This window comes from Salmo salar, chromosome 20, assembly GCF_965601325.2.
Source record: "Salmo salar chromosome 20, fSalSal1, whole genome shotgun sequence".
Taxonomy (NCBI): Eukaryota; Metazoa; Chordata; class Actinopteri; order Salmoniformes; family Salmonidae; genus Salmo; species Salmo salar.
This window is the reverse complement of record NC_138310.1, coordinates 22,586,790-22,730,968: the sequence shown is the minus strand read 5'-3', so window position 1 is coordinate 22,730,968 and position 144,179 is coordinate 22,586,790. Positions and strand designations below refer to the sequence as shown.

At 41.0% G+C, this 144,179-nt stretch overlaps 1 protein-coding gene across 8 annotated transcripts; it reads left to right on the top strand.

The window, feature by feature from the left end:
* Positions 1-46,746: 46,746 nt before the first annotated feature.
* On the top strand, positions 46,747-120,860 carry LOC106579892 (pre-B-cell leukemia transcription factor 3). 8 transcript variants are annotated; one of them, XM_014160234.3, is made up of 11 exons: positions 46,747-48,155; positions 48,907-48,980; positions 104,024-104,271; positions 105,082-105,272; positions 106,304-106,439; positions 107,972-108,001; positions 114,181-114,346; positions 114,933-115,010; positions 115,461-115,573; positions 116,605-116,694; positions 119,096-120,860. In XM_014160234.3, the coding sequence occupies exons 1-11, from the start codon at positions 47,962-47,964 to the stop codon at positions 119,186-119,188; spliced, it is 1,413 nt and encodes a 470-aa protein (XP_014015709.2). In that variant the 5' UTR covers positions 46,747-47,961; the 3' UTR covers positions 119,189-120,860. The 8 variants fall into 8 exon arrangements, with proteins under 8 accessions (XP_014015709.2, XP_082822414.1, XP_045559041.2 ...); XM_045703085.2 differs by having other exon boundaries at positions 46,749-48,155; positions 104,024-104,265; XM_082966288.1 differs by lacking the exon at positions 107,972-108,001 and having other exon boundaries at positions 46,748-48,155.
* Positions 120,861-144,179: the final 23,319 nt, after the last annotated feature.

Genomic DNA, 144,179 nt, shown 5'->3' with positions numbered 1-144,179 from the left:
TGTGTGTGTGTGTGTGTGGTGTGTGTGTGTGTGTGTGTGTGTGTGTGTGTGTGTGTGTGTGTGTGAAAAGAAAAGTAAGAAAGACAGTGAGAGTGTGAGTATGTTTGTCAAATTTCTTCTTAGCTCCCTCTCCTCTGAAACCAGAGGCCATGCGCTGAACCCCTCCTTAGCTCCCTCTCCTCTGAAACCAGAGGCCATGCGCTGAACCCCTCCTTAGTGCCCTCTCCTCTGAAACCAGAGGCCATGCGCTGAACCCCTCCTTAGCGCCCTCTCCTCTGAAACCAGAGACCATGCGCTGAACCCCTCCTTAGCGCCCTCTCCTCTGAAACCAGAGGCCATGCGCTGAACCCCTCCTTAGCGCCCTCTCCTCTGAAACCAGAGACCATGCGCGGAACCCCTCCTTAGCGCCCTCTCCTCTGAAACCAGAGGCCATGCGCTGAACCCCTCCTTAGCGCCCTCTCCTCTGAAACCAGAGGCCATGCGCTGAACCCCTCCTTAGCGCCCTCTCCTCTGAAACCAGAGGCCATGCGCTGAACCCCTCCTTAGCTCCCTCTCCTCTGAAACCAGAGGCCATGCGCTGAACCCCTCCTTAGCTCCCTCTCCTCTGAAACCAGAGACCATGCGCTGAACCCCTCCTTAGCGCCCTCTCCTCTGAAACCAGAGGCCATGCGCTGAACCCCTCCTTAGCGTCCTCTCCTCTGAAACCAGAGGCCATGCGCTGAACCCCTCCTTAGCGCCCTCTCCTCTGAAACCAGAGGCCATGCGCTGAACCCCAGTTTTGCCTCCCAACCTCTCTCCTAATTGCATTGCTTTTTAGCACAGTAAATCTAGCTGTGTCACAAGCTGCACTCTCCATCCATGACGTACTGCCTCAAACGCCAGGCTGCCTGCCTGTTCCCAAAATTGCTGGCTTAAAATCTGAACTGTAATGGTGTGATTAATGGTTAAATTAATTAATTGCTAAATGTCTGCTAATTGTTTAATTGTCCGCTTGATCTATATAAGATCATTTATAAATTAAATGAGTTGATTTACAAAGTTTATTGATTGAATGTGACAATGAGTTATTTGGCCGATTTACCTGATTTGCAATTCCCCCAATTAATTCACAAAGCTCTTGAAAGAGTGGTTTTTCAAAGTGCGCCCTATCCAAGTGATCTATACCAGACCTGACCCAACTGCACTTATTTAGGAGACCAGACAGGTGATAATGACGCATTAATATTAATGCCAACTGTACATTCTCATAAGGGCTGGCTTTAAGGAAACCCAGAGCATTTGTCATTGTAAATCCATCTAAATTTCACGTTTCAAGAGCAGATTAAAGTGGTCTTTGGTAAGGTCCAGTATCTGGAGAGTATAAAGTGTTTCTGTCTTTAAACCACAGGTAAGCTCTTCCTTTCTATAAAAGACAAGCTTCATGTCTAGGCAAGAGCATTGTGCATGAATACTTCTAATTAACCTTACACTTTTAAAAGATACAGCAGTCCTTATTAAATGAGGAAAAGGCTATTTTGTTTATTACATTTAGATGCTTTTATTGCTCACTCTCTAAAATGACCAGAGACAAAAAGCTCAGCAAAAAGAATGACAAACTGCTCCAAAACACTTTTAAAGGCTTAGAACTCGGTGCGCATTCAATATTTGTTTACAAGGCTCTAAGCCGATAAATCTAACAAGATTTTTTCCGTTGCACTTTCCCTGGCACTGATTTACTGCAGGGTTTTAAGACACTGTGCGGATAAGCACTGAAAGCTGTTGGCTCCTCACAGCTAAAAAAATCCATGATGTAACAGAATGAGGGAAAAAGAGCACAGAAGGCCCTTTCCATACACTGTACTACCATGGCAAAGTCTCAGAACAAACCAGCAGCACCTATGTCCAGCCCTGGCACCATACATCTGCTCCTGCCTGGGAGACACAGGCTTCCATTTCTGTCATGGCCTACCCGTGGGCATCCCTCACCTGCCAGAGACCGGCCTGGATCAGCCAGCCGTGCAATAATGTTGGCACAGTAAGGTGCCATTGCACCCCATACAACTCCTCCCCAGAGAGAGCTCACCAAGCGCTGGTGCCAGGGAGAGTGTGGAGCTATGATGGAGTGTAGGGGCTATCGACTAGCTGTGTCTGGGCACAGGGCTTCCCAGCACTCTGATCACAGACAGGTCCTGTCAGAACGGCTGATCTGCTACACTATATCGTTTCACTTCACCAAACACAGAATGTCTTCCCATATATTAAGTCATCATGAGAGAGAGGGAGAGAGAGAGAGAGAGATAGAGACTATGTAAATGTTTATAGCTATATCAGTTAAAGGAGAACCTTATGCTGTCATACCTACAGTATAGGCACATATTCTGAATAAAGTCTGGGAGACCCTTTTTCAGTGAATAGATGATCAATATGAACTCCAGATTTTGTCTGAATTCTGAACTGCCAAGAACTCTACTCACGGACACATTTATCTTCTTCTTTGTCTTGTCTCCCACCGTCTGTTTATTCTGGCATTCATCAGCGCCATTACTGCCATGGCCGTCAGATCTCTTTGGAGGAAATGAAAAACAGCAGTCATTTTAGGGAAAGGGAAAGGGGATACCTAGTCAATCGCACAACTGAATGCATTTAACCAAAATGTGACTTCCGTATTTAACCCAACCCCTCTGAATCCGAAAGGTGTGGGGGGCTGCTATGTCATCGACACCCGGGTGCAGTTGTTGTTGGGGGGTAACTGCCTTGCTTTTAGGTGCAGGCTAAAGTAAAGCGCTTTTAGGTGCAGGCTAAAGTAGAGCGCATTTGTAGTGAGACCCATGCATCCCCCTGCCTCTCTCTACAGGAGCCTCAGGTATCCAACACACCATCACACTGCTATGCACTTTTGGTTGGTCCTGCCTCAACATCAATACATCAGACTTGTGTTTCTGTTTTATTGTTGATCTAGCTGTTTTTTAAATAAAATAAATCGTGACCAACTTTTTATTTATTTATGTATGTATATATCTTTTTGGAGGGGGCGTTATAGGAACAAAAAATTTGCAAAGAAATGCATACAAAGATAACCCTATCCACCTGCCCGCATCCTCCCTCCCCACCTGGAAACCATGCCCCCTCTCAGGCCTCCCACCCCTTCCCATCCCACCCAGAAACCAAGGTTGCCCATCAGTCTCCCTCAAACCCATCCATTTTATGCTCAAATATTGATATACTAACCATCGTATCGAAGTAAACTTGGAGTCACGAGACGACATATTGTGTGGTCCTCCCACTACGACTTGTCTGGAAAGCAGGCAGTGTATTAGGCTACAGATAAAATAAGTTATGATGAACTGTGCAAGGTGATGAGCTTGATGCTCCTTTCCAATAAATATCCAGGGTCTTATTCTGGTGACATGATCATCAATGCTCGGCTGTCGTCACCAATTGGATGGAAATCTAGCTTGTGAAGTGGTTGCCATCTTAGAGTCCCCCAAAAAATGTGCAGCAGTGCTGCCTGCCAGCAGTAATATTCTCTGATTGATTGAGAGATTCAAGATACATTTTTAAGTAACATAATAGATGCAAAGCATTCATAGACCTCTCTCCCACATCATACTCCCACATCAATTGTGCTTACCTGATTAAAGGACACAGTGAACAGTTGGGAGTTGGGGCCAATTTAATCGTAAAACGTCTCCTTGGTGTTAAATACAGTCTCTGAACAAACTTAAAATGTATAAATTGATGGTTTGGATTACGGGATTCCAAGGTCATATTTTTTCATATTTTGTTCATATTTTGTTCAGATTCAATTAGATCTGTGGGCCATACTTTTTTTAATGGCTAGCTCAGAATATGAACTTTCCAAAAGTTGTTTATATTTTACAGAGATCAGTCCTTTTAGGAACCCAGATAATTTATTTATAAATCCCATCATTCAATGGTTTGGTAGTTGGGTTTCCCAAGGGACTCCACAGGCCAACATAGCTGACCTAAATTGTAAATGGTAATGCTTATGTATCTTTCAAATATTGGAATGTTCTCAAACCAGATATCGGTAAGGGTACACATTCCACATTTTGGCCATTGGGGGGATGCAAAAGGCCGCCCTCCAGATGGCAAGGCATTATTGTGAGATATTGGAGTATGGGCATGCCATTTTGATTCCCAGGTACATTGTTTTTCAATTTTGCCCCAAATATAAATTGCATGAGCAATAATAGGACCAATGCGTAGTTCACATTGACTAATGGATATATCAGTGAAGACCACTTCTTCCAGGGCAATAGGAGACACCTTATTCCTCTCAGCTAGGGGGCAGAAGAATCATGTCTAAACCATTTTAGGATGGGGCGAAATGTTAGTGCCATGAAATACAATTTCAAGTTTGGTACAGATAGTAGTAGTCCGCTTACGTCTTTCCCTCTTTCTAAATGTGTTCATTTTATCAGGGATCATCTACTTTGCCATATACATTTTGAAACCACACAATATATTTTATCCCACTATGTGCCATGTGAAGCATTGAACTACAGAAATTCAGCACGTGGCAATATATTCATTTTGACAATAGATATTCAGCCGTTCAAAACAACTGGTATATTATTCCATCTAGTGAGGTCATACTACATTTATTTGAGCGTTCTGTTAAAGTTTCTGGCAATAGTTTTATCTAAGGAAGGAAATATCCTCTCTGGGCTAGGCGGGACGAATTCGTCCCACCTACGCAACAGCCAGTCTAATCCAGTGGCGCGATTTTCAAATACCTTAAAAATCCTATTACTTCAATTTCTCAAACATATGACTATTTTACAGCTATTTAAAGACAAGACTCTCGTTAATCTAACCACACTGTCCGATTTCAAAAAGGCTTTACAACGAAAGCAAAACATTAGATTATGTCAGCAGAGTACCAAGCCAGAAATAATCAGACACCCATTTTTCAAGCTAGCATATAATGTCACAAAAACCCAGAAGACAGCTAAATGCAGCACTAACCTTTGATGATCTTCATCAGATGACAACCCTAGGACATTATGTTATACAATACATGCATGTTTTGTTCAATCAAGTTCATATTTATATCAAAAATCAGCTTTTTACATTAGCATGTGACGTTCAGAACTAGCATACCCCCGCAAACTTCCGGGGAATTCGCTAACAATTTACTAAATGACTCATGATAAACGTTCACAAAAAGCATAACAATTATTTTAAGAATTATAGATACAGACCTCCTCTATGCACTCGATATGTCCGATTTTAAAATAGCTTTTTGGTGAAAGCACATTTTGCAATATTCTAAGTACATAGCCCAGCCATCACGGGCTAGCTATTTAGACACCCGGCAAGTTTAGCACTCACCAATATCAGATTTACTATTATAAAAGTTTGATTACCTTTTGTTGTCTTCATCAGAATGCACTCCCAGGACTGCTACTTCAATAACAAATGTTGGTTTGGTCCAAAATAATCCATCGTTATATCCGAATGGCGGCGTTTTGTTCGTGCGTTCAAGACACTATCTGAAAGGGTAAATAAGGGTCGTGCGCATGGCGCAATTTGTGACAAAAAAAATCTAAATATTCCATTACCGTACTTCGAAGCATGTCAACTGCTGTTTAAAATCAATTTTTATGCAATTTTTCTCGTAAAAAAGCGATAATATTCCGACCGGGAATGTCCATTTAGCTAAACAGAGGAAAGAAAACAAAGCTTTCGGTCGACGCGGGCACGAGCCTGAGTCTCACAGTACTGTAACCAGCCACTACCCAAACGCGCTACTTTGTTTCAGCCAGAGCCTGCAAAGCCACGATTCAGCGTTTTGCCGCCTTCTGAGAGCCTATGGCAGCCGTAGGAAGTGTCACGGGACAGCTAAGATCCTCACTCTTCAATAAACAGAGACAAGAAGAACGACACCTTGTCAGACAGGCCACTTCCTGCATGAAATCTTCTCAGGTTTTTGCCTGCCATATGAGTTCTGTTATACTCACAGACACCATTCAAACAGTTTTAGAAACTTTAGGGTGTTTTCTATCCAAAGCCAATAATTATATGCATATTCTAGTTACTGGGCAGGAGTAGTAACCAGATTAAATCGGGTACCTTTTTTATCCAGCCGTGTCAATACTGCCCCCTATCCCCAACAGGATATATCTACTCCCAAATATATAAAATGGGATACGATTGGGATTCCATAAGTCGAGATGGAGTCCTTCATCGGGGTCTTGAGAGGCAATAGGGCTGATTTGGTTGGTTTAATTTTATAGCTTGAGATTATGCTGAATTTATCTATGATCTTCAATGCGTTTGAGAGCAATTGAGATACATTGTCTAGATATGTAAAATATTGTCTGTGTATAATGAGATGAAGTGATCTGTACATTGTAGGGAAATTGGTGTTATTTCCTTCGACTGACGAATTACTTGGGCCAGGGTTTCCATGGATAATAAAAATAGCAAAGGCAAAATTAGATCACCTTGTCTGCTATTTCTAGCGATTCTGAGCGGAGCAGAGCAGATATTACCTGTAATAACTATGGCTGAGGTATTGGGATATAGTATTTTAATCATATTAATGAAATTGGATCAATTCCCCTATGTTCCAAAACTGACCAAGGATATGACCATTCTAGTCTATCAAAAGCTTTTTCTCCATCGAGAGATAATACAACCCAAGAAGATGTTGTTTCTGATGAAGCATCTAAGATATGTAATAGTCGACTGACGTTGTCTGAGTTTAAATGCTTTTTAACAAACCCACATGGACGAATTTGAAAGTCTCGAGGTGGGACGACAAGATTTTAGAAAACAGTTTCATACCTGTGTTTATCAAAGATAGGGGGCGATAGTGACAGGACTGGCTCTACGGGGTGGCAAAGCTGGACGTGGACCCTCCAGATTGAATTTGTGCCACACCCCCCTTCCCAGTTTTGTTTCCCCATAAACATAACAAATGGTATAAGAATTGCAATGCCCAGTTTTGCCAATGTAGCGCCACCGGGCCTGCCAGTAGCATAGACTGGGACAGAGGCCATGTGCCAGGTGTGCACTAATGATCTGAGGAGGGGGAGGGAGGGGGGATGTTGACATTATTAGTAATGTTATTTTTAGCAGTTAACAAAAAATGCTTTCTGATTGGGCACCTTGCCATGCAATGTCACAATGTACCACCTTCATTACCTTGTTTAGGAAGCTCATTGGATCCCAGGGTGGGGTCAAAGTGAGAGAGAGAAAAAAGTAGTTCACTTTTCTAGACAGCTAATAATAGGCTAGCTAGTAGCTACTAACTTCGTTAAGTTTTGGTACGCTGAATAATAGTAGCTCGTTAGCTAAGCTTTGATCAGCATGGATATCCAAAAATGGCTGGGCATTGCCAAGAGCAAAAAACTGAGGACCACCATGTCGAGACTGAACGATGCAAAGCTCACCGAGCAGCCTGCTGGTCCGGCCACTGAGGTTGAGTGGCTTCCTTTGTTGAGAGAAGAGGAGTCCATAGCTCTTTTAGAAGGACTTAGTCTGGCTTGGTGTGGATTTACAATCAGAGGTGTGCAGTTCTTTATTGAAGCGGGAGAATATTTGATTGATTCATTTGGATTCTGATAGTAATTCCCTCGTTTCAGATTCAATAGTTGCTATATCAGCTAATTGATCATTACTGTGTAGCTTGTTGGCCAATAAATGACTGGGACAATTACCATGGAAGAAGGAAAAAGGAAACCACACACTGCTCTTGATAGTATCACTGACCTTTAATAAGCTTACGTATCGGCCTCACGGCCTTCGTCAGAGCTTTTGTGTTCAACTGTTGCCATGCACAAGCAAAAAAGATTGCTCAGATGTGCGAGTGCCTTGTGAATTACAATTACCATGGAAGTAATGGTTGAATCTTACTCGATTGATGGCAAATTCTGCTCTCTGTCTTATCAATAAACGAAGTTCTGTCTTGACTTTGGAAAAAGTAATAGCTACCTGGTCTGAAAATGTTTATTGAGAACGCCCTAACACAGTTGACAACATTTCCAAATCTGATATCTTCTTTAAATTGTCACACCCTGATCTGTCTCACCCGTCTTTGTGATTGTCTCCACCTCCCTCCAGGTGTTGCCCATCTTCCCCATTATCCCCTATGTATTTATACCTGTGTTCTCTGTTTGCTTGTTGCCAGTTCATTTTGTTCATCAAACCTACCAGTGTTTTCCCGCTTGCTCCTGTCTTGTCTATTGTTCCTGTATTTCTAGTTTGCCTTTCTGCCTGCCCTGACCCTGAGCCTGTCTGCCGTCCTGTACCTTTGCCCCACTACTCTGGATTACCGACCTCTGTCTGACCTGACCCTGTGCCTGCCTGCCGTCCTGTACCTTTGCCTGCCCGTGTTCAATTTAATAAACTTTTGTTACTTCAATACTGTCTGCACCTGGGTCTTACCTTCAACCCTGATATTAATTGTGATTTATTCAACCCAGATGCAAATGCAGTTGCACTATTCTTAATAAAAGATTTGGTGGAGTCCCATATAATCCGGGGGTCACCAACTGAATTTTTATAGATCTTTATGAATGTAGGATTTTGTAGTAATGAAACTTTAAAACACCATATTGTGCCTCTTTTAGGAGATGGCAGTAATAAGCTCATATGTAGAATTTCTATTTTCATAATGAAAGAAAATATAGGTGTAGATAATAGTATGAAATCGGTTAGTGATAATGATTTATGCTTGTTTGAGTAGAAAGTATACTATTTTGCTTTAGGCTTACGTGCTCACCAGGCATAAATTAAGTTGTAGTCAGAGAGTATATGCTGGAGAGCCTTGGTTGCATGTGGATTGTAATTAGTCTTATTAGATTTGTACCGCATGTCCAAAATGGCATTCATGTCTGTTCCAATAACCAGATGGGATTCAGTTAATTCTAACAATATGCTGTTCAGAGAATAAAAACATTTCAGATCATGTAAATTTGGAGCGTCCACATTAATAAAGGCATTTTTTTTCCCATTATGGATACATTTAACGCTAGAACCGCTAAAGCAGTCATGATTATTTTATTTTTATTACTCTACCATTTTTTTAAATCATGCCTCCCTCTGTCCTGGACTTTTCCTAAATTCTATATTACACCCTGTCGTTGTTAGAATATTAACATCACAAACAGAACTGGAGTTATAATCAGTTTCAGGAGGGCATGTCATTTTTTGGTTTCCCCCATTGCCCTTGACCGCTCCTTCTCCCGACATTTGAAAGAGCCGTGCCCAGTTGATAATCACCCTGATAATTGCCTCAATACTGAACCTAAACTATAACAAAACTACCTTCACACATATAACAACAGATTAAATAAATGAAGTAGTATGATGGGTGAGTTGATGAGGAAAGGGAAGCGAATGATGCATAATTATGTAATCACCAGTTGTGAATGAAGAACAGCAGTCCAAGCAGTCTTATCAGTCTTCTCTGGCCTACTTGGAGTACACAGTGAGAGCGTGCGTAATTGACAAAATCTGAATAAAAACGACTCAGATGGTGGCGAAGAAATTGATGATTATTCTTCAGATTCCGAGCCTCAGCCTACAACTCTGAGGCCTATTGCACATAAAAGCCGACTAGGCTACCACCAAATGAAATGGTGAGACAGGAGCGAGGAAGAGACAGCAACATTTGGATAGAACAAGCTGGTGACAATGCTACGGGCCGATTATCAGCACAAAATGTATGGGATACCTTTCTTTGGAGAAACCATGTCACTGGATCGCTTCAGAGAGATCATGTGTTACCTCCATTTTAATGACAAAGAAACTAGAGGGTGACACCTGAAACAGACACATTTGCCATGGTATCTGACATTTGGATAGAGTTTTTACAGAATAGCAAGCACTGACAATAATGGACTATGTCTGACTGCTGTCATATTGACACTTATAATCACTACAATGCCATTATTGCTTTTGTGCTGATTTTCATTATTTATCAAGCACATTTGGCGCTTATAATGATGTTTAGGTGTTAAGGGAAGTGATTCTGCCTTCTTCGTCGTGGCCTTTACCCAAGATGGTAATTTTGAGTTTCTTATGTATCGTTATGATTACACCTTTAGTTTTGTTTGGGGTTGATGAAACAGCAGCCAGTTTGTACAAATGGTTCTATATTCTATGTGAGATCTTTTGGAGCAAGTGTGTTTCTTGGAGCATTGCTATATCAATATGGTTTCTTGCTAGGATATCAAGACAGCTGGAACTTCTAATAGGACAGAAGTGAATAGCTAGCATTGTTTAAAAAAATGATGTATTATTAACAATGTAATTGTTATCTTTTGTGTCAATAAGCCCATGGATGTGAAACAAAAAGTAGGAACCACAGGGAAACCCACCCTTTGGTCATTCCCCGCCAGAACCCCCCCCTCCCCCCCGTGAACCATTCCCTCTTCCCATTCCTCCTTCCGTGACCCCCCTTCCCTAGCTCCCCCCTTCCTAGCTACCAACCCCCATTTCTAACCCCTGCCCCCTCCCTAGCCCCCCCCCCCCCCCCCCTGCCCTGCTCTATCTTTACAGGGTTTCAGACCTTTAAATGTACATTTGCAGACTTGATGAATTAGGATAGGAAATGAAGAAAAAAAAGTTTGCTAAATATAACAACAGAAATGCAAGCCTAAACAGTCAAACATGATGTCTGTTGGAGCAAGAGCTCCTGGTCCATTATCATTAGCAAAATTGTATAAATGATCCTAAACATAATGTACCCTCAATTTGTATTAGGCATGTATGTGCTCTATACTACGTACACAAAAAAATGAAAAAAATAAGAGGCTATGTGCAAGAAATGCAGTCCATAATCTAGATCTTCACAATAATCAATCATGACCTATAGGCCAAGTCTTCTCTGGGATATAAATTCGGCAGCGTAAACGGAGGGGGACCGTCATCAACAGGAAGAAAAAACTAAAAGGAATTGTGTGGTAGCCCATATGGGACTGGCCATCTATCCTGAACAGTTTAGCCAATACGGGTGCAATGTGCTGTAGCCCCACAAGGAAGCAACCCCAGTCTGTATGAGACTTCAATATATTGTCCATTGTCATTGACGTCGTTGTCTAAATGTCCTGGACCATAGGCAATATAATATTCACGAAGTCCAATGGTCAGAAATAATAATAATAATAATAATAATTATAATAATAATAGTGTTCCTTTTACCCAATTGAGGGGGTGTCCTCATCATTGACTTATGCTGAGGGAAGCATCACAGCCATGACTGCGTTATTGTGCGTGGATAGCATACCTGAATATTGAGCTAGTCAAATTGGTGTTAGCCTAGATCTGTCGGCTCTTGCCCTTTTCTGTTGGGCTTTAGGTGCTTCTCCAAGAAGTCTTGCGCCTCCTTGGGAGTGGAAAATGTGTGTGTTGTATTCTCGAAGCTCAAGATGAGTTTTGCCAGGTACATGAAGCCGCATCTCAGGTTTAGCTTGCGTAGCTGGGATCTCATCTCATCGTAGGACACCCTCTGTTTCAACAGTCCATCACTCAGATCTGGGTAGATGTTGAACATCTTCTCTATGAGGCGAACAATTTGCTGTTTGACTTCAAAACTGTACACCGAGATCCATTCCGAAGAGGACCTGTGCTGTGTACAATGTTTATCACCGGTATAGGACCCAGCTTCTTCTGCTTAAAGAGTTCATAGAAAAGATTGCTCATGAAGGAATTTGGGTTACCCGCTTCCACACCAGTTTCAAGTCCTGTGATCCACACATTCAATTTACAGGAATGATTTTAGAGTGATTCTGTTTTCTTTTTTAGGAGATTGATTTCCTCTTCTAGTTTAGTTAACGCTGTTTCCAAGTCATGGAGACGCCCCTCTGTCACATTAGCTGCTGTCTCCAAACTTTCCACTTTAGTTGAGTAGGTATTCACTTTAGAAGTGAGCAGTGCAAGAAATTCAGTTATTGGTTTTCATTTCAAGTCGAAGGCAGAGGTACATTCCTCAAGAACAATCGCTTGGATAGTAGTGGCCAACTCTTTCTGTTGTTGGGTGTTGAGACACGCCATGTTCCCACAGGTGAATTGCGAACCAATTGAATATGCCAGCTGCTGGAGCAAAATAGACCTGCTATTGTTCCTTGTAATACAGTGGACGCCACACACCTTAAAACTTCTTATGGCTTGAATCCCGTTAGCGGGATCGATATGACAACAGCCAGTGAAAGTGCAGGGCGCCAAATTCAAAACAACAAAAATCTCATAATTAAAATTCCTCAAACATACAAGTATTATACACCATTTTAAAGCTTTACTTCTTGTTAATCCAGCCACAGTGTCTGATTTCAAAAAGGCTTTACAGCGAAAGCAAACCCTATGATTATGTTAGGTCAGCGCCTATACACAAAAAAACACAGCCATTTTCCAGCCAAAGAGAGGAGTCATAAAAAGCAGAAATAGAGATAAAATGAATCACTAACCTTTGATGATCTTCATCAGATGACACTCATATGACTTCATGTTACACAATACATGTATGTTTTGTTCGATAATGTTCATATTTATATCCAAAAATCTCAGTTTACATTGGCGCGTTACGTTCTGTAATGTTTTGCTTCCAAAACACCCGGTGATTTTGCAGAGAGCCACATCAATTTACAGAAATACTCATCATAAATGTTGATGAAAATACAAGTGTTATGCAAAGGATTATAGATACTCTTCTCCTTAATGCAACCGCTGTGTCAGATTTCCAAAAACGCTTTACTGAAAAATAACACCATGCAATAATCTGAGTACGGCGCTCAGACACAAAAACATGCCATACAATATATCCGCCATGTTGGAGTCAACAATAGTCAGAAATAGCATTATAAATATTCACTTACGTTTGATGATCTTCATCAGAATGCACTCCCAGGAATCCCAGTTCAACAATAAATGTTTTTTTTGTTCGATAAAGTCCATCCTTTATGTCCAAATACCTCCTTTTTGTTCGCGCCTTCAGTTCACAAATACAAATTCACGATGCGCAGGTCAGACGAAAACTCTAAAAATCCCATTACAGTTCGTAGAAACATGTCAAACGATGTATAGAATCAATCTTTAGGATGTTTTTATCGTAAATCTGCAATAAAGTTTCAACCGGAGAAATCCTTTGTCTTCAGAAATGCAATGGAACTGAGCTACCTCTCATGTGAGCGCGCATGGCTGAGCCTCATGCCCTGCTGGCAGTCATCTGACTCCAGGAGCTCTTATTCATCCCCACTTCACAGTAGCAGCCTCAAACAAGGTTCTAAAGACTGTTGACATCTAGTGGAAGCCTTAGGAAGTGCAAAATGACCCCACAGACACTGTAGTTTGGATAGGCAATCACTTGAAAAACTACAAACCACTTCCTGTTTGGATTTTTTTCTCAGGTTTTTGCCTGCCATATGAGTTCTGTTATACTCACAGACATCATTCAAACAGTTTTAGAAACTGCAGAGTGTTTTCTATCCAAATCTACTAATAATATGCATATCTTAGTTTCTGGGCGTGAGTAGCAGGCAGTTTACTCTGGGCACGTCAGTCATCCAAGCTACTCAATACTGCCACCATCCATAAGAAGTTTTAATGTGATGTTATACTGTATGTTGACAATTATTTGAAATGAAGTTATTTTGCTAAAGAAAGCCATGAAAAACCCACGTATTTCAATGTATGCCACCGGAACCGGAACACAACTAGCTGGGTTTCTAAAATAAATCTAAGACTTGATATGGTACAAATTGAATGGAATGCTAGGCTGGCAGAGAAATGACCTCAGTGTGGTGGTTGTGATGGTAAGGGTCACAGAGGTGGAGGTGCTGTTAGCTGTTTTTGCTTGGCTTCTTGTGGTGTCTGTGAGTTGATGAATGGCGATGGGTAGTGCCAGTAGCGTTATCTGTAGAAGTAGCTTATTCTATGCTGCCATGCATGATTGATGACGAGGGGGTACTCTCTGACTTCACCATTTGCCATGGCCTCCCACTCCTTTCCATAGCGTCTAAGAAGGGTTGGGGGGGACAACCATTTTATTTTAGGAACTCAGTCGGGAGTTGAGAGTTAGAATAGTATAATACATAACGTGCAATTTTGAAATTTGTTTGTGCATCAGCAGTTTATGTCAGTGTTATGTCAGTTACTGACAATTATTTCATATATTCTTCGCTACTTCGCTACTTCGCTATCCGAGACTTAACAACAATTTAAAACTTTAGTTTTAAATACATCACTGATACTAACTTGTGTTGTCCTCAATGGCTTGTCAAAAACACAAGTGTGATTTTCTCCACAACTTCTGAACTCTGTTAAAAAAGACCAACCTGAGCCATCTCAACAGAAATTGGTTCTCACCTACACCCCCTGTAAATCACCTTCCACACCTCTGCCCTATTCCTAGCCAATCAGGGTGCTTGGATGCATGGTAGTACCCCTCCTCCTTCCACTTCATGCAAAAATGACAGAAAGTGGGCGGGTGCAGCGAGCAGAGCGAAGCAGACAGAGAGAACGGGACTGGGAGCGGGGTGCAACCAACAGACATCATTGCAGATTCTATCTTGGCTGGATGTGTGCTTAGTAGCTAGCAATATTTTATAGGTCTCTGCTACTTCATATTAATTAATCCCGTCAGTTATATTTAGTATTTACATTGGTATACCATCAATAGCAAGCCAGAGTGGTGTACTACGACACGAGATAGAGGACTTAGTGAGCTAACTTTGGTCAACTTTTGAGTTCAATCCGGGATAACCATTGACAGGAAAGGTGCTTCCCTTTTAGCCAGGTACATTTCTATGGCAACAAATCCTTCAGAATTCCACTTTATCCTGTATGAACTGCGAGTTGAGAACCAATCATATTAGATTCTGTCACGTCCTGACCAGTAATAGGGGTTATTTGTTATTATAGTTTGGTCAGGACGTGGCAGGGGGTGTTTGTTTTATGTGGTTCAGGGTGTGTTTTGTGTATGTGTTTAGGTAGAGGGGGTATTTGATTTATTAGTCCGGGGTTTGTTAGTCATTGTTCTATGTTAGTATATTTCTATGTTCTATCTAGTCTTTTGTAGTTCTATGTTTAGTTAATTGGGGTTGGACCTTCAATTGGAGGCAGCTGGTTATTGTTGCCTCTGATTGAAGGTCCTATATTTGGGAGTTTGTTTTCATGGGATTTTGTGGGAGATTGTGCTTGTTTAGCTGTGTGCATGACAAGACTGTCCAGTTCGTTTGTGTTTTGTATACGTTTATTGTGTTTTCCTTCTTCACCAAATAAAAAGAAGATGAGTATATATTTTCCCACTGCGTCTTGGTCTTTACCCTACGACAATTGTGACAGATTCCCTCCCTCTCGCAAAGTGCGTCATCATCCCCTTCTTTCTCTGGACCATATTTGAGGAAGATGAATGATTAAACATATTTTTTTTTAATGTAATTTTCAAATACACTACACATTTAGTAAAGACAGAATGCATTTGAAACTTTACACGCAGTAAGCTTCTGTATGACTTAATACAAATATTTTTGTGAGAGGAAAAGGTGCTTATGCATTGATAAGCACAACAAAGCACACCAGAGATGGAATTAACGACACACATAATAAAAGAAAGATGGAGCACTTCTAGACTATTTCCCAACGTAGCCTGCTGAAATTGCAGGATAACTTTTCAAGAATGTCAATTTCGTCAACATTTTTATGTGGTGCCTACTCACCCATGGATGACGGTTTCAGCGTTGTCTCAATGAAGAATTTGTTAGAAACTTGCTTGAGTTAGCGGAAGCTGCAGGATCAATATCCACCTTTTGCAACATGGATGAAGCCTGAGCTGCAATGTTATGCTAACTGAAGCTGGCTAGCTTTAGAAAATCCTGAGTAGACCTTGGTAGTGTCATAGTATAACACTCAGGTTTGCTGGCAACTTGGAAAACAACAATAACAGTTGAAGTTGGAAGTTTACATACACTTAGGTTGGAGTGATTAAAACTTGTTTTTCAACCACTCCACAAATGTCTTACTAACAAACTATAGTTTTGGCAAGTCGGTTAGGACATCTACTTTGTGCATGACACAAGTACATTTTCCCACAATTGTTTACAGACAGATTATTTCATTTATAATTCACTGTATCACAATTCCAGTTGGTTGGAAGTTTACATACACTAAGTTGACTGTGCCTATAAACAGCTTGGAAAATTCCAGAAAAGGATGTCATGGCTTTAGAAGCTTCTGATAGGCTAATTGACATCATTTGAGTCAGTTGGAGGTGTACCTGTGGATGTATTTCAAGGCCTACCTTCAAACTCAGTGCATCTTTGCTTGACATCATGGGAAAATCTAAAGAAACCAGCAAAGACCTCAGAATAAAAATTGTAGACCTCCACAAGTCTGGTTTATCCTTGGGAGAAATGTCCAAACACCTGAAGGTACCACGTTCATTTGTTTAAACAATAGTACGCAAGTATAAACGCCATGGACCCACGCAGCTGTCATACCGCTCAGGAAGGAGACGCGTTCTGTCTCCTAGAGATGAACATACTTTGGTGTGAAAAGTGCTAATCAATCCCAGAACAACAGCAAATGACCTTGTGAAGATGCTGGAGGAAACAGGTACAAAAGTATCTATATCTACAGTAAAACGAGTCCTATATCGACATAACCTGAAAGGCCACTCAGCAAGGAAGAAGCCACTGCTCCAAAAACCCCATAAAAAAGCCAGACTATGGTTTGCAACTGCACATGGAGACAAAGATCGTACTTTTTGGAGAAATGTCATCTGGTCTGATAAAACAAAAATAGAACTGTTTGGCCATAATGACCATCGCTATGTTTGGAGGAAAAAGGGGAGGCTTGCAAGCCGAAGAACACCATCCCAACCGTGAAGCACGTGGGTGGCAGCATCATGTTGTGGGGGTGCTTTGCTACAGGAGGGACTTGTGCACTTCACAAAATAGATAGCATCATGAGGATGGAAATTATGTGGATATATTTAAGCAACATCTCAAGACATCAATCAGGAAGTTAAAGCTTGGTTGCAAATGGGTCTTCCAAATGGACAATGACCCCAAGCATACTTCCAAAGTTGTGGCAAAATGGCTTAAGGACAACAAAGTCAAGGTACTGGAGTGGCCATCACAAAGCCCTGACCTCAATCCCATAGAACATTTGAGGGAAGAACTGAAAAAGGGTGTGCGAGAAAGGAGGCCTACAAACCTGACTTTGTTACACCAGCTCTGTCAGGTGGAATGGGCCAAAATTCACCCAACTTATTGTGGGAAGCTTGTGGAAGGCTACCCAAAACTTTTGACCCAAGTTAAACAATTTAAGGCAAAGCTACTAATTGAGTGTATGTAAACTTCTGACCCACTGGGAATGTGATGAAAGAAATAAAAGCTGAAATAAATCATTCTCTCTACTATTATTCTGACATTTCATATTCTTAAAATAAAGTGGTGATCCTTACTGACCTAAAACAGAGTATTTTTACTTGGATTAAATGTCAGGAATTGTGAACAACTGAGTTTAAATGTATTTGGCTGTGGTGTATGTAAACTTCCGACATCAACTGTAAATGCACTTTTGTGCACCCTTGAATTTTTTTTCTTTTTCTACAACTTAATTGACCCTCTTGTTAAAATATCAAGAGATTTTTATGGAAGCCTGTTCCCGCCATCATTTTGTTTAAAATGTTGATCCTATCTCGAAATTTCGAGATACGTAAATATACATTTCGAGATACTATCTAGAAATACGCAATTAGAGATATGCAATTATTTGAGAAACGCAATTAAAAATGTTGACATACTAACTCGAAATTTGCAGACACAAAACAATCAGACAACAACTGTGATTGGACAATATAACTAACTGGGCTGAGCTTGCTTTATGCAGGGTTGTATCATATAGGCCTATACATCTGTATTTAAAAAGTTACTGACACAGTATGTCATCACTATTCTGTTGATTGATTTATTCCAGTCAATCATTTTGGATTGAAACGGTCTAGATAGCCTAGCCACCCAACGTTTGAATATAAGGACTTACCTTGAAGTAAAACATACATTTTAATCTCCCCCTCTTTCAACAACGGCAACAACACCTCCAATGACAGTTGTGGCTTTTGCTTTGATTGTACGCTAGCAGGATAATCCATATCGCCAATCATCTTTGCTGACAGTGTTGTTGTGTTTCCATAAGTAATACATTGGTCTAATTTAGCATGTATGGTAAATCCTCACCCCTTTGCCACCTCTTTCAATTTATATGAGTTCGGAAAAAAACTGAGTGAGGACATTTTAATTATTTTGTGTGACTGCAATCTAATTGAGCTGAGTGTCAAAGCGGACTGAGCGTTCACTGCCGGCCTGCCCAGCTTCAGTTGGGTCATTGTCATTCAAAATGAGGCATTCTAAAATACACTGAACAAAAATATAAATGGAAAGTGTTGGTCCCATGTTTCATGAGCTGAAATATAAGATCCCAGAAATGTTTCGTATGCACAAAAAGTTTATTTCTCTCAATTATGTGCACAAATTTGTTTACATCCCTGTTGGTGAGCATTTCTCTTTTATTAAAGGTATTGTGTCCAACAGATGCATATCAGTATTCCCAGTCATGTGAAATCCATAGATTAGTGCCTAATGAATTTATTTCAAATGACTGATTTCCTTATATGAACTGTAACTCAGTAAAATACCACCCTGCATCCCACTGCTGGCTTGCATCTGAAGCTAAGCAGGGTTGGTCCTGGTCAGTCCCTGGATGGGAGACCAGATGCTGCTGGAAGTGGTGTTGGAGGGCCAGTAGCCGGCACTCTTTCCTCTGGTCTAAGAAATGCCCCAGGTCAGTGACACTGAAATTGTTGCATGTTGTGTTTATATTTTTGTTCAGTATAAATTACACGGGCGCCTTACATGCAAGCCCTTAGTGTGCCTTTCTCCATGTCTCGAGAAGACAAGTTGGGGTTGTCACTGGATAGGTATTAAACATATCAGCTAACCACAACATGATATGATATAGCAATCTGATGTTGATGCATTGCAATGCCTGCACATCTAGTTGGCAGGAACTCGAACCACTAACCACTATAATTCTATAATTTCTCTTCTTAAAATCTGTTTTTAAAACTAACCCTAACCTTAATCACACTGCCCAGTGAACAAATAAAAAAAAAAAAAGATTTTCTGTTCTATTTCGGATTTGAAAAGACGTCTTTTTGAGGTCGTTGTTTCAACGGTTCCATTTCAACCTAATTTCAACATGCGATTTTGACTGTATTCAGTCCCCCATCCCAACCAACTACATGTAGGTAACTGGTTCAACAATTATTTGATCTATACTGAACAAAAATATAAACACAACATGTAAAGTGTTGGTCCCATGTGTCATGAGCTAAAATAAAATATCCCAGAAATTGTCCAAGCAGCACAAAAAGCTTATTATGTCCATCACCCATTTCATATGATTTGTTACGAATTTCATTGTTGTTGTTTCTACTATATGTGAGTGTGATATTATTCTATCCACTACTGTGTAAGAAATGTAATGTGATTGCAATGCATTCATTAGCATGTTTATGCCAGGTGTTAACACATCTATGGAGGTGACATTCATGTTTTCACTGAAGTATTTCGACCAGTGTTTTAGTAGAAGCTTTATAACAGAATAAAAGGTATGCATAGGGGTCTAAAGGGTTTACCCTATACGCTATAGGGGTCTAAAGGGTTAACCCTACACGCTAGGCACTTACATAAGTCTGACATTGTAGTATCATACTCAAAGTTAAAGAATCAAACTCTAAATACAAAGATGCATTTGCCACCACAAGTGATCAACTTGGCAAGACTTGGTTTAAAGGTCATCATATTGTTTCAAAAATAATATTCTTTGAATAATTTGAAGCTGAATTGCAAAACCTCCTACTTCACATAATTGCCACGCGTCAGAGGTGTTGTCAGATTAATTGTTTCTTCTGCAAAAAAAAAAATCAAATAACGCTCAAAATATTGTCTTAGAGATAAAAAAAAAACATGACTTCTGTGGTAATTATCAGGTTGGTGCTGTCAGAGAGTTGATTATCCCCCCCTTTAAGAAAACATGACCCAAAGCCCAACAAACAAGGCCAGTCGTATTTAGAGTAAAACATTTTCATTTGTGGCTAATCTGTATTTTTGAAAATTACAATAGTTGTCCAATATTAGCAACTTGTCTGACCTTGCTCATTGACATAACGCTCCTATTTATTGTGATCTTTAGGTAAAACTAATTTAATGTTCTCCATTTTTTAATTTAACCTTTATTTAACTAGGCAAGTCAGTTAAGAACAAATTCTTATTTACAATGACAGCCTAGGAAGAGTGGGTTAACTGCCTTGTTCAGGGGCAGAACAACAGATTTATACCTTGTCAGCTTGAGGATTCAATCCAGCAACCTTTCGGTTACTGGCCCAACGCTCTAACCACTAGGCCACCTGCCGCCCCAGGTAGCCTAGTGGCCACAAATGATTAGTTATTCAGTGCTGATAACCCATAAGCCCAGGTTGTCCATGATCTGTCATTGCTTTAAGTGACATTTTCTTATCTGTACAATGTTCTGACCCATCTGGAGATTGAAAGAAAATGGACATACAAAACTTGAACTGTATTTAATCGAAGCAGACAATGTGTAGCTCGGAGTAAGCGGTTGCTGTCTGTGCTAATTCTGACAGGTAAGATGTTGTTTCCCTAATGAAGGAGAGTTGCTCATTAAGAGCAGCACACGGAGTTGTGGCATTGATGGCTGGCAGACACACGCCTGTGTCAGGACAGACCTGGCAGGAAGCAGGTGCACACAGCCGAAATAACAAACTAAATAAATAAATCAACCAATAAGGCTCTCAGAGTGAAATCAAAAGTGTGTACTTCATTTGAAGACATCACCTGTCCTTTTGGTGCCATAGGGTAATCTCCTTAATATAATGAGATTGAGTGGCCTTTGTGTGCCAGTTTTGTGCCGTTTGACCCCTGGCACAAAAAAGAGTGACAAATTAAAAAGGAGTGACAAATTTACTGTAGTTTGTTTTTAACTCACCCATGAAGTCCAGGCATCAAAAGCCCATTGAGTTCATAAATAATTCACTCTGCAAGGTGATCTATAATGGTAATGCCAAATTCTATAGTAATGATACAACATCACTGCCAAATGAGCATTTTATTGTTCAGATGCACTTTCTCCTTAAATCGTATTCGTACAATAAAATCAATGTGGTTAACACATTCCAGGAACATTTCAACACCATAAGGATGAATTAAACATACTGAAACTCTATTAATTTCAGCAGTACATGGTGTCATATTTAGATTTAATAGAACATTTTTAATGAAGCGGATTGGAAAAGGGATGCTCTCCTCCATTACCGGATGATGGATAACTGGGAAAGCTTAGCAGACACTCATTAACACTTTCTGAAAATACAAAAGTACTTCCAGCTTCTTTTTTTTTCTTTCTTTTTTTTTCTTCCTTAAATAACATAAAATAATATTGAGAGGAGGGGTGTTGAATCTAGTCCAGGCATAATTAAATACACTGATGGGGTGAAAGTGTTCTCTAACAATGCTGGTCGGAAGTGTTGCCGTGAATCAAAATTGGGTAGAACACTTATTATCTATCAAGCCATGTCAAAACCATGGAAAGCTCAACACTATAGGAGAATCTGTTTTAGAATTTTTTAGCTATGAACAGCATTAAAACCATTTTTTTCCTTTTTCATTCTTATTCAATATTTGATCAGAACAAGGATATTCTAACTGTATAAAATGGTTGGAGTTTAAAAACCACAAGAGTCTATTGATGCACCGAATCTAAGAAATTCCCATCAAAATCCGTCAGTGTAAACTAGAGATATGTTTTTTTTGCATGAACTGCATCTCAATCCACCACATCCGCCGATGTCGCCCTTCCGCAACTGCGGTGGAAAGTGGCAGAGCTACAGCTCTGTTTGTCAGACCAAGAGACATCCTGAAAATTGATCTTCTCACGAAGACGTCTATAGCATGTGAATGTTTTGACCTACCACTCTATAGAAAGGGGAGACTCTCACGAACACAATGGTGTTCTCTGTTTTGCTCTACCCCCCCAACCCCCCAAATATCACGGGGCTCGTCTAAAGTTAACACATACAAACGAATAGAAGTATGGAGGTTTTGTGCAAACAAAAATAAGGGGCTAAATATGTGTCCAAAAAATATATATATTTCCTGAGCTTTCTTATTTCTTATATGTCCTAGATATAGAACAGACACTTTGTCTGGGAAGATAGAAAATGGCATGGGGCCCTTTCCTAGTTAGCATGCATGCTAATCAAGATATTAGGATGTAGTAATGCACACTGAATTTATACAAATACAGTCTATTTGCGGCCTTGTGTGTATATTTTTACAGAGGTGTTAAGAACTCAAAAAAGAAAAGGGAGACAGGAGGTAACATAGCATCTCATAAAAATAGAGGTCATGGTAAGGTATTCTTCATTTTGCTGAGTGCTACAGAAATGGTCCCACTTGGGATGATTCTATATAGGACACATGCTGGTAAAACACTGCCATACAACCCAATGATTTCTACTTGATTCTTCCTAAGTTGAAGACTCATGCTTGTGGAAATCAACTTCCCGAGGCTAATACGCTTTACCCTAGGCTTAAAAGGTAATGGCATAAAATATAGATAGAGAGGAGCCAGATGTTTACGGAGTGAGCCAGCATTAAGACAACATGGTGCCCCCCTCCACTGCAGAGGAGCCCGATTAGTAGCGTTGGGTGGAGCGAGGGTGAAATTGGAGGGCCTCTGGCTGTGTCTGTGGATAGATCATTAGGACACCTCTTTAGCTTCCCCGCGTGACAATCTATTGCTCTCCTCTCCTGTCAGAGAATCATTATGGCCTGATCATTAGTGACATCGCCACATGCCCATCACTCAAAGTGGTGCCATATTGGCAGATGAACAGCCCCTGTCCCTGGACCACAAATCTGGAGCCTCCAGACTGAGAGTATGAAGGAATGTTCACGTGGAATCACAATGACAACGGAGTGATGCTGCCTGCCTGCCTAGACCAGATCAGATGCACAGACTGCAGGTCTTATTTGACATGATTGGGGTGTGCTGCTCCCCACACTCAGCCAAAGGACATGTGGATTTGTATCTTCTCAGAGATCAGGTTTAATTAAATATGAAGTGGGGAGGTAAATCTATGGAGAAACCGTTCAACACATTAGTAGCTAGCACCTAATTGCTTGTTTTATGACCAGGAAGTGTAAGACAATAATGCTGCTACTGTACAGTCAGATCATTTTTTATAAACATTTTACAATTTAACCTTTATTTAACTAGGCAAGTCAGTTAAGAACAAATTCTTATTTACAATGACAGCCTACCAGGGAACAGTGGGTTAACTGCCTTGTTCAGGGGCAGAACGACAGATTTTTACCTTGTCAGCTCAGGGATTCGATCCAGCAACCTGGCCCAATGCTCTAACCATTAGGCCACCTGCCGCCCCCAGATCATGCATGCAAACTGTAGGTGTAGAACATTGACCTCAATGTAGAGGCAAATGACTTGTAGTAATTTGCATACCTCAAAGCGAAATACAAATCCTATACAGAATGTAATCCGTATTGAAATTGCTGAACCAAACTACATACTGTAAGTTCCACTACCTTTCTTGCATTACAACTATTGTTGCAAGTTTTGAGCATTATCTATAAGTACTGTTTTATCCTTTAGTGACTGGGAACAAAATTGTTGCCCCTTTTCCAGTGACCCATAAACAATGATAAACCAATTGTCTCATGTGACTGACACACCACATAACAAAGTAATGCAATTTTCTCAATTACATTTAGGTCTTCATTGTTGACTTCAATTAGTAGAAGTACCAGCACGGCAGAAAACCATGCCATTTTTCAATTAAAAGGTCCAGATGTTTTTGGAGGCTTCAGTAGACACAGGCAGTTATGAGAAATGCTTTATCTGCATTGTAATAATCACTACAACATCAGCTCCAGGCTGCATTTACATACTCATGTTTTATTCCAGCCCTCTTTCTAATATACCGCTTAATTATACTGAGGGCATCACAATGCCAGACCCCCATAGACCAAAATGTATTACTTTACTGTTGTGTGGAGAGGCTACAATCAAGTCTGCTGCTGAATCCACATGAAAACATAACACTCACCTACCACACGTGTTTGTACACTGAGTGTACAAAACATTAGGAAAACCTGTCTTTCCATGACATAGACTGACCAGGTGAATCCAGGCGAAAGCTATGATCCCTTATTGATGTCACTTGTTAAATCCACTTCAATCAGTGTAGATGAATCGGAGGAGACAGGTTAAAGAAGGATTTTTAAGCCTTGAGACAATTGAGACATGGATTGTGTATGTGTGCAATTCAGAGGGTGAATGGGCAAGACAAAATATTTAAGTGTCATTGAATTGGGTATGGTAGTAGGGTGCCGGTTTGAGTGTGTGAAGAACTACAAAGCTGCTGGGTTTTTCACTTAACAGTTTCCTGTGTGTATCAAGAATGGTCCACCACCCAAAGGACATCTAGCCAACTTGACACAACTGTGGGAAACATTGGAGTCAACATGGGCCAACATCCCTATGGAATGTTTTCGACACCTTGTAGAGCCCATGCCCTGACGAATTAAGGCTGTTCTAAGGGCAAAGGGAGGTGCAACTCAATATTAGGTCAGTGTTCATAATGTTTTCTACACTCAGTGTGTATTGCATGCATATAATACATTTATACACGCACAGTTGAAGTCGGAAGTTTACATACAGAGGTTGGAGTCATTAAAAATAGTTTTTCTACCTTTCAAAAATGTCTTGTTAACTAACTATAGTTTTGGCATCTACTTTGTGCATGACACAATTAATTTTTCCAACAATTGTTTACAGACAGATTATTTCACTTCTAATTCACTGTGTCACAATTCCAGTGGGTCAGAAGTTTACATACACTAAGTTGACTGTGCCTTTAAATAGCTTGGAAAATTCCAGAAATTATGTCTTGGCTTTAGAAACTTCTGATAGGCTAATTGACATAATTTGAGTCAATTGGAGGTGTACCTGTGGATGTATTTTAAGGCCTACCTTCAAACTCAGTGCCAAGAAATCAGCCAAGTCCTCAGAATAAAAATTGTAGACCTACACAAGTCTGGTTCATCCTTGGGAGCAATTTCCAAACGCCTGAAGGTACCACGTTCATCTGTACAAACAATAGTACGCAAGTATAAACACCATGGGACCACGCAGCCGTCATACCGCTCAAGAAGGAGACGCGCTCTGTCTCCTAGAGATGAATGTACTGAATGCAAATCAATCCTAGAACAACAGCAAAGGACCTTGTGAAGATGCTGGAGGAAACAGGTACAAAAGTATCTATATCCACAGTAAAACGAGTCCTATATCGACATAACCTGAAAGGCCGCTCAGCAAGGAAGAAGCCACTGCTCCAAAACCCCCATAAAAAAGCCAGACTACGGTTTGCAACTGCACATCGAGACAAAGATTGTACTTTTTGGAGAAATGTCCTCTGGTCTGATGAAACAAAAATAGAACTGTTTGGCCATAATGACCATCGCTATGTTTGGAGGAAAAAGGGGAGGCTTGCAAGCCGATGAACACCATCCCAACCATGAAGCACGGGGGTGGCAGAATCATGTTGTGGGGGTGCTTTGCTGCAGGAGGGACTTGTGCACTTCACAAAATAGATAGCATCATGAGGGTGGAAATTATGTGGATATATTTAAGCAACATCTCAAGACATCAATCGGGAAGTTAAAGCTTGGTTGCAAATGGGTCTTCCAAATGGACAATGACCCCAAGCATACTTCCAAAGTTGTGGCAAAATGGCTTAAGGACAACAAAGTCAAGGTACTGGAGTGGCCATCACAAAGCCCTGACCTCAATCCCATAGAACATTTGAGGGAAGATCTGAAAAAGGGTGTGCGAGAAAGGAGGCCTACAAACCTGACTTTGTTACACCAGCTCTGTCAGGTGGAATGGGCCAAAATTCACCCAACTTATTGTGGGAAGCTTGTGGAAGGCTACCCAAAACTTTTGACCCAAGTTAAACAATTTAAGGCAAAGCTACTAATTGAGTGTATGTAAACTTCTGACCCACTGGGAATGTGATGAAATAATTAAAAGCTGAAATAAATCATTCTCTCTACTATTATTCTGACATTTCACATTCTTAAAATAAAGTTGTGATCCTAACTGACCTAAGACAGGGAATTCTTACTAGAATTAAATGTCAGGAATTGTGAAAAACTGAGTTTAAATGTATTTGGCTTACGTGTATGTAAACTTCTCTCTTCAACTGTACATACATCAATATACACTATGCATGACTGTAGTAATAGTGGCAGCCAGCTATAAGTTTTGCAAGTAGCTACACTATCTGATATTACAGTGGCTACCCCATATACTGTATATTAAGTTCAAAGAACACTGCCATTAAGAGTGCACAATGAATACATGGACAAACACTTTGCATACAAATAAGAAAACTATCTATCGTTTTGTAAAGGTCACAAGTTCTGTTACGATGAACAGGCAAGAGAGAATACCTCTGTGCAAGGCAAACAACCGGAACCAATCCAGTGTGCGTTCTATTTCCTCCTCCGAAACAGCTAAGCATGAAAGAACCATCCCCATTCAGACGGAGGGTCTGTTAGAGTTATATACTATATAGATACAGTGAGTGGTGTGGCATGCATTGAGGTCTAATCCAAACACACTCTTCTCTACAGAAGCCAATCAAATTTGGAACTCATGTGTAAACACTTATCTGCTTGGGGAGTATTTCAACATCATATTTTCCAAGGGAAGTGAGTATCTGTACTGACAGCAGTACAGATACTGCTGTCAGTACAGATTTTTTTAAACTTTATTTAACTAGGCAAGTCAGTTAAGAACAAATTCTTATTTACAATGACTGACTGCCAAAAGGCAAAAGGACTCCTGCGGGGACTTGGGCTGGGATTAAAAATCAAATCAAAACGAAGGACAAAACACACATCACAACATGAGAGACACCACAACACTACATAAAGAGAGACCGAAGACAACAACACAGCATGGCAGTAACACATGACAACACAGCATGGTAGCAACACATGACAACAACACGGTAGCAACACAACATGTCGGCAGCACAACATGGTAATAGCACAAAACATGGCACAAACATTATTGGGCACAGACAACAGCACAAAGGGCAAGAAGGTAGAGACAACCGTGATACATTCATCTCTATAGAAATGCCACCCAGGAAAGAAGAAAAAACGGTGACATTTTCTGAATGAGAGGTCAAACCTGCAATCACAAATAAAACGAACATTTGCTTCTTAGTATTCAATTGATCGATTTATTGGCGTCACGGTGGAAGAGATTTTAGGGAGATAAAGATACAGATTTTAATCAGTAACTCTCATCTTGCTAGCCTGCTGTTACCCTACTTTCCATGTTCGCTGCAGGCATGTTTTATCATTTGTTTGAAAACAATTTTCCTCTATCATCGCCAGGCAGGTAATATATGGCACATTACACTGCTTGAAGGAAGCAAGACTTAATGCGTTTCTAAATTCAAAAACAAATAGCTCACTTTTGATATTGTTGTTCAGATGGGTTATATTTCTGTTGGCTCATGCCATGCACCCCAAACGTACCTATTTAGTCAACTTCAATAAATCCTCTAATGTAGCTTTCAGTGCAGCATGACAACACTCCTGCTAAAGACAGAGACTGATGTTAACAAAAGAACTGTAATGTCACAGGTATACCTGCAAGTGTGGAATGACTTTCCCAACCACAAGTGAAATGAGTTCCTGTTTTAGAGAGGGGTGAAAATCACATTTTCTCACTCTTACTTTCTGGCATTAGTTCATTGTCATGGCTAATGGAAACTCCCCCATAGATTGTCGCTCCTCTGTAAATTAGTGCACAAGTCTTCTTCCAAAACAATGACTAATACTGCACTTAATCATAAAATGCTCAACTCCCATGAAAAATCGTATGGAAGGGGCTAGAATGACAATGATGCATCGGAGCATTGCCTGCCATTGCATTCATCATGTTCCTGACTTAAGTAATCTTGAAAGGCTAGAGACCAAATTACTTTAGTTCACACACATTGTTCCCCAAAAGTACTGAACAAATGTTTATTGTTAATTTCTGGTACCTAGTGTAATTATAGATATGCGATAAGACATGTTACATAAAAATGAAATGACAGTTGAAAGCCGCTAATAGTTTTTACATTTCACACAGACACAGCAGAGACCAACGCTGTGCATTGTACACAATGAGTTCAAGCTCCTCATTCCATTGACTGGTAGCTCGGTAGACACATCACAGTAATGATAACATCAATAACAGTAATTATCTTTCTCTCTACATACTCCCTGATTGTAGACCCCCCCCCCCCCCCCCCCATGTGTCGTCTCCATATTCAAATACAGTATGTGCATGTTTTATTTCAATTCTTAATTGTCAGATGGTAGACGGTAGTTCACTATGAGGAAACCAATCAGTAAACCGTATTAATAAACGTTTTACAGTCCTGTGTCAGCTGATATTTTCCTGGTATTTACTAAGGAAGTGTGTGGTAACGATGGGTAACTTACCTGGTACCAAATGGTAGGTAATGGTGGTTGTTTGAATTAACCTCAGAGAAACAATGGATTAAGTTTTAGGTCATTACTAAATTATTACATTTCTAAATACTAGGTAAATAACAGACTGTAAAATAAAGCGTAACTGAAACTTCATGAGGTATATGCAAATCATTTTCTCAATCATTTTCCTGAAAGAGCCCATGCTGAGATGTACATATCTTTAGCTTTGCCATCTAAAAAACAAACATGCAGAGCTCCTGTTATTTATCTTCCAAATGAACTAATTTTTTATGACTAATGAATATGTTGAGTGGAAGAAGAACATTGAAGGAGGAAAGCATTGTTTGTAAATTGCAAATTCATACATTTTTCTGTAACTTATAGAGAAACAAAAAGTGATGTAATGCAGACGGCTTGACAGGGCCTTAAAATATTGGGAAGTTTGCCAGTTTTTTCAGGTGCCCACATTTTAAAATACATCATCATGTCACTTCTTTAATGTACCATGATCTATTAGGCACATGGCAAACTAACAAGTATATTTTTAAATGATGGGTTTTATGGCTTTGTGTTGGTGATTAATTAAATAAAAAGATGGCGTTTCACAAATCATCCCTTTAATAAGTCTGTGAACGTCACTGTGGCAATGCTACCTATGTCTAAGGCTGGTAGGCGGGGGGTGCCAGCCAGAGCTCCAGCAGGCATAGGGGAGCTGTAGGGGGGCTGTGGAGTGTGAGGGAGGCCAGCCCCAGGCAGCCTGATCTGCACACCCAGGTGCTGTTGTCAGCTGGAATCCAACTCCAGCTGCTCACACAATAATTATTTCCCTTCTTTCTGTTGGTAATTCTTTGTCTACTTTCTTTTGGTCTTTCTTTCGGTCTATTCTTTGTCTTCAAAACACCTATACCAAAAGCACTGCAATGTTTGCATAGCTACGGAATATTGTGCATGTTGTAGAACTGTAGTAATTACAGTGTTATAGCACAGGTATAGAGAAACGTAATGTACATCTTAAACAGACAGTCAGCATGTCAGTCCATAGTGCATATCTTTTCTTTATCATAATGTGTTTAAAGTGGGTATGCCTATACCGTTACACACTTTACATTCGCTAAGTAGGCAGTATTACAATAATGTTGTTCAATTTTTTTCATTGTTCAATCCACATTTTTATAAATGGTTTATAGAATTAACCATGCACATTGTCTGTATAGATTTTGTGTAGAATAAATCATAGCAGCAAATGGCATATGTATGATAGCCAATATCCAATTCACCTTCCTTTAAACCATAATGTTAAACCCTTTGACCAACTATCTTAATCCACTTCCCTTTATCTAGAACCTATTTAAAATAATGAACAAGGTTCATTTTATAATGATACCATTTACAGAAGTACTGTATTGTGACAGTCCATATAACTGCTGAAAGAGAGTTTTGTTAAACAACTAGTTCTAGGTCATGTGAATTGTGTTAGCAGTCCTCGGCCATTGAAATTACCAGGGTTCTTTTTTATTTTATCTGATTCTCTAAAGAGCCCTGAAAAATCCCCTCTTTTCACGGAGATTCATCCTCAATCACGGTTAATGTTAACTTCATGTACGCATGAGAGGGCTGATAAAGAATCATTAGTCTATTTAATGCAATCATGGGTCCTATCCCTCCATCCTTTTCTATTGAAAACTGCTGTTCATTTCAAAGTTGTTCTGCTTTATTAAAGCTCATTACCATTTGTCTTTTAATAAGCATTTTTTAAAGTCATTACCTGCAGTGGAGTTAAAGGCTCAGCTATTAAAAGGTTACTTTGATGTGAATAATGGCCTCCTGATATACTGAAGTTAATTACTATTGGAAACTGCTTCTACTTTAATGTAATGCTGAACGCCTAATGAAGGATATGCCAGAGTAACAAAATTTACAAAAATTATTCATGGTCAACAGACCTATTTATGCTATCTCTTTTCACAATGATAATGTCCTCCTCTAACACTAAAGAAACCTCTCTTGAAGGAATTCAGGACTTTTCATTAACCCCCGCTTCCTCAATATAAAAAAATGGGATACGAGGAACGTTATTTTTAAACAATTGAATTGAGTCTCAGATGTTCTGTCTGAATCAGTCACAGCCTCTGGATGACACTCCCCATTAAATGAGTAAGAGAAAACATTTAAATCATTTCACAAATGTTCTTGCTTCCTATTCAACTTCTTTTTGAAAACCTCAATGTCAAGTACCTAGACATCATTTGAATTCAATAGCATTCATCGTTCTATCTATCAGTCTGTTCAACAAAGTTGGGGGGCAACTTTAAATAGAAAATAGTCAAATTGATTTCCTAAAGTTATGGTAGATGTTACAGTAAGTCTTCCACAACCCTTCTCCTACAGAGCTACAATAATTCCTAAAGTACAGTTATGACCTGTGCCCCAGTTCACCTATCCACATATGCAGCACATGATTTAGTACACTATATATACAAAGGTATGTGGACACCCCTTCAAATGAGTGGATTTGGCTATTTCAGCCACACCCGTTGCTGTCCAGGTGTATAAAATTGTGCACAAAGCCATGCAATCGTCATAGACAAACATTGGCAGTAGGATAGCCTTACTGAAGAGCTCAAGGACTTTAAAGTGGCACCATCATAGGATGCCACCTTTCCAACAAGTCAGTTCGTCAAATCTCTGCTCTGCTAGAGCTGCCCCGGTCAACTGTAAATGCTGTTATTGTGAAGTGGAAACGTCTCGGAGCAACAACGGCTCAGCCGCGAAGTGGTAGGCCACACAAGCTCACAGAACGAGAACGGTGAGTGCTGAAGCGAGTAGTGGGTAAAAAAACGACTGTCCTCGGTTGCAACACTCACTACCAAGTTCCAAACTGCCTCTGGAAGCAACGTCAGCACAATAACTGTTCGTCGGGAGCTTCATGAAATGGGTTTCCATGGCCGAGCAGCCGCACAAGCCTTAGATCACTATGCGCAATGCCAAGCGTTGGCTGGAGTGGGGTAGAGCTCGCCGCCATTGGACTCTGGAGCAGTGGAAACGCTTTCTCTGGAGTGATGAATCACGCTTCACCATTTGGCAGTCTGACAGACTAATCTGTGTTTGACGGATGCCAGGAGAACACTACCTGCCACAATGCATGGTGCCAACTGTAAAGTTTGGAGGAGGAGGAATAATGGTCTGTGGCTGTTTTTCATGGTTCGGGCTAGGCCCCTTAGTTCCAGTGAAAGGAAATCTTAATGCTACAGTATACAATGACATTCTAGATGATTTTGTGCTTACAACTTTGTGGCAACAGTTTGGGGAAGGCCCTTTTCTGTTTCAGCATGACAGTGTAACCGGTGCACAAAGCGAGATCCATACAGAAATGGTTTGTCGAGATCGATGTGGAAGAACTTGACTGGCCTCCACATAGCCCTTACCTCAACCTCATCGAACAGCTTTGGGATGACTTGGAACACCGACTGCGAGCCAAGCCTAATGGCCCAACATCAGTGCCTGACCTCACTAAGGCTCTTGTGGCTGAATGGAAGCAAGTCCCAGCAGCAATGTTCCAAAATCTAGTGGAAAGCCTTCCACCAGAGTGGAGGCTGTTATAGCAGCAAAGGGGCGACCAACTCCATATTAATGCCCATGATTTTGGAATAAGATGTTCGACGAACAGGTGTCCACATACCTTTGCTCATGTAGTGTATGTGGAGCAGTCAAATTACAGGGGGGACCCATCCAATTGTTATCAGCCTTCTTGATTCAACTCCCCAATGACCATTACTGTAATCATCATACTACTGTATTATATTTCTGATGAACTCTATGGTATCTGCTTCTCACAGACTTTAAGAGCTCATGTTTAAAGCTGTCCCTTTAATCTCAGCACTACAATTTAAATTGTTAAAAAAAGCCCAATTACAAGAATTGCTGCAGAAAAGGCTAGTGCAAGGGCTCCTACATCACATTAATATTCAAGGCTTTCTTGACAAAATATTTTTGGGTGTTTTTGTGATTTTTAACACCAAGCTGCAGAACACTACATTTTCTTATAGAATGTGTTATGGATTACTCTGACTTTAGGGACAGAGAGGCCACAAACGCCCACTAGAATGGATAGTGAAACTAGGAGGTGACCAAGAGTCACTTCCTGGTTTGAGTGAAATGGGGTTGAAACACAAATCACCCCCTTCCCTCGCCCCTTGGTCATCCATTTGAGCATTCAAGCGCTCCTCCACCATTTGCACAAGTGTCACAAAGCTGAGGGAGTGAAAATGATCTAGGGTGTAAGGGCTAATTCGACCGAGCCGAAGTGCTATCCTGACAGGCACTGCAATGTTTATGCAATTTTATACCAAAGAATAGATATTTATATTGTTCATTTAAATTTCATGCTAGTTTTATTATTTAAAAGTGGAACATGAATTGCATCATTCAAGTCAGGAGTGTGTCCTGAAGTTGGTGGGTTTATTGATCTCGTCACCACTCTCTGATAGTCACCCTCTGAGTTTCTTCAGCAGCACGTGACAACGGAGGGCCCTCCGAGTGAGTTGTTAGGGGTGAGGGGGTGGTTTGGGATTCACAGAAAGAGTGAGTGTGACAGAAAGGGGAGAAGCCATTTGGGGACTTCGATTAAGCTGGCCCGGGCACCTGGGAGGGCGGACTTTGCACCGGGTTAAAAGTGATTGAATTCGTTATGGAACAGGACTGCCTCCCGGGCGTAAGCCTGGTGTTGTGTTCTGGTTGAAGGCAAAGTCGGCAAAAGAAAAAGTGATTCAGGTTAATCACGGCAAGTAATGAGTGGGATTTTGTGTTTTTACATGCAAAAGTGTTTGATTTTGAAAAAAAATGCCTTATTTGAATTCTCAATGAAACATAGTTTGAAAATTTTAACATACAGTGCCTTCAGTAAGTATTCATACCCCTTGACTTTTTCCACATTTTGTTGTGTTACAGCCTGAATTCAAAATAGATTTGCACAACTGGATTACACAATATTTGCCCATTCTTCTTCTTTTTTTATCCAAGTTGATTGTTGATCATTGCTAGACAGCCGTTTTCAAGTCAATTTAAGTCAAAACTCTAACTAGGCCACTCAGGATCATTCAATGTTGTCTTGGTAAGCAACTCCAGTGTAGATTTGGCTATGTGTTTTTGGTTATTGTCCTGCTGAAAGGTGAATTTGTCTCCCAGTGTCTGTTGGAAAGCCGATTGAACCATGTTTTCCTCTAGGATTTTGCCTGTGCGTATAGCTGTATTCCGTTTCTTTTTATCCTAAGAAACTCCCTAGTCCTTGTCGATGACAAAGAAACCCATAACATGATGCAGCCACCACCTGCCAGGTCGCAGTTGTAAATGAGAACTTGTTCTCAACTGGCTTACCTGGTTAAATAAAGGTGAAATAAACAAAAAATAAATGCTTGAAAATATCAAGAGCGGTACTCAGTGATGTGATGTGTTGGATTGCCCCAAACATAACGCTTTGTATTCAGGACAAAAAGTTAAATGCTTTACCCCCCCAAAAAATCTGTATTACTTAAATTCCTTGTTGCAAACAGGATGCGTGATTTGGAATATTTTTATTCTGTACAGGCTTCCTTCTTTTCACTCAGTCATTTAAGTTAGTATTGTGGAGTAACTACAATGTTGGTGATCCAACCTCAAATCAAATCAAATCAAATTTATTTTTATATAGCCCTTCGTACATCAGCCGATATCTCAAAGTGCTATACAGAAACCCAGCCTAAAACCCCAAACAGCAAGCAAAGCATGTGAAAGAAGCACGGTGGCTAGGAAAAACTCCCTAGGAAAAACTCTCTAGAAAGGCCAAAAACCTAGGAAGAAACCTAGAGAGGAACCAGGCTATGAGGGGTGGCCAGTCCTCTTCTGGCTGTGCAGGGTGGATATTATAACAGAACATGGTCAAGATGTTAAAATGTTAAAATGTTCATAAATGACCAGCATGGTCAAATAATAATAATCATAGTAGTTGTCGAGGGTGCAACAAGCACGTCCGGTGAACAGGTCAGGGTTCCATAGCCGCAGGCAGAACAGTTGAAACTGGAGCAGCAGCACGGCCAGGTGGACTGGGGACAGCAAGGAGTCATCATACCAGGTAGTCCTGAGGCATGGTCCTAGGGCTCAGGTCCTCCGAGAGAAAGACAGAAAGAGAGAAAGAGAGAATTAGAGAGAGCATATTTAAATTCACACAGGACACCGGATAAGACAAGGGAAATACTCCAGATGTAACAGACTGACCCTAGCCCCCCGACACATAAACTACTGCAGCATAAATACTGGAGGCTGAGACAGGAGGGATCAGAAGACACTGTGGCCCCATCCGATGATACCCCCGGACAGGGCCAAACAGTTTTCTCCTCAGTTTTCTCATATCACAACCATTAAGCTCTGTAGCTATTTTAAAATCACCATTGGCGTCATGGTGAAATTCCTGAGCAGTTTCCTTCCTACCCGGCAGCTGAGTTAGGAAGAACACTTGTATTTTTGTAGTGACAGGGTGTATTGATACACCATCCAAGCCTAATTAATAACTTCACTCTGTTCAAAGGGATATTCAGCTTTTTAAAATGTAATCTACTAATCAGTGGTCTTTGTGGTTGAATCTGTTTGATATTCACTACTCGACTGAGGGATCTTAAAGGTACTTGTATGTGTGGCGTACAAAGAATGGGGTAGTTATTAAAAAATTATGTTAACCACTATTATTGAACACGGAATGAGTCCATGCAACTTATTATGGGAATTTATTAAGCATATTTTTACTGCTGAACATATTTAGCCTTGCCATAACAAAGGGGTTGAATACTTTTATTCAAAAACCGTCGCCAAACAAAATTCCACTTTGACATTATTGTTTACATGCTTTGCATGAAGAATGATTTGCCTAATAAATCCTGTTTCTGAAATCAGGCTGACTGATTGGTAGAAAATCAGCAATCAAAATAAACATTCTACCGTGGTAAGCATATTTGATTCTGAGTTCTGACATATAACGTTTGTATGTGATAACAACTTCTAAGACAGATACATTCAGTTATTCCAAACTCAAGTCACTCGCGCTGAACAGAGAGGCTCACTCGGCTGGTGTGAGCACATGCGCATATCAAATACAAACCTGAAACGCTGATTAAGGTGTTTACATGTCGTAAAAATGTGAAAGATTGCTCAGAAAACCAGGTGTTTTTAATCGCCGTATGCTTTCTTCGATTTTGTAACGGCGTCGTATGAAGTAGACCAAGGCGCAGCGGGTTGAGTGCTCATTTTAACATTTTATTTTTAATAAACTTGAACACTTAACAAAAAGACCGACAGCTAAACAGTTTTGCAGGCTAACCCTAGCAGTGCAAAAACAACTTCCCACAAAGGGACAGGTGAAAACAGGCTACCTAAGTATGACTCTCAATCAGCAACAACGATGTACAGCTGTTCCTGATTGAGAGCCATACCAGGCCAACAAAGAAATACACAACATAGACAGAGCATAGAAATACGAAATAAAGAACATAACCCAAAAACCCCGGAATACTCTAACCAAACACCCCTCTACATAAACACATAAACTAACAAACCCCGAACCACATAAAACAAATACCCCCCTGCCACGTCCTGACTAAACTATAATAACAAATAACCCCTTTACTGGTCAGAACGTGACAGATTTTGACTCAACGCCGATTAAGATAAGCAGAGTAAGGTGTTTACATGACTATTGCCTAATCTACCTACAGTTTAATATCCAATTATTATTGTGCATGTAAAGGTATTCAATGACCATGGGGTTAAAGTGCAGACTGATAGCTTTCATTTGAGGGTATTTTCATAGCCACAGGAAGTAGAGGTGCTGCAGTACCCCCTGCAAAATCTAAATCTATATTAGTCCTGTATTAGCTGACCGATATAGCCGTCTGCAGGGCAGGCACATTTATTTTTTCTATTTATGCCTCTGTAACTTTATCACTCATCATTATTCACAATTAAATCAGGACTATTCGTAATCATGGTAGCATCCACATTAATGTAGAAGTGTTTAGAAACATATTCTATTCCTATTTACAATGAAGGTGGCTCCAAAATGCCACATTACATTACTTACCATTTATTTCTATTGGGCACAAACTAATCTGAAACACAACCAAAATAAACAACAAATGCATCCAACAGTCACAAACTTGACGCAATCATTGCGTGCTAGGAATGTGGGCCCAAATTCTAAACTTTTGACTTCTTTAATACATATAAGTGAATTTGTCCCAATGCTTTTGGTCCCCTAAAATGGGGGGACTATGTACAAAAAGTGCTGTAATTTATAAACAGTTCACCCGATGTGGATGAAAATACCCTCAAATAAATCTGACAGTCTGCACTTTAACCTCATAGTCATTGTATCATTTCATATCCAAAGTGCTGGAGTACAGAGCCAAATCAACAACAAAATTGTCACTGTCCCTATACTTTGGGAGTTCACTTTATTTTATGGAAAAGATGATGTTTGTTTCTGAACCATGCATCATACTGCCTTGTTGAGAACATGACCGAGGGGAACAGATTACTTCTCAATTTCAGCAGGGCGTGCCTCCCTCACCAGCTTTGCCCGGTCGCGTGAGAGGCCATAGCCCGGTTCAACCCAGGCCACTTAGTCAAATCCCCTAATTTTGACTGCCATGTTGTTGTCAGAAATGTTTAGTAACTAGGAAACTGGGGTGCATTCTCTAGTAACCAAACAGAAGCAAACGGAACGGAACGTGGAGGGACCTACCTGAAATTGTTCAATAGGAACTCTTATTTTCATTGCAAAACAAAACGCTTTGCAACTGTTTGGACTAATGATTACACCCCTGTTTATGGTTTAAAAGACTTGTTTTCTCAGTACAAGTGAGACCTCTCTAAATTACTTGTAAAGGATATTTTATCGATCAAGATAAGTCACCACAAGTAGATGCCTACCTGGCTCCTCATTGGGAAGGAAGAACATTGATGTCCCAGCTTCCAACCACACCCTCTCCAATCCCATCCCTAGCCCCACCTCACTCCCTCCACCACTCTGCATACGCCTCCCCCAGAGACTGACAGCTGGGCTTAATTGCAGCATTTAAAGATGCTCTCACTGGCAGACCACAAAGCTTTCAAATCAGCACGTTTCACTCATTCGCATTATACAGTAAGAAAAATAATAATAGCCGTGATGATATCACCACCTAACAAATTACACATATTCCTCATAGCTAATGTGAAGATGTTCTTAATGTTGAAGATATAGTGAAAGAACACATCATTCTAAACTTCCATTTTTATTTGTCTACTTAAAAAATGTATTGTAATTGCCTTTTTAATTAATCTAGGCTGAATGCACCGCATGAACGTTTTTCGGGCAATCTGTTTCCCTCGCTCTCAAGGTTGTGTGACTTTAACTCGAGGCCTAAGTAAGACTTATGAGTGTCAGTGTGAACCCTTTCATAAATCCCCTGGCCCTTTTTGCTGGATACTAATTAGTACAGGTCAGGATGTCATCTGATCACTTTTTCAAACAAGATTGCATTAAGACAATGGCAAAGAATAAAACAAGTTATATGGTAGAACATGCAGGAGGAATAGGGAGAGGCCAGTCTAAAATGTAGTCATGATGAAAAAAAAATTGGCAACAAACTTTGAGTATTCATTAAAGGCATCATTGAGATGCTGTGGATAAATCGTGATCATTGACAGACTCCATGATAGACAGGTTATTTGCAGAACTTCAATGTCTCTTTGAAGCCCACAGGTCAGCCACTGTCAGCCGAGCAGATACTGAACATTATAAATGAGAGGGTGGACAGCCGACTTCCAGCAAAGACATGATGAAGAGATGTTATGAAGACATTGTTTCTTGATCAAGAAGATGCAACTGCTATTGAGCAATGGCATTATTTTAAGATCAAATATTTCATTGTTTAAAACTGACTATTGCGTGGGCTGAATGGCTTTACAGTAGCACAGATATTGCTCACGTTTCACTTAATGAGTAGCCAACAAAGAAGAGAGTCACAATGATGACACTGACAGACATGCTCAACAAAAGGAGTTTGAAGTATGGTAACAATGGATAGCATTTTCAATTGTATGATTCTGTTAGGAACACAAAATACAGGGATTGCTTTTAACATGTATGATACTGTAAGTGTACCTGAATGCACAGACACGTCATTTGGACAGTTTTTCTTTTTCAGTCACTGTTACTTTCTCCATTGTAGCATTCTGGTGCCTGCTTTTTTAGCTTTTTATGTCTTTGAGCTTAGGACGAGGACACATAAAAGGAGGAATAGAGATGATGGAAATGATCACACAGTGCTGTCCAATATTAATCAACTATTTTTCTCAGTTGTGAAATATAAAGTGTCCTTTTGTATCTCTGGCATTTGTCATGAAAGATGACTGCGGATACGGATCAAATAAAGTGAATCTGTCTACTGCTTAACAGTGCAAGTTCAGAGAGAGAAGCAGTCTTACAATAACAGCCAAGTCCAGGTCCTACTGTAAAGTACAAGTCCTGAAGAGTCCTGAAGTCATGATTCTCAACATAGCAGAATAAAAACAACAAAAGGGAAAAATAAGTTATAAAATATCTTGTGATACGCAGAAGTAGTAAAAGAGAGAGAAAGATTACACAAATATTCTCGGAACATTTTGCTGATCTCTCCAAGCAGGTCGATATGTCCGCTGGACAGGAACGTTGTCTCTATCCCACCCAAACGAGAGCTGACATTATACTGATGAATGGAGCACCCTGCCAGATTACTTGATTTGATAAGCAGTCGGTAACATAATACATCACAAATTGTTTTGTCAACAATTTATGGCACTGTTTATCAAATGACCATCGCAGTAGGCTGAGTTATGGTGTCATATCTGGCATGATGTCAACACCCAAGTTGAGTTGAGGGCAGCCTGGCTATAGTGATTTAGACACACTTTGCTATGACCTTTGCACAATGTTTAATTAATGTGGCAGGGAAAAGTGCTGTACCATTTAAAAATCAGACTGAAGGATACCAAGAAACTGATGTGAATTGTGGGTGTGTCATTCAGGTAACACAATTGCTTTATTTATCATAGTCATCCTAATTTTCTAATCTTTACGATATCTGTCTGGGAGCATTTGAATAAGACAGTATACTGTACATTCAAAGTCTACGTTTCAAGTTGTTTACAGGGTATAATCAAAGCAAATCAAATCGAATTTTATTGGTCACAAACACGTGTTTAGCAGATGTTATTGCGGGTGTAACGAAATGCTTGTGCTTCTAGCTCTGACAGTGCAGTAATATCTAACAATTTCACAACATATACCCAATACACACAAATCTGAGTAAAGGAATGGAATTAAGAATAAATATATGGACAAGCAATGTCAGAGCGGTATATTGAACGATACACTGTTATCAGGATGTTTCACATCATTGTAGGCTACAGCACATCAATGATTACACAAACAACTGTTGTCCTTGATGAGAACATACTCTAGGCCTAATCCAAATCTAACATATTTAATCCGAACATACTTTCCCAAAAATGTAAACAACTGAATAACTAGAACTCATGATTAGCGTTATTGCTAGTTAGCATCCTCAGTAGAAACAGCTTCTTCAATGATAAATGGATAACAATGATCTCACAGTACTTTGCTTTGCTTGTGTAACATATCTGGCATATTGATGACTCATTGATTTATAATGCATTGTTTGATGTGGCAAATACTATCATGTTGGGCTAATTCAATGCATAATTACTTAATCAACAACACAATTCAATTTCCTCCAATGTTTCATGATCTGTTTTACAATGCCAGATTATTTTTGGTTTGCTCTTCAGTGCAGCCTTGAAATGAAGGCCTGAGTCCAACGTAGTCATAAAATAATCAATGGAACTGCAGCAAACAGTCAGTGAGTGGCAATTAAAGGGAAAGGCCTTAAATGCTTCCTCAAGTCAAACCTCAATCCTGTATTGGACGGGATATATGGCCCGTGTCCAACCCACCACTGGCCAATCTTAAAGGTTATTGCGACCACTACATGGACCCACATTAACAGGACTCCTCACTTTCAGGGTTTATAGCCTGTGTAATAATTTTAAGCAAAGAGAACGGTGCATTCAGTGGAGACAGTGTAACAGCTGGAGTCTAGGAAGGACAAGTAGAGTATGATTGATCATGGGGAGCAGTATTGCTGTGTAGCTCTCACCTTCCCCTTGTGCTTACTGCCTGCTCCTGATCTCTCACATCTGTCTTGACTTCCCAAAGAAACAGTCCCCCAGAATACCTCTCACAGTTAAATTCCTGACTCTCTTTTGACTGGTACGTTGGAGGAACTTTGGGGTTAGGGACAAGACTTTCAAACCATAGTGTTGGGATTTCCAGTATTTTTAATTGTACATATTGTATTGATGAGGGTTAGTTGTAGGGTGACAGTAGGTTAAGGTTAAGGAAAGGGTAAGGAGTAAGGTCAGGGTTAGGGTTAGGGTCAGGGTTAGTGTTATGGTAACGGGTTGGCAAACGTTTACCCCAAAAATGTAAAATGTGAAATCGTGAGATCAGGCTGTGTTGAAACAATTGGGAAAAAGGTTCACTGTGCCGATTGTAATTGACCCTGACAATGAGGGTCATATTCTCAAGATTAATTTAGACTGAGTACATTTATCTTTCTGGCTTCATTTATTCAACCTCATAAACCACATATCACATGACAAACACACTGGCGCCCTCATCTTATTCTTTTAAAATTACAGTGGTGAGCTGCCAATGTACAGTATCATGGACTTTAGAGTTTATTCATCTACGGTGGAGCAATGTAAACAGCCATGGTCTACAAAGCAGGAACGGCCAAAGATAAAGAAGTGTGGGGTGAGAGGCACATGCTCTAACCCAGATATAGTGGTGGTTACTCATTTCTAATGACCCATTAAATCAGCGCACATCTTGAGACCTCTTTTTCAGACAGACTTTAGACTATATCGTGTTAAAAAGGGTCTGCAAATTCCCTATAAAAATTACTGCTCATGAATATGTCATAGAAATGTCAGCATGCTAATTGTGCATTTAAAACATTCTTAATGGTTTGTTAATTTCCCTCCTACACTAAGATTGCACTTGAAATTAGTTAATGACTACAGTGGGAGTTAACAACATGCAATGGCAGATGCAGTATTTTAAACATATGTATTTACCTTTGCAAAGAGCACACACACGGACTTCTAAAGAATCAACATTAAAACTGGAATTAGTAATAGTGAAACTGCCACGTCCGTTTGCAATATTACAACAATAAAGAAATTACTTCAAACAACGAACAATGTTTTTTTCCCTCTGACAACATAGCACATCATTTTACATCATAGCACATCATAGCACATAACTTTACATCATTGCACATCATAGCACATCATTGCACATCATAGCACATCCTTTTACATCATAGCACCTCATTTTACATCATAGCACATCATAGCACATCATTACACATCATAGCACATAATTTTACATCATAGCACATCATAGCACATCATTGCACATCCTTTTACATCATAGCACATCATTTTACATCATAGCACATCATTGCACATCATAGCACATCATTTTACATCATAGCAGATCATAGCACATCATTGCACATCATAGCACATCCTTTTACATCATAGCACATCATTTTACATCATAGCACATCATAGCACATCATTGCACATCATAGCACATCATTTTACATCATAGCACATCATAGAACATCATTGCATATCATAGCACATAGCACATCATAGCACATCATTGCACATCATAGCACATCATTGCATATCGTAGCACATAGCACATCATAGCACATCATTTTACATCATAGCACATCATTGCACATCATAGCACATCATTGCACATCATAGCACATCATTTTACATCATAGCACATCATAGCACAACATTGCATATCATAGCACATAGCACATCATAGCACATCATTGCACATCATTGCACATCATAGCACATCATTGCACATCATAGCACATCATTGCACATCCTTTTACATCATAGCACATCATTGTACATCATAGCACATCATAGCACATCATAGCACATCATAGCACAGAATTGCACATCATAGCACATCATTGCACATCATAGCACATAGCACATGATAGCACATCATAGCACATCATTGCACATCATTGCACATCATTTTACATCATTGCACATCATAGCACATCATAGCACATCATAGCACATCATACACATCATTGCACATCATACACATCATTGCATATCATTGCACATCATTGCATATCAGAGCACATGATAGTACATACATCATAGCACACGCAATAGAACCACAGAGTATGTATTGCATTTTTACCACCATGCTCAATGCTCCTCTACGCCATTTCATAAACAGAACAAAATTAACAAATATGCTGGGAGCGAACAGTGGCGCTGTTTCCCCTAATGCAGATTCCAGCTTTAAAGTAGGCAGCATTGAAGATTTATTTGGACCAGTTATCCCTTTCCATGAATAAGACTATTTCATAGATTCATTTTGGAACAGTCGATTCAGGCAATACACAATCACAAAACATCTATTGCATGTTGTATTTCATACAAATTTAGCATGGATTGAGAGCCTGAAGCAAATAATATATTTACCTCACATTGTCAATAAAAATGTCCATAGCTTGATATTTCTGAAACAGTATAATGCAAAAATATCGCAAACATGAGCAAAGATCCTAAAAGTCAAGCCAAAAGCAGGCAGCATGTGTGTTTCTTCACCCCTCTACAGCCATAAACAGATGCAACAAACAGTCACAGTACCTCTCATCTTTCACATGTGCAGCAATAATGAAGACAAAGTGCAAGCATGGAACAAATGCCGGGAAATAAATAAACAAAGTACACAAACCAAATGAAAGACTGTTCATAATTTGGTTAGTAATGTCTCTGGCACCGTCTGCTTGGTCATTTCCTCGAATCTCCCGCAACAAGGGGATCATAGAGGCGACACTCAGACCAGGATCCATCTCACCGCTCCTTTGTACCATTGGTCAGAGGTAGACCCATTACCAGCAGCTCTAGTTCTATTGAACATACAAAATATGAGTCATAACAATAAGATATACATTGTTAATTCATTTCATTTTGATATATTAAAGCTGCAATCCTTAATGGTGAAACGGCCACGTCCGTTTGCGATGTTACAACAACAAAGAAGTTACAGCAAACAACAAACGCCTCTTTTTCCCTCTGACATCCCTGCACGTGCGATAGAAGAGCACAATATGTACTGCAATTTTTTCTTCTTCTCCATGCTGGTCGATGCTCCTCAGCTCGGCAACAAAAACAATAACAATGGTGGTGGGTCGGCCAGTGGTGCTGTTTCACGGATCTCAGATTTAATGCACAAACATTTGGATTTTCAGTTCATTTGGAAATGTTGTTGATTCATTTGTTTTGTGTTCAACAGCACTGGGTGGTTTACAGAATTTTCGTGTTTCTTTTTTTAATACTCTTTAGTATTCCGTTAACCCCTTGCAGACAACAGCCTTCTAAAATCACACACCCATAACTTCCTCACTTAAACTGTATCCCTCCCATCACAACAGAGCAAGCCACTCTATCAGTAAATGCTAATCTCCTAATTAACAAGCTAATTAGGCAATTACAGCTTTGCAGAAGGATGCCTAAATGAAATATGACAACACAGTCACTGCTTTCTATGGCACCTGTGGGTCTTTTCAGATGTCACATTGAAAAGCATAATATACATTTGAACAGATGACAAAGTGTTGTCTCTGCACACTCATGTGTAGCTCAAACAGACGAGCATGCTCTGCTTTAAAAGTCCTCATTTCATTAGTAATGATGAGTTGATGAGGCTCAGTAATAAGTCCTCATGCATTAAACATATAATGTTATACCACGCATCCTTTCCTCCAGTACCATGTCCATTCTTGATAAAGTCCACAGAAGGTAAATCCTAAATGATCAGATTATCTCATATGCAATGTAATGTGATGCTTATGTTTTTTCCCCTTGATTCAAGTGGTGTTGCCATAACAGCAATAATTAATTTCAAATGTTCAACTTTTCTTCATCGAAGTGATGTTTGTTTCAATTAACCCATATCAACTAAAAATAAATACCAGGTATGCAGTAAAATTTACTTTCGGGTCATGTCTTACTCCTTTTTAGATCAACTGCAGTCGCATTATAAATGCAATAGAAGAGGCTTTTATTATGTATTTATTTTTGCAATGGTTTTCTACTGACAATGATTAGGGAAATTAATAAAAGTAGAATAAATAATATATTTTAGATTAATAATATGGTTTCAGAATTGAAAACATTGTTTTATGACAATAGTGCACGACTGGTTATGTAAACATAGTGTGGTGAATTTGTAATGGTACTGTGTCTTTTTGCAGGGGGCTGTCATAGGACGGAAATGAATTATGTTGACACATGACTGAAAACAATGGTGAAAAGGTATGGTATGCAATGCAATGAAGAATCATGCACTGCAACAGAGGAGAGGAGCTCGAGCTGTACCTTTGAGCCCTCCTTGACAGGTATGCAGTGTGACTTGACAGCTCCGGTATTTCAATGATAAATGCAGTAGTCCTGGGACTCCCATTCACTAAACTCAAGAGTGTGTTGAGCTGATACTTCAAGGTCAAGTGAATAAGAAAGGTGCGGAACCACACAGTTCACTTGTTAGAAGCTTCTTGCCGTGATCTCAACCCTCAGACCTTTGAGGTTCTTGATTCAATCCAGAACCAAATCTCTCTTGAATGTATTTCATTAATTGTGTGAAGGTACACAGTACACAGGGTGGTGTATAGTATAGTGTAGTTCTCTCAGTGGTATGACTTTTCCCAAAGGCTAGATTGTAATCTTGATTTTATTTTGTGACGCAAAACCTCTTCATGTCCCTTTCTGATAAACAACACTAAACCACTTTTGTTTTTATATTTTATGATGACTGTATAATCCAATAACAGTTTTCAATTTTGTTGCAATTTATCTCAAGAGTTTTGACAGAATTAGAGAGGCTATACGGAACTTTATGCTCTGGGAATGCTGTTGAGCCAAAAGGGGTTCCCTTCAGTTTTCATTAGAGGCTGTACAGTACCTAATTTTATTTTGTAACTAGTGAAACCTCATAATCTTTTCTTTTAGGCTAACAGGGCTTTTGCTCATGGGCATGGATGAGCCCCTTTTTGTCTAATGAGTTAATTTCTGGAGAATATCTGTCCATTTAGGGGACCCCTTTTGGCTCAAAAGCACCCCCAGAGGCAAAGATTCTGTATAGCCTCTTTAATTTTTGTCAATGTTATACTTACAATGAATTAAGATAATAACTAAATGTTATGTCGTGGTTCATATTGCACCACCACAGTTTGTGTGACCTACACCCTCACCAACATGTGGAGCTCTTCGACAAGTTTGCACAGAGATACTCTTCACACACTTGCTATTCTGGGGTACTTGCATGATGGTGACATTTCATTAAAACCTGTCTTATATGAATGGTGGGTATGTAGATGATGATTAAATGTTGTTGCCCAAGAATTAGGAATTAGACTACTAGAATACTATTAAATAGGATCTCTATGGTTGCAGCCTTGCATCCAGCTCAACAACTTGTCTGCTGCCATAGCAACTGCAGGGGAGCGCTGAGCAGTGCTGCCTGCTTGTGCCATGGATGTCACCCATAGCAACGACCAATCAGAAGTTTATATACTTTCAGAGATCTATATATAATGAAGAGATGCTCATGTCTCTACCCTAACAATTTGAGTAATTGTCCCAAAGGCGACAAGCTTAGGTCTCAAATAAACCCATAGAAACGCATAAGGCTTATTTTGGACAGATTTTGGGGAGAGTGAAACCTCTCGCTTCGCCTCTTCCTCTATGTCCTTTGTAGAAGTACATGAAGGGATGTGGTGGGTGGGCTTTCAGGACCATACATCGGCCAGCAATAGGGCACCCTGGTCGTCAGTCGCATTCAAACACAGCGTTGATTGGTCGATGAGGTTTACTTCCAATATTATAAACATGTCTACTGCTTGCCCACCCTATGAGGCAAGGCTTGGTAGGTACGACCATACATAGCATAGCCCTGAGAAGCGAAGAGTCAGTGCAATTCATTATCAGTTCTGTATCAAACTATATAAAACTCTGCTAAGCATTTTATTTTGTGTGTTACACTCAAATTTTTTATTATGTGTGGAGAATGACGGCATGTTGGTGCACGTGCACGGGTAAGGCATACGACAAGTGGGACTCCACCGTTATTTCATCATTATAATAACAATCTCAAGCACTGCTCTAGCATTTTATTTTCGGGGTTCCAGAGAGAAGTGACAAGAATATAGACCCCTCCTCTGAAGGGCGGAGCGTGCATTTTTATTCCGATTTAGTATTTTTTTTGCTCTGACACGTCTGCACTGAGTGAGTGGCATTGGCACACTGTCAATCGCTCACTACCGCTGCCATCAAACAACATAAAGCACACAGGCAGAGGCTCGGGCTCATAAATTTCAGCAGGCAGATATTTTTGCGCATCGCTTTAAAGCGTGTAGCCTAATTAATTTCTCGCTGTTATTTTTTCTATAATTTTTCCACTAACGCTATTAACTTTTTTCTACATTTCATATTTTTTATTATTGCATTTGGCTACCAATGCCGCTCATGATTTATTTAATTTGCAGTTATCTTGGAAATAATTGCTATACATTTACAGGTAGAAGGTACTCATTTACTACCTAAGTGTTGTATTTTGTTTTTAATTGTTGTTGTTTTTTCATTCACTTGCTCATTGTTTAATTTCACTTTGGATATTTTTCGCGCTCACAATAATGGGGATTTGAACATTTACAAGAGGAATTGCAAGAGGAAACATAATCAAAAGAAGACCGCTAATAAATGAGAGATCAGCAAGGATCAGCAATACCCAACACGTCAAATCTAAAGAGAAAGACGAATTGACAAGAGGACTCGTGCAGGATACGAGGGACAGCGGCTGTCATTTTGACAAAGAAGTTTTGAAGAATTATAGCTTATGCATTTTCGGACATAAACATTCATAACTACACACACTTCGGACCGTAAATAAACAAGATAGTAAGAAAGTGATTACATGGACACGCGATATTGATACCATCACTGGTACTCACTTATTTATTTTTTCTTATACGCGTAAGCGCAATATCACCAATATTCAGCTCCTTAACGCAACACATGTACTAGTAGTTTTTGTATGTGAGTTTTTCAAGCTAAATTTCCGTTTGTGTGGCTTAGTGCATTGATTCTGTTGCGGCTGACTATGGACGAACAAGCCCGGATCATGCAGGCTCTCGGCGGTGTCAGCTTGGCTGGCCACTCGGTACAAGGAGGCATGGGACTGCAGCCTCCACATGGACACGATGGGACAGATGATGGGCGAAAACAAGATATCGGTGACATTCTGCATCAAATAATGACCATTACTGACCAAAGTCTGGACGAGGCGCAAGCAAAGTTGGTTCATTTATATGTTTTCACTACAAAACACTTTACGCACCATTACGCACTATAGCAAATTAATGTCCATGTAATAACAGGTAGCTAGGCTATAACATGCTGCTCCATACCTGAAACCCACGGACAATTAGTTGCAGGGACCAATGTATATTAAAAAGTTAACACCTGTCATCCAGTGATTCTAACAGTTTTGACACTTGCATCTTTGCCTAGTGTGGAGTCTACAAAAACTTTTAGGGGAAAGTGCAGGCTATATATTACATTTACATATAATGTTGCGTATTGGTAGGCTGGGCTACTGTAAACATTGATTGATGCGTATTTGTAGAATAATGTGTTTCACAGTAACTCATGATATTTTAAAATAACGTTGGGTAATGTCCTAATTTAATTCCATAGCAAGTTATTTTCCATTAGTAACAATTTTGAATGTACACTCTTGAGTAGTTTCAATTGTGAATTATCAACAAATAAACTTTTTTTAAACAAACTTTGAAGTCATACAGAATAGTTAGTATTTCAACAAACAATGCATCCATTGTCATTCGTGTTGACAAAGCACTCTTTATGTTACAACTTTGAGATGCATGTCAACATTACCTACAGATCCTCCATGTGCAAAGTGAGCAAGACCTCGGAGTTATTGTAAAGAGCAAGGACATTATTCAGTCATTTCTTAAAAGTTTTAACAACTGTGGTGTTATAGTGACTATATTTCAATGTTGGTTCTTGTCTCAAACTGAAACAGGAAACATGGACTGAACTGCCACAGAATGAAACCTGCACTCTTCAGCGTCCTCTGCGAGATCAAAGAGAAAACTGGTAAGATTTCACATGCATTAAAGTGTAGGATTAAACAACACGAGGACTGTAATAATAGGAAACATTGCGGAGCCTCAACGCATTTGCACACCGCCATCTTTATTTTCCCCTAGGCAGCCTTATCCGATGTTATCAAGCGGGAGACAGAATCTCCTACGCAATGGAGCAAATTTGTAACAGGAAAATGTAGGCTATGGTTTCACCCGTTGAGAAGCATCCATACCCCGCAAAAAGGTATTATGTGCTCCACGTACAAATTGATAGAGGGTTGTTATTCGATGGTTCCATTGCCGTGGCATGGACGAGCTGGCAACCTGCACATGTTTACGCTGTGCGTCACATTCTCCCGTTTCGCACAAATAAAGGACATTCACCGGCTTTGGTGTTTTTAGGGTACACCACACAACGCCCATTATGTGAGCTGCATCTCAACTATGCTGCATCGTTGTGTTTTATTAACATTGAAAGTATAGCCTACAGTGATTATCCCTGTTTTCACGATTTAAATTAATCCCAAAATGTGTCAGTTACATTGTAATCTCCTGCATAATGAGGTTTTCTGACCACAGGATCACTATTGACATTATTAGCGCTAGTCTATCTAACCGTTATTGCCATCTGTAACGCACATTCAGCATTCATTGGATCAATAAAGTCAGACGTTTCTAACGTGACAAGCTACGTGCAATGAAACGGTGTAAAGTATATATAACAGCATTGTGTAGCCTAATAGAAAACAACATGAAAATATTTGCCAGGCATTCGTGGACAGTCTTTAGAACCAGTCTCTGCACATCATTTTACTTTCCTAATACAAATGGGTAGCATACAAATTAGTAATTGTATTAGGGGTTAACACATTGTTAGAAAGTAGGACATGATTTAAGATTTTAATTATTATGTATAATTAATGTTAAGTATATATTTTTTTATATTACATTTGTTTGGTCATCTTAGTAGCCTTCTGTAAGATGATGCGTAAAACACGAAAGGGGAAACAAGCTCCCCCAAAACAACAACATTGTGTCTGTCCACTGTGTGAGTGAGTGACAATTGTGGCACCATGCGACTTTAGGATCACCTTTTTCAAATTCTAAAATTAATAAATCCACAAACGAATAGGTTGCTAATAGTGGGTTAACCTGTCTTGTGCACCTTTCTTGTGCGTTGCGATGCCATGCAATCCTGTCGTCACAGCAAATGCAGCAAATCAAATATGATACCCTGATAGCACAGTATTTTATCATAATGCGCCTTTTAATTTCTGTTGTTTACCCAAGGTCGAGTGGGCCTGTAGGTTTTGGTGAAAGGAGAATGCTCATAAGAAGCCACAAACACCACAGCCAATGATGTGATGCTTTTGTTAGGACAGGTAGCCAGTCATTCCAAGGCCAGATGGATATCATATGGACCTAATAGAAATAATATAACATTTGGATATGACAAAAAATACTAAGGATTTTATGCCCATATTATTGGAGAAGGTCTTTCTCATGGATATGATTCCTCTCACAATTTTTATGAGCCAAAAGGAGGTTACTGCTAGTCAACTTCTCACATATAAACCTATTACAAAAATGTGTTTGCACTGCAATGTAAAGTACAAATACAAGTTTTCAGTATTGTAGGTGTATATGAAACAAATAAAAAATATTGCAATTCATTATTATTGTTAAAGTGTGTGTGGCTTATTTTTTGGCCAATACCCTATACAGTCTAACAGGCACAGGCTCTTATTCTTGCCCAAAATATTGAACTTTATTAAATACATTTAATATAAAATGTCCTTTTCATTTTAAAGTTTTCAAGTTGTGGAAAGTTTTCTTTCAATCTGTTGCCAGGAGCATTATACTTACTCTTGCTAGTGAATATTTGATATATTTGGTATATTTGATACCAATGGCAGAGTTGCATTAGTTAATGACTACAAGAAATAATACATTGGATTACAAGAGTGATGTAAGCATTTGGCATTTTCCCCTACATGCCGGTCAGGTCTAAGTTTTGTATATTGGTGTCTGTAGAGAGAGAAAGAGTGATGACAGCTGTCAAATACCGGTAAACTCTTAAACCCATTTTAAAACATAGGAAAGTAGCCTATCATACAAAAAAAACTTAAATGACATTCATTTGCTACTGCTTCAAAATAGTGATGGCTTGCCAGATTTGTGGCCTTTGTGGGGCTAATAATAAGCAGAAGTGACTTGGGGAAGACCATAAAACTTAATGAACTTCTTGGCCACAGGAGGTGTCCACAGGGGCAAGAGAAGGGCCCGCTTGGCTGCCTAGCCTACTTGATGCATTCTTTATGCCTGTCGAAAAGGAAGAGGCAAAGCGAGAGAGCGATCGTGTAAGAAAAAGGGACAATGTGATCACTGGATGGTTTAGCTCGATGTAATAGTGTGTGAGCGAATGTGCGTACAGTATACTGTATGCTTCTGTGTGTGCATTATAGATGAATCCATGCATCAATATAAACACACACACAATATGTATGTTTCCCTATACGCTTTCAGATCTAAACCCCACCTGTAGAACTCAAATCTCCATGGGCACATATTGGATTACTTTTTACATATTTATATTTCATATTACATTAAAGATCTAATTAAATATGTATGAGGAATAGAGTCTCCAAGTATGCAAATTATTTAAATGAGCTTGTTTACCAGCTCAGTTGTTGTAATCTTCTTTAATCCCTTTGATAGCCTTTGTTTCAATGTATTTTTCCACTAAACAATATTATTCTGTACTACGTTGTTTGAGCACTCAATTTAGAAAGGGCTGTGTAGTAATGCTTCTTCTGGTTGTACATTTTCTCTATCCCAGTCCCTCTGATCAGTGTGTGTTTTGTGTGCCTTTTGGCATTTGGAAGTAGCTGTAAAGTTATTGTTTTTACTTTTATGAATTTAAATCCACTTTCTATTTTGAATTGAGATGTGCCTCAAAATTCAGAGGTGTGTGTGTGTGTGTGTGTGTGTTTTTTGCTTGTTTGCAGTTTTGTCTACATCTTATATGTATGAAAACATTTGACAGGTGGACATTATTGATCTCATTGTAACCAGATACTCCAGTGCCTTCATTTGATTATACTTTATCAATAGATACATAATGCAATTCAATGCAATTAGTTTGATAAGATATTTAATCGTAAATCAAAGGAGAGAGCAATCTTCAGATATATGAAATGCTCATTATTATTCTTGGATCACACTGTATCAAGCATAAATAAAAACAGGCTAAATCAAACCAGAAGTGTTTGTATTGTAGCCATGTAAACAATGACAGCAAACACACGTATTTACATTTGTTTAAAGAGTGAATGGATGATGTGTGTATCTGTCTTGAGTGTGTGTGTGTATCTGTGTGTGTGTCTGTGTGTCTGTGTGAGTGTGTATCTGTGTGAGTGTGCGTGTGGTTAACATGTGGTTTGGAGTCACAGCCTCCCCCCTCTTAGCCATTGACAGAGCTCAGCTGGTCTGGTGGCCTTCTTGACCGGGTTGTTTTTCTTTCCCACTGTGGGCCATTCACATGCCCCTGTGAATCTTTGCCCCTTTCATGTCTGTTCAAGTGACACACAATCCCAATGTCATTTAACCATGCAATGATCCCATCCGGTGAAAATCATTTCCAACCATGAATTTGACAGCAGTGCAACAAACAAACACGGCTTTAATTATTTTATGTTTAAAGTATGTGCTTCAAAACTGCGCAGAAAATGTATTTTTGGGAGAAAAGTAGAGTAGTTGTATCAAGGCTCTCTTAAACAGCTCCAGTGGAAAAATGTGAAACAGTACCTGATATGTATCTAGAATCTTTACATTAATATGTGTGTTAGAAATACGACGGCCATTTCAACCTGTGTGGAGAATTAATGTATGTATGCCTCCCACTTAGAATCTCAGAAACTCACCAGGGACCTCGGTGCATGGCGTCAAGGGCGGGGGGTTAACTTAAATCTATTTTTCCGCTTGGGTCAGTAGCCCGTGTTGTGTGGTTGGGAAAGAGAGAAGGATGCACTTGACTGGTAAACAGACAGATGGATTTTGCAATGCAAGGCTGTTTCTAGTGTTCGGAGGATTTTTGGCACTCTTATTGTAGACCTAGAGCAGATTTCCTCATTGCTAAAACCCTAGAAGTATTAATTCACTTTGATATGGTAATTAGAGGGCATTATGGAAGAAATGAGATTAAGTGGCAGCATGAAGTCATTTGCTTGTCAGTAAATTGAGTGTTTTTAGCAGGAGGGGTTTGTTTTTTCACTTTCTCTTGGTTTTGCATTTCAATGAGCTGAATGTGCGATATTGCTAAAACTGCTAGAATTCTGTGCCCTTTTGCCCATTTTGTTTTTTCTCTCTCATCATGTTTGACACTAGCAATCTGCAAAAGATCACACAGGTTTGTTCTTCAACATTCCTTTTTTCCACACCTCTTCTGAATTGTGCCCAGCATGTCAGGGGCAGATAAAGAAAAGTAAACTCTAAAAAGATAAGTATGCTGTCATTTCTTTCTGCCTTAGCTTGAGGAAGAACTACAGTGCATTGTGGAGGGAGATCTCAGTGCTAATCAGATGTGCTGGGTTTGTTTTCCCTTGCTCTCCTTTCCCCTCTCTCGCCCTGGAAGAGAGGCTTTCAGCAGCAGCGGGAGCAGCAAGAATAACAACGGTGAAAGATTACCTCCATATGGTATTTCTGACCAGGAAAAGAGAGGTTCTGCAGCAGGACTCCTCTTTGATGTGAGGTTTAATCAATAGAAAGAGATTACAGAAAACTATTACAATCTAAATCACAGTGCGCCACTGAGAGGCTTAGTCCTCTTCACAGCTCTCTCAGCTGCACTGCACTCCTCCTGGCTGCTTATTGACCTGTTGTTTTCCTGACCTTTGACTCATCAAGGTCAGAAACGGGAGGTCTGGAGAGGTAAGAGAGTGCAGGAGGCTCAGGCTGATAAATGCCCAGATCCAGTGTGTAGAGCAGAGGATTAGAGAGACTAGCTACACTAACATACTAGGGGAATGTCAGCATTGTATTGGACAGCATTATGTTAGCCTCCTCACACTACTGAACACACTGCTGAACATGCTACAAAATGTGTCTGTTTGTTCATCTATGTGCCCGCTGTGGTTATGAACACTGGACTGGCTGAATTAATTTCAGAGTGAGGTTGTAATTAACCACATGCAAGGCTGAGTAAAAGCATTACCTTGCGTAAATATTGTTAGGTTTTAGGGGTAAGCATTTCTCAAACCTATAGGGAACATTAATTTCAAGGCTCTCTGACAGAGTTAATGAGCCACCTTAATCTAGTTTGTTGTTAATTTGACATCCCATTATTATTATTATTATTATCAGTAGTAGTAGTAGTAATAGTATTTTTTATTAGTATTACTAGTATTTGTGTTAGTATTATTATTACATTGAGAAAACAATCTAAGTTAATGATATCAGTATCCTTACCATGGCCCAAGATCAAAAGTCAATATTTGTGAAGACTGCCTTGTTCTTTACCATTTTTTTTTTTGTATATAGTGTTGATTTGCGCACAATACCAGAGTCAATGTATGCCGGGGAACAGAAAGCTATTCAGCAGACAGACAATTGACTTTGGCTGCTTTTTGTTTGAGAGTGCCTCAGTGATGTGGCTGCAGTGACTAGATAGCGCTCGGCAGAATGGTTCTCTCACAGCTGGGTTCCTGGCCGTCTCAATGGCAGGGCCACTTGTGCTTCCTCTGCAGCGGGCAGGGGATTGGGAAGATGGGGCTGTTATCTAAGCAGCTCCCAAATTCCCTCCTTTCTCCTAACAACAGAGAAAAAAGAGCGAGCATATGACAAAGAGAGAATAGAGAAAAAGTAGTGTGCATATCAGTATCAATAGGGAGGGAAAATCTGTAATCTCATGCTTTCACATGCTCTGAGTATTTGTTGTATTTTGTTATCCTGAATCCTACAGTATATAGCAGCACCGGAATCTGATTCTGATCTGAATGAGCTGCATTTGAACGATAATCCGCTGGTGCTGATGTCCCTCCATCTGTACTCACGCAGAACCTTGCACTTGCCTCTCTCGCTCCCATTTCTATAGCTGGAAGCGTTTTCTGTGGGCTCCTATGCGAACAACAGCCCATAATTGTTTTTTCCACATACGTTATGCAAATGAGTCTTTATGGCAACTGGCATAAGAATTAGCATCCTCCAACAATATTTTAGTAGGTTAATTGCGAAATTTCTAAATTGTACATCTGCGTTGTTAATTAGGCATGACAGAGGTGGTGAAATAGCTATCTTCAGGCGGTGGCAGCCAGGAGAGGCTGCTTGGGATGCAAAAGGGAAGGATTGATTGAAATTGAGGGGTTACAGCTGTAGGAATGTGGCTGTCAAGGAATACTTCTTCGTGTCTGCCACACGTTTATTTCACACGCTTGACATCGGTAAAGCTTGGAGCAGCATGGCCCTTGCTTGCTTTCTGTGCACTCTCCATTATCCTCAATGTTCTGGTGCCTCTCTCTCTGCTAACCAAACAGAGTATCCCACCTGAACCAACATGCTGCTGAAGCGTGATGAATAATAGAAAAGAAAATTAGAATAAATCTCTCAGATCCTCCTCAGCATTGTTCGTCCTCCATCAGGCAGAAAGGCTCCTCCCACATTGACCCAGTCTGGGTATCAATGACATTGTCTTATATTTGCTAATCTCATTTAATAAATGTGGTCTCTGCTCCCCCACCCCCAACTCTTTAGATGAGCTCATGTTTCATTTAATAAGTACCTTCTACCTCAGATCCCTCGGTTTGCTCCATTCTTTGTTATTCAAGAAAACACAGAGAATATGAACATATAGAATATTAACTCATAGCCAGAATTCTGGTATTGTAATTTCATTGGAGTTGATCAATTCAGTTGGCTTAAAAAAAAAAGAAAATCAGTGGTAATACGTTTGTCTTACGTGTGAGTTACTCGAGATGTTCAATCCCTGCAGAATATATCATTTCTTTTTCTACACTATTTCCCTTGTGATCGTTGCGTAGCTAAGCCCTCCTCTCCAGGGGCCAGAGGTCATAATGTTTCCCCCTGTGGGCTACATGGTGCCCTTATGTTGATGGAGGAACTGAGATGGTGTAGATGTTTTAGGGGCACAGCAACATGGAGGAGGTAGCTTGTTCTCTATCAGGGCCCCGGCATCTGTTAGCATGGCATCTCCTCTAATATATTGCCGCGGCTGCGCGCTCTACAGACCAGAAATAGACCGGCTGATGAATTCGATATCACCTTTGACTCGGCAGCTATTCTTTGCAGGTTAACCAAATTGTGCTCAGTATTGAAACATTACATTTTCATTTAAAGTGAATGTTCCACCAGCCACCGCTGTTTTCAATATTTTATACTTTTCCCCTGACATGTGTATATGAAATAAGTACAATTTGTGATGTGTTGTCATCAATAATTTTGTCAGCAAGCGTAAAAGCTTAAAAAGCCATCCACCCACCACAGTGTTTATGTCTACAGCAAAATGTAAAATGACCATTTACCCATGCAGACCTCGCTGGATGGTTCCTTTCAGATATAGATTTGACAGCGAGTATGTCTGTTAAATCAATTCGTTTCATGTTTACTTAATGACATTTTCTCAATTATACATTGCTAGATTTGTGTCGGTAATATTCAGTTCAAGCCTATTGAGGACTAGTCTGAAAGTGTCTTATGGTGCGATAAGTGATATTGATTCAGTAAGAGCTGATCCCAGATCAGGTCAGGTAACTGAGACACTGGACCATGGGGAAGACTGTTACACAGTTATAGCAATGATACAACTAAAGGTTTGGTTACCGGATGTTTCCTATAGAGTTTCTTTATCTGAGCCCAATCTTGGTGTTAATGTTTTAACGCAGCATTCTTAGATGGTGGAGCTATATTGCCATATAGCAGTTATTAGTGTAAAGAGGGTCAGATGGAGAGACTGGTCTGCTGTCAGTAATGATACTGCTATTTATAGGTCCCCATTTCATTAGCTCCAGTGTTTCAGGGAAGAGATTTTCTCATGGGGCAATAGATGCCTGATGTTCATTTACTCTCCATACACATTACATGTGGACAACCAACATGCCATAATGGTTTTTAGTACAGAGGTGTTCACAGGAAATATATTTGGATGATCTTATTTGTTTTGGGGTTTATCTCTTTTATGATTAGTCGTTTTTTTTTTTAGGTTATATGATTAATATAATATTATCCACCTAATACAGTAACATGTATAGTGAATGTAACTCTTACAGGTGATCAGTTTTTCTCTCAGAGAAGTGTTGGCCTTTTCAGATGTAGGCTATTAGATTTACAGATGTTATTTGAGCATTTATAACAGTACAACATTGCAAGGCTGCTACTGTGTTCAAATCATTATCAATGTTATCACACACACACGTCGAATAACAACGCATGATTGTAGTCCGTTTTCTCCCTTGCTGTACCATATGTATCTTCACAAAAGGTGTTTTCTAAAGTTCTATCCTTATTTGTTCAGCTGAAATGAAGACTCCCATTGTTCCACAAGCCATTGTTCCACATGTTTCACACATTAGAATGATATATTGAAGGCCGAAATGGGAAAAAGACTGCAATGCAATGAAAATTTAATCAGCGTCTTCTGCTGCTGCTTTAATAAGGCAAATAATTCTTATTGGCTGCTGTGTTAAGATTTCTAATATTTAATTCATAACAAACCTTGCATTATTCTGCCGCTGCCCTGACAAGCCCCACTCTGCTGCCTGCCAAAAGGCAACCATAAAAATGTAAAAGCAGATGTAAATGTCTAACGACAACTGTATGACCAGCTTTGAAGTCATCAATAAATACTGTACTGCCTTACATTATACTATTCAAATGGAACAGAGATTGTCTATTTTTACTCAACATTAAGATAATGATAGAAAAAGTGAAATATATATTGAAGGTCAGATGAAAACAATTTCATGATGGGGCTGTATTTGTTTTAAAGGCAACATATTGGTTCCTGGTGTTGAACACACAGAGAATCCTACTATTATTGAGTGATCCAGATTTACTATCTACTACTCCTAGAACAATACACAAGGGACTGAAATCCCCTTCCTCTTCTTGCGTCATATTTACTCAAGCAAGGGTTGGTGAATGTATAAGCCTACTCTAAATGTATCTTTCTTTTTCTTCACCTAAGCCCTTGAAGTTCATTTTTGTGGGCTGAAGCAATGGAAAGATGGCAAGTGGCCAACGACTAGGTTCTGGCTCATGTTACAGTGAAACGGCGGGTCCTGTTTTCGTCTCTTGGTGAAATGGCTTAATTGGTGTCAGAGCCCCAGGGATAAAGGCCTCTTGCTCTGAAACATAGCCACACCGGGCCTGTATTCCCTCAGCCAGGACGAGCGGGTAACGCCTGGTGGTGAATGAGGACTGAGCCGTGCCATAACAATACGCAATGATGTTTGGGATGACAGAAATTAATACGCTCTTGCTCCCAGAAAGCCATGATTAATGACGGCGAGCAGGGGAACGCTGTCCCTCCTTTTACTCCATATTGACGGGCATTGAAAAGCGAAAAAGGCTGGCTTCTCTTCCCTTTAGAAAGTGGAGGTCACCCAGAGTACATTACTGCTATTTTTCTCTCCCTTTTTTCCAGTGGGAGATTGGATGGTTCCTCCTAATGAATTTAGGATGGGTCCGCTCCCCAGATTTGTGAGCTGGTATCCTGTCCACTAGCATGCTGTTGGGAGTACTCAGTCTTTCCTGGAGTTATGGCTGTTAGGAAGTACATGGGAAAGGAAAAGCACCTACTGATATATGGAATTACTTATATTACAACATAACAGGTATTGACTGATGTTTGCTTGATTTGATTAACAGATGTCCCTAATATCTTCACTACATGTCTATAGATATTATAACACAGTTAATGACATGTTGGCAACCTAGATCCATGTATCAATATGATCGATCATGTCTGCACACTTGGAAAAGGAACAGCAAACAAAAATAAGATATATTCGATGTTGTAAAGAAAGGATGATGACAATGTGCTTTTTCGTAGTATGTGTGTTTTGGGATATTAACACCAGTCATTTAATTGAACATGTTAAACATTGAGGATTTCCTGAAAGTGAAAGATTCGGGAGCCCATGTGTGAACACACTGAGCTGATGTGCAGTAGCCATGATATGAGTGTCTGTTGTGTCCTAGCAGCAGACACATTAATATTTAATCCTGTGTGCCACAGACATCCCCAGAGCATTCTGTTCAGGCCTTACTTTCACTAATGTCTTTTCCACCTTACCAGGTATTTCATTTCTACGTAATGGAGAATTAAAGCATGCATTAGGATGATACCAGGCACCTTGTAAGGGATTTCTAAGGTCATTTCTCTCTGCACATTGCAGTGAACATTCTAAAAGCGAGTTTTACCAATGGACATTCTGCTGACACGGTGTATTTCCCTCACTTCTGCTTCTCAAATAAGCACTAGCTCTGTCAGAATGATTGATACATATTTAGGTAGCACTTTCTTTCTCGTAGCACTGTGGAAGGTAGGAGTGTATGCGAGTAGCAGAGAAGTCAAAGTTTTAAACAGTGAATCAGTAAGCCTCATAAGGGTCTCTCTCTGCTCTCAGATGGGTGCGTAGGAAGACAATGTCAGCTTTGATTTGGCTTGTCAGTGATTTGAATAGTTACTATCTCACCATTCCTCATTTCAATTGTTTCCTGTGTATGAAGGCTCAAAGCTCCCGTCAACAAAATCTCACAAAGTCACTGAATCAGCATAGTTGCAAGGGTTTGTTTACTATTTAAACGTCTACAGTTGTACTACATATAGTAAGTTGCTGGACTGTGTCAGTCTGTACTGTATATGTAATGCCCTCAATTTGCTTTCGGTCTTTTAATACAATTATGCAAAGTGGTAGGCCTCCCATGCAAATGTGCACATAGCTGGGTTAGAACAGAAGGCGTGGTTCCCCACATTCTCTAAATAATGAAAAATATCCCCTAACGTAGTGTGTGTGTGTGTGTTTTTGTGTGGGTCGGCCGACCCGTCAGGTCCTGGAGGGAAGGCTGGGTGCGAGGGTGCCTGGTACCTCTGTCTGTAAGTATGCCAAGCACGGCCTGGCCTCTCCCGGGTGCTGATGGAGAGCATGGAGTGGAAGAGTTAATTTATTTAATGACTGAATGTCTTTTATCTCCCGAGCCCTGATTAGAATCCACGCTTGATGAGAGAAGGGATAGAGTGGTGTGCACCAGGACTCCGGTTCCTCCACCCTTTCTCCTCCCCACCCCCACTCTATCCGTCTCCTCCGCTTTCTCCAGTAAATATTAGAAACTAGGGTTAAGGAAAAATCATGCTATAGAGTGAGATATTTGACTATTATTATCTGTACGCTTTTGATAATTGTGTAGCCTACCTTGTATATGATTTAGTATGGTGAGCTAAAGGGAGCGATCCTGGGAAATCCGAGTGAGGAGTAACGTTACATTGTAATTGTGATTAGTTGTGTGTGGCGTGGGGCGTGATAAAGATGAAGGGCTGTGGAGCTGTATGAACGTGGGAAAGCCAAACAGTGTGTGTCACTTTGGCAGCAGTGGCTGTCAGCAGTGGGGAGCTGCTGTTGTAAAAACCATGACCTCGCTCTCTGCCAGCATGCCTCTTGTGGAGCCAAGGCACTGCCCTGCAGATCTGGGCCAGTTGTGGGACGGAATGCAAAAAAACACAGAGGACAGTGGAAATAAGTTCTAAAACCCTAATTGTGAACGGGTGGAAGTAATGACATACTTCTCTGAGCTATCATGACCAGAGAGGTGAGAGAGAGGGGGAGAGAGGTGAGAGAGAGGGGGAGAGAGGGGGAGAGAAGTGAGAGAGAGGGGGAGAGAGGTGAGAGAGAGGGGGAGAGAAGTGGCGTAGAGGGAGAAAATACTCCCTGCTTCTAACATTTCCATAAGCCATCATAAGTAATGCAACAGCAACCTCACAAACCAGAAATGATTTCTTCAGGCATTTCTGTCAAGTCTTATTCAAATAACACCAGCCTCACATTTGAATAACAGGCGACATTTTGAATTAATTAATCAGACAAGATAGTGTAGGCCTCTTCTCATTAGTCTACGGGTCAGGCTGGGGAAGATATATGCGCTGGAGATGATATACTTCTCTTTAATAGTGATTTATGGAGATTTTGGATTGCGCTCGATTTGTCAAAGGGCCTGGTAGCAGAAGAAAATAGGACAGTACATATTTCATTACCTAATCTTTGATTGATTCCATGATGCTAAAAGATATAATGCTTTTGTTTAGATGCATGGAAATCTCTTGTTGAGGCTGCAAACCAGCATCGAGAGCAGAAACACACACACACACACACACACACACACACACACACACACACACACACACACCACACACACACACACACACACACACACACACACCGCATTTTAATCTCCTCATAGACCTTTCCCATTTTACTTTTCCTATGCAATTAAGCGAGGGCTGTAAATTATAACTGTGCAGTACTTTAATTATCACAGTGTAAAAATAGAGTTCCTATCTTTGAGAGGATTTCATTAACTTACTGATTATCCTGTGTGTGCTAAATTTGTTCTTCCAGAATAATACGAGGAATTGTATTTACATTATGTAGTAGGTATGTAGTAGGTATGTACTGACACAGCCAGCCTTGGGCTATTCTGGCTAGTGAAATATAAGTACCTATCCTAAAATAGAGACATATTCATGTCAGTTCCCAAGTCAATAACATTCTTGACATTTGCTGACAGCTTGGTGTTAAACTATTTTGTCTTTCAAGTTGTTTCCGTACTGTAATGTAATGTAAGTTTAATATTTAGTATAGGTGTGAATCCAATACATAACAGTTTTATGACATGCTCTCTTTCTTGTTATTTCCTGGCCACAACAACTTGATGTATTTCTTTCATTCATGAAAATGATTGTTATCCACCGTGCAGCCAAGAATAGTCAACCCACTCTGTTTATTGCTCTTAGAAACTAGTGTTTGTGGTTGCAGATTGAAGTACAGCAATGTTGTAGCTGTCTGTATATGTCTGTGAGTGTGCATGTGTGTTCCTGTTAGCTTCCTTTGGGCCGGTGGTATTAACACTGTGTGAGAGGATGAGGCTGCAGTAGGATCTGTTCATAATTATCTACTTGGGCATGACTTTGCAAGCGTGTAATTGGGCATGGGCCTAAACTTATCAGGGTAAAGGCTGTTTGTACAACCCGGAGGTGCAGAGAGACTGCTGATCTCCACCTGCTAGAACTCCTTAATAATGCTGACTATTCAACAACGACGGAGGTTATAACACACAAACATTGTTATTGATTATTGTCTGATTGCTTTACATTGGTGGAACGTGTCAGTGTGTCTGTGACTCAGTTCATTTTGCACAAATCTGTCATTTTGGTGGTTTCGATGGTTGAATATAAGACATACCGGGATTTGGGTTGTGGATAAGGAATTAAAAACGTGTCACCTCCTCACTGGCCATTTGGCTAATATGGCAGGACTTGTGACAGCACTATGTGTGTGTCAGAATGGTAAAGCTGTTGCTATTCTGGTATGTGGGCAGCCAACACAATATGCACCACCGTTGTGACGAAACATTCAAATAAATTGCTGTCAGCCTGCTGAAACACCAAGTGCAGAGATTTCCATCTGACGTGTGGAAGACCCAGACATGCAGTCGTGACAAGTAACGCTGGAGCACCTGTGAGAGACTGACGATAAAAATCAGGAAAAGCCTGATCCTCGGCATAACAATACCTACCATTACTAGATATTATTACTCTTCCTTAAGAGAGAGCTCAAGATGGAGAGATATTTGAAACGTGGCAGCGTTTTTAAAGCCTGTGTAATGAATACACACCTGCTTTTTTTATTTTTTATTTTACTGCACAATTCATTATACAGTAAAATGCAGGACTGCTGATATTGAACTGTCAATTCTCTTTGCATTATAAATACATTTCAACTCCCCTTTCTGAAAGAAGAGATTTTTCTTTGAATTGCAAAATTGGGAACAATAGGTTTACTTTTTGCACAATTCTGATTGTGATTTCTAAACATGATGATGTTTCACCCATAGGCCTCCAGTGTTTAAAATTTACACTGCAACATTTTAGTCAACTTTAGAATGAGAAAAAGCTCTGCACAAAACCAGAGGACACATTGTAAAATCTGCCATCCATTCTCCACTGCATTGTTATATTCTACCTTATAGGTTGTTAATGAGGAAAAGGCCCTCATTATGAGTTTAAGGATGAGAGAGGAAAGCTTTTAATTAATGATATGTAAATGGTTCTGAATTGATTATGTTAGAATATCAAGAGAGATGGGTAGAAGCTGTGGTGTAATATATTTTAATTAAGAATTAATTAAAAATGATGGCAATTTTATAGAGCCTCACAGAAAATAGTGGAATTTACTCTCTGTCAGAAGTAAATTAGCCTTTGATTAAATAAACGAGCACATACTGTATTTATAGAAGAGTTATTTTTAAACTTTGCCAGGAAGAATTACACAGTTTTTCAAAAATAATTAGCACTATGTCAGTGGTCGACCAATAACTGAGTTTGCCATGGGTTAATTGTGATTTATCCCAATTATAATGTATTAGATTTCCTTGATTTGTGTCAGCTGAAGTTTATGGATCAATAAAGCTGTATTTCATTTAATGTAATTAGTGCCTGAAATTAGATTGGACATAATGAAAGCAATTAAAGTGCATAGAACTGCATCACACAAAACATTGTATATTTATTACATACTGTATATGTATATACTTATCATATATGACAAGTCAATTATAAACCACAAAGATATCAATAAATTTTTTGAAGTATCATACAATTTCTCAAATAAATATTAGTTGTGGCTAGTGTGAGACCCTAGTTAACCTGTATAATAGTGATCTATTCTTTGGAGAAAATAAAACAAATATTTGAGACATTAGGTGCACTAATCGTGTGCAGTAGTTTATCAGGGCAGCACATGCCTTTGTTCTCTGCTAATACTAGCCTGCGTGCTCTTTGCAAAACTCTGCGATCAATGGCAGAGATGCTGGTATCACAGCATTCAGAGAAGGCATAGCTCGGGGGGGAGGGTGGGGGGGGGGGTGGGGGGGTGGGTCCCTGGTGGTTCATTTTGATTGGAGCGCAGAGTTTTGTGTTGAAAGGCCAGGGAGAGACAGACTGTTGGAACCAAATCCCCCTGGATCAGTTAGAGCTTTGCAACAAAAACACCTTGATATTCCGAGGGAACATTTTGCTTTGGAAAATAATGAATTTAAATGAATGAGCTATTTAAAAACTGAAAAAAAAATAAACAATGAAATGGCTATAAACAATGCGTATGTTTGTGTGTTTACATTCTATGAATGTGTGTCCTGTGTAGTGTATTGGATGGATTCGTTAAATATACAATATTTATGTAGAACTGTACCACAATATTTTATAGTGTATAGTCTAGTATAAAGTATTGATTTGTTATTATCAGTTTTCTATTGAATGTATGTCAACAGTACTGTATTCAAAAGTCACATACATTATGGATGTTGAGATGAACCAGGCTGTTAGCTGAGTAGTGCTGTTAAGAAGCAGAGAGACAGAGAGAGAGCAGAGGAGAGAGGGGTTTGTGAGAGGAGAAGATGAGGGCTTTGATGGGGTAATGAACCAGTTGTGGGAGGCAGTGTGGACATGGTGGATGAGAGGAGATGGGGTATCAGTCCTACTCCCCCCACCCCCAAACACACACGCACACCAATGGCTGGCCAAGCCTCTCTCTTCTCTGACAAATGCAACCAGTTGCAATACATCACTGTCAGGATTGCTTTCCCCACCCATCTGCATTTGCACGTTAGTTACCCATGGAGGCCCTCATCAAAAAAGTTGAGCAGTCCTGACACAAGCTCCCTGGTGGGAACACGGAAGGTGAGGCAATGTTGGGAGGTGCCATGGCGGGTGTCACTGCTGGCTGCACTCTCTCCCAACACGAACCTGATTAATACTGAAGGCAAAAATGGATTGTTAGCTCATTGGCTGTAAATGCTCAGATATCACACCAATCACTTCCTACGTTAAATATTGAACACATCACATGAAAATCTTGGCTTTGGTTCTTGATAGCTGATATAGGCACACATTAAGAAAAATATATTACATCACACTTCCATAGCATATTTTCATTGGCGGTTATCGTAAATGGAGTATAACACTGAAATAGTGTGAGTCTGAGGTAATCTAGGTTGAAGTTCAGAGTCATTGGTCGTCAATTAATGGCTCCTGCATCATCTGCAAGGTTGTCAATCAAATTGGTTGTGAGTCTGGTCATTGAGGAGGAAGTGAATCCATGGCGCCTCCAGTGTGTGTGAGCTCACTGTGGCGATGGGGGGTAGTAGTCATCTGACAGTGCCACTGTTAGCTAGCGGTCAGTGAGTGGAGCGGTGGCTCCGGCCACGATGGCGGGGGGTCAGCATCTGAACTCGCTGATGGGAGCCAGAACATGAAACAATGCCGGGGGAACGTCTGGTGGGCGAGCTGCACAGAATTACAAGCGAGGGAGCGGGCCTGCTGAGGCAATTACGGCTTAATGGGGTCATTTGGAAGGCAATTGCCAGGGGTTAATGTAGTATGGAGAGATGAGGTGAGATTGAAGTGAAATTTGGGGCTAGTAAATGTGTTCAAATGAAAAGGGAGCGAGCAGACATGTTGTGCATCGACGAGTTGGGAGGTTAGGCACTCCCAGCAACACATATGGACACATTGCTCTATCTTTCACACTCATGCACACACACACCATATGCCCTGGAAGCACTACCTCTCTCCCCACTGGAGGTCTTCTTCTCTTTCTACTCTCTGTCTCTTCTGTCTGCCCCTCTGTTCTTTCCATGGCCTCTCCTTGTTGGCTGCTCTCTGAACAAGGGCGCAGTGTTTCACCCCTGCTGATGACAAGGAAGTCTACAAGGAAGTGTTATTTTACAGATGCTTACGTGTCAGCACTTGTGATATTATTTCATGTGTCATAAGCAGGGTTGTGAAGGGACGGTATATTACTGGAAACTTTTGGAGTTTACCAGTAATCAACCAGAATTTTGGTATCTTTCAAGGATTTTATGTAATCTATCACAAGACATCTAGTGGTCATTTTGGGTACTTCAGATTATCACAGGTGTCTAATAATCTCTGACCCTCTGTGTGGCTTTATCACATGTAAAATATATGAAATAATTAAATAAGATTATTTTCAAATAAAAAATGTAATAAAAAATCTGTAAAACATTATCCTAAACATCAACCTAGTGAATAGCACTGGTGTTTAATGTGAGGGTTTCAGCATGAAATATCCTTTATATTTTTTTGTACACATTTGTATTTATTTTACTATGTCAGTATGTATTTGTTGTCAATGTTTTGGCGTCGAACTGGTGCCAGTTAGAAGAGTTGCGGAGTTCATTGAAAATATTGCCATTGTTGATTAGATGCTTTTTTCATTAATGAGGCTATTTACTCTTGAATCATTTCTACTAGAAACTCAGGGAAAATATGGAGACCAATATTTATATTCAAGTATAAATTACCCAAGTTACAATAGATTGCCATAGATTTTCTGTTAATTACCAAAATTACTGAAGATTACGGAAACTTTGGTCAACTACGTTAGTTTAGCAACCCTAGTCATAAGTGAGAATACTAACAGTTAGGATGATCATAACATATCAGTTTGATGAATTCTGGGTGATGTAGGATAGGGAAGTCCTCAGTTAGAGACAGGTCAAGCCCTCCTATCAGTTATGATAGACTGGTAAACATGTTAGAAAATGTAGGAGAGGCACCTCAATGGATGGGGATAAAGAAGGTAATTATGCGTTTTTACGTTGTCCAGTTCATTACGTTAATTGCCAAACAGAATCCTGGTTTGGAAGGGTGCACTGGAGTTTTGGGAACAGATCTTTGCCAGGGCCCCTAGCCCAAGCTTTAGCCCCTGATCCCCTAGCCTGATCTGCAGCAGGCAGCCCAATCCTGCTAACGCTAAACTTTGATCAAAGCCAAACTTCCTTAAGGTCAGCCATGTGAATTCCCCTGGAGCCACTGTGTGCGCTGAAGCGGACTGCAGTATAGGAGGTTGTAGAGCACTGGGTGCCTTGCTGCTGCTGCCTGGGACCGTGCTGGATCACTGGCCAGCAATAGCATTATCATCAGCCCTTTCAAGTCTTCAGCGTTTTTACACGATTATGCTCAACACTGGAACTTAACATCATCCATGGGTGAAGATTCCTAGAGCAGTCTCTCTCTCTCTCTCTCTCTCTCTCTCTCTCTCTCTCTCTCTCTCTCTCTCTCTCTCTCTCTCTGCCTTCCCCTTTCGCTCTTGCTCTTGCTCTCCGTTCGCCCTTTCTCTCTCACACACTGTCCTGCCATCTCTGTGAAGTCAGCGCCTCCCCTCCCTTCCCCTTCCCCTCTACACATAGTTTTGGCCAGGAGCCGGCCACTTCACTGAGGCACATTTTCCCAGGCTCCCAGAAGGCTATTTTACTAGGATTCCCATTAGGTCTTAACCCATTACCAATGTTCCAAATAATTTACAGAATTATTTACTTTATATGCTAATACATTTATTTCACATGGCTTGCTCAATGCTCATGGACATCAGAATTTCACATCCATGTCTTACTCGTTTCTTCTGTATAGACTTCATGATTTTCAGTTTTGTGACATTTGAAATACAGTACCAATCAAAAGTTTGGACACACCTACTCATTCAAGGGTTTTTCTTAATTTTTACTATTTTCTACATTGTAGAATATTAGTGAAGACATCAAAACTATGAAATAACACATGGAATCATGTAGTAACCAAAAAAATCCAAATATATTTTAGATTCTTCAAAGTAGCCACCTTTCGCCTTGATGACAGATTTGCACACTCTATGCTGAGCACTTGTTGGCTGCATTTCCTTCACTCTGCAGTCCAACTCATCCCAAACCATCTCAATTAGGTTGAGGTCGGGTGATTGTGGAAGCCAGGTCATCTGATGCAGCACTCCATCACTCTCCTTCTTGGTCAAATAGCCCTTACACAGCCTGGAGGTGTATTGGGTCATTGTCCGATTGAAAAACAAATGATAGTCCCACTAAGCGCAAACCAGATGGGATGGCGTATCACTGCAGAATACTGTAGTAGACATGCTGGTTAAGTGTCCCTTCAATTCAAAATAAATCACAGACAGTGTCACCTGCAAAGCACCCCTACACCATCACACCTCGTCCCCCGTGCTTCACGGTGGGAACCACACATGGGGAGATAATCTGTTCACCTACTCTGCATCTCACAAAGACACCGTGGTTGGAACCAAAAATCTCAAATTTGGACTCATCAGACCAAAGGACAGATTTCCACCTGTCTAATGTCCATTGCTTGGGTTTCTTGGCCCTAGCAAGTCTCTTCTTGTTTTTAGTGTTCTTTAGTAATGGTTCTTCTGAACAGTTGATGTTGAGATGTGTCTGTTACTTGAACCCTGTGAAGCATTTATTTGGGCTGCAATTTCTAAGGCTGGTAACTCTACTGAACTTCTCCTCCGTAGCAGAGGTAACTCTGGGTCTTCCTTTCCTGTGACGGTCCTCATGAGAGGCAGTTTCATCATAGCGCTTGATGGTTTTTGCGACTGCACTTGAAGAAACTTTTAAAATTCTTGAAGTTTTCCTGATTGACTGACCTTCATGCCTTAAAGTAATGATGGACTATCATTTCTCCTTGCTTATTTTAGCTGTTCTTGCCATAATATGGACTTGGTTTTTTACCGAATAGGGCTATCTTCTGTATTCCACCCGTACCTTGTCACAACAAAACTGATTGACTCAAATGCATTAAGAAGGAAAGAAATTCCACAAATTAACATTTAACAAGGCACACCTGTTAATTGAAATGCATTCCAGGTGACTACCTCATGAAGCTAGTTGAGAGAATGCCAAGAGTGTGCAAAGCTGTCATCAAGGCAAAGAATCTCAAATATAAAATATATTTTGGTTTGTTTAACACTTTTTTGGTTACGACATGATTCCATATGTGTTGTTTCAACAATGTAGAAAATAGTAAAAATAAAGAAAAACCCTTGAATGAGTAGGTGTGTCCAAACTTTTGACTGGCACTGTACATATTTACATGATTTTTCAGTATGACTGAATTTGCACTCGAATGCCTGCAGCCTTTATTTGTGTATAGTTTAATTGTTATTGGAATACTGTACATAGTGCTCTGTTGTCTGGTCTGGTCAAACTGTATCCTCTCAACCATAGCACAGGCCCATGTGGAGTAAGGATTTTGTCCGTGCCATGGGGAATACTAGTATGATGCAGCTACAGTATGTTGTCATTTCAGAGTGACAAATACACACTGGCAGAACATCAGAATGGGGGAATGGAATGGTGTCACTGACAAAGTGCCCTGACCTCTTGGGCCCCTGGCCTCCAGAGGACCCGGCACAGATTTACCTCAGGTCAGCAGTGGTGTGAATATGGTGCTCCCCCATGGAGAGCAGCTCATCCCATCGCAGTTCAGACTCCACTGGTGGAGAGGACAGACCCTTTTGCCTATAGAGTGGGACTGAAATTGGGTTAAGATTTTGTTGGAGATTTTCAATGGTAAACATGTAACATTGTATTTTTTTTTTTAATTGCCATCTTGTTGCATTTTAAAATACCGTCTTTGGTCCCTATTACATCTTTGTACCTAATTTGAGAACAGGCCCTAAAGCAAAGCCTTTAAAACGGCAACAGAAAAGAAGATGTAGAAAGCCTAAAGCTACCGAACGCCTCGCTTCACCTGCCTCCATTTCATGTCACCAAAGCATCCCATCAAACCCAGCCTCCTTCCTGTTGTAAGGTAGGGGGAAAAATCAATGCTGCAATCTTTTTCTTTTTGCCTTCTCCAATCCGTAATTGAAATGGAAAATCAAATGAACGGCAAGCAGATAATTGTTTTATCAATATTCCCTGCCTGCCCTACAAGGGTCAGCGCAGAATGATCATGAGTCGGGGATATGACGAGGACAAAATGTGAAATTGAACAGCTAGGAGGCAATAAATCATCAAGAGTGACCAGCATGTAGCTCGAGCAGGCAGCTCTCCCCTCGGAATTTGTCCTAAAGCTTTCCACGCTAAATAGGGAATATTCATCTCATTATGGCTACAGTTAATATTGTTATCAAATAGTACTCTTAGAATTCATGCTGAAAGTCAAGGTCAGTTTTGTTATTATTGTTGTCATTGTGACTCTGGTATCAAGACTATAATAGAGGGCGAAGCAGAATGGCATACGCTTGCTGAGATGAGAGAGAAAGTAACAGAACAAATTAAACATAAAAAGGAAAATAAACAAGATTAGAATTCCTGTAATATAAAGCATCAAATATAAGTGCATGCTGTTTGGTCATAATATAAATATGTCTTACCTTTTGCTAGTTTGTGAATGAGCTTTTAGGTACAAGTCTAGGAAGGTTGTATTTGAAATTGTTGTCATTGTTTGCTAAATCAAGTATGAGTTTTTTTGTGCTCCACAGACATGGTGTATCTCTTGTCTCACAGAATTGCAGTGTTTTATCACCTTTTTCCTTTAAACATTTGTTCAGAGAGGTGGTTAAGAGGACTGTTAGCTTGCAGTGATTGACAGCACATTTTTCTTCCTCTCTATGTCCTTAAATTTAAAAGTCTTGTAAAAACTGCAGATAAAACTGTTGTAGAAAATCGACATCCTAAATCATGTATAGTCCCTTTCCATCAGGCTCATCCTCTTGCAAGGCATTGACAAAAATATGAAATTGATTTGGTTGAAGGGTGTTAAAGAGGCGACAGGAGAATGTCACAAACAATGAATGGTCGCAGCTTGGAGGAAAATCAATGGAGGAGGTTGAAGCCGGTCTCGAGAGCAACTTGGCAGGCGCACACTGTTCCAGGAACAAATCTGCCTTCTGGCCTTGGTTGCATGATCAAAGGGAAAACTTGATAGGTTTAATGAAGGGAGATACGATAGAACTGACAACAGAAATATAGATATTGCTGCACAGTGAATTTCTACTTCAGAGCAAGCCCCAGCCATGGAATAGGCCTGATTGATAATACATTTGAATTTGCTGCTTAGGGGAAGTAGAGAGACTGCTTTTGCTCTGCATAAACACGCTGTACACTACTGTAGCTAGTCAGTGCAGGTGCTCGCAATACAGCAGCCATCACTGCAATATTGAGGTATTATACTTTTCTATATCATTTTATATCTATCCAGGATTTTTTGACTGATACCTTGTGACAAGTTGTTTAACATGGTAGCATGGCTAACATGGATACTTCCCCACTTGCCAGTTGTAAGCTATTAACCATATGATGCCATGCTGCTTATGGTGCTTATGGTGCAGTAGTACACTCTTATGATGTGTATTGGCATGATTCAAATCATGACAAAAATGAATAAATATATAAATCCCATGAGTCAGGTTAATCTCTAACAGTGTCGATGATAACCTGTGAATGAAAAAAAAGAACAGTATTGGCTATCCAATATCCTTCAAGTGGACATAGTGTTAAAAATCCTCCCTACTTTGTTTGGATTGCAGTTGTAAGCCTGATGCCATATGCTACTTTCCTGTTTAACTGGGATTATGCCATCATTATTGCTGATAAAAGCTGTTTACTGCCTTGGCTCCAAATCGATGCTCAAGGCGCTCTGAAACTGCCATTCCCTCTACAGAAGAGTTCATTTCATGCCAGCTGCTCAGGATTCCACCCTTTTGTAAAAAAAAATCACAGGTTTTTCAAATGTTTATTTTCTGGTTAGAATAAAACAATTCACACAATAGGTGTGCTATCTCTTCCAACTGACCATATGTTTTGACGATATTCCCTTAACATTTGCGTTTGAGCTAGATTTAAGGGAATAAGGATATGTTTAGTTCTGGCAGTTTGCCACCAAACAGACTGCATAAACATTTGTTTTCAGTATTCCAAAAATCACTTTTGTGTTTTGGTTTTTAAAGCAAAATGTCTGGCATTTACATTTCAGAGATCACCAAAGAATATCCAGAACCTCTACTCAGCCCAGTGTTATCAATCAGTGCCATATCAGTCAATGCAGATGCAGGTTGACGACTTTGTTAAGATAACAACCAGTTCCCAGGACTATCAGGCTCCAATGACCTTGTGTGTCTCAAATTGATCATGTAAAATCAACATCAGATCACTACTCACTGGTTCCCAGGCTTTGATGCATACTCTTTACCTGACCGGCTAAAGCCCCTCCATTTAGCTAACCCACTTAGCTAACTCATCTGTTTCAGGGGCTCTAACATTCCAGCCAAGAAAAACAGGGAACTCAGACAAAATAGCAATTATTGATTTCTAAAACATGATTACATGCTTTGATCTAGTGCAAATAATGGCAGATTCCTCTCCACAGTTTTGAAGTAAGAAGAAAAGAGCTTTTCCTACCATACCCATTAGAATGCCCATTAGAATACCCATTAGATGAGCTAGAGCCAGTGGAGCCAACAGTCCCACCTTAAAGCAAATCCACCATTGTCAGCACAACACGTACAACACATGCAGCATGGGGAAATTATGCTTGTCATCTGTCAGCTTATTGGGATGTAGAAAACATCTGCAAAAAACATCCCCTCTACTTTTTGGCTCCATGTCTCTTAAAGAATGTCTGTCACTCTTTCTGCCTAGCTCTGGCTACCCAGGGAAATCACACTGATCAATATTCCCCATTTCAGAGGAATTGCAGCAAACATTAAAGGAGAGCAGGATTTACAGTAGCCTTCTACTAGGCTCTCTTCAAACTAGCATTTAAATCAATTGAGCAAATGGTTAAAATTCAAATTCAAAGGTGATGTAAGACAAGTGCCTAGGAAGGTTGTTTTTAGTATTTCAGTCCCTTGCCAAAGGTTACTGGCCTTTCCTTCTCATGATATTTTAACTCATTAGTGTGGTATAGCAACGCATTTGGAGCAAAGTGTGTTTGTTGGTGTTTGTATGTGTGCATAGGCATGTGTTCACAGGGCATAAATCAGAACATGCAATCCAAGCACTTCTTTGTATTGATCAAAGGCTATTGAGCAAAATGGCTTAATGCTCTCTTAACCATTTCAATGCAGGCAGCAACTGGAGGAAATGCAGCTTACTGCTGGTTAGCTGGCACTTGAGCCGAGGAATAGTACACACACTGTGACTCTCAGTGTGTTTACTGTTCAATGTGATGTACAGTGTGCAATCTCAACAGCATTACAACTCTCCTTTGGGCTACTCGTACTGCTCCCTTCCTTGCACAGGCCTCTGAGTTAGCTAGCTAGCTCGGGTTAGTAATAGAGGTGATTATCAGGAATGCGTGAAACCCCTCTTGCTGTGAAGTAATGTCATTAAGTATCAGTACATTTGACAATACTTTCTTATTTAAGATAATGGCTTCTGACCGTTTATACGTATGTCTTTTTGAGTCATAGGGTTAAATGTCTTACTATGGTGTCCTGGCTCACTGAAGGAAAAAATGCCTTAACTCTGCAATCTGTACATATTTGGGCAACCCAAACAAATTCACATAGAAGTGTGTGTTATTGGGCCTCCCGAGTGGCGCAGCGGTCTAAGGCACTGCATCTCAATGTTAGAGGCATCACTACAGACCTGGGTTTGATCCCAGGGCGGTGCACAATTGGCCCAGTGTTGTCCAGGTTAGGGGAGGGTTTGGCCGGGGGGTGGCTTTACTTGGCTCATTGCGCTCTAGTGAATCTTTGTGGTGGGCTGGATGCCTGGAGGCTGATTTTGGTCGTCAGTTGAATGTTGTTTCCTCCGACACATTGGTCCAGCTGGAGTCTGAGTTAAGCGGGCAGGCGGGTGTTAAGGAGCGTGGTTTGACGGGTCATGTTTCGGAGGACGCATGACTCGACCTTCACCTCTCCTGAGCCTGTTGGGGAGTTGCAGCGAAGATTGTAATTGGATATGGAGAAAAAAGGGGGGTAAAGCTGTCATTCTTACATAGCTGTCATTCTCATTGAAAGCAAATCTAAGAAGTGGTAGATCTGTTCAATATGCGCTATTTGTATGCTTCCCGTTCTTAAGTTTCGTTTTTGTGTCTTTTACTTTCGGTTTTGTACACCAGCTTCAAACAGCTGAAAATAGATGGTAAAATAGATGGTAAATCATTGTTTAGATGGTACAATGATTCTCTACACTATACTTTCTTGTTTTGTAAACTGAAGTTGGGCGAAATATTTGATTTTACCAACCAGGAAATGGTGGAGCAATTTCTGCGTAGTGAACCATTAAGATGGAGAAATACAGGGAACACCAAAAGTATTGGGACTATGACAATGTTGTTGTTGTTTTGGCTCTGTACTCCAGCACTTTGGATTTGAAATACAATGACTATGAGGTTAAAGTGCAGACTGTCAGCTTTAATTTGATCCTACCATGATTACGAATAATCCTGAATGACTTGTGAATAATGATGAGTGAGCGTTACAGATGCACAAATATCATACCCCCAAGACATGCTAAAATCTCACCATTACAATAACAGGGGAGATTAGCATTTTATATCATACCCCCAAGACATGCTAAGCTCTCACCATTACAATAACAGGGGAGGTTAGCATTTTATATCATACCCCCAAGACATGCTAAGCTCTCACCTACAATAACAGGGGAGATTAGCATTTTATATCATACCCCCAAGACATGCTAAGTTCTCACCATTACAATAACAGGGGAGGTTAGCATTTTTTGGGGGGTATTATATTTATAACTTCTTCACTCATCATTATTCACGATTCATTCAGGATTCATGGTAGCATGCAACTTAATGTAGAAGTCTTTAGAAACATATTGTATTCTTATTTAAAAGTGACTCCAAAATGACACAATACTTTTTTTACACACTTAGAAAAAAGGGTTCCAAAAGGGTTCTTCGGCTGCTCGCTTAAGAGAACCCTTTTTTGTTCCAGGTAAAACCCTTTTTGGTTCCACCTAGAACCATTTTGTGTTCCATGTAGAACCCTCTATGTAAAGGGTTGCACATGGACCCAAAACGGCTCGACCTGGAATTAAAAGGGTTCTACATGGAATCAACAAGGGTTCTTCAAAGGGTTTTCCTATGGGGACAGCCGAAGAACCCTTTTCGGTTCTATTGTTATTTACAATAAAAGTGACTCCAAAATGACACAATGCATTATTTACCATTAATTTCTTTTCGGCACAAAATAATCAGAAACACAGCAAATGCATCCAACAAATTTGTAATGTCACAAGCTTGATGTAGTCATTCCATACTATGAATATGGGATCAAATACTAAACGTTTTACTACTTTAATAAGCATATAAGTGAATTTGTCACAATACTTTTGGTCCCCTAAAATGGGGTGACTATGTACAAAAAGTGCTTTAATTTCTAAACGGTTCACCCGACATGGATGAAAATACCCTCAAATTAAAGCTGACAGTCTGCACTTTAACCTCATATGTCATTGTATCATTTCAAATCCAAAGTTCTGGAGTACCGAGCCAAAAACAACAAAACATGTGTCGCTGTCCCTATTCTTTTGGGAGCTCACTGTATTTATCTAATCCCTTAATGTCAAGGTTTTGGCCGAGGATATTCTTTTCATAGCTCTTGGGTATTGTGTAGCACTTTCTCACTCATGCATGACTGTCTGCACACCAAATCAAGCTTTAACCCCATCCAGGAAACACTCAGAGCTCCCAAAGGGCCTGCAAGCTCCATCAGGATCTCTGTGAGTGAGTCATTGGCAGGGTTAAGGTATGCTAGTCACAACCATGCTCACTATGGCATTTGACATAACTTTGCCCCAGAGTTGTATTCTTACTCAACTTCCAAGGCTAGTTTACATACTTACATACTCGCACAGGACAGCTTGAGCTGCTTTCGGGTAAGTTAGGGCCAGGGGACACAGGACTGATGTTGAGAATTTTGGAGAGGGCCTGTAGGTTGGGTGTGGAGTAAGATGGACCTAAGTCTACTTGGGACTCCATTATAGATGTTGAGAGTTGGGGCTGAGGCTGGGTGGCAGGACTTTGGTAGTATGGGGATTACAGCGTGCAATAAGCCAGCTCCATATTGCAGGTGGTGACAGGGCATGTGTGGTCTCCCTCACAGGTGTGTGCAATTAGCCTGACAGCTAATCCTGGACAGCCATGAAATAGGACCCCTTCCAAAATGCCTGTTTGTTTGTGTGTGTGTGTGTGTGTGTGTGTGTGTGTGTGTGTGTGTGTGTGTGTGTGTGTGTGTGTGTGTGTGTGTGTGTGTGTGTGTGTGTGTGTGTGTGTGTGTGTGTGTGTGTGTGCGCGTGTGAAATAAACAGCTGGCTTTTTTATATACTGTATACAAATAATAGATAGTATTACACGAGATGAATTTCATAAGAATAGCTACTTATTCTTAAGATTTAATGCACTTAGTGTACAATTTCAGGAGGGTATTCATACCCTGTTTCCTTCCACTATGTTGGAAAATGCACATGTCATTTATTCAGCTCGTAGTAATGGGGAATGGACTTGGAAGAGAAGAGAAGCTAATGTATTGGAAAATGTCCCTTTCAGCACCTCAGCATTACTTGTCATAGGTCAGGCTTAAAATGCGGCTTGATACAGTTATTAACTATAATCCGGGCATAAACACAAATCCTCTAGCACCAGCCCAATTAATAATTTGCATAATTAACATGCATTTTAAACAGAGGCTGGCCCTGTGGTTGCCAAGGCAGGGCTGGGGGTAATTAGGGCTAACGGAGCAGTACCTTGGGCCCTTACTCATGAACACACTGCACTCATTCTCAGTACAGGGATTGACAACTGCAAGACAAGCTCTCCCGGCTTAGAGCCGAAACCCCCTTTGACAGAATTAATAGTTGACAAACTGCTCCTAAAGCCCCGGCATTGTTTCTGTCAGTTGTTTGGTTTGATGTCACTGCTAGACATTATAAATCAATAGTGTCAGGATTTGGTAATGTTTATAGCAAGCCAAGGTTTATTATTTCATGTGACTGTCATGGACAAATAGCATTTATCATAGCTGTCTATAAATTACTGGAGACAGACTGTTGGTTTACCGAAACACACACTGCTCTTGCATGGCCCATTCTGACGTCCACTTACATATTTAAAGTAATTTATTTTCTCAGCCGTGGGCCAAGGTTAACCCTTTACTTTCTCACTCTCCTGTGGGACTCCGTGTGTGTGCTGATTACCAGGGTAATGCTGCCACATTAACACCTCAAAAAGCTGATCAAAGCTAATTCAAAACAGACACTGTCGAATATCTTTTAGACGCTCACTAACTATCTAGACGTTTTCAGACAGACTGTTGTGAAGATGGAGAAATACTATGGTAATCCTCCTCCTTTAACAGCATGAACATGCGTTTGTGTATTTCATGATACTGTCTGTCTGAGAGATCTGAGAAAGGGAGTATAGACTTCTCAAGGAAATGCCAAACTGACTAAGTTCAGGGAGTGGTCATGGTCATGTCAAAACAAAGTGTAGTCTACCAGGTCAGACGCAGAGGAACGTCTACTCCCCCTCCATCAGTACAGCACAGATTTATGTGTCAAATTCAGACATAGTGTAGCACATCGTCCACTCTGGGCTAAGCCCAAAGAAAGGGCCTTAACTTAACCTTTGTTTCAGAGCTGCGCTAATCAAAGCAATTAGAGTCATCACTTTTAGTAAGATGATAAATGAGTCATTTTTCACTACAAATTTGTCAATGCGGTACAGGTACATCAGTTGTTTCTGTATTCGGTGATTGATGTCTTGTGCATTTTTAGGCACAGTATTTTATTCGCATTTTACATCCAACTTCTATGACAATTATCTATGACAAAGAAAATAGATTGGCCTGAATAGTGTCTATAGTTTTCTTGATCATACAACCCTGATCAGAAATCTTCTCTTTCTCTCTCCACCTTGTTTCACCCTTATGGCTCCCATGGTAACAAAGAGTCTTTTGTTTGTATTGAAGATGTATCTATAGTGTGTTATGAGGCTGAGATATCAACAAAAAAAGGAAACAGGAAAGGGAGAGCTGAGGCTTGGGTATTGATCAGCAGTGCCGTCGACTATCAGTTCTACTTTCGTCAGGAAGGTCATTAGTTAGCCCAGTGCGCTAATTCATCCCTGGATTGGAATGCATCCGTTAGAATGCTAATTCACTACTATGATCTGACAGAGAAAGGGGCAGAAATGGTGGGTGGGGGGAAGGGGGGGGGGGGGGGGGGGGGGTAGGAGTTTGGTGTGGTTCTGGTGGAAGAGGAGGAATGCAGCACATGGGATATGCCTGGGTAAGGGGTGCAGAAATGTCCCCTGCTGTCTTTGCCCTCTAGCAGTAATGATGCAAAAGAAAGATGACATTTGGTGTCCACATTTAACTTGCATTTGCAGTCCACTTGAGAGGGCCAGTATGCGTGACCTACCTTGATTAAGCCTGGGGCTGCCTAGGACAGTACCCTTTAGACTGAAACAAAAAGTGGGAGCGCAGAGGAGAAAGCTGAGCCTGTATAATTGGGCCAAGTAGAGCGGCGGGAGGCAGCCAGTCTCCGCTTCGCCTTTTGTATATTCATGACCCCCCCGACTTGATTGATGGAAGGATAGCATTTGGTGACACTGTCATTTGCAAGTTGAAAAGGTAGTGCAGTGGCTGGAGCGGTGCTGTGGCTGTGCCTTAGAGGGGGCAGTAAGAGGAGCCTCATTTCTATGCTGATGATATCCAGCCCCTTCTCATTTTCTTTGTCTCCGTTAGAAGGACATCTGCTGACACCACAGAGTTGAAAAAGAACCACATTGAAAATGAAAAGGGGGGGAATAGAAACATCCATCTGTGTGTTTGCATGTGAAAAGCACAGGCTCGGGGCACATTTGTAATCAGCTCAAAGTTGTGTAATTGGTCTGCATATTTTGTCTGATAATGTGCTTCTTTTACATTTTTATTTATTTAATTGATAACATTCATTATTATTATTGTTTTGTGTCTCTGCTAATTATTGGCCATTTTCTTGTACACAAATACTCAAAACAGTAAATTACATTGAAAATATATGGTGATTTTATTAACAAGGTATAGTAGATATTAAACACGACTCACCATGTGTTCATACATACGGATTGTTAGAAGCACTTTGCTGCGATCACATCATAAAGTTTGTTGCTGCACTTGAAAGGAGAGGCTATAAAATCAGTTTCAGAAATCTCTCTGTTCCCTTGTAAACACTTCTACTGTCCCTCCAACACGGCAGCCCACACTTATCAGAGCCACAATTTATAGCTGGCAGTGTGAAATGTTCGCCTGCAACTCCCATCTTTGTATTTACACCAATTAACACATAAACTCTAATTACCCAGATCAAGGCAGTTGGGAGTCCATAAATGCAAAGCGACACGGCGAACCTAGCCAACTGACAGAGGGAAGGTGATGATAAATAGGGAAGTATCAATTAGGCAGAGGCAGTGGCGGTGATGCATATGCTGGGAGGTGTCATGCAGGGGGTGGAGGTGAGAGTCAGGAGTGTGCTGTGTGGGGGCGGAGGGGTCTACAGACAGCTAGCTACAGACAGAAGCTGTGGGGTCCTGCAGCTCACACATTGACTCACTGTGTAAGGATGATGACACACTGACTGCATCTCACGTTGCTGCTTTAACAGCACTTTACCCCAGACACTTTTTTTTATGGATATAAGGTGTTGTTTTAGGTGATGGTGTCTACATGTGTAATGATTAGCACCTAGTCACATAGAGTAACACATTCAACCTACAAAGTTGAACTTTTTATGACACTTGGACTGGTTTTGTTTTTTTTCTGTAAGGAGTTGTTCAAAATGTACAGTAATAGCATTATGGGGAGACGCATAGTGGCTTGACAGACAACCTGCCAGTTTATGTTTGTATATAATAACTGAGCTTTGCAGACTCAATCGTAGAGAGGGAAAAATTGTGGCTTCTTATAATGATTTGAAATGGATCGCAGACCACGCTTTAACCGCACGTTAATCCCAATAAATTTAACTCGATCAAAGACCACAGCAGTAAAAAAGTATGGCTCTGCACATGAATCTAGTAAACGCATAAAACAGCCCTGGGTTGGCTCTATAAATTAAACACTGGCTGCAATAATGCTGATCTTATGAAATTCTGCAAGTGATGGCTCCAGCTCTGTTAGGAGGTCTTGTAATCCACATTTCTCAATCTCAAATGATCTACTATCTGCTCTCTTTTTTTCTACAGTACTTGGGTTGAGCAGGATAGCAAGGAGAGGATGGCTAAATGATGGATCTGCTAAGAAGTTGTTTACAAGAGTGTATAAAGCATTAAAGAGCTGCCAGAAGGTCCATTAACATAAATGTTTAAATCAGACAAACAAACTTATATACCCAAATGAAAATGTTCCCTGCATTAATCTGGCACAGACGGCCCCAGCCTAACAATTAGTGCCCCCTCTGCCACCGCTCCCACCCGCACCCCACCCAACCCCACCGCACCCCAAGTTCAATCAGTAGTACCAGTAGTGTTTATTTAGAAACTACCTGGGACAGCAGATTTGGAGTTCCATGTCACTGCTGAAGCAGCATCTTTGCCAGACACCACTCCAGGAATCTGAAAATAATTGTCAGACTTGTATATTAGAACTGAGTTTGTCGGGTTGCTGTGAGGTTGTGCAGAGCCTCTGTAAAGGACTACATAGTTTATCTTGTTTTCTGTCTCTCAACACATAAATGGTCCAAACTGGAACGTCTGATTGAAGGGCTAGTAAAAGTGTCTGATTTTAAATACTGTTTGCATGCTACCCCCTGGAAGACATTTCATATTCAGCAGATTTACATGGCCATTATTATGGTTTTATGAACCATGAGCTTTTTAAACTATTGCCTCAAAAGTGCATGGGGATTTCTCAGGCTTTTCACAGGCACATGTAAATGTGTGTCTATGTCTGTGTAGCTCTAAGAGAAGAGCGAGAGAGGTTGTTGCTGCTTGACCCCGTCTCTATCCCTCACTCCCTCCCCCCTGAAACCCTGTCTCTATCCCTCACTCCCTCCCCCCAAAACCCTGTTTCTATCCCTCACTCCCTCACTCCCTCCCCCCTGAAACCCTGTCTCTATCCCTCACTCCCTCCCCCCTGAAACCCTGTCTCTATCCCTCACTCCCTCCCCCCTGAAACCTTGTCTCCCTCCCTTCCCCCTGAAACCCTGTCTCTATCTCTCACTCCCTCCCCCGTGAAACCCCGTCTTTATCCCTCTCTCCCTCCCCGCTGAAACCCTGTCTCTATCTCTCACTCCCTCCCCCCTGAAACCCTGTCTCTATCTCTCACTCCCTCCCCTGTGAAACCCCGTCTTTATCCCTCTCTCCCTCCCCTGTGAAACCCCGTCTTTATCCCTCTCTCCCTCCCCGCTGAAACCCTGTCTCTATCTCTCACTCCCTCCCCTGTGAAACCCCGTCTTTATCCCTCTCTCCCTCCCCTGTGAAACCCCGTCTTTATCCCTCTCTCCCTCCCCGCTGAAACCCTGTCTCTATCTCTCACTCCCTCCCCTGTGAAACCCCGTCTTTATCCCTCTCTCCCTCCCCTGTGAAACCCTGTCTCTATCCCTCTCTCCCTCCCCGCTGAAACCCTGTCTCTATCTCTCACTCCCTCCCCTGTGAAACCCCGTCTTTATCCCTCTCTCCCTCCCCGCTGAAACCCTGTCTTTATCCCTCTCTCCCTCCCCGCTGAAACCCTGTCTCTATCTCTCACTCCCTCCCCTGTGAAACCCTGTCTCTATCCCTCTCTCCCTCCCCCCTGAAACCTTGTCTCCCTCCCTTCCCCCTGAAACCCTGTCTCTATCTCTCACTCCCTCCCCTGTGAAACCCCGTCTTTATCCCTCACTCCCTCCCCGCTGAAACCCCGTCTTTATCCCTCTCTCCCTCCCCTGTGAAACCCCGTCTTTACCCCTCTCTCCCTCCCCTGTGAAACCCCGTCTTTATCCCTCTCTCCCTCCCCGCTGAAACCTTGTCTCCCTCCCTTCCCCGCTGAAACCCCGTCTTTATCCCTCTCTCCCTCCCCTGTGAAACCCCGTCTCTATCCCTCTCTCCCTCCCCCCTGAAACCTTGTCTCCCTCCCTTCCCCCTGAAACCCTGTCTCTATCTCTCACTCTCTCCCCTGTGAAACCCCGTCTTTATCCCTCACTCCCTCCCCGCTGAAACCCCGTCTTTATCCCTCTCTCCCTCCCCTGTGAAACCCCGTCTTTATCCCTCTCTCCCTCCCCTGTGAAACCCCGTCTTTATCCCTCTCTCCCTCCCCGCTGAAACCCCGTCTTTATCCCTCTCTCCCTCCCCGCTGAAACCTTGTCTCTCTCCCTCCCCGCTGAAACCTTGTCTCTCTCCCTCCCCGCTGAAACCTTGTCTCTCTCCCTCCCCGCTGAAACCTTGTCTCTCTCCCTCCCCGCTGAAACCTTGTCTCTCTCCCTCCCCGCTGAAACCTTGTCTCTCTCCCTCCCCGCTGAAACCTTGTCTCTCTCCCTCCCCGCTGAAAGCTCCTGAAAATGTTTTAACTGATTTAATTCACCCCATGTGCCACACAAAGATAATTCCTGCCTGTTTTCAGGCATCTTTTCTGCTGTGATAGCAGTTTGAATAAACTACCCTCTCATGCAGTTGACCTGGAGGGAGAGAATTAGAAGCAGAGTTTAAAGCTAAATTAGCCCTTTCATATGCTCATGTTTATGTTCCCACATTAACTTGATTTCCAACCTCTTGGTTTCTTTAGTCTGTGATGTCCTGTGTTTAGTACCAACATACATCATCTCTGACCACATGACTCACGGGTAAACCAAAACATTGTTACGGCAACGTTTACGGTTGTGATTGAGTAACACTTTCAGGCACATATATCCGTTTGATGTTTTAGATGTTCGGATGCACCATTGGAAATAGATGAATTGAAACAGACAAAAAAAACATTTGGATTGATTCCTCCATTACCTGGCTAGACTGTTGATTTTGGGGAGAGTTATCGCTGTTTTCCTAAGTGTGGCGTGGAGATTTGCTGGAGGGCTGAGTGATCGATTCAGCAGCCTGGAGCATCCTAGTGTGTTTATACATGACTTGTATGGCAGCTTTCATAAGACATTTACCCCATGATTTGCGATGAGCTTATGTGTGAATAATTAATGGCAATTAATCCTTAATTACAGTAATTAGGCAAGTCACAGGAAATTAAGCTGCAGCTGGAGAAGCCTGTGCCTATGAAAAGGGAGGACTGGGGCTGAGAGAACGTGCCATTTAGTGACAGTGGAGCTGTGGCACAATGAGTGTGTGGCAAGCTTGCGCCAGTGTGCCTGTTTGGCAGCAGAGGCAGGGCGTGTGGAGAGACAGATGCTCCTGGGCAGTGGGCCTCTGTCACCAGGCAGCCAGTCCTACTCTGAAAACACAAGGACAGTGCTCATTGGCTGTATTTGTATGTGTGTTCACCAGGGTCACCCCATAAAACCCACCTACCTATAAAACACCCTGGAAAATGGCCCATGACCCAAACACCACGTAGCTATTTCAGTTTTCACAAAATGACGTTGTCCTCTTTTGGTCGGGAGGGATGCTGAGAGCATCAGACAGTCATTAGATTCATTTCCCCCCTTTCATCTTATTTTTAATAAAACAGAATTTACAACTTGGTGGAGCACATGAGCTATAAAACTTTAATGCCAAGTTTTGCTCTTAAGACCCAGTTTAAAATCTCAACTGATGTGACTTGAAGGACCAAGGGTTCTGGAATAATTCACTAATATTTGCAGCAAAACCATTAACTTTCCCAGGACTGTCCAGGGAAGGAAACAACTAATCAAGACCGGTTGTTTGGTTGCTGATTTAATTGTTTGGTAAGCATTGGCGATAGTAGGTGATTTTATTCCTGGCAAAGACTGGGAAGGGGAGTGGCGGATCAGCTCTCTACTTTTCGTTCAGAACCCATTTGTGCTTTTCCATGGTTGCCTTGATGAATTTCCGCTTCTTCCTGCTCCTGTTGCTTCCAATTACACTCTTATTCAGAATCCTAATTGTTATGCCAGTCCCACTAGATGAACCATGGGTTTTTTACACTCCGTTTTTCCATAGGCTACTTAGTCTAACTTCCTCCTATGACCAAACTGGGTATATGAATATCTCAGTTAGTTAAGAAACTCTGAATAAAGCTTAGTAATTATCATTATTTTCACCAACTGTAGCTGTTTTACCAACCTTAGTATCATGTTGAAATTATGTTCATATGCTGTTCATATTGCAATGGAAACAGCTTGTATTCTTTTCTTCATTATCTACTCCCTACATATCTACTCCCTGAAGTAGGTTAGACAATGCTCTTTGCTCTTTAAGTTACTGCAGAAATTCATTTTTGTGCATAGAAGGACTGTTTTACTAATAGGGAGTTTAAGTGGCTTGGGGATGCATCCAACTGTGATATTACATTAACCCATAGTGCTTGACCGTGTCTGCCACTGACTGCAGAATAAAGAGAACATGCTCTGCTCTACTCTCTAGCCTTCAAAAATGCTATTTGAAATAATAAGGATTTATAGGGAGCTAAAAGATGCTCTCCTTGCTCCTGATTTACAGCCTCTCCTCCCCCTTTATCCTTAAAGTAACTGCCCAGTGAAAATTTCACTTTTAAATGTTCATATCCAAATAATGTTGTTGACTCACCCTATACTCATATTTGTGGCCAAAGCACAAATTGGAGACACAACCCCACCTCAAACTTGTATCTCAGACTGTTTAAAAAATGCTTGCTTCCTCCTCCTAGAACATGATATAATCTCTGTGAGGAGGATGAGCTGGCCAATTAGTGGTCTAGAGGACGATGAGCTGCCCAATCAGCGGTCTACTTGCATGAACATTTTTAATGACCTGTATACACACCATCTGTTGTTGGCGTATGCCCACACCATTCCAATACTGAAAAGCTGTTTTTAACAGAGCATTTTTTAGAAGGAAAACAATTTTACTCATATTGTAATTATCCAATATTTATAGGTCATATTTCATAGAAGATAGGAAACACTGGGCAGTTACTTTAAGGCTCATTGGTGTAAATTTAAACCATCTTTAAGACTATTGCAATGAATGCTTAGGTTCTCTTATACTCAGCATATGTATAAGGCAGGGCTCTCCAACCCTGGTCCTGGAGAGCTACCCTCCTTTCGCTCCAACCCCAGTTGTAACTAACCTGATTCAGTTTATTACCCAGCTAATTATTAGAATCAAGTGTGCTAGATTAAGGTTGTAGCGAAAACCTACAGGACGGTAGCTCTCCAGGAACAGGGTTGGAGTTAAAACCTACAGGACGGTAGCTCTACAGGAACAGGGTTGGAGTTAAAACCTACAGGATGGTAGCTCTACAGGAACAGGGTTGGAGTTAAAACCTACAGGACGGTAGCTCTACAGGAACAGGGTTGGAGTTAAAACCTACAGGATGGTAGCTCTACAGGAACAGGGTTGGAGTTAAAACCTACAGGACGGTAGCTCTCCAGGAACAGGGTTGGAGTTAAAACCTACAGGACAGTAGCTCTCCAGGAACAGGGTTGGAGTTAAAACCTACAGGATGGTAGCTCTCCAGGAACAGGGTTGGAGTTAAAACCTACAGGACTGTAACTCTCCAGGAACAGGGTTGGAGTTAAAACCTACAGGACAGTAGCTCTCCAGGAACAGGGTTGGAGTTAAAACCTACAGGACTGTAACTCTCCAGGAACAGGGTTAGAATTAAAACCTACAGGACGGTAGCTCTCCAGGAACAGGGTTGGAGTTAAAACCTACAGGATGGTAGCTCTCCAGGAACAGGGTTGGAGTTAAAACCTACAGGACGGTAGCTCTCCAGGAACAGGGTTGGAGTTAAAACCTAATGGACGGTAGCTCTCCAGGAACAGGGTTGGAGAGCCCTGGTATAAGGAAATATGTATCTTCTTGCAAAACCAGATATACCCCATGTATGTCCTATTCATCTGATATAATGTACTACATTTAATAAAATCCCACAGGCTGGGCACAGTAATAAGACCAACATGTTACTGTATCTTACTTTACAACAAGGTTAGTTATGCCTAGCCCTACAGCAGACACCTGTTCTGATGTCACCCATAAAAATCTCCTTTCTGTTGTGTTGTAATGGGCCAGAGGGTGGATGGGTAACAGTACTTTGCTCCTGCAGCCCAGGGGGATAGCCAGCCTACCCCCCAGAATGACAAGGTCAGCATGTTCTACAGAACCTTCCCATGATGGGCCTCTCTATAAGTCAAATAAAGGAGTCTGTGTTAGCCGTAAACTCACATTGCGTTGCCAGTAAGCTACAGGAGCTCCCTCTGAGCAGGTCAGACTATGCAGGGGTCCTGGCTCCTGAGAAAGGCTTTGTGAGTGAGAGATGGACACCACTGTCTTAACGGCATTTCTTCATGCTGGCATGTTTTCACCGCATATGCTTTACCACATAGAGCCAATCACAATCAATGTAAATGCCATAAAATAAGCAAGCTAAATAGCGTACCTAAATTGCTTACCACAATATACACTGAGTGTACAAAACATTAGGCACACCTGCTCTTTCTGTGACAGACGAACCAGGTCCAGGTGAAAGCTATGATCCATTATTGATGTCACCTGTTAAATCCATTTCAATCAGTGTATATGAAGGGGAGGAGACATGTTAAAGAAGGATTTTTAAGCCTTGAGACAATTTGTGAATTGTGTACACTAAGTGTACAAGACATTAGGAACACCTTCCTAATATTGAGTTGTACCCCCTTTTGCCCTCAGAACAGCCTCAATTCGTTGAGGCATGGACTCCACATGGTTTTGAAAGCGTTCCACAGGGATGCTGGCCCACGTTGACTCCAATGCTTCCCACAGTTGTGTCAAGATGTCCTTTGGGTGGAGGACCATTCTTGATACACACGGGAAACTGTTGAGCGTGAAAAACCCAGCAGCGTTGCAGTTCTGGCCACACTCAAACCTGTGCACCTGACACCTACCATACCCTGTTCAAAGACATTTAAATATTTTGTCTTGCCTATTCACCCTCTGAATGGCACAGAGGGTTGAACAGTCAACACAGTGAGAGCATCAAAAAATTCATCTGAAACATTGGAGCCTCTCATGGAGAAAGCTAATTATGGTTGAAATGTTTTTCCAGGAAGCCAGATATTCTTTGTGAACGTTATTGGCCAGAAATATGTTGTATTTTTTGTGAAGTACCTACTTAGAACCAGTCAGCAGGCTAGTGAGATTGAGTTGTGCAGTTCACAAATAAGGCAAAAAGTCAACAACAACAGAAAAGTACTGCTCAACATATCATTGTGCACTTTTCAAAACTATGTCATCGCAATTACTAACTAAAGTCTTATCTCCAAAGGTATGCTTCTTTAATACAACACATAAAGCAAGACACGTGCTACGGAAGAAACAACTATTGTGTGGTACTAATTCATTTCCTCTTTAATCTCTGTGATCGTGTATGTGAGCAGGCTGAGGTTATGGTTGTAATGGTAACGAGTGTTGTTGAATGGCAGCCTGTAAGATACCTTCTTCCTGTCCTGCCGGTAGAGCCGTGCTGAAAACACCTCTGCTGATCTGCTAATGGACCAGGACCTGTAAGGCTATCCCCTGGCCTCGCTCTGACCCCCATGTGGAACTGAATTCCTCAGATGTTTGCAGGATCAAGTCACTTAATCTGTAGCACAGGCCTGGGCCAGAAACAGAGGACAAGGGAGAGAGAGAGAGAGAGAGAAAGAGAGAGAGGGCGAGAGAGGGGGAGGCAGGAGCAGACAAGCGCAGCACTCCGCTGCAAGTGAGAGGGAGTAGCTGATGTGCATACTAGAGAACTGCAAATGTCTGCCTTTCAACTATCTTTCCTAACCAGTTTTAGAACACTAAATGTTGGCCCTACACATAAGAATATCCCGAATTTCAATACTTGTAATTGCATAAATTAAAACAATCTATACCCTTTTAGAAACAGGCTTAAATGGAATATTCCTCCAGCATTGTTCTGTTAGATGGAACTCGGTTTGTGTCTCTGAATGCATCCCTGTCACTCACCAATCGTGAGAGACTTCCCATCAAGCCCCAACTGCTCCCACATGAAAGCAGCAATCCATAATTTCAGGTCTGTGTCACACACAAAAAGCAGGCTCTCTGTGCCTAATGGTTTGTCGAGCCTGATGCGAAAATGATATAGCTTAAATGGAATGAAACCTGGAGAAATATTTGAGAATCAGGCAATGATGTATTCTGAAGGGTGGAGAGGCTGGGCCGGGCCAGTATAAATAATGTATGTGCCGAGGCCCCTAAACATAAGCTGGAATTTGCTTCAGTACTTTTTTGTTCTCAATCACCTTGATGAAACAGTCCTGAAGTAGTCCCTTGAATGGCAGCTTGAATGAGACCCATGACAAGCATATTTCCCACCCCTGGTGCGAGGCTGCTTTCTCTAGTTAATGTTCCTCGATAAAGTGTTGCAGAGAAGTTAACCAGAAGAGCCTCCACTCCTGACGCAAGTGACAGCATTTGCATCAATTATGTAGTCTGTGGCGGCGGAGAGGGAGAGAGAGGGAGAGGAGAAGGGTTTGTGACAGAATGATGAGGAAAAATGAGCATTTCTACAAAAAAAAGCGTTCTTTAAAAAATGTACATGAAAGCAATAGCTGCATTACATTTGGTAAAGGAGCTAGTGAGTCTATGCAGCATTTACTGTAGACATTAAACCCCAGGCAAAAGAAAGTGGAGCGGGTATTTCTTTGTCTGCTTTTCATTGACTGTAAGTTGAATATCTAGTGGCAGAAGCAGGACAATGGAGAGAGAGAGAGAGAGAGAGAGAGAGAGCGAGGGAGAGCGAGAGAGAGAGAGAGAGAGAGATCCCTGCTCTGAGTGAACCTCCAGCCCCCTGATTGCTTTGTCAAACAGAGCAGGCATCAGCTGCTCCATAGACTCACCAAAGAGACCGGCTCTCACAGCCCAGCATAAGAAGCCAAATAAACTGCATTAATGAGGAGTGCACTGGAAAGGCTGTACTTTGTTCACAGGCTTACTGCAAGTGCTGGGGCACTCTGTGAAGGCATTCTCAGAAGAGTAACGTTGCCTTCTCCAAGGGATTTCTTATTATAAATGTGATCGTTTCAATTATATTACCATGTGTTTACACCATACACTTCCTTCACCGTTTGAGCAGTATTTTTAGTCCAGCATCATCAGGCTGTTTTGGTTTTCTAAGAGACGGTGCCAGTGTTGCCCGGGTCCTGCCACCTGTGTGGAGGGAGATGCCCAGCTGCTGTGGCTGTACTGAGCCAGTGGCAGTGGCGTGACCAAGCTGCACTGGCAGCACTGTGGCCACACTCCCTGGCAGAGGAGCTTATTTTAAACCATGTCCCAGATTTAATATACCCCAGTGCAGCACTTCTCTGCTGTGTGTCCATCCTCATCTCACGTGCCACTGAAATACACACTCAAAGCTGTTGTGCCATGGTCTCCACACACACACACACACACACACACACACACACACACACACACACACACACACACACACACACACACACACACACACACACACACACACACACACACACACACACACACACAGAGACAGACACACACACACACAGAGCACCTGTCACTGCCTTTTATCCAACGTCAACCTTCAACTGTCTCGCTTATCCGTAGTGACACTATAGCAAAGTGCTTGACTGCTTTTTGCCAACAGACTGCAACACTTTAACTGTACTTAGTCATGCATCATTATGGCAGACTCAAAGCGGGGTGTCTGGGAATGCCTGCAGATGGTGGAGGCAGAGCCATTTGGAAGGGAAGGAACTGTGACAATGATGCTTATTGCATGAGTAAGTGTGTATGGACATGAGGAAGTGTGTATGGACATGAGGGTGTTTCTGAGTAACAGTTACTGAAAGGAAACGCTTGTGAAAGACAAAACAAACAAACAACAACAAAATGACCAAAGGTCAGAAAAAACTATATTGTTAGTGTTGAATAATAACACCCAGAAAAGCAACAGTGGGTACAGTAAGTGCTATTTCAGCATGCTTGTCCGGAACTATCTGTTTTTGAGATATGATATTGTATATGAATTCTACATGCAGGTCTTTGTTAGGAAGAGGCTTGTATGTGTGTATTGATCAGACATTGTTCCTACAATCAATTACGTTGGCTGTGTAAAATAGCAACACCCTGCTGTCTTTAAGACTTAAACCTCTTGCATCCAGCACATTGGCTTTGTACGTTTACAAAAACTCATCTCGCAAAAACTGTCATACCATTACTGTCACTTGTCACTTTCTCTTTTGTTCAACTTATAAGAAAGCTGTTACATTACAGCCTATGTTCCACATGGGTATTTTCAACAGATCTGTGCTGCTATTGAAAAATAAAATGCTGTTAACCACTTTCAATAGAAGCGGATTCAAGGTTCATATAAAAGACTGGTTTCTTTATTCTTAAGGGGAATAATGAAACCATTAATGAAATACTAACTCATGGAGGAAAAAAAAGAGTATCTTTATTCCACATGATCATACAGTGACATATTCCTTTTGACATCATTGTGTAAAAGCAATTTCTCGCCCATATTAACTCTACTCTGTGACATTACCACATCTATACACTCCCGGTTCCTTATTAGAAAGTAGGTGGCCTGGAGGAAAATGTATGTATTCATTCCCTATGGCATAACATATGCATATAGGTTCCTCATTTCATCTCCAATCTGTGTTATTCCTTTAAAAATACACAACTGCCTGCAGTCCTCTTAAATATCCAATTTGACAACTTTTTAATCTGTCATTGCGCTGTTTTGAAATAACCGCCAACTGTCGCAACAAAAAAATCTTAAATTATACTTGGAAATCGGAATTTAAATGATTGAAAGGGTGGGGGCTGTATATTTGTTTTTGCACAACTAATAATATGAGCTTGAGAGAAAAAAGGTTCTACTTTGTTCAAATAGTAATGTATTCATCATATTCACTCTGCCCACACATACAGTAGGCTGCTAAACCTAGTCTGCTAGTGTATTACCGTCATCCACTCTGGCTGTGCTCGGACTCTGTGTGCTCTGAGGACAGCCTGGTAGGGAGGGACACAGGAAATCAAAGTAATGGTTTTCATAGGACTACTGGACATCTATTAGCCCACTGCACTTCTGTCCTAACCTATTTCCACACATTCCTTACTGTTTCCTTTCTATTCTATTCCCCACTTTGACACAAAAGCCTGTTTGCTATCACTTTTAAAATGGCATAAAAAAAATGCTAGCTACTAATGGAAGCACATGGCAGTCAAGTACATAATCACTGTTATGACATTTGTAGTATTTTCTACAGTGCCCCCTTTTATTATAAAACAACATTCCAAAAGTTCCTATTGACCCTGTACAACAATGGACCCCAACATTATAACATGTATCTTAAAAAAAAATTGATAAAAATAGACCGCATCTGTTCTAAAGAGGCCTGTAAGATTACTACAGCAGTACATTCTGAGTTGTAGTCGACATGACAGATGCCGTGTCTCCAACAACGGTTTTTAGTCGGGAAGACTTTGCCTTTGTTAGTGTGACCTTGTTGCCAGACTGGATCTGAAGATTTCTGTGTTCGTTTGCTTAAAACAAGTTGCGCAGTTGACTTACGAGATGCTCAAATGTCCTTCACCTATCAGGGAGAGTCACAGAGCAATGATAATTACTGGCTGTCTTTTCTTAGCTCTTTCTGATCTTTAGTGATCACAGATTATCCATCAAGCTAGAGAAATAATTACCCTGAATGTCTCGTGAACAGACTGGGAGCAGATGCTCATATACCACCACTGTCTCTACCAAGGTGAATGTTCTTGCAATTTCCCCCTGTATCCCTGCTTAGTGAGATGGCCAGGCAAGCCTCATTTGGACATCAAAGCAAATAAATAATGAAACAACTCAAATGAATGTAGTACCACTGGTCCAGATGAATGGGTTTAGTGCCCCGGCCCTCATCTAGCCCCTACCTCCTCCTTGTTCAGCCCTTATACCACAAGGCCTCTCTACCAATCTGGCCATGTTGGGCCCCCACTGTGAAGCAGCATGGCACTGGGAGTTGTGGAACCCAGTCCCCCCCATAGCCTCAGGCTGCCTCTACCTTTGGTATGCTGCTCAAGGTTAAAAGGATCCCAGTTGGGTGTTTAACAATGCGTACGGCTTGGACCCGGGCTAACACTAACATGAGCTACTGTATCTTGAACAGGAATAGCAATGCTGCAGAGCACTGGACCTTGAGGAATATCTCCCTCCTATTTCTCTTTGTCTTTGGGTGAATGAAGATGATCAGTTGTCTCAATTAGATGGTTTTGATCCAGATTTTTCATCCACCATCAATATGGATGCCAGAAAGTAGTAATGATAAAACATCATTACTACCGTTCCAAGTGTCAGATTCACAGGTTGTACTGTGCTAGAGTCACAACCATTGGAATAGCTTACAATAGTTACCGTGTAACATGCTAGCAAGTCAAAGTTCCCTGAGAAACTCAACAACTCCTGGACCGAGAGACATTTTTTATTGGCTTCTTGCTGCTTTTGCTGGTGTTCAATTTAATAGCAGACAGAGCACTTGTGACTTTGAGTAACAGAGCTCAGGGAAACTGCATGCTGGGCTCTATAGTGACTCTACCTCTGACCCAGTGTGAGAAAGACTAGATTTATGAAATCCATGTTTAATACATTTCATTTTGTCCAGGGGATTTGTATCGCTTATCACAGGATTTTAGGCTTGCAACATTTGGTGTATAATCACCAGTGGTGGTATTGTCTGAGGGGAAAGAAACGGACTAATATTTGTTCCTGTAGATTTGTCTCATGACACCTCCCACTCCACACATTGTTGTGCAGATGTGTGCAGTACATGCCTCCATGATACTTCATATGGGTAATTCCATGTCATTTCAGCAAGTGATGACACCCACCATCTCAGATTGTTCTGAAATCATTTCTGTAGTTAGGAAACAGATAAGATTAGTATTCCTGACTCATTATTTTGGTGAAATTGTATTTGATCTCTGAGAAATTAAGCTAATTGATTGCACCCAAATTGACCCTTTTCATTTATGGGATTCACATAATATTCAACAAAAATAGTAAGCAACATCTGATTTGGACCAAACTTCTTCCTACCATTGAGTACTTCCACCACACCCTTTTATCAATTTTTCTGATCTCTTGTGTTTATTAAATGGATCACAACATTTTCTTTGCAACTTTGTGAAGAAAACGAATAGCTTCTCTGAACGTGAAAAAAACTTCACCATATTTACAGGGAATAAACTACAAAGGATGAAGAAGCAATACTCCAAGCACCAGCTCCGTGGTTTTTGATCATTTTATTGGATTCCTCACGTCCTACTCATTGTTAAGAAGAATTATGTTACAAATGGGATGTTGGGTACAATTTTTTTTTAATACTATGTGAATCCTGTCAATTAAAATGTGGGTGCAATCAATTTTGCTGACATCTAATTATATTCAACAAAATACGTTTTCAGCAACGATAACTACAGAAACGATTTCAGAACAATGTGTGATGGTGGGTGTTAAAATCCTCTATGTTGTGCTTTTTGAGGTGGAATGACTCATACATAATCCTCCCTAAAAACATGCAAAAGAAATGGAAAACGGATATCTACATACAGCGATTGAATATTAGGTGTGTTATTTAAAAGACTGAAAATGGCCTCAATGTGGTATACGACCTGTGGTGATATATGACCTCTGAGTATTCATACATAAAGCCACAGATATGATACATACAGTACAGTACTGTAGCCTGTTTGCAGAGGAACTTTTCCCATTGGTAAACACATCCTGTTGGATAACAGATATGGAGAAAAGGGAAAGAACACAAAATGGACTAGACCAAAGACTGGCCAGTCAGTCAGTTACTGACCTATTGGCTTTTCTGAAGTGTTGACATAATGTAAAAGGTAGAAAGCCATGGCTTTGCTCTCACCTGTAATCAGGTAACAGTTTTTATAGTGTAGTGTTTGTCTTCGTAATGGTGTTTCCATTTAGGTAAGTCTGTGTCATCACCCTCCCATTTGGAGAGCAAACAGGAAGGGAACTCTACCTTCTGGGTGCTGTCTGTGGTGGGAGTCAGAGAGTGGTACCATCTCCTGCTGCTGTTCTTTTAGAGATAAAACATTTAAAGGGAGAGAGAGAGAGAGAGAGAGAGAGAGAGAGAGAGAGAGAGAGAGAGAGAGAGAGAGAGAGAGAGAGAGAGAGAGAGAGAGAGAGAGAGAGTTCACAGCCTGGATCAGTAACTAGGCAGCATTTAATACACTGTGTCACTGCCCAACACAACCAGCTGTGGACTGACAGTTAGGCCTGGCACAAATACTGTATAACCGTGCAACCGACGGTTATGTATGTAGACTGTCATGAAAATAAAATAACCATCATAACCCCCCTAAATATATATTTGTGTTTGTGGAACAAACATGTGCATGTGCTGCCATAGAAATAGAATGGGCATCCCCATTCAAGGGAGGACTGGCCATAGCGACTGTACCCATAGGATCAAAGCAGGAAGTAAAATATGTGCAAATGTCAGTTGAGTTGAATCAACAAATCACAACACATATTTTAGTGCATACAGTATTTTACTTCCTACTTTGCTCCTATGTGTACACTCACGATGGCCACCAGTCTACCCACTATGCCATCATTGTCTTGAATGGGGATTCATTCTATTTCTAGGGCAGTTCATGCAGTCAGGAGCAGAGGAATAAAATATATATATATATTTTTTAAAGTTGATATTTTTTTGCTACTCGAACGTTTATTAAGGTGACCGTGGTCATTTGGCTGGCCAATTACCACCCTCCAAAATTCCATGACCATCACAGTTCTCTCTGTGGAGGTGGTTGTTATTTTACATCTAGGATGTAGGCGAGTTTTATGTTGACAGATATACGTAGCTAGTGGTGAGTGATAGTCAGAATGTATGAGGGCTCATAATGCTGTTGTCATCTTGTTGAAAATAAGCAGTTCACCTCTCTTTTCATTCAGGAGAGCCCGCAGCAGACAGCTCTGGCTTCTCGTCTGTATTTATTGACTTGTTTTACTAGCCTCAAACAGGGCGCTTTTATACAGGCCTGCTCAGTCTTAAGACTATTCAGACATTTACATTATTCCTGGCTGAGTTACACACACATATAAAAGGGCACGTCCCCAGGCCAGAGCGGGTATGCGCACTTCACACACACACGCGGACGCCCAACAAATATGCTCAGAAAAATGTGATCATATCTCCATGCACTGTATAGTATGTCACATTACTCATGCATAAAGGCTACACAGATACATATTCTATACTAGTATAGAGTTCTTTTTTTAAATGATTTTCAATTAAATATTTTGTCCATGCATGAAATATGAAATATTTTTTTGGGGGGGGATTATACATTGTAGTTGAATATATATTTTTTGCACATGCCTCTGTTAATAAAAGAAACGTTTTGGAAAAGCTCTAAACATCATCTCCCCTTGGCTAATTTGCAGAACTAAGATGTCCAATATGTTGGGCTATAAATGATCATGAATATCAACAGCAGAGTCCCAGCAGAAGCGATGATCCCCAACCCAGCCCAAACCTTCAAACAGTATTTACATGATTTTTTTTCCTTCTGAATAAACCTCTTTTCTCTCCCACTGTGAGGATATTGAACCCTTTCACACAGATGTCATCTTAACCAAAGCTTATTAAAAAGATGGACATCAAAGTTGTGTGTGCCCATTTATCTTATACCACTCTAATTGGCCACCACAGACAAGAGAACAACACACTCCAAAATAGGAGATGTGGAGCCGTTGGACTGGAGGGCTAAGAAAGAGGATGTCTTAAGTTCTCTCTGTGGATTCATTGCCAGTAAATCCTATGGAATGAAAATGCAGTGCTTTTCAAAAGTGTATGGGATTTCACAAACACATTATGAACGGCGATACCGTGAATTAACACTTATGGCATGAGTACCCGTTTTCTTTCTTCTTGTGTGTGTATTGGCATGCAATGTACTGTATTTGACTGTATTGGTCTGCTTGATGTCTATGGGGATATTTTTTACATAGAAAGCAGTGACATACGGCAATACAGTCTGAAAAGGTCATCTAGTGGCTACACGGAAATTGAGATTAAATGTATGTTTCCATACGTCTGTTGTAGAACTGCAAGTGGTCCGCAGGTATTCAACATTAGCCATTTAAAAAAGGTTTATAGTTACAGCCCTTTGCCACTCCATCACTCCAACTCAGAGGCCAAGCTGAGTAATGGGCTATGTTTTCCACACAAAAGCTAAATCATTAATTGGCCACATACAGTAACCAAATGCCATCAAGAGCCCATGCTCTCATTAACCTGGCACCTAATTATCTGCTTCCAGTTTGAGTCGTGACAAGCCCCGGCGTCTGAACCCAGTGCTTGTTGTGTCAGCAGTGGGCTACAGCGCTACCGCAGCCCAGCTAGCCAGCTAGCAAGCCACTGCTCCATTAGGTGTGTACTACACAAAAGCCCTATGCCGCAAAGGTTCTCTCCGCACACGCCGCCACAATGTTCCTCCCGTTAATGCCTTCCCTTCCAATTAAATCTGCAACTGTTAATTACTGTAATTATGGAGCAAGCCCCTCGCTCTGTCCCCCCCAACCCCCCCTCTCTCCCGGTACGCCGAGACGAGATGGCACGGGAGCTGTTGTCTTGCTTCGGTGAAGCCGTTGTAGAGAATTGAGTAGGGAGAGGGACTTGATTCACATGATGGGGGTGACGTGGGGGAGACAGGACGGTTCATCTTGGATAACGGGGGGAGGAAGTCACAGCCCCATGGCCACTCCTCCAGACAAACTCATTAAATGGTGTGTAAAATGTACTTTGAGAATAATTAGAAACAAATAACCTTTTTTTTACCTTGTTCACTGGATACCAGACAACAAGCAGTAGCACCATCAATACAGAACTGTTACTCCTAAGATCAAATGAAAAACAAAACACAAAGGGTTTTTCCCTTTGGCAATTTGTTGTTGGAATTATTATAGAAATGTTCATTTGATTGTGAATCCCTATTATAATAGTTTATATTAAACCCCAATACCACTGTAGTACTGTCACAGTTGTTCTTGCGATGGATATGATGTGATGTGTTGAGCAAAAGGAGAGCTGATTAAGAGTAGATTGGCAGCCTTCCTGGTAGTCTCTGTTCCTCTACCCATCCTCTCTGGCCTGCTTCTGTCACATGTTGTTGTTGGGACTGGACATTGATTTGTCCAGCTCCTCCTCAAAGTCACACTGCAGACCACAGCAACCTGCAGCATCAGGCACAACAATACGCCAGCAGCTATGATGCTCCTGTTCAGGTACATGTGACTTTGGCTGACCTGAGCATTCTGTCTCTCCAAATCACATTCACTATTTACCTTAGGTCATAAACACTGTAAAAAAAACGAATGTATGGTGCGCTTCTCAGCATTTCTCACCGCTCAGCAGCATGATATTCTTTTGTGTGTCAAAGACACCCATTTTCCACCGGTACAGCCTCGGCCTCCAAGTGTAATTGGGACTATATACGTTAGCTCGGCTGTGAAGGGAATGTTAATCTATAATTTGGAGTCATATTCTTCTCTCTAAAATACATTCTTCAGAGGGAAACAGCTCCTTCTCCTTCAGGCAGTGCAGTCTCTACCGTGGATACACTGCAACAAAATCTAAATGATAGACTGTCAACTCTCGTGTAGAAATGGCACTGCAAAGAATAATTTGTTTGGCACTGGATCATGGTCTGCTGTATGTTCCCAATACTGCTTTATGGTTTATGTGTGCATGAGTAACACACACACACACACACACACACACACACACACACACACACACACACACACACACACACACACACACACACACACACACACACACACACACACACACACACACAGACACTGACACAGACAATTCCTCAACCCTAAACCATTTCTTTAGAGGAATCCAGTAAAAACATGGGATTAATAGCACCCTTAGCCTGTAGAATACAGTATGCATGGCTTCATGCACATGATGTTTAGATGAAATGGTATCTGTATATATGCCTTGCTGTCTGTGTGTACAGGACCTGCTGTGTGACCTGGTTTCATACAATCTTCTAATTAGGGAGCTGCAGAGAAGGCTGGAACGAGAGGAGGAGAGATTAGTTGCCTTTGGGTATTTCATAAGTGGCTTTCAGTGACACATTTGCATTATGTGCTTGGGGTCTGAATAAAAAATCTGGGTACCTTTGCAGTAAATTGAGGCTAGCAGCTAAAAACCAAAAGTACATAAGATATGAAATGAAGAGGGAAAAAGCAGCAAATGATCTTAGTCATATTGAAATTGTACATGAATACTTTATTGTAAAACTAATTTATTTGTTACTAAAATAGAGCAAGATGCAATTTTTTTACGAGGTACATAAATATGTAATATTTTTCTACTAGGTTTCTGTTAATATTGATGCTTCATTAGGTAAACAGGCAGAATTGAGTTGGTGATTGCTGCTGATCCCTGTATGTGTTCTGTAGGGTCAGTCAGTGTGCTGATCTGTAACGGAGGTCCTGTCCACTCATTTGGCCAGTCTCCCCGACCGCCGCGTGCGGCCGCCACAGCGAGGCCTGGTCAGCCATCACCGCGCCATTTGGCTGCCTGCCCACCACAGTCTGAGAGGGCAGCATTCAGAGTGGACACACACATACACACACAAACACGTACATACACACAGACACATCAAGTGACACTAGGCCTTGTTTACCCTCAGTTTTCTCCCATCCTCTCTCCCTGGCCTGTCATGCCTTGTGTCACATTCCACAAATGTCCGCGCCACAATGGGACAGTGATTCATTTTGGTGTACTCGGCAAAATGTCTACAAGATGTTTGTTCGGGTTATCTTTTCCCACCCCCTAACCCATCCACCCTCCCATCTCTCTGATTTGGAGTACCCCCCCCCCGCCCCATTTCCTTGTCAAAGCCTCCTTTGGGAGAGGAGAGCATCATCATCGAAGGACAAAGGCTACCTGAGCTGACAGGGATCTTCTTCTCTGACCGGAGCCACTTTTTGTCACGTCTTGTCCCTCCACCCTCCCATGCTGTCCGTTTAGAGTGTGCTGGTGGTGTATGATGGGAGAAGTCTTGACCCAGCACAGGGGGGCTGTACCACTTCACTGTCAACGGGCCTGATTAGCTTATCACTCACCATACTGGGAGGAAATACAGCATCATGCTGGACAGGGATTCCCCAGATTAGGGTCCCTTTCTTACCCTCTATTACTCCGCATTTAATCGGCATGCTCACTTGTTCATCCCCACAGTTTCTCTCCCTTTAAAGTCAAACCCTTTGCGGTTTACATTGAATACAATGAGAACGTGCATGCTTTGAAGTCTCTTTTTATTGAGATGGAATAGTAATGTAATGTGTATATCTTTTCCTATTGATGCAGTTTGAAAGAGAGAGTGTGAGCACGCATTGACAGACATGTGCAGAGAACTGTCAAAGCCACTGTTTCTGTCTATGGGGAAATATAATGATTTAGCCCCCGAATTAGACAGGATCCTTTTCAGCTCTTTCATGGTAAGAAAGAAATTGGAACAAAATGTGGCTAATGCATGCTAGCTTTCCCTCAGTGTGATTGCCATTAACATTGGGAATAGCTAATGTGTATTAATGTGTTAATGGCATGTTAATTATGTACATGCTTGAGAGAGCCCGCAGGCATTCTCCCAGATTCTTTGTACCATGTGGATGTAGGCCAAGCTTATAAAAGACTTTAAGGACATCAATGAAAGAGAATCTTTATTTTTGATTTGCCAGAACAAAAGATTTCCAATGGTAATTTGATGCACTTCCCTGCTTCCAAAGAGGACAGCCACTGATCCGGAGGCTTTGAAAATTGAGATGATATTAAGTCAAAAGAGACATGGGAACAAGGCTGTAGTGACACGGTTCTCTTTGTGATAGTGTTCCTCTTAAGTCCTCTGTGGTCTCTGGTGTGTTGCTTTGGCAGTGTGGTCTAATCACACGGTGGAAATCAGGGATCTTCACTAATACACACAACAGAGAGGGCTGAGAGGAGAGAGGAGACCCACAGCCTGCCCTACTCTGTACTGCCTGAGATTGTCTCCTGGTTTAAGAGAGATGACCTTTGCAATTATTGACAGAAAATAAATTCCGTTTCGATTAGTTAGCTTTGGGAGACCTTTGTGGATCGATGCAATTAGATGCAGAGTGTGTAGATATGCGCTGGGCCCATTCGTTGGAAGCATTAACTGCAGGGGGTCAGGGTTAGATGTATCGGACAGGATATTTTGAAAGCAGTGGAAGTAACAGGGATACAATGTGTTCTTTCAAATACAGCAAGGCACACAGTTTGCTAACAATTTACGACACTATTCTACAATTTATATTATTCCATATTGTTAGCCCTCTATCCAATCACATGCTATAGAGAGAAAAATAATTAGGCTTCTGATTAAATCTGTGGAATAAATATTAAAAGAAAGGAAATGCAAAAAAAATAAAAAAAATAATCTCATTAGAAAAAATGATTCTCTCTGTTCTCTATGACAGTGTAGTACTGTAGTATGAACTGGTGGATAACCCCGCTCCAGCCCCTGATTCTGCTCCTCTCCTCAGAAGCTCACATTAACCCAGCAGGGCTCTACCTTTATGGCTCTCCAGCTCACACTTCAGTGATGAGAGTAAACAAGCACTGGCCAAAGGTCAGCTAAGCCAACGGAATAAAAGAGGGCACAGGGGGAAAGAGGTGGTAGGAAGGGGAGGCTGGAGGCACTGCTCAGATTACTGTCAGAACTTCAAGCATGGGTGATGAACGAGACAACGGCCTGAAACCGGAAATGATCATAAACAGAGGAGGGGAGAGAGTCTGTGAGAGAGGCCTGCTTTGTCTTTATCTGTCGTATGTGTTATTGTCTCGGATCAGATACCACATTGAAACATGAACAAATAAAAAGTCAGACCAGACCTCGCTGATATGAATGTATTAATCACATTGTCGACTTCTATTCCGTTCAAAAACCCTAGAGGAGAAATTAGGTATTAAGTAACATGAACAAAGATTTCAATGATGAGAGAAAACAAAAATACAAGGAGAGTGAGAGGGAGAGTGAGAGGGAGAGAAACACTCCGCTGGGCACAGACGTCAGTTCAACCTCTAGTTTTGATTTACATTTGGTTGAGTTGTCAACTTTAGCTTAAAAGTTGGGTGAAAAAAAGACAATTCCCTTACAGTACGTTGATTACTTTTTGGAAATCTAATCAGTTTTCCACGATGATTTAACGCCATCACATATACTATATTGTTTTGGGTTGAAATGACGTGGAAACAACGTTGATTCAACCAGTTGTTACCCAGTGGGACAGTAGTAGATAGACTTTGTGAGGAAAATCCCTGCACTTGGTCTTTTGAATGAGAGCTGCTCCCTACTGTATGTTGAGCCAGGTGGAGGGTGGCAGTGTTTCCAAACGTGTTTGTTATGGATGGGGCTCGATAGCTGTTCTGGCACAAACACACACTAGTGGGCTGCTGGAGGGGCGGCACAATCTCAGACCAGTAGAGTAATCATTTTTATCCCGCTGATTTCCCAAATAGAAATGGACACTTATGATAAAAATGTCATGGCCACTCCACACGTCAGCTTCATAACAGGATTACATGTCACTTCCTAATATCTCGGTCTGTTTTCCCAAGCTCTGAATGGCCACATTATTGCTCATAGGAACTTTGCGGTAATATATGGTAAGAGACAAGGAGCTCTTTATGGCCTGTGATTATTTGGTTGGAATGAAACCAGTGATTTATGTCCATTTAACTGAAAAGCCCTGTAAATTCCCCCAGCTGTATTTCCCCTGGATAAAGAGTGGAGTGAAAGTGACAACATGGGCTTGGTGTGGAAATGTGAACGGCTGCTCTCAGAGTTCTAGTTAATATACCTGACATGAAAAACGTGCCTACCTACTTAATAGCACCTCCAGCACAAAGGAAAGTGCAGACTCAAAACAAGTGTCTGCAGCAAAAGGTAGACAAAAGTACTGCTCTGAGCAAACCTGTTTGGTAGATCAACCTCCAGCTATTGCCACCACCAGAGATACGATTCGAATAGCTTAGCATCTTTGCAGGTATGACGGGGATGTGGTTAGAGTTAGTGGAGTTAATGGCATGTTGTCCACATGGGTGATGTGGCTTGGCAGACCTGATGCTACAACTCTTCCAGCATCAGTGTCTCCAGCACAAATGGCCACATTCATCCTCTACTTTCACACCATTACACCTACAAGACAAACATCCAGACAACCCATGAATAGACACACATTTGTCTTGCATTAGCATCTCCACATCTGAGCTACACACACCAAACGCACCAATGTCAATGGGGAATGTGATAGGAGAAATGACATCATGTTCATTTAAAAGGACCATATAGTGTCACTGTTTTCAGCTCAATTTTGTGTTTATGTGTCTGAGCGAGAGAGAGAGAGGCTTAACACACTCCAGTGCCTACTCACTAGGTGTGCTGGGTCAGTCTGTCAGTCAGTGCCTGGTAGAGGACCTCTCTGATTGCTAGGCTACTGCCTCACACAATAGAACCACTAATCTTCTTATTTGGAATTCAGAGGCTCACCATATCTTAATGAAGCCTTAATGAGCTGCTGGAAATCCCTGAATCGCAGGCAGATTATTGAATTGAGACAACTCTGGTAATCATAACGTCTGAGTGGGCACTCAGTGTTTACTGCGGATTGGGTGCAGTTTTTTTAATCCATTTATTGGACTGAATAATACAGGGCTACTTGGCTGGTAATTCTGACCTGCTGCAGTCTTTTTTCTTTGCAGCCGTCATGGCAACATTCTCTATGCGTGCAGGTGTGCGCCGATGCTGACTGATGGCTAATCAGGATTTGTTGAAAGATAAGAAAAAAGAAAAAGAAACAGCAGCAAAAGTCAGCACTCAACGATTTGTGGGTGTGTGCGTGCACGGGCGTGTGCCCTGAGATTTCTTAGTTGCACAGTAAATAAGTGCACAATTAGCAGGGGAAAAAAGTTAAATAGTGTAGTAGTACAGTAGTTCTCGCAGATTGTTGTAAATGAAGTGGAATAATGCAAAATATGTGTTTAATCTCAGAAAACAAAGTGAAAATTGTGATTTAAGGCTCTGCGCTATGCCGAAAAGGCAGACACATGCTTGAGGTATATTCATCCTTTCGGAGAATAGAAGCGCTACCTTGCAGTTGAGCTTTTGTCAGTTTATGGATGTTGCTGTCATGTAAGGCACCCTGTACACACAGTGAGCAGCACAGTGTGCAGATAAAAGAAGGCTTGGGCAACAGGAATACAGACCATACACAGGAAGTACCCAATCCATGTCCACAGGGGACTACCTGTCCCACACTACGGCTTTACGATTCTGCTGAGGTAATGGCGTTAATTACCCCTGCAATGTTTGCACGTACCAGAATTCAGACATCCAGTGAATTTGAGCTTTAGTGGCTCACTGCTCAGGATTCTGTACAAGACAATACTTGTGAGGCTGGTACTTTAGCAGCATAATTTGAGCTGTTGTGTGTTTTTCACCCTAATGGAAATCACCCAGTCAGCCATGGAGTTGTTTGAGAATATGTGTCTAGGTGTGGTTCTAGGTGAGCCCATCAAACTCACCCTCTAGTTTCAAAGGAACACTAAACAAATAATGGAGTGATAATTATTTTCAGTTACCATCGAGGTTCTGCCCTATCAAACAGCCCACTTATCAAAAAGCCTTTGTGTCTGTGTCATGTCTGGAGGTCTGGATGTCATCATGTCTCTGTCTCTGTCTCTCTCTCTCTCTCTCTCTCTCTCTCTCTCTCTCTCTCTCTCTCTCTCTCTCTCTCTCCTCTCTCTCTCTCTCTCTCTCTGTCTGTTGTCTCTCAGGCCTCAGCATCCGTGGTTCCCAGGAGGAGGACCCTCCCGACCCCCAGCTCATGCGCCTGGACAACATGCTGCTGGCGGAGGGCGTGTCAGGACCAGAGAAAGGGGGCGGGTCAGCCGCTGCTGCCGCTGCAGCTGCAGCATCGGGCGGGGCCTCAGACAACTCCATCGAACACTCAGACTACAGATCCAAACTCACCCAGATCAGACAGATCTATCACACAGAGCTGGAGAAATACGAACAGGTGGGTGTGAGTCACACCTTTAACCTCCTTTACATCACACCTTTAAGCTTCATAGGCTTGCATGATGTTTTTCATTCTCACTTTGCCCTGAAGTTCTAGAAATATTGCCAGTAATATTAACCACCATGAGTACAAAACCGGGAACAAAGTATTCCCCTTGTAATATTGTAAACATGTATATATTTTGTGGTTCGTTAACAAATTCTGAGGAGTGGTGCCGTCGTCTCAGTAAAATGAGAATATGATCAACTCATTAGGGTGCCATGTTGAGCTTCAGCAATAAAACAGAGGAGTATTATACAAGAAAATGAAAGGTTGGAACACTGCCTCAGCAAGGCGGCGAGGTAAATTACACAAATGTACTCTCTCATTCTGAGAGAGGAGGAGAGGGCACATAGCATTGCCTGGAGTGAAGGCATCTTTCTTAGGGGTGTTTCCTTGTTTAATTATCTAAATGTAAATACTTAACGAATTTTACTCAGAGTAATGAGCTAAAGTGTGCACAACGTAAATTAGTTATTCTAATGAATCATGTATGAACTACTGGTTTAACAAAAAGCTGGTTAAATTCTCTCTGTGCTGGGCCAAAGCCAAATTGCAAATTGGCATTTGCATTCATAGATGACTTCACCTATTAAGTCATTGAATCACTCAGCAGTCGTATAAATACAGGGCTGTGTTTTTCAATGGCGCGTTCAGTGAAGATGCTTTTAACCAAGGGAGGCGGGTCAGCTACTGAGAGAGTTGTACCTAGCCAAAAGATACAGCCAGGAGGACACTAACAGGGCTGGGTTGTGCTCTGTGATTTCTCTGCAGGCGTGTAACGAGTTCACCACCCATGTGATGAACCTGCTGAGGGAGCAGTCCCGCACGCGACCCATCTCTCCCAAGGAGATCGAGCGCATGGTGGGCATCATCCACCGCAAGTTCAGCTCCATCCAGATGCAGCTCAAACAGAGCACCTGTGAGGCCGTCATGATCCTGCGCTCCAGATTCCTTGATGCCAGGTCAGTGTGTATATATGTGCGTGTGTGTTCCTGTGTGTTTCACTGTGACGCACAAACCAATGTTTCTAGCCTGGAGCATCGGAAGGTACCCAGAGACAGAACTGTATGTAGACATACGATCGTAATAACAACATTAGAGAAATGCACTTCCTATCCGAGAAAAAACAAATCTACAACACACAGTGTCAAACAGCACACTGCAAATATTCACAGATGATCTTGCCATAAAGTGCATTCATTATGTATTATAGCCATCTTCTCAAAACAATCTTCTCCTAGCACCTGAAAGCAGTTTAGATTAAATGAAGCAGGAACAAAGTCATATGTAATTGGTGGAGTGGAGGTCATGAGCAGGTGTTCTGGATTACTGTAATAACAAACAGTTTGTGGAGTGGCGCTCTGAGGAGAGCGGGAGGAAGTTTAGGGCTGAAGCAAACCAAGCAGAAGCACATTTGCTTCCCATTGCTCGCGTGAAGTGCAGTAAACAAGGCAAAATAAGTTAATGCTCAATAACATGGTAAGTAGTGCCCTGGGGGGAAGAAGGGGACCCGGATCTAGTTAGAGTTGCTTTGTTCCCACTGAAGTTCCCTGGGGCTGTGGCACTTCAGGAAGAATGCTCAGCTGGGCATGTTGTGATTTCTATAATGTACCGAGATGCACTTCGACTGGGCAATTGGGCCTAGATCTCCATCACCACGCCTACCCATCCACTGCACTAAACACTACACATTACACGCTTGGACTGGAGATCAGAGACCAACAGACCAAATTAAGCAATGTACTGTACGTGTTTGTGTTGTGTGTGTTTGTGGGTCTAGTGGGCGCCGGATGGCTTGGTGTGTGTTGATGAGGATGGTGCTGAAAGCAGGACACAATATTCCGCTCCTGACGCCTCTCTCAGACCCACATTCCTCATTATTTTCACCATTTATGTGTGAGATTGATTGTGCAATTTGTCTGTTCCAAATGGATGAGTTAATACTGGTCTCGCTAATGAGCTTGGCCTTTCTCTCATTTTGTTCACTTTTCAGGCGGAAAAGGAGAAACTTCAGCAAGCAGGCGACGGAAATCTTAAACGAGTATTTCTACTCGCACCTCAGCAACCCATATCCCAGTGAAGAAGCCAAAGAGGAGTTGGCCAAGAAGTGCAGCATCACAGTATCCCAGGTGGGTGCAGATTCCTTGTCTCAGACGCAGTGGCTGTTGGGTAATCAGGGGGGAAAAGGCAGTAAATAAGGCCCCTGGTGGCAACTCCAGACCAGCCTGGAAGGACGGCTATGCCGCACGATCAGAGCCCAATGTCTTTATCTTACCTTGACATTGAGCCTAATGGCACCTCAGTTAGGGCGTGTTCAGCCTATCACAGCAGTAGCCATGGGGAGGGGAGGTCAGTGTCCTCAATAGTGGCCTCAATAGGAGGCCTACAGTGGGTTAGCCCTCCATAGCTATCCACTCTAGGCCTGTTAATACTCCATATATATTTTCTTAATTGAACCTTTATTTAACTAGGCAAGTCAGTTAAGAACAAATTCTTATTTACAATGGCAGCCTAGGAAGAGTGGGTTAACTGCCTTGTTCAGGGGCAGAAAAACAGATTTTTACCTTGGGGATTCAATCTAGCAACCTTTCGGTTATTAGTCCAACGCTCTAACCACTAGGCTACCTGCCGCCCCCCTATATGTCAACTCTGGGCCTACAGTATGTTAGCCTTTAAATAGCTGTCCACTCTGGGCCTATAGTATGTTAGCCTTTCAATAGCTGTCCACTCTGGGCCTATAGTATGTTAGCCTTTCAATAGCTGTCCACTCTGGGCCTATAGTATGTTAGCCTTTCAATAGCTGTCCACTCTGGGCCTATAGTATGTTAGCCTTTCAATAGCTGTCCACTCTGGGCCTATAGTATGTTAGCCTTTCAATAGCTGTCCACTCTGGGCCTATAGTATGTTAGCCTTTCAATAGCTGTCCACTCTGGGCCTATAGTATGTTAGCCTTTCAATAGCTGTCCACTCTGGGCCTATAGTATGTTAGCCTTTCAATAGCTGTCCACTCTGGGCCTATAGTATGTTAGCCTTTCAATAGCTGTCCACTCTGGGCCTATAGTATGTTAGCCTTTCAATAGCTGTCCACTCTGGGCCTATAGTATGTTAGCCTTTCAATAGCTGTCCACTCTGGGTCTCCTGCCATTTTCTTTCTCATTCCCATCTGCCATGCGGTTCTCTGTCTGCCTGATCAGTCCAGGTGACTGGATGTCTACCAGTATAGGTTATCCAGTAAATAAATATGATTTTTAAGGTGTACGTGTGTGGTCACAGTGGCTTGTACATGGAGACGACACTGCTTCACCCACTAAACATTTTGTTTTTACAGACAACTTATGTGACTTTCCCACTTGACCTTTAGCCTAATAGTTGGGTTAACCTGAAGGCAATATAATCTCTCACACCCAACCCCCACACCCAAACCAATTTAGTATTGTTATCTTCCTGCACTCTGTTCTGCTACTGTTGTTACAACTTGAACCATTTAGATTTTGTATTCTAGTTCAGATGTTAATCCATGGTTGTTCCAATCTGAGAATAACCTATACAAGAAACACTGATTTGCAATGTTCTCTTTTCTGTGGGGAGGGGGTGTGGAAGGGTATATTGAGTGTAGTCATGCAGTCAGATACTGTAAAAGCCCATTCTTTTTTGCCTTCAGGGGGTGGGAAGCACCATCACAGTATCACAGGTATGTCATGACTTCTCCTGATCCACTGTTGTTGTTTTCATTCTTTGTATATTTTCTTTGTTTCTGTATGTGCACCTTCACAGTCTACCACTGCACACAGCTCCCCTCCCTCACACAAATGGACTGATATCCTGGCATAGAAAATGTATCCGTTGCTATTTTAATGTAGGCTTACCATGCTTACAGTTTTACTGTAGGTTTGGCACCAAGCAAGTTCCACTGTGATACATAGAATGTGTTATTTTTCTGTTGAATCACACATCAGTGTGTGAGCAAATCATATGCAAAGACTAGGGATCATTCAACATTTCCATTTGTATTTTCAGCTCACTTTTAATCATTTTTTATGATTGTTAAATACCATTTCAAGATAACACCCATGCCACCACACTGTGTTTGTTTTGATGTCTCATGTCATTTCACTTTTTTGTTATTTCTATAACACAAATCATTTGTTTTCTATACTGTATGTGTTTTTTTGTTAGTTGTAGATCATTTGTTAGTTATGTCCTTCTTGGTTTTAAAACATGCAGCGTGTGTCTAATGTTCTGCTTTCTACCTGTGTGCTTCATGTTAGTTGAAGGAGTGGACATTGACCCTCACAAGTGGAACAATTCTTTGTTCTGAGTGCTTCACTAAACAGGACACTGTAGGAGTTCCCAGGAGGACAAATCAGTCTATGCAGAAATAAGAGGTCTTTTAGAAATTCACTTGAACTCATCTCAAGCCCCATTAGCAGGGTTCTCCTTGACAAGCCTAGGCCACTGCAGACACTCTTGCTGACTACTTTTGAGTTAGACTCCGCCAAGTCCTCTTTGAGTTTGTCATCCTAAAATACTCAAGCATAGGAGGAGAGCCTGGTGAAGTCAGGAAAGTTACTTCAGCGAATGAGTGTTTGGGTATTTCCAAATAACCTCAAATTTAATGGTGAACTTCAATGACTGTAGTAGAACTATGTAATTCAATAAGCATTACATATCAGCCTGAAGGTTATCACAGATGTCTAGGTGGAATGTACTGCTTTGATTTATGGATTGATTAAGTAGGTTTGGGTGGACATTATACAATGCCTATATTCTTCTCTGACTAGAAGGAACGGAGTGTGAGTTTCATTGCATGAACATCATTTTGAAAAAAAGTTACCAAACTTAGATCTGTAAAACATGTGCACCAACACTTACAAGCATGAATTGGACTTCTCATCCAATAAAAGGCATGGATGACTTATTTACTGGTGAAGTAAACAGCATATCCTCGGATTATACCATCCGAGGCCAAATGTGCTTGTTTGTAGCGACCATCATTGATGCGAAAGGAGCTAATGGTGTTGTTTAAAAGTTGACCTCACTTCATGAGGCAATGGCCCTCTAAATGCAGGATGCAGTCGTATTATTTCACTCTGTCAGTTTGCATGTGTGACACTGGGCTCCTAAATGAAAGTGTGTGATTGGACGGCAGTGGTTTGTGTCTTGGTTTATGGATGTGTCTGGGGCCATAATTGATATCTTCTCCAGACAGTGCTGCTGTGAGGGGTCACTCTGCTCCCAGGGCACGAACAGGGACAGGCAGCCCTCCAGACGGACAAACGAGAGAGCTCAGAACACATGGCTGACTCAGCACCGCAATCTGTGGTTGCCCAGTTCAGAGCCCACACTCTTCAATTGAGCGACACTTATCAATATTTCAGGTCATTATATATTTAGGCGAGGGCGCGAGGGATGCCTTGGGTTAATGTGTTAAGTATTAATGTTCTCTGTTCTATTATTGATGATATTAGTACCAGCACGGTCACTGAAACCACCTTTGTCTGTATAATTAAGACCCAAATGTGAGGCTTCATTAAAGAGTTCTCTAAGAAGTCCTTATAAATCCAGTTGTATTGAGATCTGGGAAAGATCATCTATTCTCTTTCGATGACAAGAGCCGTGTATTGACCCGGAATGGGACAGAAATGTTAGTGGATTATTAACTACTGTTACATGCCCTCTCTAGTGGGTCGCTGAGAACAAACCCGGTGTCGTGTTCTTGCAAGGAGCCTGCGTGGCCATTATACAATCTCTCCCTTTGATGCAGCTGCTGAGGTCAGGTAATTCAGTCTTTCAACCTGGCTCCCACTAACATAGGGAAGTCAATTGAATGCACGGTCTGCCGCAAGATAAAAGGGAATTAGTTCTGTGGATTGGGTTTTGGTCCTTACCTTACGGTGCCTGCATTTACACAATGTTTAGCGCAACCTGTGAATCACCAAAGCCAGAGTTCAGTGGGCAGGAGAAAAATGTGTGTAGACCAGAGGAAGTAGCCCCTTAGTACCCAGGCTAGGTGATGCTAACACTGCTGAGGCTGTGCAATCTAACAACACCAAACAGTGCTTAAATACAGTCATAACAGCTTGTCCTGAATAATAGAATAATACTGACCAGGTCATCACAAACTGATATACTGATATATTAAATACCATTTCAACATTATACATCCTGTCAAAGCAATTCTGTTTTTGAAGAATTGATTGCAATACTTTTCTGTTTCAAGCTTTCATGTAACACTGTTGAATACCGGATAGTGAATTATTATCAAGAATCAGAAGTAAATATCTCTGACAGAACTACTGTTTCTATAGCATAACCAAAACCAGTGATAGTCACAATGATGATCATTACCGGTATACAAATGTTCAAAGGCCTCTCATATATTGCTAATCCAAGCTCAGTGTCAAAATCATTGTCTTTATTATGCACTATAATGCCATGTAGATGGGCTGCATAAAGTGTCTGGCTGTGGTGGGCTAGGTAGTTTTCATTATGTTGTGGCCCTTGTGTTAACACAACGCTGCTGATAAGTGACTTTTTTATGATGCGCTGTGAGGCCCATAGATGCCATTGAAGCAGACGGGTATACGGCATCAGCCTTGGTCCACCATGTGTTTTCATAAAGGATGGATTAAAGGCAGCTAAGCACACACAGACAGGCAGCTCAGTTTGGCCTTTACTATGAAATGAAACAGGCTTTAGAGAGCTGGCTGGATGCTTGTTTTTACCTATGCTTTGTTTTTTCTCTCATAAATGTTAGCCCATGTACTATACTGCAGAATCATCACTGTTATTATATGCATTTATTTTAATTAACTGTAATAATGATAATTGTATACTTAATTTAGTTCTGCATTTACTAAAATATAACAATGTCATTGCATTTGCCTTAAAGTGATTTCTCAAAGCAGGGTAATGTGTTTTTGTTTCCTGTTAAATATATACAGTAATATCCCAGTAATGATACCACTCAGAGAGAGGTTTTCTATGGTCTGCAATGCTGTTGGTGATCTGGCTCAAAGGGTGAGACTGCCTGCATCCTGTCTGCCCTTAAAAACCACTGTAAGCAGGTTAAGTAAAAAGGATGATGGCTAGGGCTTTCATTGCATCCAATTAAACCTTGCTTGTTAGTTTAACCTCTAGGTAAACCCATCAAACAATTGATGTCAAGGAAACCATGCCAACAGTGGCTTCGCCTGAATGGTCATTCATTTTAATTGCCTAGATATTAAAGATTTAGAAGCACAGAGACATGCAGGATAGAAATGATCTGATGTCATGCAAATCCAGTCAGTTTGCGCTTGCTGCAGTATTGGCGGGCTGCTGGAGATATTAAAATGTAAGCGCAGGGGTGGAAATTAAATAAAGCTTCATTAGGGGCAGATGCTCTTTGGCTGGTCCGGCAGCAGGCTGTAGGAGCTAAGAGGGGAGCCATAGCACGGCGACAGGCCACTCTAATTTATAGGACTATTAAAACACAAACCTAATCTCATTATTATTCCACTATTATTGCAGAGCCAGCATTCACACACTGGTTTTACCCCATGCAAAGAAAATGTCAATCTTTCTTTCTACTATGAGAGACAGTTTATTTCTATCACCGTGCGGTAATACTGAAGTAGTAGTCATAGTGATATAATATAAATATTGAAATGTAGAAATGTAAATATAGAAACTGCACTTTAGAAATATAGAAGCTGGACCCTATACAGTTTTTAATGTTAGCATTTACTAGTATTGTTAAAGTGAGGTTTCAGGTTTCAATTTGAAGAGACACAGCAGACATTGTCCTGAGATTGTATTTCATATGGATGCAACAGTTCCTCATAAACCCCTTGACTTATTCCACATTTTGTTGTGTTACAGCCTGAATTCATAACAATGTCTCACCCATCTACAACATAATACCCCATAATGACAAAATGAAAACATGATTTTAGAAATGTTTGCTCATTTACTGAAAATGAAATACAGACATACTGTATCTCATTTACATAAGTATTAACACCCCTGAGTCAATACATGTTAGAATCACCTTTGGCAGCGCTTACAGCTGTGAGTCTTTCTGGGTAAGTCTAAGAGCTTTGCACACCTGGATTGTACAATATTTGCACATTATTATTTCTTCAAGCTCTGTCAAGTTGGTTGTTGATAATTACTAGACAGCCATTTTCAAGTCTTGCCATAGATTTTCAAGCCGATTTAAATCAAAACTGTAACTAGGCCACTCAGAAACATTCATTGTCTTCTTGGTAAGCAACTCCAGTGTAGATTTGGCCTTGTGTTTTAGGTTATTGGCCTGCTGAAAGGTGAATTCGTCTCCCAGTGTCAGTTGGAAAGCAGACTGAACCATGTTTTCCTCTAAGACTTTGCCTGTGCTTAGCTCCATTCCGTTTATTTTTATCCTAAGAAACTCCCTAGTCTTTGCCTGATGACAAACATATCCATAACATGATGCAGCCACCACCATGCTTGAAAATATGGAGTGGTACTCAGTGATGTGTTGTGTTGGATTTGCTCCAAACATAATGCTTTGCATTCAGGACATAAATTGAATTTCTTTGCCACATTTTTTGCAGTTTTACTTTAGTGCCTTATTGCAAACAGGATGCATGTTTTAGAATAGTTTTAATTCGGTAAAGGCTTCCTTCTTTTCACTCTGTCATTTAGGTTAGTGTTGTGGAGTAACTACAATTGTTGTTGATCCATCCTCAGTTTTTTCCTATCACAGCCATTAAACTCTGTAACTGTTTTAAAGTCACCATTGGCCTCATGGTGAAATCCCCGAGAGGTTTCCTTCCTCTCCGGCAACTGAGTTAGGAAAGTAATGACGCACCATCCGAAGTGTAATTAATAACTTCACCATGCTCAAAGGGATATTCAAAGTTAGATTTTTGCGAGGTATTGGAAAACCTCCCTGGTCTTTGTGGTTAAATCTGTGTTTAAAATTCACTGCTCGACTGAGGGACCTTACAGATAATGGTATGTGTTGTACAGAGATGAGGTAGTCATTCAAAAATCATGTTAACCACTATTATTGCTACTTATTATGTGACTTGTTAAGCACATTTTTACACCTGAACTTGAGGCTTGCCATAACAAATGTCTTGAGTCAATAAGTATTCAACCTATTTCATCTTTTCATTTTTTCTTAATTTGCAAACATTTCTAAAAACATAATACCACTTTGACATTATGCGGGATTGTGTGTAGGCCAGTGACACAATCTCAATTTAAGCCATTTAAAATTCAGGCTGTATCACAACAAAATGTAGGAAAAGTCAAGGGGTGTGAATAGTTTGCGAAGGCACTTTAGGTCTCACTGTTACTCTTTGACCTCACCATAGCTCCACAATGCCTTTGTCCTGTGTTATGCAGCCCGGCTGACAGAATGTGCAGTGGCCAGCCATGGGTTTGATGCTCTGCACTGGTGTAGTACGCAATATCCTTCATTAATATTAAACTGTGTATCTGTTAAAAACACAAGAAAGTTCTACCACCAATGCAGAAGCAAACAAGTCTAAACATGTCTTTGAGTGTAATGGCAGAACTTGTTTCCTTAGCAATAGGCCTGGCAATGTAATACAGTCAGGAGAACTTTTCAGTTTGTGTTGTGGGAGACGAGCAACCCCTGGTGTGTTGGTTTTGTCAAGAGACAAACAGAGAGCATGTCATGCTCACTTTTATGAAAACGCACAAGTGATTCCTGATTATTGCTTAATTAGCCTGCATACCCAGTGGACATTACTGCAGGGGCTGGGAATTGGGTACTTGATGGACCCAAACGTCTTGAAACAATCACACTGCTCAGTGCACAGTGCCTTGGCTGCTTGACGTCTGACACCTCGGCTCTCCCTCTGCTCTCTCCCCCAGGTATCCAACTGGTTCGGCAACAAGAGAATCCGGTACAAGAAGAACATAGGCAAGTTCCAGGAAGAAGCTAACCTGTACGCTGCTAAGACTGCAGTAACAGCAGCGCATGCAGTGGCCGCCGCAGTGCAGAACAGCCAGACCAACTCCCCTACCACACCCAACTCCGGTAGGCACCCCTGTGCAGGCCCTAACTCTGCCATCCACCCCCAGCCCTCAGCCCCCAGCCCCCCCATGCCTCACCCCCACTCACGCACCATTCACACAGGCAGGAGTGACAGGCACTGCTCCCAGCCTGGGGATCACAGAGTCTCCTGTCTTTGAGACAGTCGATGCCAAATAAGACAAGCAAACTCATGCATAAAGAGTGCGTTCTTGGTTTGTGAACCGAGAACAGATGTATTTCTGGCAAAAAGATGTCACTGAGGTTTTGTTTTCCCTTGACTTTTCCTCAGCCCCCCCTCTAATTTGTCAAACTGTAGCTCCACTGTATGGTAGTGCATTTTATTCTAAGAGAGATTGAAAATAATAGCTGGGAGCAGTTAGAGTAGACTGTATAGGTTACCAATGTGAAATAACAACAACAATGCACACAATTATTAATGAATAGGACTCACAAATGACAGAACAAAGACATCCAACAGAATGTATAGTCCAGGAGAATGACTGTGATTTTGGACTTGGCTGACCTCACAAAGGGTTGTGATCTGGTAAGCGATAGCTATTTGAAGTGGTCCCCTTTTTCTTGCACCCAGGATTCCAGATGAAAGATGAAGAATTTCAGCTGGACTCTTCAGAGAGCAAAAACACTCTTTTAACCAACATGTTTACTGGTACTGCTCTTTTCATAAGCTTCTTATTGTCCTTGTCATTGGTATATGATATTTCCCCACTAACAGTAGATAAGGATTAAGGGATGTGGAACAAATTGGGAGCTTAAAGCCACCAGCCACATATTAAATCTCTGTTTGTGTCATGTGATTTTCATTCAGTTTGTTTTGCCTCCTTTTTGGGGAAAATCTGTATAGCCTCTCAGAGTTCTGACATGACCATAATCCTCTCCTCTATCTTGTATTTCCTTGCTTTCCGTCCTTTCCTTTTGTAGTTGCTTACTTTCTGGGAATCTAGTAACTGAGTGTAGTAGTGGGCGTTGTGTTCCTATGTACAGTAGATTGTGTCTGCGTTTGTGTCTCTCTGTGCGCTTATGTGTGTTAAGTTAGTGTGTACTCTTCCCTCGTAGCCCTCTATATAGTTATTCAGCTACTTACATCTTCCCTTTCCAGGTTCTTCAGGTTCTTTTAACCTCCCAAACTCTGGGGACATGTTCTTGAGCATGCAGTCTCTGAATGGGGATTCTTACCAAGGGGCACAAGTCGGAGTCAATGTGCAGTCACAGGTAGGAGCCAAAAACAGGGACAGGTCCTGTGTGCAAATGCACAGAGCCGTCCCAGTTTTGCCTGTGTGCTGAGCCATCCACAGTGCAGTCTGAAGTACAGTAACTAAGACATGCTGCCCACATTGGGCCAGCTCAAATTCCCACAGTCAGGTCTCCACTGCAAAAGTGAGCCACACTGTGAGCTCCATTTTCTTTTTTACTGACTCTAATTCGCTTTGGATGGAATATTCTGGCCTACCTAAAAATATCCCACCCCATTGCTATCAACAATTATTTATAAAAGCCTCCAGAAAATGGATTTATTTAATCTCTGTAACAGACTCGATTGAAGTTTCCATTTTGTGAATGCATTTGGCTTTGACTTGAGCTCTTGGGTTGGTGTTGGGTTTTATGGTCCCCTACATTCCTCTCTTGTATCCTTTCCTGTCTTTGTCTCATTTTGGTTGTGTTGCATACTGTTGTTGTCATCCATGATGTTATTTCTTCAGGTTCAGAGACACATAGAGGAACATAATCATACGCATGTCAGATGAACCCATTAGAACTAGAGACGTATGGCTTTAACACTTTAAAGAACATATGAATCATGTCCGTACAATACAACTGTATTGTCCATATGTTACAGAAAACATGTCCTCGTCCTTATGTCCAGTAAGATGTATTCCTCCCCTCTATTTGTTTGTGCATATGGTTTTGTTTACAAAACACATTGTTGTGTGTTTGAATATTTTATGTGTATAGTGTGGCCGTGCTTTTCCCAATGGTATGTCTCAATGTTAGAATTTAGACATTTTCCACAAAAACTTTCCACATAGCCATAGGTAGAGAAGACATTTAGATGACAGTGGATATACTCTACATACATTGAATAATGCAAACACCCACCATAATGTCTTGTCTGTGTCTCATAGTCCCTTTCCACATGGAGTAAGTCCTGTATGTTCTGAAATGTGGCATTGAGCATGTGTGTTCATGTCAACCCCCATGCCACAGTGAGTTGACAGCCATGCCCACCCTCTCTCTCCCCACAGGTGGATACCCTGCGCCATGTTATCAGTCAGACGGCAGGATACAGTGAAGCTCTGGGGGGGAACACTATGTACAGCCCAAATGGCTTGAATGTAAGTCATCTTGGTTTCCTCTTCCTGTAGGTACCATTCTGGAGACAGTGGTTATTTTTCATTACCTTGAGCAGACCTTGTCCAAACTGGATCCATTCTACTGTAAACATTTGACACATAATGGTAGTAGTCTTAGCTCAGAGAGAGAACACCCCGCATTGCTGCCAACTGTCTGATAAAAGTGACATCTTAGGCAAATGAATTGCACTAATTGATTTTATTTCTTGACCCGTTATACATTTACTTTTCTTAGAAAAACGTTTTGAATGTTACTTAAAAGGTTTAATGGAAATCTAGATAGTAGCAGCTGGGAGCCAGGGAAGTGAGAAACTCCATTCAGCACTGCCGCAGCAAGTGATTGAGCTTCTTAAAGGATAGAGCAAACATGACACAGGAGATTAGAGATTGTAGAAAAGTTGGCACATTTTCATTGCAGGAGGATAAAAGCAGAGTTTAGTAAACACACCTAGATCATAGTGCAGGTGGAATAAAAATACATTTGACTTAAAATCCCCCCGTTTTTGATTTTATAAACATCAAGTAAAACCTTATGTGACTGAAAGCAAAATGACATAAGTAGGCTATTAGTTGTATCCTATGTTTAGTTTAGCTGTTTTGAAATGCTTCAGAGACTTTGCCATATCCTTATCACCATGATAAAATATGAAAGTGAGATCGCCTGCAGCCTTTTCCAGACGTGAATTCCATCTTCGTTGATGAGGGCTGATATGGTACTTTTTTGTAACACAGTGCATAATCTGAAGCCATCAGAGTAAAGATCAATTTGTTTGATGAGAAAGGATAGAGGCAGAGAGAGAGAGAGAAATGGTTAGTGACATATTTCCCTTTGCAATACCAGAGAGAAACTATTACCATTTGTTGTCTTCATGTTGCCATGGTTGGGACAGTAGTGATGTGAAGGCTTGGTTATTTTCAGCTTCCCAACATGACAGCTATTGTTATTGAGAGGCATTTTAATGTCATGAGCTGATATGTAAATTCTGATAGAGTCATATAAAAGTTATACATTTTCAGTATTGCAAAGAGGTGAACCTAATACTTTCGACATTGCCAACCTTTGTCAATCAACCGTTTAGATGTTTTATTTTCCATACTTGACAATCACTTGACATTCACAAAGTGGGATACATATTTGGAAGTATATTAAAATATCACACTGTTATCTTTAAAAAATAATAGTTTGGGTGGGGGGGTTACCATGTAAGCAAGCACACACACGATAACACAGGCCGTCGTTAGTGTTCTCGGACAGCGTTTGGTGTCATTTTGGTTTTGTTGAACACCTTTTAGCCCGCAGGCCTTTAAAAGAAGTGTCAACCTCTAGCAGGCTCAACTGAAGTGTTTCTCACTCTCTCACTTTCCTTCACTGTTTAGGCCAGAGCTCAATTAATCACCACACAAACATACTCTCTGAAATACAACATTACTGACAAGTCCACACATCCAATAATAGCACGTGAAAAGAGGAGAAACATCCAGACAACAACAAAAACATGCTTTGGATAATTCATTTAAAGAGATGGAGAGGCCTTCTCATACAGCAATACTCTTATTTCAATGCAGTACCGACATTGTGACAAAGCAGACCAGATAAAGCTATTTATTGACCTATTCCAGGCGATCTAAATCATCAAAATACTAATTCCACCAATGAACCACAAGTGCTAGAGCCCCCAATGTACAGTAATGCAGACGGATTGTTTTGATAATGAAGTGCATCATAGATTAATTAGCATACGCTAACCTTTTGTTTTGTTGATGGTGACGAAGGGTATCCAGCAAAGGCTAGTCCCTGCCGCGAGCCAAGCGGAGTCAGGCTGGCTCAGACTGGCTCTCTGGGAAAGGCCCTGCTCCGTCACTTCCACTCAGCATTCCCCACCTCACCCACCCCCAGCCTTCCTTCTTCCTGACTGACATAAGAATATGTAGCGACAAGCTGTCTGCCACTGCTGAAATCTGATTAGACATTGATTTCAGGGATCGCTCCCATTGGCTGAGGCATAAGGCACATTTGTTTCTAGGAGTCTCATGGCTGATGCTAGTATAATGCAGAGAATGGCCATTGGCTTTCCAGTTGTACTACATACTACAGTATATCAAAGGAGATACCTTTTTTTATTTATTAATTAGTAAATGAGCATATGTACACAAACATACTCTACACAATAAGAATGAATCTTTTACCTGTATTTTGGTTATCTGTATTACTAAATATATTTTATTGTAGAGTCATCTTATTCTCCCTCACATGAAAACATTTTGGGGGGAATAACTGGTCTTGACAAATATAGGTTTCTTACGAAAGCATTATGTTGTTAATATGGACTTCTTTCATGTGTAGTATTTCATTTTGATCCCTTCTCTTCTGCTTCCTTCCTAGGCTAATGGGGGATGGCACGATGCAATGACTCCATCTTCTGTAATCTCCCCGACAGAAGGACCTGGAAGTGTGCACTCTGATACCTCAAATTGATCTGTTATTGATGCATCTGATCCCCAGCTGTAGAGCGTGAACTTTCACTGACTGACCAACCAGAGAGGATAAACAAAACTTTTTTTCAGAACTAATTGTCTGCTACATCTACCAGAGTCCTCAACCCCCCTCACAATGATGTTCCACAATATGGACACCTGATGTTTTCTTGGTAGTTCAGTGAAGTCTTCGCTCAAACTCCATCAGTCTCATGATTATATTTCACCATTTCTCTAGTTTATGTCTGTCATTTGAAGGGGTAAGCACATACATGTACCAATCAAACAAGGCCCAGATGTTTATTGCGCAACATTCATTTCAATTGACAATTGATTTAAGAAGTGATGTTCCCCAAGCTGAATTTATTCCTAAGTGGATGGCATTTGTTGTTGTCATATGCATTCTAAAATGTTTTGGTTTTGAAATGCAATATATATCTTTTTCATATCATTTGTGTTTTGTTTTAGATCAGCTAATTCCCTTGGTATCTTACCTACTGTATATTGACTAACAAAGTAGCAGTTCCATCACTGAACGCAAGGAGTGCAGCAAATAAGAAATGCTAGTGTTGTAAACATGCTGGCAGGTTGAAAGAGTTGCTTTCAATATTAGTTTTGCCTTACAACCACCAGGTTGACATGCAGTCCTTTCATTGACAAGACTAATGGGATAACACTGTATTTTGGGACAAAATCTTCAAGCATAGAAAATGACAACTTTATATAGGTTAACATTCTGTGTGAGGTGAAAGTCATGTGATATTCAAATATGTTATTTTGGGCTATTGGTTGAAATAGTCATGGGTCTAACAGTAAATCCAACCAGTTGTAGCACTTCCTTTTGGCATGTGACAAGATACCAGTCACACAAAATATGTTGTATATAATATAGCTTAAGAGTATTTATACATCCCACCAATCAATACACAGCTTTATTACCTCATTCAAACTCATAGAAACCAATAGATTTTCAACATTTCTATAGCTTAGAGTGCTCACTTACTACCTCTAAACAATATCACCACCATAGTTCTTGTCTTTTTATTTAACATTTTTATTTAGTGGTTTTGATTACATCTTGTAATAAACTCTTTGTTTTTGTTCATGTAATCTAATGTATATTTTAATCTTAAGAAAATAATGTTGCTTTATTGCAACTTCAAAAAGACAAAAACAAGAAAATGTATGATGTTAACATTAATATTAATACTAAGAATAATGAGAAAAAAAGTCATTTTTAAAAATAAGAGGGAGAGGTGCAAAATTGTTAATTGGTGGATTTTGAGGGAGGGGCTAGGAGAATGTTGGTCATAAATTAACACCAAACAGTAAAACTGTTGTAAATACTGAAGAACATTTTGAATGTTGCTCATCTTGTTACTAATTCACACAAAAAATCATTATAAAAACTGTAATACATAGAGGTTTCATTTTCAGAACTGTACATTTCAAGCTCTGTTTGACAGGGTTCAAACTTTCTTTCTCTTTTTTGTATTGTATGTGATTCTGAAACTGATAAAGTCATGGAAAATGATTTGTGGCAGTGATTCTAACGTATTAAAAATGTTTAGTGTTTCTTTCTAACCCGACTACACCCTGGACTGAAAAGTCTTCCTTGTGGTAGTTATGTGTAATTTCAAACATGAATAAACGTTTTGCTTTAAAAATTGAAATTTCTGTTCTTATTATTTTTTTTGTACATTACTACTAACAATCTTTCCCCATATAAATATATACACATAATATAATTTCAATTTATTTGACTTTGACATTCAGTCATGATCAGAATGCATTACAGAAACTAGTAAAGTCAAAAGTAATAGCGTATCTATATATGGCTCATAAGACCCCTACAGTCATTGCATAAAGTATGACCAATCTAGGTAATTAATTCTGTTGTGGCATGCTAAATATCAAACTATCAACCCTTAAAGAAAGCATGGTTTATCCACAGGGCCAGACAAGGCTCTAAGACTTCAGGGCCCATTTCAGGCATTTGCTTTGATATAAATAAGAGGAACAGCTTGCAAGATGCCATTACATGGGCTCCCAAGTGGTGCAGCGGTCTAAGGCACCTCATCTCAGTGCTAGAGGTGTCACTACAGACCCTGGTTCAATTCCAGGCTGTATCACATCTGGCCATGATTGGGAGTCCAATAGGGCGGCACACAATTGTCCCAGCGTCATTAGGGTTTGCAATTCACAATTCTTATTGTAAATAAGAATTTGGTCTTAACTGACTTGCCTACAAAAATGACATGTGCTTGGCTGACATCTGACAAGATCATATTAATAGTTATAATTGTTGCCTGAGTCCTCTGACAAATGCAACTAAATTAATTGGGATGTTTGCAGATTTGTGATTAATCCAAATCCTGGATTATCCTAAACAAACAACATGTAAAAACCATTGGACAGTGAAGTAAGCTTCTCATGGATGTCTGCATGGAAATGCATTTAGATGCGAAGAGCCTGCCAATTATGAAGATTAGAGTGAAGATGAGGAAATATGTCTAATTGAAAAAAAGAAATTGATCAGAGACAGAACTCAGTGTACAAAATATAATTACGCAATGTGACTTTCCAACAGGAAGTTGTCTCGAAAGACTGCTACAAACTATCATGCCTCTCCTGTTTCATAGCACTGTTTAAGTGGTCTTTGCTCTCATTTGAAACTGTGGCTGGAAGGTGAAGACTTAATTGAACCTGGTTTGGAGGTTATTGCGAAGGTGGCATGCTTGGTGCAATTAACTGAAATGTCAGGCTGTTCTAATTCCAGTTATTCTGTCTGTCTGTGGTAGAAAGGCTGTCTCAATGGGTCATTGGTTACCAATTTAAAATGGAAATTGACATCCATTTATTCCCATTTTCGTAGCAGACTCCTTGGAAAGGAACTGTGCATTTACTGCGACTGAAAAGGGAAGCATGCAGCTATGTAAGGGCAAAATAATTAACAGAAATACCTTGTTTACGTAAGTATTAGACTCTTTGCTATGACACTCGAAATTGAGTTCAGGTATATCCTGTTTCCATTCATCATCCTTGAGATGTTTCTACATCTTGATTTGAGTCCTCCTGTGGTAAATTCAATTGATTGGACATGATTTGGAAAGGCACACACCTGTCTATATAAGGTCCCACAGTTGACAGTGCATGTCAGAGCAAAACCCAAGCCATGAGGTCGAAGGAATTGTCCGTAGAGCTCCGAGACAGCATTGTGTCGATGCACAGATCTGGGGAAGGGTACCAAAACATTTCTGCAGCATTGAAGGTCCCCAAGAACACAGTGGCCTCCATCATTCTTAAATGGAAGAAGTTTGGAACCATGAAGACTCTTCCTAGCAATCATGGGAGAAGGGGCCTTGGTTAGGAAGGTGACCAAGAACCCGATGGTCACTCTGACAGAGCTCCAGAGTTCCTCTGGAGAGAAGGACAATCATCTCTGCAGCACTCCACCAATCAGACCTTTACGGTAGAGTGGCCAGACGGAAGCCATTTCTCAGTAAAAGGCAAATAACAGCCCGCTTGGAGTTTGCCAAAAGGCACCTAAAGATTCTCAGGCCATGAGAAACAAGATTCTCTGGTCTGATAAAAAAACGAAGATTGAACTGAATGCCAAGCATCACACCTGGAGGAAATCAGGTACCACTCATTACCAGGCCAATACCATCCCTACTGTGAAGCAGGGTGGTGGAACTGGCAGACAAGTCAGGATCGAGGGAAAGATGAACGGAGCAAAGTACAGAGAGATCCTTGATGAAAACCTGCTTCAGAAACTGGGGCGAAGGTTCACCTTCCAACAGGACAATGACCCTACGCACACAGTCAAGGCAACACAGGGGTGGCTTTGGGACAAGTATCTGAATGTCCTTAAGTGGCCCAGCCAGAACCCGATCGAACATCTTTGGAGAGACCTGAAAATAGCTGTGCAGCAACACTCCCCATCCAACCTGATAGAGCTTGGAAGGATCTGCAGAGAATGGGAAAAACTCCCCCAATACAGGTGTTCCAAGCTTGTGGCGTCATACCCAAGAAGACTAGAGGCTGTAATCACCGCCAAAGGTGCTTCAACAAAATACTGAGTTAAAGGTTCAGAATACTTATGCAAATGTGATATTTCACGTTTTTTTTTATACATTTACCAACATGTCTAAAAAACGTTTTTTGCTTCATCATTGTGGGGTATTGTGAGTAGATTGACGAGAGATATTTTTTAAATCCATTTTAGAATAAGGGTGTGATGTAACAAAATGTGAAAAAAGTCAAGGGGTCTGAATACTTTCTGACTGCATTGTATATTTGATGAAACATCGAATTTGGCCTTAGTGCTATTAGCTCGTAGAAACGCATTGAATAACACATTCATCCAAAAATAAATCTAAAGGAAGTATGGTTTGAGGTGTCTGAGATGCATCTGAGAGATATAGGAAAGCATTACAATAATAATTTTTAAAAAAGGTTACATGAGTAACACTGGTTAAAAAAAATCCTATTAATTTTCATTAATGTTCTACCGGTCTGTACCGGGTTGTCTTCAGATGTGACGCTTGTAGGCGTCGTAGCAAAACGGAGAAGATGTTCATGTTCGTGACAGTCCCATTTTTCGATGGTTGGGTCATAGTCTATAGCTCAAACTGTTCGGATTTGACAGACGTTTTTGTGAGAAGACCTGTTCGGAGTTGGAACGCCGGCGTCAGCGACTTGACACGAAGCCGGTGAAGCTTGTGGGTGTTGTAGAATAAAACCTAGAACACGTTCGTGAGAGTCTCTGATAGTTTCTAGTTTAAACAGAGGGATTTTGATGGCAATGTTTTTATTATGTGGGCGCGGACATCTACCCTAGGTAACACTAGCTAAGAGCATGGTATACACCAATAAATATATTCGCTATGAAAGCTCAGTTTCAACTCTAAATGATGGATTAAATACCACCTGGCAAACTGGCTACAGTAGCTATACCTACATCAGGCAGTATGAACCAAGAGTGTGAATAGATCATTTGTTACTGTTGTATTGATATTGTATAGCTCAACAATACTGTTACAAACCTCTGAATGAGTACTGCACATACAGTAGTGATGTGCAGTTAGCAAACGATTCATTATTTTTGAACAACTCTTTTTACTGACTGAGAGGCATGATTCGTTTTAATGACTTGTTCATTTTAGTAATTCGTTTGACCTGCTGGCCGCAATGAGTCCTACAGCAGGATTGATATACGCTCCTCCCGCTCAGGAGCTCTAGTCCAGAAACGTGTTCCGACCATGAACTGTCTGTCAGAAATGCGCGCAGGAAAATAGATTATGCTGCAGGAAGCATAGAGAAGAAAAATACATGTACCCAGAAGTAATCATATTTGTATAACTAGCACTCAATACATTTAGATTGTTTAAAGCACACTTTTACAAGTCTCAGTCAGAAATGAAAGCTCCAATAAGCCCCCTAAAGTGAACGACATTTGAACGAGAGGCTTGTAGAATCCTAACACTTTCGAGTCCTCAGTTCATCGTTCGCCGGTAGGGGGGTCCTGCGTGCTCTGGGCATTACAGACTCAAATGAACGAAATCAGTCGAAAGATTCGTTTTTTTGACTGAACGAGTCGGAAAGATCAGTCAGTAAAAATAGTCAAACTTTCCATCACTATCATACAGTAGGAACCCACTGCGGTGTGTAACGTTAATACATAAATAAGACCCATTTAAGTAAAACAAATAAAAACCATTTAACTATTTCTTTATTGTTCAAATATAATCCATTAGGCTTTTTATAATCAAATAAGAAAAATGACCAAAAGACCTTTAGAAATAAAGAAGTTACATTTATCAAATAAGAATCCTACTAGAGCTTTCTCTAAGGTTCATTAAAGACAACATTTTCCAAGTAAAATTTACCATGAAAATCATGCATCATTAAATATGGAAATCGTGAATTATATTAGCATTCTGCAAGATCTGAGCTGACGCCAATTAAATTAAAGAAAGATGTAATTGATTTTATTAAGGTAGAGTTCATATTCTCTTAAATGCAAATTTGACATGCAATTTTCTACTCTTGTTGATTTATTGCTGCTAGTACATTGTTCAAAGACCCATGTTACATTTCAATAGGGAAACAATGTTTATACATTAAAATTTAAACTGCTCTTATTGCCTGGCTCTACTCACACCAGATGAAATTGGTATGATTTAAAATATAAATTAATAGACACATTTGTAATTCTGCAGCGAAAGGCAATCTTCCTATTTTTCATTAGGATCCTTTAATATTTCATTGAAGCACCACACACCCATTACAGCACAGGGCCTTTACTGCACAGGGCCTGCCTGGCTCTCCCTGCTTGGTGGGTGATGTATAGACAAATGCATTGCTTTTCCACAACACATTTGATTAACAATGTGCACAGACATCTCCACTGCAGGAAAATAGCAATGGAGATGGAAGATGATTGCTGTTTTTGGTTTGATTCTATATCTATGTAAATGACTGAGTATGTTAGCATTATGTTGGCTTATTCTGCTGTTTAAAATTGCCATCTGTCACCAAATAAACTACACTAACGTTAGGCTACCAGCACAACCTTAATAGCGGGTAAAGGCTTCTGAAAGAAGCAGCATAATATTATTTGGAAAGCATGGACATGCATTTTGATAATGTGATAGTTGTAGGGAATTCAGCATAGGTTGTCTGGATGTAGTCAACACTCATTACACAAAAACTTCAGTTTGCCTTCAGTGGATATGGTTATTTTATAATGCACTCCTTTTACTTCATCAGAACTTGCTTCATCACGTGCATATAGCACACGACTCAAGCTGTAGACTAGTTTGATTTATTGAGTATGAGCATTATGGGGCATGGACTCACTATACTGAGTAAATCTGGAGTGCTGATTTCTATAAAGACATGAGTCCTAAGTGGCCTTTGAGCTATAAACAGTACAGTTAATTAACATTTGATCCCATCTATCCTTGCATCTCAGGAGTTCATTCTCAATTTCATTTCAAAGCACACTGAAACCATTCCACCATCTTTCCCTCCCCATAGCTAGTACAATGTACGTTCTTATATGAGGATAGCAACAAGGCTTCAAGTAGCCTCCTCCCCAAACTGATGGTGGCTTATCTTACCCTTGTTGGGTAATGGCAGGCCTGTGAAGGCTTGTGACAGGAGACAGATGTTCTCTTTACCTCTCAGCAGAGGCATGTCAGCAAGCACGGGATTCCTTTGTGCTGGTAAAGTACACTGACATCAAGTCTCCCCCCAAAAAAGAGAAAAGAGAAAAAGGGATATCAGTGAAATCAGACCTCTCTCTCTCTCCTTCTCTCTCTCCTCTCTCACCTTTTCTCTCTCCTCTCTCACCTTCTCTCTCTCCTCTCTCACCTTCTCTCTCTCCTCTCTCACCTCTCTCTCCTTCTCTCTCTCCTCTCTCACCTTTTCTCTCTCCTCTCTCACCTTCTCTCTCTCCTCTCTCACCTCTCTCTCCTCTCTCTCCTTCTTTCTCACCTTCTCTCACCATCTCTCTCTCCTCTCTCTCCTTCTCTCTCTCCTCTCTCACCTTTTCTCTCTCCTCTCTCACCTTTTCTCTCTCCTCTCTCTCTCCTCTCTCTCCTTCTTTCTCACCATCTCTCTCTCCTCTCTCTCCTCTCTCTCATTCTCTCTCTCCTTCTCTCTCTCCTCTCTCACCTTTTCTCTCTCCTCTCTCACCTTCTCTCTCTCCTCTCTCCTTCTTTCTCACCTTCTCTCACCATCTCTCTCTCCTCTCTCTCCTCTCTCTCCTTCTCTCTCTCCTTCTCTCTCACCTCTCTCACCTTCTCTCTCTCCTCTCTCTCCTTCTCTCTCACCTTTTCTCTCTCCTTCTCTCTCTCCTTCTCTCTCTCCTTCTCTCTCTCCTTCTCTCTCTCCTTCTCTCTCACCTTTTCTCTCTCCTTCTCTCTCTCCTTCTCTCTCTCCTTCTCTCTCTCCTTCTCTCTCACCTTTTCTCTCTCCTTCTCTCTCTCCTTCTCTCTCACCTTCTTTCTCTCCTCTCTCTCCTTCTTTCTCACCTTCTCTCACCATCTCTCTCCTTCTCTCTCTCCTTCTCTCTCTCCTTTCTCTCTCTCGTTCTCTCTCTCCTTTTCTCTCTCCTTCTCTCTCCTTCTCTCTCACCTTTTCTCTCCTCTCTCTCATTTTCTCTCTCCTTTTCTCTCTCCTCTCTCTCCTTTTCTCTCTCCTTCTCTCTCACCTTCTCTCTCTCCTTCTCTCTATCCTTCTTTCTCACCTTCTCTCACCATCTCTCTCTCCTCTCTCTCCTTCTCTCTCTCTTTTTCTCTCTCCTTCTCTCTCTCCTTCTCTCTCTCCTTTTCTCTCTCCTTCTCTCTCTTTTTCCCCCACCCTTATGAGCAAGTCATAGATTGTTCTCTTTAAATGCTCTATGTACCTAGAGCACAGTCAGATCAGTAGGTTATATTCTGTAATGGGAAGTCATTTGCTTTTGGTCTGGTGCTGTGTGTTCTCAATCCCTTGCTGCTACATTTATATTTTATAGCTCATGTTTCACTCTATATTAACAGCTGTGGCTTGTTTTCACCATCTGCAGACAATTACTTTGAGTTTACTTGGCTTTGTTATAATAGCATGTTTTCTTCTAGCATCTCTCTCAATAGGCACCGTACCACAATCTCTGACAGGTGCTGAGGCATTTGCTCAGGAGACACAGAGTTGAATTATTATTGCATTATTTAGTCTTGAAATAAACAAACAAGTTCCTTACAAGCATCATGTGCTACCAAGTCTCCATTGAGTTGCTATTACATATCACGTGTTCAATTGTTCTGTGCAGCCTATTATCATTCACATCAACTAGCAAGCACCCCCAATGCCCCTTTCCGCTCCAACAGGCTACCGTTAATGTGTAATACTTCCCCGGCCGTACCCTCTCATTTGCTCCTCACTATCTCTTTGTTCTGTGACCTTTCTACATTCACCTTGCCTTGTTTCACCTATTTCCTATCACCAGACTAGTTCGGGTTCTGCTCCACAGTCTAGTTTCAGTATAATAACTTGACACTTCACATTGCATTAGTCTTAGTCCCGACAACAAGGTTATGTGACCTATAGTGTCAGAGAGCATACTCCATGCTTGCCTGGAGTAGCTATTTATCAAGACAGCTTTGGGCCACCTATGATTCAGAGCAGAACAAATACTGATGTGAGGCTGTGGCTAGTCTGCTGAGGCGATGTTTGTGTGGCAACAAGACCTTTAGCGACCACCATAAAGGCTGTACAGTAGCTCTCTCTAGGAATAGTAACCATGTTACAGGACTTGTAAGCATACTTAATGCAAGCATACTTTTAGTTCATGAGTTTTTCGTGACCTGACCATTTAAAGCTCATGAATATATACTGTATTATACCCACTATTATACCCACTAGTATGAGGTAGCAGGAAAGATGTTATGCTATCGCGAATGAAGATCCACAGTATCAACATCAATAGATACATAGCAACACCACTGTATGTGTACAGAAAAAGTGTGATCAATTAAGGGCAAGGAGATTCCAAATGAATTACTACTCAATACCCCAAACTCTTGATTAAAGACAATGAGCTCAGAGGCTAGCCAAGCGTTGAGCTGACCAGGGTGGAGTGGAGAGGGGGAGACCTACAGTAGGGCCAGAGACAAAAAGGCTGCTGCTGTGAACCCTGAGGAGGTCATTAGGAGACCAGTGACCTCACTGGTACAGCGCTCTTACAAGCCACCCACTGGCATGATGTCATACTTCACATGTCATCAATCATCCCAGCACCTATGGCCACTAAAAATGACGAGTATATAGATACTGATCATTCAAGAATACTATCATGACAAACAAACGTGTTAATGTGAAATTCAATGGAACTGATAACAGCAGGTTTAAGTTGACTCAATGGTCAGTTATAGTTGTTTTTAACACAAAAATACATTGCCTCCTCTATCCACAATATTTGGGCACACAACACAACATTGATTGGTTTATGTTGTTTAATCGTTAGCTGTGTATAAATGTAATGATATTGGGGCATTCACCAAAGCCAAAACATTAATGTATAACTAAAGCGTAAAGACTAGGTATCAGTTCCGGCTAACACAAGTCTTCAGGTCTTGCATCAGCGAACCTCCTTAGCCACATAAACATGGTATTCAGGTGACTTTCACTCCCCCTAGCTACGTATTTTTGAAATACTCCTGTATGTGATCTGATACAAATTTCTGCATGCGGCTGCTGGCTCCCTGGTGTAATGGAGTCCGGGCAAGGGCCGCCAGCCTGGAATCCAATATTAAACCTAATTTGTAGTCAATGTCACCTATGTGTAGCAGTGCTTGCCATGTAACCTGCCTCTGACCAAGGGTCCTTACTTTATTATCTAGGCCTCTGGATAGAATGGTGAGAAGAGTCCACTGGGGAGCCAGGCTCCAGGCAATGACCATGCAAAATAAAGGATTATTTTAAATACATAAGCTAAAAGTCAAATACAGCAAAGGGGCAAAGTAATTTTCGCAATTAGTATGCTTTTATTTTTGTGTCCGTTGTTTCACTTGTCAAAGTACCGAAGTACTAGAGTCAGTGCTTTTTATATGTTGTATGAAAAGTAATACTGGAATTTCCCTCAAGTATAATTGCAAAAAAGTGTATCTTAGATCTCAGATTATTCATTGTATGCAGGTATGCTTTTCTGTGCCAACTATGTTTCTCTGTGCGTGTGTGTGTTTATGTGTGTGTGTTTGTGTGTGTGTGTGTGTCCACTGGGTGTTGGAGGTCTGCCCGGCCTTGTGTCTGCTTCCTGGTGGTGTCTGGGAGCTCAGGTCTTCAAGGCACCAGGATCAGTTTCCCTCTGTAGCTGTTGTCACTAGCACGGACCCAACTAATTCATCTTGCTAATGGCAGGCGGCTCAGTTGAGCGCTATTATTGTGATTTTGTCTTTTCATTTTATGGTGCTGGCTGCAGTTCCTCTTTTTTCCTTGAGATAATACAATTAGCAAAAGTACACTTAAGAGATAACAGCTCTGTCTGTCCTCAGTTCCCTCAACACAGTTTATTTGAATTAATGTTGTACAAAAGTACAAAATAAATAATTGAAATACAGGAGGGAAGATACTATTATTCAGTCACAGAATAAGACAATTACTCAAGTAAAAGGCATCTAATATTTTTTAATATTAATATGATTTGTACTTTCAAAAAACAACACATATTTATTTTACTAATTGTCTTGATATGAATAATGTAAAACATTTTAATAGCCGGCACACATTTCAACAAATTAACACCTGTTTCAAATAAATGGCAGGTCTAAATGAATGGTTTACAATGTTACCATGTACACAGCTCTGATATTCCCATGGTCAAGTGCATAAAAATTATTTAATAAATGTTCTGTCACCGTTGCTAGCCATGGCACCACCAAAAAGAAAACACAACATCAAATTCATGGTGCTGAAGCACGAAATCAGGGGTGTATGACAGGCAGCCTTTGCACGTCTGATCGAGATGGATTTGTTATTATTACATGTAGCAGACTCTTTCATTGAGTGCCTTGTTGAAAGGCACATCTACAGATTGTTCACCTAGTCGGCTCAGGGATTCAAACCAGCAACCTTTCAGTTATTGGCACAATGCTCTTAACCGCTAGGCTATCTGCCACCCATTGTAATGTTTATACTGGTCATACTGGTCACAATAAACAGTGTAGTGTTTGCAACATTTTACTGAGCAAAAGCTGCGTGCATTAAGGAAATGGACGCTTGGTTCTAGTAGAAGCCCATCTCTAATAAGCACCGGTTGCCTAGAGTGATTAAAGCAAATAAATGACCAGGCTATTAATTGAAGTTATACGGTATATATTTTTTCACTGGGTAACAATGTGAAGTAAAATGGAGGGAATGTAGTCAGTAGGTTGGAGAGTCATTGGGGTATGACTCTCAGGAGACCGGTAGACATGGAACGACCTCAGCCTGATTTCAGTCAGGAGGAAGGTTGTCGCCATACAAATGAAGAACATGAGAAGTGGTTGGAGGTCTAATCAAGTCCTCAGACTGCACTCACTGGGAGCAATTAAGTCTCCCTCTTCCTCCGATCCAGCATAGGTAACCAGATCTCCTCATTGACATTCTCAATAAAATGGTTATTTACAGGATGGATGAAATACTCTGGCCCAAAGCTTTATAGACCTCTGAGACTCTGTTACTACATGGAGAATCACATGAATTTGCACTTTGAGGTTTTAAGCCGTGGTTCAAAAGATATTGCTTGTTTTGTGCAAAAATTGGTCTCATCCACATGTATGGATATGAGGAGAATACATGCAGGAAGTGATGCAACTAGAAATGACGTCATGGCCTGTCCAGAATCTGTGTCTCGTGTCTTCATGGCATGGATATCAAAACCTGGCACAGTGTCCAGCCCACCACAGGAATGACTTACCATCATTGCTAGTCTGACACAAATGAAGTCCTGGCACTTGCAGTCTACCCTCTTAGACCACAAAACTTCATAAGCCATCCTTAATTTGTTTGGTTGTCAGACTACTGTAGTCAAGTCTGTAGAGGGTGGCAGCCTGTTTGTTTACAGCTCCGTTTGTCACAGTATGTCATGGCAGTAGGGGCTGGTTGGAAGTGATCCTTTGCTTGACTTTTTCAACCCCAAATGCCTCCATTACAGTTCTCTCATTAGCCCCTACAGCTATGAATTAAATGTACAATCCTACTAGAAGTACTGTCACCCTTCACCTTTGCAGTCCCTCTGGGACACATGACCACATTGAGAGATAGGCATACAGACTGAGGCACATCAAACCAAATTAGCACAAACAGGTTTTCGTCCAATGAGAATTCCCAGCTCAGAGAGGAGTTGGGGCAATGGAGGGTTTTGCATTCAAACTCCATTTCCAATTGTGTCTAGCTAGAGGTATGGAACACATTTTCCCTTTTTCCTCTCGCTCCCCCTAGAGAAATCAGACTGTCTCTGTGTCCTCTCAGAGCATCTGCTTTACACATCTACGCATCCCTGTTCACTCTCCATCCTCCTATTGATTCCTTATGAGAAAATAACCTGCATGTCTGAATGAAAGTGAGTCAGGATGATGTTTCAGAATGGCATTGTTCAGGTTTGCTGTATTTAGTGTGCCACGGGCTGTAAAAAAACACACACAAAGGAATGTTTGCGGATTTTCAGTGGATTAGCTGAAAATATCTGTCGCAATAAAGGTAATGATCAAAGACCCCATAATATATCTCTTCAAATCTAACATATAGAAGCTGAGCAATATGGATGACAGCATTTGTCGTAGCACCAGACCCTCATTAATGGAAAAGAGGCAACTGCTCTGGAGGGTTAATGGCCTTATGTCCCCAGGCAAGCACAATGAATGGAAATGGGATGAGAGGGTGGGGAATATGAGCCGTTCTCCATCCCCACCACAGAGGGAGTTGGTACAAGGATAAAGCGACACTAGAGCTATTCATCCAACCTGAGAAAACATTCACAATTTAAATATGGTGGGCTCTTTCAAAAAGAATGTCACATTTAATGCATTGCAGCTGAAAGATGCACACTATTTCTACAGGGTATTGGAGTGAAGGTAATATCCTGCATTGTTTAATGTACCCCTGCACACTGACTTGGTACCATTACCCCTTGTATATAGCCTCATTATTGTTATTTTATTGTGTTACTTTTCATTTTATTTTTTACTTTTGTTTATTTAGTAAATATTTTCTTAACTCTATTTCTTGAACTGCATTGTTGGTTAAGGGCTCGTAAGTAAGCATTTCACGGTAAGGTCTACACCTGTTGTATGCGGCGCATGTGACAAATTCGATTTGATTTGACTATTAGTATGTTTTCATAAGGCTGAACTGTTAAACTTTTAAGCACAAATTGGTCCTCTGATCAGTTGACACTTTATGCTAAAGGCAAGGGCATCTCTGTGAGTGTTTCCAGCAATAGTATCTTATACAGAAATAAATGTTGCATCTTGGATGGGGTTATCACTTAGAGAGGGAGATAGGCCATCATTTAGTGTGATCTCCCACAGTTGTTTCCTGCCACTCCTTCATGTCTCTTAATTACCCCCACTAGGACACACAAACTCCCCTGGGCTCTTTACCAAAAAGCAATAAACACTGTATCACACTGACTTACCAACTGGCAAATTACTGCAAGAGAGGAACATGAAAAAGTCAACCAATTAAACAGAGAATACAATTGTTGCTGTAACAGATTGGACAGTGAAGTAGTGGATTCTCCTCACATGGGGCACCATTTATGTAGGTGGTTATTCTCACATAAGATTCACTATTTACTTCAAGGTTATAGTATCTGATTATAGCCTGATAGGTAAGCCAGTATATAAATAACATGCAGCAATTATTACTTTGGAATAAAGCAAACCAAAATAGATTTTATCTGTACATTTCGACAGGTAAGAGCAAACTTGGCCTTTGTTAGTTACAAATTACTCTTTTGAAACTGCACATTTCAGCAGAGGTGTCCAAACAATACATATTTGTTGGGTAATACTGCCAACTTGCAAATTGCCATCCTTATTCATGTCTGTCATGGGTATATTACAATCAGAATGCCCACATAGCCTTCATAACGAGTGCGTACAGCTCTGAGTTGCTGTCATGATAGTGGGAGAGTGAAGGGGATCTGTGAATGTGTTGACATGTCATAGCCATCAAAATCTAGTAAACCTCAACAGTAAGACATTGTCCACCATCTCAAAAGTGATGGTCTAGTTTTTCTGCTAATCAGCAGTGTTACAAAGGTTGCGCAATATAGCTGTCTGCATGTTGCACTTCAAGGTTTGGTATGTGTGGAAAAGTGCATGTGTCAGGAACTTAACTTGGCTTGTTTGTTTATCTTAAATGTAAATTGTAATAACAGTACATTTAAGGCATAACTCATAATTGTCTAATAGTTGAACAGCCATTCTTACTTTTATGCAAGCTTTGTGGCTTTCTCTACCTCACTGAAAATGTGTGGTATGTTAACTTTTTGAGGCAATGAAGCTCACATAACTTTATTTAGTCAACAGTAATATAAAAATCCTTTTTTACCTGAAAAGATTAGCCGGGCAATGAAATACAGTAAGTTGTGGCTGTGTTGTTTTGAGGCATTTCTGAAAAATGTGTTTAGCACTTGTACGTGAGGAGAAATAAATGAAGGGGAGTGGAGAGACTCTGCAAGAGAGGAAAATAAGTGAAATGTAACTCATAGGTAGCGATATTTTGATAAAGTAATCATGTTTCCAGGAACAAGCTTTAGACCCCGATATCAGCCTTTGGTGATTCTGCGGAGCACTTCAGAACATGGCAGCATCAGATTTACAAATTGAAAATCATTAATAATTCTAACCAGGATGTGATAAATCTGAAATCACTCTCGATGAACCTGGACACTTTCATAAATCAAAAAGATTACTTGCAGATTTAAAAAAATTTGACATCAAGGTGTCAGGCTTTCTAACGGTTTTTGTAGATCCCTTGCCGTGATATATCATTAATCTGAGATACATTTGAAGTATGTCAACAGGGAAAAATGTGATCTTTAATATTAGGAAACAGGGAAGGAGCAAAGGACTAAGTTACTGTGTCTTACACTGATGAGGGTAGTTATTTTGTTGTTATAGTGTCCACATACGTAGATCAGGGGCCAAACTTAATGTACAGGAGGTCACCAAATATGTGGATTTACGACTACTCATGAGATGCAATATGATGACAGTGATAACGACAAATAAGATGATAATGAGGAGGATGATAATAATTATTATGATGATGACGAAGAAGATGGCATTCTCTACCTAACGCAAGTGTGGTTCAAATATCCCATAAACTCACCCTCACCCAATACAAAATTGTACAGTACATGACCAATTCATGTTTAAATGATCAAATACAACATATTTTGCTAAATTACCATGAAAGTGAGTGCACTAGATTATCTATATCCAAAGCAATCATAGATTCCACTGAAATGAATGTTCGTCTGATTCATTCTAAGTCCTGAGCATGTCCATATTTAAATGATTACAGGCTTAAAAAATGATTGCTTGTAAAATATGTTTGCTTTATTCTGAGAATGGTGTTGCTGAGTCTTAGGACCTCCGTTGTGGAGAGGGTGGTATTGACCGTGGTGTCAGCAGGGGTGCCTCTGTAATCTAAATGTCATTCACTGAAAGGCATCTCCCACAAATCCCACAGCTTTCATACAAATGTGGGTCCAAAAGATTAAATTACTCTTTCTATCTCCTTCACCCCCTCAGTCCCTCCCCCTTTCCAATGCACCAGTTGCTTATCTGCTGTGATTATAGTCATTATGTACCAGCCGTGTCTGAACCAGACATGCTCAGCCAGCTGCCTCTGCAACCAGCCCTCCTCAATTTAGCCCCAGAAAAGCCACACAGACTGATGGCCAGGACCTTATTTAAATCAGAAACCTACACTCAAAGTACTTCCCACACAATAAGTACAAGTGTAACTGTTATTTTACAAATCTGTAAAAGAACTCTTGCTTCACATTAGGAATATTTACAATAGCCCTTTCACAAACACCTATTAAGTGTGATGGCTGTCCACTATACTGATAGTTAGGCTTATATTATCCTATTGCAACAATGTTAGAAGTGATTTACAGTATTTGTATGATTGCCTCTGGATGGCAATCATACAACACAGACGCTCTTTTCATGTTCAAAATCTGTTATCGTCTTTCGCTACTGTACCTATTGCTGAAATGCCTGTCCAATAGTAGAGCGAATAATGATCTACAGTATTCACCTGCATACGCTCAGCTGAGGTCTAAGCCGAAACTAGTATAAGATATATATATATATATATATATATATTTTTAAGATTGGTGGATTAGGTCGTTACCATCAGTATTCATATTTCCCTTCTTAGTAAAAAAAAGCAATTATTAGTTATCCATTGAATGAAAGTGACAGGAAAGCGCCTCCAAACAAAAGTTACCGCGGTTACCACTGCTAACCAGTGCAAGCCAAAGAGATAACTCTTACAATACTCTCCCCGCATATTCCATATCAAACAGTACCAAGAAAAAATAAACTTCACTCACCGGTTGTGTTTCATGTTTTTGAGCCTATTATGTACCTATGTACCCTTAATGGTTGCAGTACTTTTATGGAATAGAAGAGTTAACCGTTTCACCAATATGTACTGGAAGCTATAGATTTAGGTAGGCCTTTAAAATCCCCTCCACTAACTATTATTGTACATGGGTTGGCAGTCTATAGTCGGGCCTGTAAAATCTTTCAGGGAGGGTCATTAAGGATATTTCATTATCTCCGTATTGCCAAGGTCAGGTTGTCCATATATCCACTTTACAGCTGCTAGGGGAATATGCTGCGACTGTAGTATAATAGACCAGAAAATGTCCACACTTGGAATGATGGGAAATCAATATTGGGCCCAGCTCATCAATACAAACCCCATTTTCACAAGCAGGAAGAAGGTACTCAACAAAAAAATTGAGGAAAATAGATTGAATCAAAAAAGGAAAATAAAATAAAACAATGCTTCAGTGTTCATAATATGTTTTTTGTTGCACAGTATGCTGTGAGACTCCTTCACAAAGGGTGTTCAAACCAGTTTGGCTTGATTTTGTTTTAATCCACCACCACTGGATCAAGAAGTCCATAAATGTCCTAGTACAGTCATGTAACTACGTTAAAGAAGAGAGAAACATGGGCTGTGACAACGATTTCCCCCATTTATTACAGCTGGGGGCTCAGAACCCTGCTTTGGTTTGTTATAGAGAATGTTGATACCTCCTGCTCATCTGAAGGCAACTGTGAAGTTTTAAAATCAAAGAGAACCAATCAAATGCAGGTAACTATGTTCAGAGCTATTAATCCTTCAGAGTCTATTGAAGCATGTCAATCTAAGTAACATCATTTAAAAAAAACATCAAAATCTGTCAGTCTAAGCTAGAGATATAATTTCTTTGGATGGACTGGAAGGTTCTTCTCACGAAAACATCTGTTGTGTCCAAACGGTTTGGACTAATATGACCACTCTATGGATTGGTGTTCTCCGTTTTTCTCTGCGACCCCCACAAGCCCCACAGGACAAGTCTGAAGTCGGTAATACTCATGTGCCAACTTCTGTCTGTAGCATCCGAACCGTTTAAAAAAAAAAAAAGCTATATGACCCCACAAGTATCACGGGACTCGTCTGAAGGTAACTCAAATGAATGGAAGTATGGAGGTAATTTTAAGCCAACAAAAGTAAGTGATTAAATGTGTAAAAATATATATATATTTACTGAGCTTTCTTATATCTGCTAGATATAGGACAGACACTTCAAAACTTTATTCCTTATCATGTATTTTTTGTACTGTCTTTTTTTTGCCATTTATGAATGTGTTATTTAATGTGTTTCTATGGGCTATAGTAGTAAAGGCCATATTCAATATTTTATCAAAGTATTTAAAAAGAAAATGATGTGGATACCTAAATGGGTCCTAAAATTCCAAATCAAATAGCTAAATAAGCCTTGATATTGTCACGTCCTGACCAGTAAAGGGGTTATTTGTTATTGTAGTTTGGTCAGGATGTGGCAGGGGGGGTGTTTGTTTTATGTGGTTCGGGGTTTGTTGGTATATGTGGTATATGTGCCTGAGAGGCAGCCCCAATAATATTTTTTGGGGGGGCACACGGGTAGTTTGGCTGGGCCAGGGTTAAGCCCCAAGCCAACTCCCCGTGCTTACCGGAGGCAGCATGTTACTGGTCAGGCCCCGTGCTATGGGGTGATGCGCACGGTGTCAAGGCCGAGCATTCACAGGCCGGTGTGCGTGGTGCCAGCGTCCCGCATTTGCCAGAGGGAAGCAGGCATCCAGCCAGTAAGGGTGGTGCCAGTACTGTGCTCGAGACCGCCAGTGCGCCTTCACGGCCCAGTGTATCCTGTTCCCGCTCCTCACACTAGCCTTGGTTGGGGTGCGTGTCTCCAGTCTGTTCCAACTCGTCCTGTTCCTGCTCCTCGCACTAGCCTTGGGGTGCGTGTCTCCAGTCTGGTACCTCCACTACCAGCCCCACGCATCAGGCTTTCAGTGTGCAGGCCCCGTCCAGAGCGTCCGGCGACAGTCCGGAGCTCCCAGAGAGTCGCCCCACAGTCCGGAGCTCCCAGAGAGTCGCCCCACAGTCCGGAGCTCCCAGAGAGTCGCCCCACAGTCCGGAGCTCCCAGAGAGTCGCCCCACAGTCCGGAGCTCCCAGAGAGTCGCCCCACAGTCCGGAGCTCCCAGAGTCGCCCTTCAGCCCGAGGTATTCAGCGGGGGTGGACAGGTTAGGTGGGGGACTAAGGCCAGAGCCTGAGCCACCTCCACAGTAGGAGGATTGGGGAGGGTGTAGCACGGAAACCATCGGTGACAGTAGCCACCTTCCCTTCAGTTTGGGGGGTTCATTTTTGTGTGAGGTGCATCCGGGGTCTGCACCTTTTGGGGGGGGGGGGGGGGGGGGGGGTACTGTCACATCCTGACCAGTAAAGGGGTTATTTGTAGTTTGTTTAGAGGGGTTTATGTAGAGGGGTTTGTTTAGAGTATTCCGGGGTTTTTGCTTATGTTCTATGTTTTGTATTTCTATGCTCTATCCAAGTTTGTTTATTTCTTTGTGTTGGCCTGGTATGGCTCTCAATCAGGTACATCGTTGTAGCCCTGTTTTCACCTGTCCTTTGTGGGAAGTTGTTTTTGCACTGCTAGGGTTAGCATGCAAAACTGTTTAGCTGTCATTCGTTTTCTTGTTTTGTTAAGTGTTCAAGTTTATTTAAATAAAACGTTAAAATGAGCACTCAACCCGCTGCGCCTTGGTCTACTCCCTTTGACGGCCGTTACAGATATGACCATTTTAAAACAATTATGTTAGCTTAGTAGACCCCCCCCCCCCCCCCCTCCCCCAAGGGGCTTAGGGCTTAAACTTTTTACTACTGAACTTATTTAGGCTTTCCATAACAAACGGGTTGAATACTTATTCACAAAATTTCAGCTTTTCATTTGTAATACTTTTTATTTATTTATTTTTACATAATTCTGCTTTGACATTACGACATATTGTGTGTAGGCCAGTGACAAATCTCAGTTTAATCAATTTTAAATCCAGGCTGTCAAGGGGTGTGAATAGTTTGTGAAGGCACTGTATATCACTACTTATATCAAGCACCAGTTTTACTGTGGGAATATAACGACACATCGCTACATAACATCTGTACTGACAGGGCAGCAGGTAGCCTAGCGGTTGGACCTGTAACCGAAATCCCCAGTTTGAATCCGTGAGCTAACTAGGTGAAGAATCTATCAATGTTCCCATTGAGCAAGGCCCTTAACCCTAACGGCTCTTGTAAGTCGCTCTGGATGAGAGCGTCTGCTAAATAAATAAACAAATAAACATCAGAGCATCTGCTAAAGAAAAACATTCTTATGAGTCTGTTGTTCACAGAATGTACTATGTAATACAGCAGGGAAAAAGAAAATTGCCCGTGTTTGTTTAACCAGCCAGTGCCTAGGGCACTGTTTGTTTATGCAGCACAGCTTCCGTCAAATGAAAATCATACAACAAAACTGATGCAAAAAAAATTGCCTCTAGAAACAAAGTTCTGCAGCACATATTAAGGGACTATAGTAGTCCAAAAGATGCCCAGAACCCAAGGTTTATTTCAGGCCAGTATGTGAAACATTTACTCGTTATGCCTGAATAGATTTCCGATATGAGTTCCAAAGATACTCAATGGATGTTCAAGCTGCTTTGTCATTGAAGTCTGTTCAGGTCATTTTTTGCTTCCTCTGCTCTGCATGACTCCTGTCACGAACTCGGATACCTCCTGAGTCTCGAACTGTTGTTTCGGCCTGTTTTTGGAAGTTTTATTTTGTTCAATTTTTTTTATTTAGTTCAAAAGTGTTTGTGTCAACACCTGCTACCAACTAGCCAGCTAGCTAGCTAGGTTGCAATTGAGCCCGCTTTGCCTGGAATAGCTAACAGATGTTTCCAGCGCTGTAGAAGCTGTTTATTACGATCTTGTCCGGGACAATATTGACAATCCGGAGTTCCAAAGCGGAAATTGTTTACTTGCGGAGGATGACAGGAAGGAGGAAGCAAATTTCAATTATGTGCAAATTTATGTGGAAAATACAAATTTGAACTTTTTTTGTTCTCAGCTCCTGTGGCTGGATGCCACTAGGGTCTGATGGATGTTTCCCCGCCTCATCGTCTGTCCCTATCCGAATGACCTGTGCTACCTCGAACCTGCCTGCCAAGGAAGTCGTCTCCATCTGTTTCTCCTCCATCTTGTAGTGGAGTAGACGGAGAACAGCAAGAGGATTGTTCCAATCACTGCTGGTCCCATGTCACAAGTCGTGGAAACCGAAGGCAGCGGCATGCTGCTAAGAGGACTGGAGTGTCTGCGAGAGGTTCGGAGCAGATTGACATAAGGAATAGCTTCGCCGCACTGGTGCCTGATCTACCTGCACCTTCATCGCTGGGATTTCCTGTGTCTGCAACGGCTGTGCTGACTCAACTATGCTGACTCCAGCAGCGGCTTTGTCTAGTTCGGCTCCTTTCCCGCTCTCTGAAATCTGATGGGGCACTGCCTGCTGTGGGAGGTCTGGACCTATTACCGGGAGCAGCGGGCATATGCTATCCTGCTTCTAGTGGGCTCATGAAAGGTTCAACGAATTATGTGAGGGGTAGGAATGGGCAGATTTCTCCATCCCTTTCTCTGGCCGTTGTATTGGGCAGTTCAATGGTGAGAAATATTTCATTCCCTAGAGCAAAACGTTGTGCTGTGAAAGGATCCATGAACCCACATTATTTGGTTGGATCCAATCCTCCTTATAAAATGTGCTTTGTTTCCAGAATGTATCAAAATTGTCAATAAAATGTTACACCCGCAAGTTATGGAGGGCTAAAAGTCTACTGAAACTTTCAATGCCACGATTTAGGGAGGGCACAGGGCCAGATATTATGGGGCATTTGTTGGTGTCAAACAGACGAATCAGTTCTTTCAAATTCATCTTCAGCTGTTCTTAGCTGCCCTTCATAATTTCATTGAATCCCACATGAACTATGACTCAATTTCCTGATGCAGGTTAAAAATGTTTGGGAAAAGCTTATTGATGTCCTGTACTTGTGCTCCTATATAGCAATATGTAACGGCTGTCGTAGAGAGGGGACCAAAGCGCAGTGTGTTGAGTGCTCATGATGAAATTTATTATAACAAAAACACTAAAGACAAAATAACAAAGAGAAAAATGACAGTGTACAGTTCTGTCAGGTATATAGACTAAACAGAAATACAACTACCCACAAACACAGGTGGAAAAAAAACCCTACTTAAGTATGATCTCCAATTAGAGACAAGGACCAGCTGCCTCTAATTGAAGATCATCCCAAAAAAAACAGAAATATAAAACTAGAACTAAACATAGATATAGAAAAACACAAAACACCCCGACCTACTCTACCATAGAAAATGACATCTTACTATGGTCAGGACGTGACACAATATAAGGCTGCGTTGAGACAATGACTTATCAATGACGCAAGCCCAGCTCAGTTAATCCCTACCATTGTGTCGCTGAGTTGTCATAATGCTTCAGCAAATGTACATTATTCCAGGGGCATTGGAAGACAAAATAAGTAACCTAATTGATGCATCTCTAACTGACCTGAATGCCTCTGCTGATCATACAGCTATTGTATGCAGTAATCATATGCCTATGAACCATAGTTTTACTGTTAGCTGTGAGGCGGTGTGCCCTAGTTGGAAGTCCAGTGTGTCTACTTCTGCTAAGATTCCCAGTAAAGCAATGAAAACAATCAAGCGTCCCAGAAAAGTGCTAAAAATAGCCCATGTTAACATATGTAGCTTAAGAAACAAGGGTCATGAAATCAATAATTTGCTAGTAACAGATGACATTCATATTCTGACAATCTCTGAAACTCACTGAGATAATACCTTTGATGATAGAGTGGTAGCAATACATGCCTATAACATCTACAGAAAACACAGACATGCCAAAGGTGGAGGTGTTGCTGTTTATATTCAGAAGCACATTCCTGTGAAGCTTAGAGGATCTCATGTTAAATACTGTTGAAGTAATATGGCAACAGATTAATCTACCTCACCTAAAACCCATTCTAGTGGGAAGCTGCTATAGACCACCAAGTGATAACAGTCAGTATCTGGATAACATGTGTGAAATGCTTGATAATGTATGTGATATTAACAGAGAGGTATATTTTTGGGGTGATTTAAATATTGACTTGCTTAAATCAAGCTGCCCACTCAAGAAAAAGCTTCAAACTGTAACTAGTGCCTACAACCTGGTTCAGGTTATCAGTCAACCTACCAGGGTAGTTACAAACAGCACAGGAATGAAATCATCAACATGTATTGATCACATCTTTATTAATGCTGCAGAAATTTACTGTAAAGCAGTATCCAAATTGATCAGATGTAGTGATCACAATGTAGTAGCCATATCTAGAAAAACCAAAGTTCCAAAGGCTGGGCCTAAAGTAGTGTATAAGAGGTCATACAATAAGTTTTGTTGTGATTCCTATGTTGTTGATGTAAATAATATTTGTTGGTCCTTGGTGTGTAATGAGGAGCAACCAGACACTGAACTTGACACATTTATGAAATTGCTTATTCCAGTTACTAATAAGCATGCACCTGTTAAGAAAATTATTGTAAAAAAGTTAAAGCCTGCGGATTGATGAGGAATTGTACAATTGTATGGTTGAGAGGGATGAGCAAAAGGAATGGCAATTGACTCAAATGATGTCAATTAGCCTATCAGAAGCTTTTAAAGCCATGACATCATTTTCTGGAATTTTGCAAACTGTTTAAAGGCACAGTCAACTTAGTATATGTAAACTTCTGACCCACTGGAATTGTGATACAGTGAATTATAAGTGAAATAATCTGTCTGTTAACAATTGTTGAAAAAAATTACTTGTGTCATGCATACAGTAGATGTCCTAACCGACTTGCCAAAACTATAGTTTGTTTACAAGAAATTTGTGGAGTGGTTGAAAAACAAGTTTTAATGACTCCAACCTAAGTGTATGTAAACTTCCGACTTCAACTGTAAGTCTGGCTGCACAACCAACTGGCAAACGTACTGCACATTGAGAAATCATGTGACTAAACTTCATTAAAAGAAGAAGAAACTATAGTATGAAACAAAGACATAGAATGATAGTAAACAGCTTTGGAGCACCCAAAATGAAATTTTGTGCAAAAAGGCAAACTGAACTCATTGATTGAATCAGATGGCTCATTCAACACAAAACCCACTGATGTAGCCAATTACTTTAATTATTCTTTCATTGGCAAGATTACCAAATGTATACATGCCAGCAACAAACACTACACATTCAAGTATAACTGATGAAATTATGAAAGACAAGCGTTGCTATATTGAATTCCATAAAGTGAGTGTGGAAGAACTGGAAAGATTATTGTTGCCTATCAACAATGACAAGCCACCGGGGTCTGACAACTTGGATGGAAAATTACTGAGCGGACGATATTGCCACTTCTACTGTATTTGCCTACTAGAAAGTGTGCGCCCTCAGGACTGGAGGGAAGCAAAAGTAATTCCGCTACCCAAGAATAGTAAAGCCCCCTTCACTGGCTCAAATAGCCAACCAATCAGCCACTTACCAACCCTTAAACTTTTTGGGAAAAAAAGATTTGACCAGATACAAAGCTATTTTATTCTAAACAAATTGACAACCGACTATCAGCATGCTTATAGGGAGGGACATTCAACAAGCACCGCACTTACACAAATGATCATTGGCTGTGTCACGTTCTTGAAAATGATCAGACCAAGGCGCAGCGTGAGTATAGTTCCACATATTTATTTAAGTGAAACTAACAAAATAACAAAGACCATGAGGACGTAGTGCCCAAACACACTACCAATCAATATCCCACAAAACACAGGTG

Bases quoted from the DNA above. Each gene is read 5' to 3' on its own strand.
- LOC106579892 (XM_014160234.3), top strand. From the start codon at position 47,962: ATGGACGAACAAGCCCGGATCATGCAGGCTCTCGGCGGTGTCAGCTTG. The intron at 48,156-48,906 runs GTTGGTTCATTT...AAACTGAAACAG, and splicing joins CTGGACGAGGCGCAAGCAAA to GAAACATGGACTGAACTGCC. The intron at 115,574-116,604 runs GTAGGAGCCAAA...CTCTCCCCACAG, and splicing joins GAGTCAATGTGCAGTCACAG to GTGGATACCCTGCGCCATGT.